The following is a 144,179-nucleotide window of genomic DNA, read 5'->3' on the forward strand; positions in this document are numbered from 1 at the left end:
GCAGAAGAAGGCAAGTTCACTGCAGACAAAAAATGGACTGGTGTCATCCTTTGCCTCTCAGACCCTTAATAAGGCTGGCGATAGATGGTCCTACCTGCAAACGAGGACTAAGGGGCCTTAGCCCGTTAATAAAGTGGCCAACAACTCCAGATATGGCTTCATTCATACTTAAAGTCAACCTTAAATGAATTTGAAACAATGCACCTGAAGATTTTTTTACCTGCTGCTCATGGATATATGTCAGTTATAACTAGCTATATAGAAAGAACAGCTTATCATTAAAACACACTAATGATGAACAAAGCTACTCTTCCTGTTCCTAAGAATGTGAAAGGTAATTTTTAAACCTAAATGCTGTTGATAGGAGCTTCTTTCACGTTGTATATGATGTTAAAACTTTTGCATTATAGTATCATTTGTCTTTTATGGAGGCATGGTACTTGGGTGTGAACTCATGGCCTTCTTGCTGGTACTCTAGCAACTGAGCCTTGCCCTCAGTCCTCATGTTACCTCAATTGCTGTGTTTCTGGGCCTCATTCTCTTTATCTGAGCAATTGACTTGGAAAGGAAGGCTGAGAAAGCATTATATCTCTGAAAAATGATCCAGAGACTTCACAAAGGTAGGAAAAGAAGGGCAGAAAGCATCACTAAGAACAGCCCAGGCTTGGCTCCTTTTCCTACATTATTTTATTTATTCTTGACAGTCACCTTCCAGTGCTGGAAGTGATCAGCTGGGCTTCCATCTCCAGAGCTGGCTATTTTTACTACTGACCAGAGTGAGATCTGATAAGCCTTTCCTCCGTCTATGAGGGCATGGCATTACTACAAAGGGAAATTTCACTTTGAAGGCACCCTTTTGAAACTGCCTGAAATTTTGAATACTTACTGAAGTTTTTGACTCAGTTACTATTCCTCCTGCCTCAACTGTGATGTCTAGTAAGATAATGAGTCAGTAAGACTTTCTGTATGTACAATTTATTACTCTGCTTGGTTGATGTACCACTTGCCATCCCACTGCACATTTGGAACGAAAAAGATCAGTCCATTAAGTGGATTCAGTAACACTTCTTTACATGTTTGTTATAAACCCTCCATTAAACAATTATCTAATCTTGTACATAATAGAAAGATGGTAGGTTTGGAATTTGAAGATTTATTGCTATATGTGATTTTGAATCATTTAATTTTATGTGGCTTATTTTCTTTTTATAAAATGTTAAGTTTATTTTTCACAAAACCTAGGTTATATGAACCACTGATGAAGAAGTACATGTTGTGATTTCTACTTTCATATCAGCAGTTCAGATGCAGTCAATACTTTTCCCCTATTATCAAATACAAGTATGGGACAGGGCTCCTTTGATCTAATAAATGACTAAAAATAACAAGAAATAGCCACAGTTAAATCAAGCTCCACTGATTACTTTATCATTGCTTTCTGTAGCAACTTTTGGCACCCATAACTGGCTGGGCTGTGGTCCATGAATAGAGGACAACTATTAACAAATGAATTATGTCAGCTTATTTGTTTCTAGTCTGAATAATAACCATTTATCATTTAAGATGTCATTTTAGGATCTTCAAACTAATATTGTATGGTCTGGGTATAATCACTCAGAATTAGTCAAATAATCTCTTTGAGGATCAAAAAATTAGAGTAAAACCCCATTATATTTATTTTGTCATTACGTATCTAATGCTAAGTATAATGCATGTGAAATAAGCAGGTGATAGCTGATCCTTGATAGAAATCACTAGGTAGTTTGTTTTTATTCCAGAAACACACACACACACACACACACACACACACACACACACACACACACAAAACAATGTGATCAGTTGGATCTCTGGAGCCTCAAGAAATGATGAAGTAGAGAAGGGTTAGCAAGACCAGCAGTTTATACATAAAAGCTTTTGACTTACTCAAGGTAATTTAGATTAAAAAAAACCAAGTTTCTTCTAATATACAGAGATTTGATCTCTGAGATGATGTTCTTTGGAAGAATTTGTTCATTCAATGAATTGACTATATATGTTAGACTCAAAATGTTTTACTACATCATCTCTTGTCTTTTAAGACTATCAAATGAGGTGATGCTATTTTTTTCTGATGGAAGCATAGAATTTCATTGTGTATAAATACATTTTTGATTCATTCATCTACTAAGGGGTATCTAAGTTGATTCCATATCTTAGCTGTGATAAATAATGATGCTGAAATGAACATTATTGTGCTAGTCGCTTTAGTGTGGCCTTGTTTGTTATCATTTGGGTAAATGCCTAAGAGTAGGATTGCTGGGTCATAAGAGAGCTCTGTGTTTAGACTTTTGAGGAACTTCCATACTGCTTTCCATGGTGGTCTAACCAGTTTATATTCATACCAACATCTGTTATTTGTTTTCTTGAAAATGACCATTCTAACTAGAGTGAGATGGAATCTCAATGTAGTTTTGATTTGCACTTCTTTTATTGCCAGAGATTTTGAACATTCCTTCATGTGTTTATTGGCTATTCTATTTCCTCTCCAGAATAGTCTTTTCTAATTCTTTAGTAATTACAATACTTCGTAAGATGGTGGTTGTTTCTTTGAGGATTTGTTATTGGGCGATTTAATTTTTTGACTTCTTGGTATATTTTTGAAATAAGGCCCTTGTCTGTTATATAGTGAGTGAATATCTTCTCCCAACCTGTGGATTTTCTATTTATTTGCTAGCTACGCCTTTTGCCATGTAGAAGCTCTGCAATTTCATGCAATCCCATTTATCCGGCCTTTCTTTGATTTGTTGTGTTTCTGGATTTTTGTTTAGGAAGTTTCAACCTGTGCCAAAGAGCCCTAGCGTGTCCCCTATCCCTTCCCATAGTATTTTCAGAGTATCTGCTCTTACCTCAAGCTCTTTGATCCATTTGGAATTGATTCTGGTGCAGGTGATACATAAAGATCTAATGGCATCATCCAATTTGATAAGAAAATGGAAAAGACTTGGAAAATTTATATTAAATGAAGTAATCTGGACTCAAAGAAACATAGACTCCATGGTTTCTTCATTTGTAATGATTAGTGAATACCTAAGAATGTCCTAGCACAGTCGTAGTTCAATAGGTATGTACACATGGCCATATAAAATGATGCTAATTGAAATGAACTCTTAAGATATGGAAACAAGAGCTTTTTTTTTTTAAATGCACTATGTGAAGTTTTTTTTCCTTTCATTGTTTTCTTTGGTTTACCCAGTTTTTGATTTTGGCATCCTTTATCTTATATATACATTTAAATGAGGAAGGGAAATATCAAAATGGTGAGACAAAGGACAAAGGGTAAACCAATGAAATGGTGATACTCACAAGGCACTATGTTGGAAATGAGCTTTACAAGTTGGAAAAGAAGAGAATGGGGGGAGGGAAAGTGGAACACAAATGAGGGAGGTAGTAATACTGTTCAATAAGAGATGTACTCATGGGCTAGAAGTTTGACTTAGTGGTAGAGTGCTTGCTTAGCATGCACGAAGACCTGGATTCGATTCTTTGGTACCACATATATAGAAAAAGCTGGAAGTGGTGCTGTGGCTCAGGTGGCAGAGCTCTAGCCTTGAGAAAGCCCAAGGACAGTATTCAGACCCTGAGTTCAAGCCCCAGGACTGGCAAAAAAAAAGAGAGATGTACTCATTACCTTACTTATGTAACTGTAACTTCTCTGTATATCATCTTTAAAATAAAATAGTATTTTTTAAAGAAGACTATCAAATGGAGCTGGGTGCCAGTGACTCATGCCTCGAATATTAGCTACTGAGGAAGCTGAGATCTGAGGATCACTGTTCGAAGTCAACTCGTACAGAAAAGTCTCTAAAGCTTATTTCCAATTAACCACTCAAAACGCCAGAAGTGGAACTGTGGCTCAGTTGGGAAAGTGCTAACCCTGAGCACAAAGAGGCTTGTGACAATACCTAGGCTCTGATTTTAAGCCCCACAACCAATAATAATAACAATAATAATAATAAAGAATATAAAATGTTAGACTGGAGATGCAGTATAAAACAGTGGTAAAATGCTTTCGTGGCATAATTGATAACCTAGATTTGATCCCCAGCATTGAAAACAAAAAGAACATAAAAGGCTAACAATGAATACTAAAAGCATGTGAACGGAGTTAAAATGCATTGCAAATGCAATCATTGCAATGTGTCCAAGGAAGAATATGGCCATGAGTGTGCAATAATATGTTCTATTTTTCTGAGTCAGGGTATTTTTTAGCAAAGAAATTACTTCAACATAGATTAAAGGTTGGGTAGGAATTTCCCAGGTAGAAGAAATGAAGAAAGACATTCCAGAAGATTGAGGAAGATCATCTACAAAAACAGAAATACAAATAGCATTATAGACTTAGAGAGTATAAACTGGTCCATCTGGTTGGCATACAGGAGAGGGAAAATGGTAACAAATAGAGTTAAGCTGAAGACCAGATTATATAGAAATCTCTGGAGTTGCTAAGCAATTTTTGTCAAGCCCCAGGTCTGGGGTTTGAACTCAGAGCTTTGTGCTTTCACTTGAAATTTTCACTGAAGCCTGGTTCTCTACTATTTGAGCCACACCGCAATGGCTTTTTGCTAGTTAGTTGGAGATTAAAGTCTCACAGACTTTTCTGCCTAGACTAGCTTTGAACCATGATCCTCAGATCTCAATCTCCTGAGTAGCTAGGATCAGAGGCATGAGACACTAGTGCCCAGCATATGTTAAGTTTTGACTTGATCTTATTGAGAAAAGTAAGGCTTAAGAAATATAGAAAAATTTTTTGCCAGTTCTGGAGCTTGAACTAAGGGCTAAGGCACTCTCCCCGAACTTCCTTTGCTCAAGGCTAGCACTCTACCACTTGAATCAGATAGCCACTTCTGGCTTTTTCTGTTTATATGGTACTAAGAAATTGAACCCAAGGCTTCCTGAATGCAAGGCAAGCACTGTGCTAGTAAGCCACATTCCCAGCCCTAGAAACTATTATTACTAGAAATTATGGCATATCCATAATTTCCAGTGTCTTTAGTTTGGACTTTTCCCCTAAGAATTTCAAATTTGACTGTACATTAGAATCCTATAGATGACGTATTTTGAAAACTACATCTTCATGTGTCACCTCTCAAGTCAGCTTACTGAACATGATTCATAAACTTGTTGAGGATTTTTTTTGCCATTCCTGGTGCTTGAACTCATGGCCTGGGCACTGTCTTGAGCGTTCTCAAGGCTATCATTCTACCACTTGAGCCATAGCTCCACTTCTGGCTTTTTCTGTGTATATAGTACTGAGGAATCAAATCCAGGGATTTGTGCATACTAGGTGAGCACTCTACCACAAGTCCACACTTCTGGGATGGAGGATTTTTTTAAGTGGAAGGACATTTGCAGGTGTTAAGTGAGATATAGCATAAAGATAAGGTGGTTTTTTAGGATAAGCCACGTTGGCTGCTGTGAAAAGGATGGAAAGGATGAATGGCACAGATAGCCAATGGCTGGATAAGAAGAGTTACTAAAGGAAGACATCAGGGATGAAGAGGAAGAAATAGGGATGGCTAACATCATGATTTTAGGAACTATGAGACTTGATTTGCAGAGAGTCGGAAAAAGACAGTGAAAGACAGTAAGAAATTTAGAATGACTTCTGGTTTCTGACAGGATTTCTGGAAAAGGGTACAGAAAAATAGTTGGAGCAATGAGGTCGATTTAGGACACAATTTGAACTTAAGATGCTTGTGGTATAGTCGAGATGAAATGTCTTGTTGGTAATCGAATGTTCTACCATGGAGCTCAGAAGAAAAAGTCTTGGATGAAATTGGGGAAAATATCTTTGTTTATGTAGAGTTGGGAAGCTAAGCCAAAAAGTGGGATCACTCAGAACAGGAAAATGTGGTGGAAGAAAGCATGAAGTTATTTTTGTACTTGGGGTTTGTTTGTATTTGATGCTGGTATTGGGGTTTGAACTCAAGTTTTCTATACTGAAAATTGTGTTGTACTACTTGAGCCACACTTCCTCTTCCAGCTCCCTGGTGGTCCATAGAAGATAAAAGTCATATGGATTTTCTTGCCTCAATTGGTTTTAAAACATGATCCTCAGATCTCAGCCTCCTAAGTAGCCAGGATTACAGGTATGAGCCACCAGTGTTCAGCTGAAAGCTTTAAGTTTTAAGAAAGAATTAGAAAAGAGTTAGTGGTCACCAGTAATTACAGCTATACAGGAACCTCAGATCTGAGGGTCGAGGTTCAAAGACCAAATGAACAAGTGTTTTTGAAACATCTATCTCTAGTTAACTAGCAAAATTCCAGGCTAGAGGCATGGAAAACGTAGTAGAATGTCTGCTGTGAGCACAAAAGCCAAATGAAAGTGAAAGACCCTGAGTTTAAGTCCCAGTACTGGTACATGCACATACGAATTCTCTCTCACACACAGGCACACATTCCCTCAGACACACAGAGCTGGGCAAGAAAACAGAAGGAACAGCAAGTGTGATGGTAGGATATCTGGGACAGAAAAACATGACAAATTATAAAAGAAGAATAATTTCAGGAAGTTATCATTGGCTTTAAAATGTGCTAAAGGAAGCTCAAATAAGATGACCTCTGAGTTGAGTCAGGAGGAGTTTCTTTGTAACTCTGGCAAAGACAATTTAAGTTAAGCAGTTACAAAAAAATTGAGGCCAATTTGCTACGCCTTGGGATACCAATTACAGGTGAAGAAGTATAATTTCTTAAGGAGCCTTCTTGAATAAGGACAGAGAAGCAGGTAGCTAGCTAAGCAAGGCTTTGGGGTTGAGTGCATTTATAGATCTCATCTTAAAATTGGAACTGGACACAGAAATGGCAGAACAAAGGGTGAATAAATGCAGAAGTGATACTCACTAGACACTATGTGGAAAATGAACTGTACAACTTGTAGATGGGGATGGGAGTTAAAAACTGGGAGAAAGTGAGAGAAGGGGTGACACTGTCTGGAAAGAAATGCTCTTTTTATCTGACTTATGTAACTGTAACTACTTTGTATAGCACCTTTATAATAACCATTTAAAATCAAATAAAAATAAAAAATTAGAACTGGACATATTTTTACCACAGATAAAAAAATCCATGTTGCTGAATACAAATCTTTCTCTCAAATGATATAAAGTTACAGTAACTGAATGGTGCAATAGAAGTAAATGCTAGTTTGTTAACATAAGCCTTTAAGTTTCTCCTGCATCACAGAACTAGCTATTATGCAATTCCTAAACATTATAGCCCTTCCAGTGATCACTATGAGCATAAAATTTAGGTCTAGTCAGGGGCAAAAGTCTGTCCCTGTATTATTTAGTTCTCTAGTCAAGCAATGCTGAAAGAGTTAACATTTGATCCAGTTCACCATATTTCTGTCATTTTCCAAGTGAGGAGTCAGGATGCCATGAAGAAAATATGTTCTCTCTCTAAAGTTTTATTTGATGTGTCTGCAAAACTTAATGAGGGCAGTGTATGGAGATTTATAAAGAACAAGATAGCAACTTTCCTTCGTGTGAAATGATTCAGAGACACCTCTGGTGGTGTCATCTCAGAAGTTGTAGTGGCAGTCACAGAAAGCATGGGAGATATAAATAATACAGGAAGGTGTAAAACAATGTAACATAGCAAATTACAACTTAACTCCAATGGAAGTAAAACTGGAACAAATGGTATATTTGACGCAGGCAGACCTTGAGTAAGATAGCAACTATGCTATCTACTAACTGTGTCCCAGGGCAATCCTTTGCCTTTTGCCAGCACCCCTGCCCCTTGCCTGGGAAGGAAGGATAGCCAGAGCTCTCATTTCCATATTCCTGCCAACAGAGCCAACAAGAGGGAAATGAATCTGTTTTTCCAGGTCACCAAAGATGCCAAAACAAAATTAGGTTATTTCTACCTCCCTAGAGAAAGTATTCTACTAAGATAGGTACTTTGGAAAAAGTAACTTTTAGCTGTCTGTAAAGACAAGGACTGAGAGGAGGAACATGGGACTGGAAGATGCATTTCATATATCAGATGCACTTATCTATTGTATCTTTGTAGTCCTCTCCTAAGAATATCTTCCTTTGGTTTGTCTATATATTTTTTTTTCTACAACCCTCTTGACTAGAGAGGTATTCATGTTCCCAGAGTACAAACCTCATGGCCTAGAAAGTGAACGAATACCAAAAGATAAGATAATCAACTTGAACGATGATCACCAAGAAAATAAAGCAGAAAAGAATCAATCAGTGAGGAAAAGCTGAGGTCCAAAGTCTCCCAGTAGCTACTTGGTCATTCTTGTACATTCTAGTATTTCTTTGCTATTTACTACGCTTGTGTCTTCTTGTCCACTCCTAATATTGCTCCTTTGTGATTCACTCCTTTCTAAAAGAAAACATGGTACACATTGTTTTAATTTTTTTCTAAGCTTATGTCCTTAGTTTTCATTCTCTTTGGACTGATTTTGTTCATTTTCTAACTTTTTAAGTAGATGATTTGGTCATTTTCTAATCTGTTTTCTTTTACACACAGTTCAATGAATTTATCTCTAGTTAGGCCATCCAAGTTTTGCTATTCATTATCATACTCATAACTCAGTTTCAAATACCTTCCTATGACCTTGATGATTTTTCCTTGAAGTCTGCTTTGCATTTTGCAATTTATGAATCTGTCTTTGTATTGTTGATTTCAAACTTAACTCACACGAAAGACATGTAAATAACATTTGACATACACTATTTTTTATCCTGAGACTTGTTTTATAATTAAGTGTTTGGTCTGTTTCATGCATAGAACATTTATTCATAACAAGAAGGAATAGTTGCTAACTGTTGTTACTGGAAAAAATCCAACTAACAACAATTTAATGGTGCACTTTAAGCTCTTGGAAAAAGAGCAACAAACCAATCCCAATTCCAGTAGAAGGAAGCAAATTATTAAAATAAAGCATAATAAATGATTTAGAGCCCCAAAACCATTGAATCAACAAAACAAGGAGTTGGTTTTTTGAAAAAATTGAATAAAATTTACAGACCCTTAACAAATCTTACCCCAAAAAAAGAAGGGAGCATACCCAAATAAACAAAATCATGGACAAGAATGGAAATATTATGAAAGAAATTACCAAGATACAGAGCATCATAAGGGAATGCCTTTTAAACCTTTATGCCAACAAATTTGAGGCTCTAGAAGCAATGGATGAATTTCTAGCCAATATTAATATACCCAAAAGGAACCAAGAAGACTTAAACAAATGAAACAAACTACCTATTTCAAGTAATGAAATAGAAGTGGCAATAAGAGACCTCCCATCCAAGAAAAGCCCAGGACCTGATAGATTCACAGCTGAATTTTATAAGGCCTTCAAAGCAGAGCTTACACCAATACTAATCAAACTCGTCAATGAAATTGAAAGTGAAGGCTCTCTGTCAAACTCCTTCTATGAAGCCAGCATAACCCTCATCCCAAAACCAGACAGGGACTCATCAAAGAAAGAGAACTATAGAACCATTTCTTTGGATGAATATTGATGCAAAACTTTTCAACAAAATATTGGCCAACCACTATCCCACAACTCATCAAAAAATTGCACACAACAACAACAATGATCAAACAGGATTCATCACCGGGATGCAAAGCTGGTCAATGTACAGAAGTCAATTAATATAATTCATCACATCAACATGAAAAAAAACAAGAATCACATGATTATCTCAATAGATGCGAAAAGGCATTTGACAAGATCCAACATCCTTTTATGCTAAAAGCTCTGGAGAAATTAGGAATCCATAGAACATTCCTCAGTATAATAAAGGCTGTGTATGAGAAACCTACTGCTAGCATTATACTTAATGGTGAAAAGCTAAAGCCATTTCCTCTAAAATCAGGAATGAGACAAGGAGGCTCACTCACTCCATTCCTCTTTAATATAGTATTAGAATTCCTACCCAGAGCTATAAGGCAAGCATAAAGGGGATCCAACTAGGGAAAGAGGAAATGAAACTTTCCCGCTTTGCAGATGACATGATTCTGTATTTAAAAAATCCCATATAGACACCACTCCCAAGTTGCTTGAGTTGATTCAAAACTTTGGCAAAGTAACATGGTATAAAATAAACCCTCAAAACTCCAATGCATTTCTGTATGTCAACACAAGAATGAGGCAGAAATCAGGAAAGAAAGCACCTCCTTTTGCAGTAGCCTAAAAAAAATAAAGTTCTTAGGAATTACCTAAGAATGTAAAGGATATTTATGATGAAAACTTTAAAAACCTGAAAAAGGAAATTAAAGCAGGACTGAGGAAGTGGAAAAACCTCTCATGCTCCTGGATTGGAAGTATTAACATCATGAAAATGGCAATCTTGCCAAGGGCTATCTACAAATTCAATGCAATGCCCATCACTATCCCAATGTCATTCTTGAAGGAAATAAAAGAAGCAATCCAAAATTTCATAGCAGAAAGAACAACGGTGGAGAAATGTCAACACCAAACTTTATACTCTATTACAAAGCTATAGTAACCAAAACACCTTGGTACTGGCACAAGAACAAGCCTGAGGACCAATGGAATAGAATTGAAGATCCAGAAATCAATCCACAGACCTATGGCCACTTGATCTTTGATAAGGGAGCCAAAACAACAATAACAACAAAAAATACAATGGAAGGAAGATAGCCTCTTCAACAAGTGGTGCTGGCAGAATTGGTTAAGCACCTGCCGAAAACTAAAGTTGGAACCTTCTATGTCATCCTGCACAAGAATTAATTCCAAATGGATCAAAGACCTTGAGGTAAAAGCAGATACCCTCAAAACTTTACAAGAAGGAATAGGAGATACACTAAGTCTCCTTGGTACAGATTGAAACTTTCTTAATAAAGACCAAGAAACACAACAAATTAAAGAAAGTTTGGAGAAATGGGACTGCATTAAACTGCAGAACTTCTGTATGGCAAAGGACATAGCTAGGAAGTTAAATAGAAAGCCTACAGAATGGGAGATCTTCACTAACCATACAACAGACAAAGACCTCATATCTAAAATATATCAACAGCTCAAAAAATTGAATCACTCCAAATCAAATCTTCAAAGAAATAACCATCCCATTAAAAGATGGGCCAAAGACTTAAAGAGAATTCTCTGGAGAGGAAATAAGAATGGCCTATGAAGAAATACTCGACATCTCTGGCCATAAAAGATTCCATTTCACTCCAGTTAGAATGGCCATGATCAAGAAATCTAATAACAACAGATGCTGGCAGGGATGTGGCCATGAGGGAATGCTACCACACTGTTGGTTGGAGTGTAAAGTCGTTCAACCACTATGGAAAGCAGTATGGCAGTTCCTCAAAAGACTAAACATAGAGCTCCACTATGACCCAGCAATTCCACTACTTGGCATTTATCCAATCATCCAGAAACAAGAACAAACTAAATCCACTAGCACAGTGATGTTCATTACAGCACTATTTACCATAGCAAAGACATAGAACCAACCCAGATGCCCTCAGTTGATGATTGGATCAACAAGATGTGGTATTTGTACACAATGGAATTCTATGCTGCCAATAGAAAAAGTGACATTGCCCCATTTGTAAGGAAATGAAAAGACTTGGAAAAAAATCATATTAAGTGAAGTAAGCCAGACCCAAAGGAACATAGACTCAATGGTTTCCCTCACTGGTAATAATTAGTACATATCTAGGACTGCAGATGATTACAATAGCGCAAAACCTACATACATAAGGTCATATAGGATGAGACGAAGTGACAGAATTTCTAGGATATGGAATCAAGAGCTTTTCTGTGCGTGATTGTTGTTCTTAATGTACTCTGTTATTTCTCTTCTCTTTGTTGCCCTTTGGTAAACCTCATATTGTTACAGTATGTGACTTTGTTAGCTAGCATAATGTTATATGTTTGTTTATTTGAAATAGGGAATGGAAGGGGAAAGCAAGATGATTGGGAGAGGGTGGGGGGATGGATATGGGTATCAATGTGTGAGAAGTAATGCACCTACTATCTGGCAAATATAACTGTAACCCCTCTATACATTACCCTGCCAAAAAATGAAATTTAAATAACTATGTATGTATTATTAAATATTCTAAAAGGTTTTTTGATAACAATGAAACTAAAACTTTATTTTCCATAAAAAAACAGCGAATTCTATTACCTAGATTTCCTGTGCTATTAATTTTTGGTTGCACAGAGGTATAATTAAAAGTAATAGATAACCTTTATACTACACAGCCCATAGCTTGCTTAAATATACAATATGAAATATTATATAATGTTTATGCATCCAACATATACTAAACTATGACCATCAGTACTTCTATGTGTGAACAGTATAGGACCAGAGATTTCCACATTCTGCATCACAAGATTACATTTCCTTTCAGTGTGAGCATTTCTCATTTACTTCTTTGTGGGTCAGATAATCTCCAGTGTCTTCTTTGAGGTTAGCTTCAACGTCTTCACAAAGAAACTAGGAGCTAGATTCTCGTTGCTTATGCCAGGTACCTTGGAGGCTGAGATCCTAGGATCATGGTTTGAAACCAGTCTGGATCAGAAAGCCCAGGAGACTTTACAATGAATGGGGAAAAAAGTTGGAAGTGGAACTGCAGTTCAAGTGGTGCCTTGCGACAGAAAGTTCGACAGTGCCCAAGGCTTGATTTTAAGCCCCAGTGTCCACGTGCGCACACACACACACACACACACACACACACACACACACACACAGAGAGACAAAGAGAGAGAGAGAGACAGAAACAGAGAGAGAGAGGGATAGAGAGAGAGAGGGAGAGAGGAGAGAGAGAGAGAGAGAGAGAGAGAGAGAGAGAGAGAGAGAGAGAGAGAGAGCAACTAGATAAAAGTTTCCTAGTTGTTTCTAGTAAAGGGGCAATCTCCATTTTTATGGAGAATTGACCAAGTGTATTTTTCCTTCATTTTACTTCTGAAAGGCTGTTTTCAGACCTTACACTTTTATTCACATCTAGCAACTTTTATCTTCACTTTAAAGAAGTTTAGCATGTGATAAGAATGTCAACTCTGACCCATATAAGCCCCTATTTTTGCCTGTCAGGAAGACTGTTTTATTTTCTTTCTTAGAAACTGTTCTGAACTGAAGCAGAACTCTTCCTGGGTCCCATTTTAAACTATTCCTGAAAAGGATTGTACAAGTTGACAAACACACAACTTGGTTAAAGCATTGAGAAATTGACCAAATTTCAGCATCTTGAAGGTGCTGGTTGGATTTAAAACTGCAAAACATCATCAGTGCCTTTCTTTTTGCATATTTGCATATTTATAAACCTCAGACCTATTTTACTCAGGGCCAATATTGCCTGTGGTAGCTGGTCTCCTCCCTCTTTTGGAACAAAAACAACTTTGTTTCCTTACCACTATTGGTGAACCAGCTAAAGCCCTGAGACCTAACAGCCTGCTACACTACAGCACTGTTATCTCAGACGAGTACACTCATCTTTTCTCATATTGAAAGTAAAAGCCTGGACTAGGTTGTGTCTAATTAAAATTAAACAAAACAAAAGAATTCTCACTCCCAGTGGTATGCTTTGTGATTTCTTTTCCAATTAAAACATTTTTCAATTTTTGCATCTGCATCCACTCTGTAAAATACCATTGTAAGAAACAGTGAGTGGCTCATTCATACTTGCACTAAGAAATCAAAATGTTACTGTAGTCCACCCCAGTGCCTATTTTTTACAACCAGATTGCAAGAAAAATAATTGCACTTTGTATAGTAATCTGTTACTATTTCTCACCTTTTTTTCAGACTCATATATATGTATACACACCTACACATATATACATACACATACATACACATAAAATGTATAGATACACCACTGGGAAGCGTAGTGGAGGTTTGAGGGGTACATGATGTCTAAAAATCCTCCCTTGGTATGGGTAATTAGTTCCAGAACTTGCTAATGATTGTGAAATTCACAGATGCTCAAATCCCTTATGGCAAGGGCTTTGCACATGATCCATGCACATCCTTTTGTATTATTTTTTAAATTAAATTAAATTTAATTTTTGAGTAATGTATAGAGGGGTTATATTGGAAGCCAAGTGTGTGGTCAGACTGACCTTGGACATGCACTACTGATTAGAGCTCAGTACACAAGGAGATAAGCCGTTATCATGATGACTTTGGGCTATGTCAGTCGCTTCTGCTTAACTGAAATAAGGCTTGATTACTGTTTCATAGGAAGGTAACCCCTGACAGTTTCCTGGTTTTAAGTATATAAGACTGGAACTAGAAATAAACAGGACTATAGTCTTAAGCTATAGACCTCCCAACTCCATATGTTTCTTGTCTTTTTCTTTTCTCATCCTCACCCCCTAAATCAGGAATCCTGACTTATTGCTGGCTGGCTCTGGCAGGGTTACAGTTAAATTGGTCAGGTAGTGGGTGCATTACTTCTCGCACAGTGATACCCCTTCTCATGTTTTTGTATTCTTTAAATAATCTCTAGATCACTCATAATACCTAATATCATAGCAATATAAATGCTATGATAAAAGTGGTTATCCTTATACTTTAACGAATTATATTAAAAAAGTCCAGTTCTGTACAACTGTATTTTTGTTTGATTTTGTTCTTTTTTGTTGTTTGTATTTTTTGTTCTTTCAACATGCTATTTCTATGGAGGTGTTTTTTTTCTTCTTCTTGTTTTACCTGTCACTATAACTCAGCTTCTATGCTGAATGTTTTTGCACATGATGTTTTTTTTTTCTAGTCACTTTGAATTTCAAAGTACTTTTTTTTTAATGAAAGAGGATTCTACTGTAAGTGTACTTTAATACCAGACTCATTTTTGTTTGTTGAATTCATGGATGTGAAAGCTTTAGGTACTAAGAACAGGGTGTATTCTGATATTAATCACTATCTTTGGACTATGATAAAGTCTACCATGCTGTTTCCCTTTGTATGGACTATTTTTTTCTTTTCTAATTCCTATATATTTAGTGGAAGATCTTTAGAAATGATTTAATGCATACAGTATTTGGACAAAGTTTTGTGCCTCATTACCTAAGATATAGTCTTCTGGCATAAAACAAAATCCTTCAGGGTACTGTAACAAGAACATCCTTCCTTTTCCAACACAAAAGCCTCTACTAGGGTCAGTGTGAAAGCTCACCTCATAGGTTTTTTAGTTTCCCTTAGGCCCCATAAGAACTGTTTTTTTGCTGTCTTAGCAGCTCAGTTAATATACTTAGCTGAATGCTTCTTGCATTTTCTCTGCCAGCATTTTGTTGAAAATGTCCTTTGCTTCCACCTGTCTGCACTGACATACATCTGTATTCTCAAGCCCACCATCCTGATGGTTATGGGATTCTGAATCCAAAATAATGATTCTATTTCTGCAAAGAGAAGACTTTTTTTTTCTTGATTTGTGAATTTTTTCCAGGGGGAAAGACTTTCATAAAAATTATGTCATTGGGCCGGGAGTTTGGCCTAGTGGTAGCGTGCTTGCCTAGCATACAGGAGACCAGGGTTTGATTCCTCGGTACCACATACATTGAAAAAAGCTGGAAGTGGTGCTGAGGCTCAAGTGGTAGACTGCTAAGCCTTGAGAAAGTCCAAGGACAGTGCTCAGGATCTGAGCCCAAGCCCAGGACTGGCAAAAAAAAATATGTCATTGGAAATAATATACCTTCTATCTGGCAAATATAATGTAACCCTTCTATTAAAAATGATAAAAAAATATATTAGAAAATCATGTCATTGGGCTGGGAGTTTGGCCTAGTGGTAGAATGCTTGCCTAGCATGCACAAAGACCCGGGTTCGATTCCTTGGTATCACATACATAGAAAAAAGCCAGAAGTAGTGCTGTGGCTCAAGTGGTAGAGCTCTACCCTTGAGAAAGCCCAAGGACAGTGCGCATGCCCTGAGCCCAAATCCAGGACAGACCAAAGAAAATTATGTCATCTAGCCCGGCAAGTGGTTCACACCTGTAATCCTAGTTGCTCAGAAGGTTGAGATCTGATGATTGAGGTTCAAAGCCAACCTGGGCATTTAAACACCATGAGACTCTTATGTCCAAATAACCACTGGAAAACTGGAAGTGGTGCTGTGGCTCAAGCGGTAGGGTGGTAGCCTTGAGCTGAAGAGCTCAGTGACAGGACCCAACCCTGGAGTCCAAGCCCCATGACAGACAAAATAAATTACATCATTTTACCTTGAGTCCATCATTCATTATTTGAAAGAATAAAATTATATAAAATTGATATAATCACTCCAAGTTCTTGACATATGTCCCCAAATACCCACGGTTCATTATTTGTGCATCTCAACATCTCCATTTATATTTGGGGCTGTGATCTACAACACAACTAAATCTATGGAACATTGCGTTCTATTGTGTCTCTTGATTTGTTGAAGATGATAAAGATGATGAGAAACAGCTACCATTTATAAATGATAGTTATAGAGCTATATTTAACAGGACAATTATTATTGTGTTTTAGATGTTTTTCTTTTCTTTTTTTATTGTCAGGTGACGTATGGAGGGGTTACAGTTACATTCATCAGGTAGTGGGTACATTACTTCTTGAACATTGATACCCCTTCTCATGTTTTCCTCTCTCTTTTCTTCCCCTCTACCATTTTCTTTCCCTCCTTCCCTCCCTCCCTCCCTCCCTCCCTCCCTCCCTCTCTCCCTCCCTCCCTTTCCTTTCCTTTCCCTTCCCTTCCCTTTCCCTCCCTCCCTCCCTCCTTTACTTTCCTTCCTTCCTTCCTTCCTTCCTTGCTTCCTTCCTTCCTTCGTTCGTTCCTTCCTTCCGCCTTCCTCTTCCTCCTTCTTCTTTTTTTTGCATTTTTTATTGTAATTAGTAAAAGGGTTACATGATATTTGCCAGATAGAAGGTGCATTGATTCACGTACATTGATACCCTTTCACATGTCTTGGTACCCATTTCCCTCCCCCCCCCACTCCCCACCCGTCTTGGTTTTCCCCCTTTCCCTATCAAATTTCAAATAACCAAATACAAATAAATTCAATATATCAGATAACAAAGTGAGATACTATAGCAATATGAGATAACCAAGGGACAGCAAAGGAGATGAGAGACAACATAGTACATTAAGGACAACAATCATTCGTTATATGGCTTTTGTTTCAATATCCTGGAGGTCCTTTCAATTAGCTTCATACTATATGGCCTTATGTATCAAGATTTTGCTCTATTGCAGTTCTCTGCTAGTAGAGCCCAAGGTTTCTACTGATTATGACGAATGAGGGAAACCATTGAGCCTAAGTTCCTTTGAGTCTGGCTTACTTCACTTAATATGATTTTTTCTAAGTCTTTCCATTTCCTAACAAATGGGGCGATGTCATTCTTTCTGACAGCAGCATAGAATTCCATTGTGTACAAATACCACAACTTGTTGATCCACTCATCAACTGAGGGACATCTAGGTTGGTTCCATATCTTTGCTATGGTGAATAATGCTGCAATGAACATTGTTGTGCTAGTGGATTTAGTATGTCCTTGTTTCTGGATGGTTGGGTAAATGCCAAGTAGTGGAATTGCTGGATCATAGGGGAGCTCTATGTTTAGCGTTTTGAGGCACTGCCACACTGCTTTCCATAGTGGTTGAACGAGTTTGCACTCCCACCAACAGTGTAGTAGTGATCCCTCCTGGCCACATCTTCCAAAGCCCAGGGCCAGATGGATTCACAGCTGAATTCTATAAGGTCTTCAAAGCAAAGCTCACACCAATACTCCTCAAGCTCTTCAACGAAATTGAAAATGAAGGTTCCTTACCAAACTCATTCTATGAAGCCAGTATAACCCTCATCCCCAAACCAGACAGAGATTCATCAAAGAAAGAGAACTATAGACCTATATCTTTGATGAACATCGATGCAAAACTTCTCAACAAAATACTGGCCAACCGTCTACAACAACTCATCAAAAAATTATACACTATGATCAAACTGGATTCATCACGGGGAGGCAAAGCTGGTTCAACATATGCAAATCAATTAATATAATTCAACACATCAACAGGAGCAAGGACAAAAATCACATGATTGTCTCAATAGACGCGGAAAAGGCATTTGACAAGATCCAGCACCCCTTTATGTTAAAAGCTCTGGAGAAACTAGGAATCTGTGGAACATTCCTCAATGTAATAAAGGCTGTGTATGAGAAACCCACTGCTAGTATTACACTTAATGGTGAAAATCTAAAGCCATTCCCTCTAAAATCAGGAACGAGACAAGGATTCCCACTCTCTCCACTCCTCTTTAACATAGTACTAGAATTCCTAGCCAGTGCAATAAGGCAAGAAGCAAGCATAAAGGGGATCCAAGTAGGGAAAGAGGAAATAAAACTATCCGTCTTTGCAGATGACATGATTCTGTATTTAAAGAATCCTATAGACTCTACTCCCAAGCTCCTTGAGCTGATTCAAAACTTTGGAAGAGTAGCAGGCTATAAAATCAACCCTCAAAAATCAACTGCCTTCCTTTACGCCAACAGTGAGAGAAACTCCTTTCACAATAGCCTCCTTCTTCTTCTTTCTTTTTTTTTTTTCTTTTTTGGTACTAGGACATTGCATTTGCTAGGCAAGTGCTTTGCCACCAAACTCTATCCCAGCCCAACAAGACAGTTAATTTTTACATTTCTTAAGTTATCATATTCTGTATTACTATCTTGTTACATGGCTGACGCTTGACTTTTACACCAATGATACCATTTCAGTATGCTTTTTATCTGTGTAGTTACTGTTTTATTTTCTGGTTTCTGGTTTTGTCTTTTGGGGTATTTTTTTTTTTTAGGCTTGTGCCATCTGTCATGATAACTCAGTTTGTATGCCGAATGTCTTAGCATGGTGATGATTACTGGTTTTCTTAGTTACTTGGATGGCACAATTCTTTGTGAAATAAGATTTCAGTTTGACTGTAGTTTGATACCTGACTCATCGAATTTTTCCCGTGGAGATTAAAGCATGAGATGGAAAGACAATCAAGTGTTTTCTGTTGAGGCTGGGTGGAAGTTGGAGCCATGAACGTGTGTATGTGCCTGTGCGTGCCCGTACATACATTTGTGCTCATTTGGAGAGGGCAGGCTAAACCCCATTGCTCAATAAAGCAAAGAACAGATGGCACTGTCAGTTCTAGGCACCACACAATCACACACCATATGAACATCCCCAAACAGTGCTGCATATGCAAAGCAAGCTGCTAGCGATCCCTCTGATATTTAAATCCCCAGAGTTCCCAGAGAGCATATTGCTCTGCATTCCTCTGAACAATAAAAATTGCTTAACCTTCTGCCTTCCTGCTACATTCCTTCCAACTTACTGCTCCCGGGAGCAAGCTGGAGAGGAAAGCTTCAAACTTCAATTTTATAAAATCGTCTTTAGCCATTTGTTCTCGAAGGCAAGGGAGTTCTGACACACTGTGGTGCCTGAAATGAAAACTTTTTTTTTTTTACAATAAATGTGGAATTATTTATTCATTGAGGAAATCTTTCAAAGATTCCCTATTTGGGCAAATGGACAAAAGTCTACATGGAAGTGACAATTATATATTATATATTATATATAAATGACATGTATCTATACATAGATGTATCTTTATATACATATACATGTCTCTATAAACATATATATGCATACATGTATATATATATATGTACTAACTCAGAAGAGATAAGATATACAATAAAACTGAAATATAAGTTACATGGATAGCACAAAATGAGTGTTTAGGGTACTGACATCCTCACTTCTAATTGAGAGGTCATGAAAAGCTTGTAGGCAATCACAGTTGAGTCAAATTTCGATAAAGCCTTGCAAGACAAGGGAGGTATAATTTGCTAAGAATTTAATAAAGGTAGCATATGTATTATTACTATCTTTTGGCGAATTCAAGTCAGATGAAGACAAATTTAATCTCTAACTTCTTAGTCAATGTTCCAAATATGTTACCAGCAAGTTTAGGACAGCTAAGTAATCTTAGTCCTTGCAAATGGCAAGAGAAAAATTCAGTCAAGAAGCAAACATAAGTAAAGGTGATCGAAGAGTTTATTAGAAAAGAACCACAACAGTGGTATAGATAAGCTAGGGGAAAACACTTGCCCTCATCTCCATCATCTGGTTCAGTCTTCAAGGGTTAGTGACAACTAGAATCTTTGAAAATGACTTTTTGATTAGTGAGCCTCTTTCCTGTTTTCTGTAAAGTTGTAATATACTTTCTCATCCTTATATCCCCAATTTTTGCCCCCCCCAGCCACTACCCTTATATCATTGTCAGGAAGATTTTGATTTACCAGCTTATTCTGTGACCTGCAAATTATACAGGTCAGTATTCCCTGATAGGCTGTTTTCTACTGACTGGAATAAGTACTAGAATAATTTTATTTCTATCACTACTTATTTTTTAGCCCATGGAAAATTGAACTGTAAAAATGAGTTACAATAATAAGCAGCTTGGAGATCTAGGCATTTCCCTCTTGAAGAAAATTACAAACAATATATACACATATATGTTTAGCATGTAACTTGCTTTTTATAATTTTTTTACTTAAAAAATTTTAATGTAATGTATAGAGGGGTTACAGTTATATTCACCAGATAGTAGGTGCATTACTTCTCATGCATTGATACCCCTTCTCATGTTTTTCTTCCCAGTTCTCTTCCCCTACCCCCTCCCAATCATCTTGTTCCCCCCCTTCCCTTTCCCATTTCAAATAAACCAGTAAAAGCATATACAATATACTAGGTAACAAAATCAGATACAGCAACAATATGAGATTAACCGAAGGGCAACAAAAGAGAAGAGAAATAACGTAGTACAGTAAGAACAACAATCAAACAAGATAAAGCCCTTGTTTCCATGTCCTAGAGATCCTTTCATTTAGTCTCATTCTATATGACCTTATGTACATAGGTTTTGAGTATTGTTATCCTCTGCTAGGAGAGTCCTTGACATGTACTAATTGTTATAAATGAGGGAAACCATTGAGCCTATGTTCCTTTGGGTCTGGCTTACTTCACTTAATATGATTTTCTCCAAGTCTTTCCATTTCCTTACAAATGGTGCGCTGTCATTCTTTCTGATGGCAGCATAGAATTCCATTGTTGATCCAATCATCTACTGAGGGGCATCTGGGTTGGTTCCATATCTTCACTATGGTAAATTGTCCTGCAATGAACATTGTACTAACAATATTTTTTTTGTTTTGGAATTTTTTTAGTCCAATAGTATTTGCACAGTGCTGAGTATAGACTAATACTACTTCTTTGAAAAATTACAGCTAAGAACATAAGATAAATGATCTATCAAATCCACTCTTAAAAATATTGACTAAAACTTCATTTTAGAATAATTATAGTAGCATTTTGTGTATGTAACACTTTGTAATATATAGGAAATATGAATCTTAACCATTTTGTTGTTTTCATACCTATATTATGATAGTATATATACTTTTATATAGCATATGTAGCATTATATTATTATTAAAATTATAATAAAGATGGGCAACAATGTTTTGAAAGTTCTTTATTATTTTTAATTTTTTCAATGCTGGTCCTAGGCATTGAACTTAGGGACTGGGAGTTAGTTATCTCTGAGCTTTTTTAGCTCAAGGCTAACACTCTACCAATTGAGCCACAGTACTATTTTCAGCTTTTGGCTGGTTAAATGAAGATAAGATTCTCATGGAGTTTCTAACTCAAGCTAGCTTCAAACTATTATCCTCAGATCTCAGCCTTCTGAGTAGCTAGGATTATAGGTGTGAGTCACTGGTTTCCGGCCTTGAAAGTGCATTTATATCCATGAGTTCTTTGCTATTTACTGTGAACTTATTTATGACATTCTTCTAATTCGTGTTGAATCCTGAAGCCCTGAATTTGATGGTATTCAAAGATAGTGCGTTTAGGAGGTACAAGATTAGATGAGGAAGAATTAGTTCATGAATCTCATCCAAATCAGCTATTGTTATCTATTACTGAAAGCAAGGACTGGCATCTCTCTGAAAACATACCTACCAATTTTCTCTATGAATGGCTGCTTTGTCCTGACTGTATGTTCCATTTGGTTAGCAGATGGCACAAGTAAGGTTAGGATCACCTGGCCTATCTCAATATACAAAGATGCCATGCTGGGCTGTCACCAATGACCCCAGGATGTTATAGAATCACATAACTCCATTACTGAAGAATCAACACAACATCATTTTCTCCTAAGCCATGTCTATAAGTGCCATATTTATAAGAGAATAGCATTGTTACTATACACTATTAATTTTATAATTGATGACTAACATTGGTGATTATGTTTTCCTCTCTACTTGACCCACAGGATAATAAATGACCTTTTATTTATCTCACTATACAGAGTTCTTTTTTCTTGTTTATATTTGGTTTGTGCTGTGGGAATTGAACCCATGGCCCTTGTGTATGGGAAGTGTACCACTGAGCTATTCTGCCATCTTTGATATATACTGAAGCTTTATAATGAACTAGATTTTTTTTCACTTTTTTATTAAAGAATTTATTAACATTGATTTTTTTTGCCAGTCCTGGGCTTGAGCTCAGGGCCTGAGCACTGTCCTTGGACTTTCTCAAGGCTAGAGCTCTACCACTTGAGCCTCAGCACCACTTCCGGCTTTTTTCTATGTATGTGGTACCGAGGAATCGAACCCGGGTCTTCATGCATGCTAGGCAAGCACTTTAACCACTAGGCCAAACTCCCGGCCCTTAACATTGATTTTTACATCATATTTTAAATGACAAGTTTAACAAACAAGTGTTCAAGAAGGGAATCTCTATTTACAATCACTGGGACTTAGTATTTAGAACTTAATCAAAATTAGGCTAAGGGTTTGTATGTCTTAGAAACATATTAATTTATGAAATAAAACATTATGTCTATAGAGTCATAAGTTTTTATATCTATATAATTATGTTTGTATTTCCATTACCATGTCCATAGCTTTGGGTATGCAGTTATTGAGTCCTTGCTCTTGTACTCTTTGGATTTAATACCCACATATTAAGGATACCATGCACTTTTTGTTCCTTAGGTCTTGACTTGTCTCACTCAACATGATTCGCTCTAGATTCATCCACTTCCCTGTGAATGCCATTATTTTCTCTTGTCTGTTGACTATGTAGAATTTCATTGTGTATATATACCACATTTTCTATATCCATTCATCTGCAGTAGGGCATCTGGGTTGTTTCCATTGCCTGGCTATTGTGACTAGTGCAGAGATGAACATAGCTGAGCAGGTGTCCTTATAATATCCTGGGTTATGATGTTCGGGGTAGATGCCCAGAAGTGGTATGGCGGGATTGTAGGGAAGGTCTATTTTCAGTTCTTTAAGAAACCTCCACATTGCTTTCCAGAGTGGCTGAACTAGTTTACATTCCCACCAGCAGTGTAGTAGGGTTCCTTTTTCTCCACAACCCCGCCAGCAACTGTCATTGTCTGAGTTCAAAATCTTGGCCATTCTTGTTGGGGTAAGGTGGTATCTTAGGGTTGTTTTTATTTGCATTTCCTTTATGACCATAGATGATGAACATTTTCTTTTCTTTTTTTCATATATTTTTATTGTAATTAATAGAAGGGTTACGTGATATTTGTCAGATAGATGGTGCATTAATTCCCATACATTGATACCCTTTCACATGTCTTGGTCCCCATTTTCCTTCCCCCCTACCCCCACCCCTCAGATGATGAACATTTTCTCATATGCTTTTCTGCCATTTTAATCTCTTCTTCTGATATGTCTCTCTTTAGTTCCTTTGTCCATGAACTAGATTTTTAAGAAACCAAATTTATTCACCTTGACTGTTGGAATTTATCTAAGAAAATTCTGTCTAGGGAGAATTAACTCAGATCAGTTGATCATGTGAAAAATGACAGGTGGGAAAAAATAACAGTTTGGACTCTTGTTATATTTACAGTATTTGCTTCGATATCTTTAAGTCCAGCCGATGTGTGAGGTGGGGTGAATGGAGTAGCTGTGTCTACATGTATGTTTTCTGAGGTAATTGCCAAGGGAGGTAAAGATGCACAATCCTGTGTTCAAGTTACTTGAAACCTATCACCCTCTTAGTTTAGTTTACTGGAGAACTTGGCAAAAAAAAAGTTTCTGTGCTCTATTCTTTCCAAACAATTAATTTATTTTTATCATTTTCTAGCTTTTTCTTTTGTATTAAAAAAAACAAGCCAGGTGCTAGTGGCTCACACCTGTAATCCTAGGTACATAGAATGTTGAGACCTAAGTATCACAGTTCAAAGCCAGCTCAGGCACTAAAGTTGGTGAAACTCTTATCTCCAACTAACCACCAGAAAACTGGAAGTGGTGATGTGGCTCAAACTAGTGGAGCACTAGCCTTGAGCTGAAAAGCTCAGGGACAGTGCCCAGGCCCAGAGTTCAAGCCCCACTGCCGACAAAAAGAAGAAAGGAAGGAAGGAAGGAAGGAAGGAAGGAAGGAAGAAAGAAAGAAAGAAAGAAAGAAAGAAAGAAAGAAAGAAAGAAAGAAAGAAAGAAAGAAAAAGAAAGAAAGGGCTATGAATGATTTTGTGGTCATTTCAAGATCACACAGATAGGATGTGTGACCTTGGACTCCCACATTACCACCTTTTCTGCCCTGTAATGTGGTTATTCCTAAATAGGCAAGACAGAATATCAGTGATTGGATTCCATGCTGTCACATATAGCTTTGGCATATTTAGCATGCTTGTATTCCTCTGAGGAACAAAATCAGAAACAATCACAGCACACCCAAGACAGGCAAAGAAAACTGCCGCAAACTTTCAAATTATACAATGTGACACTCTGTAATAAAATAGATAAAACTAACATTGGAGTACTTTACTTCCAAACTCCCGAATATTTCTTTTCTTTTCTTTTCTTTTTTTGCCAGTCCTGAGCTTGAGTGCTCAGGGCCTAGCATTGTCCTTGGACTTTCTCAAGGCTAGAACTCTACCACTTGAGCCTCAGCACCACTTCCAGCTATTTCTATATATGTGATACCAAGGAATCGAACCCGGGTCTTCGTGCATGCTAGGCAAGCACTTTAACCACTAGGCTAAACTCCTGGCCCCTCCCTAATATTTCTTATCTTCTCTCTGTGCTCTTCTATGGCTTTCCTCAAAAAAATACCTCCAGGTGATATTTTTTTCTTTTGTGACAGTACTGGTGCTTTAAATTCACAGCCTCATATTCTCACTTAGCTTCTTGCTCAAAAGTGGCCCTATACTATTTGTGCCACACTCCATTTTTGTCAGTTAATCAGACATAAGAATCTCTCAGATTTGTTTGCTCTGGGTGACTTTCAACTGTGATCCTCGGATCTCAGTCATCTGAGCAGCTGGGATTAGAGACATGAGCCACGATTGCCTGTCTTTTAGATGTTCTTTTACTTCACTTTTTAAATTAAGATGTGGGTTGTTAATTGCTGAGGAAACAAACTGTCCCATTACACACAGTGATAAAAACTAATTGAAGTGAATTGCAAAAAAAAAAAATGACAGGTTTTCTCTAAGTACACTTCCTTCAGGCTCCCCTGCAAGCTAGTAAATTGCAAAATTCAACATGCTATCCCACAATAAGACATGAACCAGACTCTGAAAAGATGACTCCCAGCTCTTCTGGAAGAGAAACAAACTTGGGACAGAAAGGACTGAAAGGAAGAGGATGGTTTGGTCCTGATTGGCAAGTAATAACTAGAATGTCAGCAGGCAGGGAGAGAAAGAGTGTCTACAGACTCCCAAGTGGCTCTTTAGATGAACTTTCCAGAATCATCTGGGCAGATCATGATTTTCGTCTGCTGTATTAATTGTTGAACCTGCTGCTGTTGCTTTCAGGCACCATCTTCTGACATCTCTGCTACTACAGGACTCTAGGAACCTGTCATGCAGGGGGTGAGGCTGATGGTTTCCATAGAGGCCAAGCTTAGGCTTGCTTCCCAACAGATCTAGGATGTCATTGTAGTTTTCCCTTCTTGTGTTACATTTGGTCTTTCAATATATCTAGAATTTAACTTTTTTTTCTTCTTTTACTGCATTTGGTCTTTTGAGATAGTAAACTTAAAATAAAGAAGACTCAATAAAGAAGACTATTCAGCCTGTCCAGATCTTTTGCTAAGGTGTTCCCTTTTATTTTTTAAGGTTTCCATTTTAATCTGAAGTTAGTTTCCATTTCGATCATGATTTGTTTTCGCATTTTGTGATATGTTGCATACTTTCCAGCATGAACCCACTGCTGTTAAACATGCTCATTTGAAAGGGCGAAGAAGGCGTATAAATTAAAAATTCAAACAGTACTCTACCACAGACCTATGGCCACCTAATCTTTGACAAGGGAGCCAAAAAAATAGAATGGAAGAAAGACAGCCTCTTCAACAAGTGGTGCTGGCAGAACTGGTTAAGCACCTGCAGAAAACTAAAGCTGGATCCTTCGTTGTCACCTTGCACTATAATTAACTCCAAATGGATCAAAGACCTGGAGGTAAAAGCTGACACACTGAAAGCTTTACAAGAAGGAATAGGAGATACACTAGGCCTCCTTGGCACAGGATGAAACTTTCTTAATAAGGACCAAGAATCACAACAAATCAGAGAAAGGCTGGATAAGTGGGACTGCATTAAACTGCGGAGCTTTTGTATGGCAAAGGACATAGCTAGTAAATTAATTAGGAAACCTACAGAGTGGGAGAAGATCTTTACCAACCAAACAATGGACAAAGGCCTCATATCTAAAATATACCAACAGCTCAAAAAATTGAATCACTCCAAAACTAATCTCCAAAGTAACAACTATCCCATTAAAAAATGGGCCAAAGACTTAAAGAGAGTCTTCTCTGAAGAAGAAACAAAAATGGCCTATAGACACATGAAGAAATGCTCAACATCTCTGGTCATAAGAGAAATGCAAATCAAAACAACTCTAAGATTCCACCTCACTCCAGTTAGAATGGCCAGGATCAGGAAAACGAATAATAACAGATGCTGGAGGGGATGTGGCCAGGAGGGATCACTACTACACTGTTGATGGGAGTGCAAAGTCGTTCAACCACTATGGAAAGCAGTATGGCAGTGCCTCAAAATGCTAACATAGAGCTCCCCTATGACCCAGCAATTCCACTACTTGGCATTTACCCAACCATCTAGAAACAAGGGCATACTAAATCCACCAGCACAACAATGTTCATTGCAGCATTATTCACCATAGCAAAGATATGGAACCAACCTAGATGTCCCTCAGTTGATGAGTGGATCAACAAGATGTGGTATTTGTACACAATGGAATTCTATGCTGCTGTCAGAAAAAACGACATCGACCCATTTGTTAGGAAATGAAAGACTTAGAAAAGATCATATTAAGTGAAGTAAGCCAGACTCAAAGGAACTTAGGCTCAATGGTTTCCCTCATTTGTCATAATCAGTAGAAACCTCGGGCTCTCCTAGCAGAGATTTACAATAGAGCAAAACCTTGATACATAAGGCCATATAGTATGAAGCTAATTGAAAGGACCTCCAGGATATTGAAATAAAAGCCATAATGAATGATTGTTGTCCTTAATGTACTATGTTATCTCTCATCTCTTTTGCTCTCCCTTGGTTATATCATATTGTTACAGTATCTCACTTCGTTATCTGATATATTGGATATATTTGTATTTGGTTATTTGAAATTGGATAGGGAAGGGGGAAAACAAGATGAGGGGTGGGGTGGGGGGAGGGAAATGGGGACCAAGACATGTGAAAGGGTATCAATGTATGTGAATTAATGCACCTTCTATCTGGCAAATATCATGTAACCCTTTTATTAATTACAATAAAAAATATTAAAAAAGAAAATATTCATATCTTCTGTATTACCCTAAATTAAATATATAAGGGATTTTCATTGTGATTTTTCCATATATATGCATGATATACTTTGACGCATTTCACCACCTCCATTATACTCTGTGGATATATGTACATATACATGTGCACATACACACACATATAAATATGTTCATCTCCTAGACCATGCAGAACCCCTAGGCTGGCTGAGGGTTGGGAAGGTCATTATCAGCATTCTATCACATTCTATATCCATCTCTTCTTCCACTTGTCTAATTCTCTTCACAGAGAGGCCGTTCAAATACATCCAAATACATCCACTCAGTGGAAACCACCTGAGCACCCATACTTGGACTTAGGCTTTGTGTAATTGCACTCCCTTGAATAAACATACCACAGAGGAGACGTTTGATTAGTTAGCAGGAGACACAACAAGACCCCGAAGGAATGTAAGGTTCAAGTTGCCTTTACATAATTACTGATGCGTGTAATTAAATCATGTACAGAGATATTAAATATTTGAGCAAAGTCTGTTTTAAGTTGTTTTACCCCTTGAAAGACACTAATATGAAATGATTTTCTCAGGTAAATGAGATTGAGTTGTGTTGGTGGGATAGTGCAGACAGAGCAGCTGCAAGTTTAATTAAACGTTTGCCTAACCATATAAAAAGACAGTGATATATTTTCCCAGCATCTGGCAGCTTCACCGTCCTCCAGTCATTCTTTAATTAGCGTGCTGGTGAATTTAATAGAAAATGGCTTTAACTCAGGAGCAGATGGCTCTTCAGAGTGACAAGGGGAAGGACAATTTCTGTCATGTTTACTTCCTGGGTAGCCTTCTAGTCGGAAAGATTTCTTCAGGGGCTGCTGCAATCAGAGGTCAGGCTCAATGTCCTCAAAAATCAACTCATTTGGCATTTCTTTCACTTGAAAATTTTGACCTGTGAGATCTGGCCATTTTTATTCCCCTCATTGCTCACTTCTCATAGTCTATGATAAAATTAGCATTTCCACTAAACTAGAAGAGAAATTATTTAAACAGAGGGAGCCACCTGTGCCCAGCTCATCGTATTCATGTATCCCAGCCTGTTTCATATTAAATATTAACTGACTCAGTACATTTACCGCATATTTAAACACTTAAAGAAAGCAGAACATATTTACAAGATAAAGGCGTCCCATAAGCAGACCATGAATGACTGGCTTACCACCTGCTAGTGCCACATATCTCCATTTGTATTAAATAAGACTTTCTTGTTTTGGATGGCAGGTTGGGGAAAATTGTAGTATTATTTACAAATGAGTACTCAGTCCCACAAATAAGTGTTCTCATTGGGAGTTTGCTTCTTGAAGGCGGATTTAACCTGAATTTCATTCTCAGCATTGAAACATTTATTTATACTTGTTAGGGTTAATAACAGAAAGTATTTGGCTACAAAAGAGAAATGACAGAGACTTGTCCTTATTCAGTTAGCACAAACAAAACTGCAAAAACAAAAAATAAACCCGAGGAATGAGGAGGAAGTAAGAAAGGGGAGAGGAAGAAAGATCAGAAGCCTGAACAAAGCATATTTTTACCCTAGGGTTTTACAAAACTTTTGTAAAATTGAGAATCTATCGAATTAGAGCATATTTTCTCAAAGAAACTTCCCAGTATATATTAACTTGCTGACCGCATTCTGGAGCGTGGCCTAAAGGTAGAGTGCTTGCCTAGCATGCACGAAGCCCTGGATTCAATCCCTCAGAACCACATACACAGAAAAAGCTAGAAGTGGTGCTGTTGCTCAAGGGGTAGAACACTACTAGCCTTGCGAAAGCCCAAGGACAGTGCCCAGGCCCTGAGTTCAAGCCTCAGGAATGGCAAAACTAGCTAAGTGATTAAATAATAAGACCAGGTATCTGTGACTCATGACTGCGATTCGAGCTACTTGAGAGGCTGAGATCTGAGAATTGCAGTTCAAAGCCAGCCCAGCCAGAAAGGTCCACAAGACTCGGATCTCCAATCAACCATCAAAAAAACCAGCAATAGAGCTGTGGCCCAAGTGGAAGAACACTATTTTTGTGCAAAACAAAAGCTCAGGATCAATGCCCAGACCCTGAGTTCAAGCTCCAAGACTGGCATACATAGGCAAAAAATAAATAAATAAAAATAAAACCAACAAAATAAATGTACCCAAAAAGTTCTGTAAAGGACTGGGAAGTTTTATTAAAAATTATATTAGCCTTGGAAATAAACTTGCTAATCGTATCAGCCTGGGTCTTTCTGATATTGAGCAGGGATTTGATGGCTGAACATGCATAGAAGCCAGTAGAGTACAGTATCAGATTAAAACAAAAGAGTTTAAATAAGTAGACTAGAAAGAGGCCAGGAAAGAGACCAGGAGATGTAAATTCAAATCTGCTTCCCCATTGGGCTGGGAAATTTCTAAAAGGGGGGGGGAATAAGAGAAGCTGACAGTTGAATGGAGGGGTTTCAGGGTTCTTTTGCACAAGCATATAATCATGTCTATTTACATGCCATGCACAGGAAATGACCATGTTCTGCTTGACCTCAAAAGTCATTAGCTGAGCAAGCTAGGTTTCTCTAACATGTCAGTTCTTGAATAGACAAATGCAAAACATGTTTGAGTGGAGTCTGCAGACTTTTCCTGAAAGATAACTAGAACAATTATTTAAAGAATTTATGCCAGGCTGCAACTAGAGCTTAGCTGATTTCATTTGTTCCCGTTTCTCTTCTTTTCTTTGACATTCTTTCCATTTTTCCTTCCTTTTTTATCTTTTTTTATCCCATCCCCTCTCGTATGCTCCTCTTCATTCCTTTTCCTCCTCTCTCCATCATTTTTTTCTCTCCTCTTCTTCCTCCTCTTTCTTCTTCTTTATTTATTTATTGTCGTACTAGAGGTTGAACTCCTGGCCTCACACTTCTATTCAGGTGCTGTACCACTTGAGCCATACTTTCAGCCCTTTTTTGCTTTTATTGTTTTTAATTTAATAATTTCATTTTGGGCATTTTTTTTGCTTTTTCTCTAGGTGAGCCTGGACCATGATTCTCTTACTTATATCTGGGATGATAGGTATCAACTCTATTCATTGAAATGGATTTCTCAGTAACTTTTGCCTCCTGAGTAGCTGAGATAACAGATATGCAGATGACACTAAACCAGGACATCTGATTTAATTTCTAACAGTACGAGATTGTTTTTGCACTATAAAATCCTTTCCAAGGCATACCATTGGACAAATAAACAAATGGTCCTTAAACCTATGAAAATAAAGTATACTACTTCATTCATACCAAAAATTCATGCTACAATGAGATACTATCTATATCTTTTTATTATTAAGTAGTTGTCCAAAGGAGTTGTCTCTTAAAAAGCAGTTTAGAAATACAATAAATCTTGATCAATGTCACCTGCCTTGAGATACCATTTATTGACTAATGGTTTTTTACGTAATGCAGACATTCAATGGTATCTGGTCTAAATAGAACTGTGGGAAAACAGATCTTCTCACACATGACAAGTAGGAATGGAAAATGGCTTAACTTTGTCAGGGTTTGACAGGGAAACAGACCAATAGGATATATAGGGTGTAAGATATTTATTTTAAGGAATTGGTTTATGCTATTATGGAGGAATTTACAAGTCATAAATCTTCAGGGCAGGCTGGCAGACTGTAGATCCAGCTAAAGCTAATGGTAAAGTTCTAAAAATCCTCAATCTGGAGAATTACCCTCTTGCTGGAGTCTCTCCTTCTCTCTCTCTCTCTCTCTCTCTCTCTCTCTCTCTCTCTCTCTCTCTCTCTCTCACACACACACACACACACACACACACACACACACACACACACACACACACACACTTTCTCTCCTCTCTTCTACCACTGGTGATTCTAGGGTCTACCTTATTCTTTTTCTGGTCTTCACATGACCAGATGAGGCATAGACGCATAGAAATCCATCTGCTTCATTCTCAATGTTACCTTCATCTAAATCACAAAAATACCTTCAAAGGATCATTCAGAATTTAGAGCACGTATCTGAGCATCATGAAGTAGACAAGAAGACACCAAGATTAGCTATCAAACCATAGTATAAGAGAATTTATAAATGTTAAGAAATAGTATCTGTGTACTTACCTTTGACCCAATAAACCCTCTTTTCAGAGTTTATTATAGAGGCATAGCTACAACACCAAGCATGATTTGTAAATGATTACATATTTTTATTGTAATTAGTAAAAGGGATACATGATATTTGCCAGATAGAAGGTGCATTAATTCACATACATTGATGCCCTTTCACATGTCTTGGTACCCATTACCCTCCCCCCCACACCCCCCACACATCTTAATTTTCCCCCTTCCCTATCAAATTTCAAATAACCAAATACAAATAAATTCAATATATCAGATAACAAAGTGAGATACTATAGCAATATGAGATAACCAAGGGACAGCAAAGGAGATGAGAGACAACATAGTACATTAAGGACAACTATCATTCGTTATATGGCTTTTATTTCAATATCCTGGAGGTCCTTTCAATTAGCTTCATACTATATGGCCTTATGTATCAAGATTTTGCTCTATTGCAGATCTCTGCTAGTAGAGCCCAAGGTTTCTACTGATTATGACTAATGAGGGAAACCATTGAGCCTAAGTTCCTTTGAGTCTGGCTTACTTCACTTAATATGATTTTTTCTAAGTCTTTCCATTTCCTAACAAATGGGGCGATGTCATTCTTTCTGACAGCAGCATAGAATTCCATTGTGTACAAATACCACATCTTGTTGATCCACTCATCAACTGAGGGACATCTAGGTTGGTTCCATATCTTTGCTATGGTGAATAGTGCTGCAAAGACCTGGAGGCAAAAGCTGACACACTGAAAACTTTACAAGAAGGAATAGGAGATACACTAGGCCTCCTTGGCACAGGTCGAAACTTTCTTAATAAGGACCAAGAATCACAACAAATCAGAGAAAGGCTGGATAAGTGGGACTGCATTAAACTGCAGAGCTTTTGTATGGCAAAGGACATAGCTAGTAAATTAATTAGGAAGCCCACAGAGTGGGAGAAGATCTTTACCAACCATACAACAGACAAAGGCCTCATATCTAAAATATATCAACAGCTCAAAAAATTGAATCACTCCAAAACTAACCTCCAAAGTAACAACCATCCCATTAAAAAATGGGCCAAAGACTTAAAGAGAGTCTTCTCTGAAGAAGAAACAAAAATGGCCTATAGACACATGAAGAAATGCTCAACATCTCTGGTCATAAAAGAAATGCAAATCAAAACAACTCTAAGATTCCACCTCACTCTAGTCAGAATGGCCAGGATCAAGAAAACTAATAACAACAGATGCTGGACGGGATGTGGCCAGGAAGGATCACTACTACACTGTTGGTGGGAGTGCAAACTCGTTCAACCACTATGGAAAGCAGTATGGCAGTTCCTCAAAAGGCTAACATAGAACTCCCCTATGACCCAGCAATTCCACTACTTGGCATTTACCCAACCATCCAGAAACAAGGGCATACTAAATGATTACATATTAAAGTAGTGCTTGAAATAATAAACTATTGGAGAAAAATATAGGACCCATTTAAAGATAACAAATTCAACAGTCTATAATATATCCATATAATACATTACTACTTATCAGCAAAATTATTAAGGTAAATATCTAGAAACTGGTATGGAGCAATTTCCAAAATACTTTCATATGTTTTAAAAAGCAAGACACAAGTGAATAGTGTACTATTTTGTATAATAAAGTAGAAAAGATTGTATATACATAAGGCATTGGTAAATTTATATATGTTATATATGCAAATAAATGTGTCCACACAGTTTTGAAAAAATGAAATATGAGTAGGATAAATTAAAACAATAAACAATTACAAAGAGTAGACACAAATATTTCTGTGCTCTATTTTTCTTTTTTTTTTTTCCCCTTCCTCCCACAGGGGTCACCTGGCTTACAGCAGTTTAACTGTGACGAGTTTAGTGTTATCCTCATATTAGATGAGGGCTCTGAGTAAAATTATAGGTCAAACTGAGATGGCCTATAGTGGTATAAACTATGAGAAATGGGGGAGTTATTGTATTATTGCTGTAAAACTTATTCTAAACTGACACAATTAATGAATGTGCTTTCTATGCCCATTATACTACATATTGTAATACTAGCATTTATTTCTTAACTTTTCTGTGTGCAAGCCAGCTGAGATTCAACTAATGTAGTGTGGATTTGTTGGAGTCTGGCTTCAGGCTTAGGTTGGGTCCAGGTTTACTGTGAATGCTATCATTCTTCTGTGACTAAAAGGCTACTCTGGGTCTATTACTCTAACAACAGATCAAGGACCAACACATGCCTAAAGCAAGCACTAGAGGGCTGGGATGTAGCTCAGTGGCAAAGCACTTGCCTAGCAAGTGCAACGTCCTGGGCTTGATCCCCAGTGCCAAAAGAGAAAAGACAAAAAAATATATAGTTAAAAAAAGGCCTCCTTGGCACAGGTCGAAACTTTCTTAATAAGGACCAAGAATCACAACAAATCAGAGAAAGGGTGGATAAGTGGGACTGCATTAAACTGCAGAGCTTTTGTATGGCAAAGGACATAGCTAGTAAACTAATCAGGAAGCCTACAGAGTGGGAGAAGATCTTCACCAACCAAACAACGGACAAAGGCCTCATATCTAAAATATATCAACAACTCAAAAAATTGAATCACTCCAAAACTAACCTCCAAAGTAACAACCATCCCATGAAAAAATGGGCCAAAGTCTTAAAGAGAGTCTTCTCTGAAGAAGAAACAAAAATGGCCTATAGACACATGAAGAAATGCTCAACATCTCTGGTCATAAAAGAAATGCAAATCAAAACAACTCTAAGATTCCACCTCACTCCAGCTAGAATGGCCAGGATCAGGAAAACGAATGACAACAGATGCTGGAGGGGATGTGGCCAGGAGGGATCACTACTACACTGTTGGTGGGAGTGCAAACTTGTCCAACCACTATGGAAAGCAGTGTGGCAGTGCCTCAAAAGGCTAAACATAGAACTCCCCTATGACCCAGCAATTCCACTACTTGGCATTTACCCAACCATCCAGAAACAAGGACATACTAAACCCACTAGCACAACAATGTTCATTGCAGCACTATTCACCATAGCAAAGATATGGAACCAACCTAGATGTCCCTCAGTTGATGAGTGGATCAACAAGTTGTGGTATTTGTACACAATGGAATTCTACGCTGCTGTCAGAAAGAATGACACTGCCCCATTTGTTAGGAAATGGAAAGACTTAGAAAAAATCATATTAAGTGAAGTAAGCCAGACTCAAAGGAACTTAGGCTCAATGGTTTCCCTCATTCGTCATAATCAGTAGAAACCTTGGGCTCTACTAGCAGAGACTTGCAATAGAGCAAAATCTTGATACATAAGGACATATAATGTGAAGCTAATTGAAAGGACCTCCAGGATAGTGAAACAAAAGCCATATAATGAATGATTGTTGTCCTTAATGTACTATGTTGTCTCTCATCTCCTTTGCTGTCCCTTGGTTATCTCATATTGGTATAGTATCTCACTTTGTTATCTGATATATTGAATTTATTTGTATTTGGATATTTGAAATTTGATAGGGAAGGGGGGAAAACCAAGACTGGTGGGGGGCGTGGGGGGGAGGGAAACGGGTACCAAGACATGCGAAAGGGTATCAATGTATGTGAATTAATGCACCTTCTATCTGGCAAATATCATGTATCCCTTTTACTAATTACAATAAAAAAATGAGGAAAAAAAAAAGCAAGCACTAGATCTTCTAGTCTTAGCGCATATCTCTTTCCTTTGGCCAAAGCAAGCCTCATAACTAAAGCCAACATGTTGCAGAGGCAAGGAAATATATTCTGCATCTTGTGGGTTGAACTGCAAAGTGTTAGGTGTAAGGTGTTTAGTACAAAGCAGCAAGGAGAATGGAGACCAGGAACTCTGAGAGGATGGGTGCCCATGTTCAACTGGCAGGTCTGAGAAACAGGCCCTGGAACCCTGTGTGTTCCCGGCAGGAGCCACACCACCACTTTCCCTTTCCTATGTAACATTCAGAGCCACAGCAGTGCCATATTTTGTGGGATTTGGAGTTTTGCATTTAGGTCACCCTCTTTAGGTAAGAGAACACAAGATACCATGCAAACTCTTTGTAAGCTCCAGTTGGGGCCCTGCCATGCAAGTGTAGAGGGAAGCTTGAAACTTCAGATTTGTTAGCTTCACAGTAATTCAGTCCCTGCTTTCAGACTCACCACCTCTCTCTTGCTTAATCTTGCTCCTCCCTTCCTTCCTTCCTTCCTTCCTTCCTTCCTCCCTCCCTCCCTCCCTCCCTCCCTCCCTCCCTCCCTCCCTCCCTCCCTTCCTTCCTTCCTTCCTTCCTTCCTTCCTTCCTTCCTTCCTTCCTTCCTTCCTTCCTTCCTTTTCTTCCTTCCTTCTCCCTTTCTCTCTCTCCCTCCCCTCCCCTCATTTTCTCTCTCTCTTCTTCACTGTACAAATTTAGAGTCTCTTGCTCTATCACTTGAGCCAGGCCTCCAGAGCTGCTTTTTTGTTGGTTATTTTGGTGATGGGGGTTCAGTGTGCTGTTCTGTTTGGGCTGGCCTTGAACTTTAATTATCTACGTCTCACTCTCCTGACTGGCTAAGATTACAGGTGTGAGCAACCATGCTCAGTATTAATGTCATTTTACTGTTGTCTGATGTGTGTCCCTTTTCAAGAAACTGAGAATTTCTGGGTCCTCTTCCTATATATAATCTCATACTATATAGTTGTAGTCTTACTTTCCCAAGGCAGTCTATACCAGGTCCATTTAATAGGATTCCAGCCTCTTCCTTCTCCACTTCTTTCTTGTTTCCTTTTTCTTCTCAGAACTTATTACTGTTCTATGTATTATATATATTTGTGCTGGAGAGGACTTTATATCGATCTTTATATCATAATGAAAATAGATACATTTTAAATTTTAATTTAAAAAGTTTCTGCAAGTTTAAGGCTTAAATCATTTTTTCCTGGACATGGTGGTAATAATTATTAGATTAAAATTAGTCAAGGTATCATAAGCATATATATTTATATTCTGCTAGAAAATGATTAAACAGAAAAAGTATTCAATTTATATCTCTTAATAAGATAGGATCCATCCAAAGCAGCTATTTCCTATGCATATATTCACAAATACTCATGTATATTTATTAGGTCAAATAAGAGAACTCAATGTTGAACTTTTCCCTGTTTAGCATATTTTGTAGATAAAATTTCAAATAAAATTTATTCATAGACATTAATGGAAAGGCATAGGAGTTTCATGATATGGATCACACTCAGTTCTTTGAACTCCTTAGTTATATAATAGCAATCACATAGGAATCTACTATCAAGTTTATTTTTAATTATCCACTGCCTAACAATTTGGTTTTATTCCCTTTTAAATGTGTTGAAAGGAGTGAGTTGGAAGTCACCTGATTTGTGGTAGTGTTTATATTGACTCTCAATTATCAGCATACTGAGAGTTTTCTTAATTGCTTATTGCATGTGCACATCCTTCTCCCCCAAGAGGGGAAGCCTCAGAAGAGGCTCAGCTCGAAGGACCCTCTGGCTTCCTATCACCAGACTCTCTGTAGCTTGAAATGCTTAATCATTTTAGAACACATCCCCTACATTTTTCTTTCATGCCAGGCTGTGTAAAGGATCTCACTGGTCCTGCATAAGAAGTCTATTTCTCCTTTCTCCTGTGTAAATTAAGAGAAGAGCCAGTATAAGAGAGGTGATCAGGTGATCACTCTGAAAGAAAAGATTAGAACAGAGGCATTCACAGGGAGGAAGTTTTAAGGAATCAACAAGAGACATGAGCATCTAAAACTAGGTTCCCACAAAACCCTTAGAAACTCTTATCACACCCCTCCACCTCTAGGGAACTGGATGCTCTGACTTGAAGATGAATACTTCTGTTTTCTGAAAGGTTTGTGGTATGACTGCTGGGTCCGCTAAGGACTGTACTTTACTGACAAAAGACTACAGTATTTCTAAATTAGCATCACCCAGTTGAAGCACTCACTCATTATAGAGAAGATTGATTACTGACAAATGAACCATTGTTAATGTATTTATGTCCTTGGAATAAATCTTTGAAGTGTATATTTGGGCAATAGTACTTGAGGTGAGAAAAATCACTACTACGGTAAAGTGTGAAGTCTTACTGGTACTAGGTGTTGAACTGAAATCCTCACACTCTGATTTGGTTTTTTTCTTTATTCTTACATCTGTGTTGTATTTCACTTGTGCCATACTTTCACTTCTGACTTTTTTGGTGGTTAAGTGGACATAAGTATCTCAAAGATTTTTCTGCCTCTGCTGCCTTTTGAATCAAAATTCTTCAGATCTGACTTAGTGTGGAGTCTTGATTAAAGAAACTTCAGAATTTGAATTATCTTCTTCTACGGTGGAGATGGATACTTAGTCAAGTTTTAAATGACCACACAGGCAATCTTAGAGCAACTCACATATGTCAACTATATTAGCAGTATTGTAGCAGTCTTTCTGACTAAAATTTAACTTTTGGGGGGAGGGTGGGGCAGATGAACTTAGATTCTGGATCCTGGGTACTGTCACTGAGCTTTTTTTTTTTTTTCCCCTTTTTATAGTGGGGCTTCAACTCTGGGCCTGGCGCTGTCCCTGAGCTCTTCAGCTCAAGGCTACCACCCTACCCCTGGAGCCACAGCACCACTTCTTGTTTTCTAGTGGTTAATTGGAAATGAGTCTCATGGACTTTTAGTGCCCAGGCTGGCTTTGAACCATGATGTTCAGATCTCAGCCTCCTGAGTAGCTAGGATTACAGGCATGAGCCACCATGTCTGGCTTTCACTGAGCTTTTTATACTCAAGGCTAGAGCTGTGCCACTGGAGCCACAGCTCCAATTCTGGCTTCTGGCAGTTAATTGGAGATAAGAACTCCATGGACTTTCCTGCCTAGTGTGGCTTCAAACTGCAGTCCTCACATCTTAGCCTCCTGAATAGTTAGGATTACAGGCATGAGCCACAGGTACCTAGGGAATATTATTTTTTTGTATAGAATGCTGAGGACTCATGGTAGAGTAGTTGCCTAGCATGCATGAAGAAATGGGTTTAATTCCTCGGTACCACATACATAGAAAATAAAGCCAGATGTGGTGCTGTGGCTCAAATGGTAGAGCTCTAGCTTTGAGAAAGCCCAAGGACAGTGCCCAGGCCCTGAGTTCAAATCCTAGGACTGGTGAAAAAATGGAAGGGCTGGCTGGATGCTAGGCCTGCCTCTTGCCTATAATCCTAGCTACTCAAGAGGCTGAGGTTTGAGGATTTTGGTTCAAAGGGAACACAGGCAGAAAAGTCTGTGAGACTCTTAAAAGCCAATGAACTCAGAAAAAGCTAAAAGTGGTGCTGTGTCTCAAGTGGAGAGTGTTAGCCTTGAGAGAGAGAAGCTCAGGGATAGTTCCCAGTTCCTAAGCTCAAGCCCCAGTATCAGCACCGAAAGACAAAAATAATTAATTGATTGATTGATTTTAAAATAAAGCAATGACTGGGGCAAGGCTCAAGTGACAGAATGCTTGCTACCATAATTCTGAAATGAATTCCCACTATTGCAAAGAAAAAAAAAGAAAGAATGAAGACAAACTTTAAGAAAGTCTTACTTAAAATAGTCTTAGCATTGGATTGTATACACATAAGTAAGGTCTGCTCAGTTGTGGAAATCTTGATTCCCAAATCCTGTTGTTTCAGAGGTTTGTGTGTTTATTCATATCATTTTGGAAATTACTTAGTTAATTGATTCTGCTCTGAATAAGAATATCATGCACCAAAAATATTTTCTTTTTTTCATGGTAGCTCTGAACAAATTTCTAAAAAGAGATCTTGGAAAGCAGGTGAGTTGTCAGTAATAGAGGAGAAAAAGAAGGATTAATCCTCGTAATGGCCAGAAAAAGCAACCACTTGAGTTACATGAGACTCAAAGACAGACACAAAGCCAAGTGCACTGGCACAGCTCTTCCTTCTCATACCTAATGCTTATTAAAGCATCATTCAGCAAAGGGAAGGAGGCAGCAGAATTCCCACTCCACTTTTGTGGCATGGGTTAGGATGGTGTCAGTTTTCTTTGTGATCTTTGATTAGAGTAGATTGATTCTTGGCTACAAATGTTTCTGCCTTGCTAACCTGTGCCTTATTTAGGCCTTCAGAAAGAGAGAAGGATGGAGGGAGGGGGAAGAGAGGAGAGAGAGAGAGAGAGAGAGAGAGAGAGAGAAAGAGAGAGAGAGAGAGAGAGAGAGAGAGAGAGAGAGAGAGAGAGAGAGAGAGAGAGAGAGAGAGAGAGAGAGAGAGAGAGAGAGAGAAACAGGCTCTTGTTGGGCATAAATTTTGTCTGCATCTGTTGACATTTCTAGGTTGCTGGTTTCTTCAGCATCCAGTCTGGATTCTATTATTAGATAAAGACAAAACCCATATCACTCCTAAAGTTTGCAGTCCTCTGTTTTCTTGGCTTTTTTCTCACCTTTCAGAGACTTCTTTCATTTGTTTTGTATATACTGTCTGGAGAATTTAGACATGTACTCATGGGATACAGAAAACTCTGCCTAGTCCATCTTGCTCCTACATTTTTAGAAGTATCCTTTAAACATATAGCATAAACTGCTTACTGATTTCATTTGATTTTGTCCAGTCTCGAGGTTCTGCAATTCTCTAATCTGTTTTTTTTTATTATCTGTTATGTACCTTTTTCAACAAAGAATTCAAGATTGGTATTTCTTTTCTTCCTTTTTCTTTTTTTGTTAGTCTTGGGGCTTGAACTCAGGGCCTGGGCACTGTCCTTGAGGTTTTTCAGTTCTAGCACTCTACCACTTGAGCCACAGCACAACTCCCTGCTTTTACTATGTATATGTTACCAAAGGCTTCGAGCATGCTAAGCAAGCACTCTAGCAGGAGGCTACTCTCCCAGCTCAATGATTGTTATTTCTGACTCTAGACATAGGAGCAATTGTATCACAATGGATATTCTAATACAGAATATAAATCCCATAGGAAATAAGTGGACATATGAAACATTCTCTAACGGTTATAAGAATTGAATCTAAAGGAAAAAAAGAATTAAATCTGTATTTACTTCCAATGAATATCAAAGAGGTTATCTTGAGTTAATATTAATATAAATGATGTTAGAAAAAAATTTTTATTGGTCAAATGAATGACCTTTAAGAGTCATGACTTAAGCTTGAAATATAACAGACTGAAAATCCAGCAAGCTTACCTCAAAGGGTGGCAACCTTAGCTCAAAATTTTAACTCTTTTCATGTGACATTTCTCACATACGAAAAAAATCCCTTTGGTTTTTGTGGAGTAAATTTTTCAGTTTTTATTACAAAGTCCAAGCCACAGGTACCTCATAGCTCACACACCCACGTGTGTGTGCGTGTGTGTGTGTGTGTGTGTGTGTGTGTGTGTGTGCCTGTTTGCCAGGAAAAGTTTGTGTGTGTACATCAGTATTCTATCTGAGATTTGCTGTCAGCTTTTACATTTTCTAGCAGTAATATAGGGCAGGAAAGGAGAGATGCCCATGTTGTTGTCTTTTCCTTTTCCTTCTCTTCTCTCCTCTTCTTTTTCTCCTTTCCTTTCCTGTCTTATTCTTTCCTTTCCTTTCATTTCCTTTTCTTGTTTTTCTTCCTTCCTTCCTCCCATCCTATCTCCCTTCCATTCTTTTCCTTTCTTTTCTGTGAGTAGACACTAGTGTTAGAACTCTGGGTTACCAACCTCTATCTCAGCTTTTTTGTTCCCACCCAAAGCACTACTACTTGAGCCACACCTCTGCTTCTGGCTCTTCTTTTTCTGATCTTTTGGAGCTAACAGTCTCTTAGTTTTGTCGGCCAGGACTTTTCCTTAACCTCAATCCTCAAATCACAACTAGGATTATAGGTATGAGCTGCCAGTGCCTAGCTCCATGTAGTTTCTTGTGTAATACAAAGAGCTGTGCCTCTTTGGACCTTAGTAATGACTTTAAGTCATTTATGCTCATTATCATGTGGCAACATTTTTTTGTAGGTCATGGGGCTTGAACTCGGTCTGGGCGCTGTCCCTGAGCTCTTCAGCTCAAGGCTACTGCCCTACCCCTGGACCTTGTCTCTGAGCTATTCAGCTCAAGACTACCACTTTACCTTGAGCCAAGCCCCACTTTGCATTTTCTAGGGGTTAATTGGAGATAAGAGTCTCAGGTCCTTTTGTGCCCAAGCTGGCTTTGAACCTTGATGCTCATATCTAGATTCCTGAGTAGCTGGGATTACAGGTGTGAGCCACCATGCCCGGCTAATGCCGCAACATTCTTTGAACCCGTAGAAGTGCCACAGCTTTCTGTCATGAAAATCTTGGGAAATAGAGGACATTTAGAGAAGCAAATGAGTTTTTAATTTTTTCTTTAGAGCCTCAGTACATATTTATCTAAGAGCCTACAAAATAAGACAGGCATTTCCTCTCACAATTTCCAAGAAAGAGGTGGCATAACTAAGAGGATTTTTTTCATCTTATTAAGACACATCTAAGCCAGGTGTGGTGGCTCACATCTGTAATCCTAGCTACTCAGGAGGCTGAGATCTGATGATCGTGGTTCAAAGCCAGCCTGGGCACTAAAGTCTGTGAGACTCTTATCTCCAGTTAACCACTAGAAAATCGGAAGTGGCGTATGGTTCATGGGGTAGGGTTGTAGCCTTGAGCTGAAGAGCTCGGGGACAGCACCCTGGCCCAGAGTTCAAGCCCCAGGACTACCACCACCACAAAAAGACACATCTACTGGTCTTTTGGCTTAAAGTAGTAGAGTGCTAGGCTTGAGCAAAAGAGCTCAGGGACAGTGCCCAGGCCTTGAATTCAAACCCAATAATCCAAATAAAACAAACAATAAAACCCAACAAAACAAAAAACAAAAAATGGTTTTGTACCAATCACAGAGCCTACTGAAAACTCTCAGCAGGTGGACCAAGCATGGAACGCAGAGCTGGAAATATGTTTAGCCATTGAAAATACTTAAAAGATGGTAAGCAGGAGTTGTGATGGGATAGATGGATGTAGGAGTTGGGTGATCTTTCAAAGTGGGGGGGTAAGCTGGGCACTAGTGGCTCACATCTGTAATTCTAGCTACTCAAGAAGCTGAGATCTGAGGATCATGGTTGGAAGCCAACCTATGGCAGGAAAGTCCATGAGACTCTTATCTCCAATTAACTACCAGAAAACCAAAAATGGAGCTGTACCTCAAAGTAATAAGGGGCTTGCCTTGAACAGAAGCTCATAGAGCCCAGGCCTGGAGTTCAAGCCCCACAACTGATTGAAAAAAAAAAAGAAGTGGGAGGTTTAATTCTGGGAAACATGGATTCTGATTTCCACATGGGGAGGGGGAAAATGGCAGGTGGGTCATTTAATGAAATGAGCACTTCAGCTTGTAGAACCGGATGGAGTTTATCCTACTCTGTCCTTGAAGTCATTATATAGGCCTCAATGGCATTCATTGAGCCTCATGGACAATAGCCCTGATTTGCTCTGCCTGGTAGGCTATGAGGAAACCCACATGCCTGGCAGACAATGCTTCCTTTCCTCTGGGTAGCAATTCCAAAGGAATGCAGAGAATGTGTCCTTTGTTCTCCACTTTTTTTTATTAGCACCTGCCTGGGCCTATGACTTGTACTCCACCTGCTGTGTTAGCAGTCTTGATAGTCTTGATGTGGAAGTCATGTCTGCTGGGAAGATTGTGATGACAGGAGAGTTCAGACAAACTACTGCCCTTATGGGGGCTTGGGTGGTGACAGATCCTGAGAACTCACCTGTGACTGTTCCCCTTTCAATGGCCATTTAGTGACTGTTTAACCTAAATGTGGGGGGGGGAAAGGGGGAGTCCTAATAAGAGTTGGTATGTCTGTCACCCCATTTGTTAGGAAATGCAAAGACTTAGTAAAAATCCTATTAAGTGAAGTAAGCCAGACTCAAAGGAACATAGGCTCAATGGTTTCCCTCATTCGTCATAATCAGTAGAAACCTTGGGCTCTCCTAGCAGAGATTTGCAATAGAGCAAAACCTTGATACAAAAGGCCATATAGTAGGACGCTAAATGAAAGGACTTCTAGGATATAGAAACAAAAGCCATATAATGAGTGATTGTTGTCCTTAATGTACTATGTCATCTCTTTTGCTGTCCCTTGGTTATCTCATAATGTTACAGTATCTCATTTTGTTATCTGATATATTGGATATATTTGTATTTGGTTATTTGAAATTGGATAAGTAAGGGGGGAAAACAAGATGAGGGGTGGGAGTGGGGGGGAGGGAAAGGGGGACCTAGACATGAGAAAGGGTATCAATGTATATGAATTAATGCACCTTCTACCTGGCGAATATAATGTAACCCTTTTATTAATTACAATAAAAATATATTAAAAAGAGTTGTTATGTCTGGAAATTAAGTTTAGCAATCATCCATAAAGGGTATGCTAAAATGTAAGTCTGTACTGTCAAGAATTCAAACTGAAAAATAGCTTCTTGGAGTCTAAGACACATAGACCGAGGAATCAATGTTGTTTTCAAAACTGGTACATGTAAAGTTTGTTTTCACTGTGACATCTTCTGAGTTTAGATCCCCAAGGGCTATTAGTAGGATAATGTAAAAACTGGTGACTAATTTTTACACAATGTGCTTACATTCTGGTTATAATTGTTTAAGTGTGAACGCTGAATTCCTTGTAACACATTAGGAACTCGACCCATAAATTATAGCCTCATTTAAGAGGTAAAAACATGAATCTATATCTGGAGATTAAGAACTAAATGCCTCCAGTATTCTAAGCCCTTCCTGGCAGTGTAGTTGTTAGGATTTTTGTACAGATTCTGATTCTTGCTAGGGATTCCCACTTCACCATCACTCCCTCTCTACTTCCTTGTACACAGGGGCTACCATCACACCAATAGGAACGATAACATGCTGAATTTTCTAGTGACTATCCTAGGCAAATGGAGCAGACAGACAGGCAGACAGACAGATGAGAGACAGGGAAATTAAAAATGAACAAATGTTAAATGGATGAGATTCAGACACTAGATCCAGGAGTAAAGACCAAAACACCCAAAGCAACAGGGTCTCCTTACTTATGGATGTTGCACTATAAGGCTAGGAGACAGAGGGACACGGAGGGTCTATTAACATCTGCCCTCTTCTTTAAAATGTTACAAACTCTTTGTGAATGGATCCAGACAGAAAATTGAGGAAATGGAACTGTGGCTCAAGTAGTAGAGCATCAGCCTTAGGTGAAAAATTAAGGGTGGGGGGGGAGTGAATGGGAGAGAGAGAGAGAGAGAGAGAGAGAGAGGGAGAGAGAGGGGGCGGGAGGGAGAGGAATATCTGGAAAAAGGAAATTCTAAAACATTGTTTTAACAAAGCTTCAAGCAAATCTTTATATTTTAGAATAAGAACTAGCACTCATCTTAACTGCCCATGCCCAATGTAATGATTGAAGACTGCCAAATACACAAGTGGGCATTTACCCAGCTCAGAAACAACATAGATGGCAGTTATCAACTATCATATTGAATCTTTACTCCCATTTGTTATAAAGAAGCATGAATTATTTTGCTCCTTTTCCATCTCTCTACTCTTTCCTGTAATACTAAAATAAATCCTGGATAAACCACCAGGCAGATAGGATGGGGTTCATTAGTAGAAGTGAGACCCCTTGAAATGCTTCTCATGATAGGATTTTGAGAATTGGTCATTTTGTGTGAAAACTGGAAAACTGAGAGAGCTCATCTTTCACCTGGTGACACAGGAGTGTACAGAAAGATGTTTCTGCAAATAAAGTCTCTCTAGAAGAAAATTCTGTGTTTCCCCCACAAGAGCAGTTCAGAGACAACTACCATTCCAACCCCATGGTTTATTGTGTAGAAACTGCTGAAAGCAGGATTGTTGTTCTGTTTGGGGAGATCAGGGTGACCGCTCTTCTATCTCAATGCATTCCTCCCTTCTCTCTAACTGAGTTTTTGGAGATGGCAAGCATTGTACTAGGTTCTAGAAATACATTCCTGAAACTAGAGCTGCACCAGCTACCAAGAAATATTGGTCAGAAATCATACGAATGCACAGACTTTACTGCACTATGGTTATGATGGCGTCTCACGGTATAGATGAGTGTTTTCTGTCAAAGAATGAAAGGAAGGTTCGTTTGAAAGCAAAAGAAAAGCAGGTAAACACTCTCTAAAGAGAAGTTCCTGGAAAGATGATTCTAATGGAATAGTTTCAGGGGGAAATCATTACACTATAGGCTCCTCCCATTTCTCCTCCCCTGGGCTTAGGTTGCATGGTGGCTTTTCCATTCACTGTCCTGACTGTTTTCATTGGTTGAGTGGACACCCAGGGAATTATGGAAGTAACAAGCATTTGAGCAGGAGCATTGAGCATTTGAGCCTCACATTATCTGCTCTGTGTTCTGTTTGGCACTTTTTAACCCTATCTAACAGATTTAGGCCAATAGCCAGTGAGTCATTTTTCACGATCCCTGCATTAAGATAAGTTCACAGCAAGAAGCTTTAAAAAGGGAACAGCATTTTGAAGTAAAGTAGGGGATTGGGATATAATCCTGAAAAATTGAGGCAGGATATGTACACGAGGAGACACAGAGCCATTATATTATTTTAAACAAATATAAAAAGGGATAGACTCAGAAGTTAAAACTGGGAAATGAAAAGAACAGATAAGCTCCTCTTCCTATAGGTTTCCTTTTTTTTTTCTTGTTAAATTAACCAGATTAGGAAAGGCTAAAAAGGCTCTTTAAAAATTTTATTTTAATTTATTATAAGGAGGATGTTGGAGGGGTTATAGTTACATAAGTAAGGTAATGAGTGCATTTTTTTGGTCAGTTCTGGGACTTGAACTCTGGGCCTGAGTGTTGCCCCTGAGCTCTTCAGCTCAAGGCTATGGCCCTACCCCTTGAGCCACAGCACCACTTCCCATTTTCTTGTGGTTAATTGGAGATAAGAGTCTCCTAAGTGCCCGGGCTGGCTCTGATCCTCAGATCTCAGCCTCCTGAGTAGCTAGGATTACAGGTGTGAGGCACTACACCCAGCTATGAATGAGTACATTGCTTGTGGAATATTGTATCCCTTTCCTCCTTTTTTTCCCACTTTCTTTTCCTTCCTTCCCCCCTTTAAGTTGTGAAGTTTCATTTTCAACTAGTGTCTGTTGCATTGTTCACCCTAAAAAACTGCTATCTAAATCTGTCTTCTCCCTTGAGATATGGGAGCAACTATCTAAATGTAACTTCTCTTTTGAAATGGTAACAGATCTGGGCATTCTGTTTGGACAGAAAAAAAGAAAGAATGAAACACATATCTGACAAAAAATAGTCTAGGGTTACCTGTGTTTTGGTTGGGCCTCACTGACCATGGCCACCCAGAAACAATTGTCTAATGGTTGAAATTTGGCACTTGTATTTGCCTAGCTCAAAAAAAAAAAAAAGAAAGAAAAAAGAAAAACAACGGCAGCAGATAACTCATTTTGAATCTTCTACTATTTCTGGTTAGAGGAGCTGAAAATGTGACTCCATGTTTACTTTCTTTCTACTTGACCATGTCATTCTAAAATAAATTCTTGCTAAAATTTTCACCTTGTGAGGTTCTCCCTTTTTGGCGAGACTCCCTGAAATGGTTTTCATGAGTAGATCTCAAGGACCTACAGTGTTGTATGGAAACTGAGAAGCAAGAGAGGAGCTCTCATCCTTCCTCTGGTTAACAGTTTCCCCCAGCAATCAACACAATTCATCTCCATTTCTATGGAGTAATGTAGCTGATGTTCCTGGTTCAAGGTCTTTCATGAGACTGCATTCTGTGTGTCACCTGAGGCCATCATCATCAGAGGCTTATTTAGAAATGAAACTCTGCTCCCTTTCCCCAGGCAGCAGATTCGTGCTGCCATCAGCATTATCCTTACCCCCTCTCTGTGGCCCTCTCCACAGGCTTCATATACATTTCTTAGACTGTTAAGGACTCCTCAGACCATGGTGGACCCATGTAGGAGAGAACAGCCATTCAGAACGCAGTCTTCTTATGACCTAGCCTCCGAAGTCATACTACATCTCTTCAAGCATCACTAAGTTTGGTTTGAAGTAAGAAGATCAGGACTAGCCACCTCCATCTTGGCCACACAGTCAATTGTAAGTTCTGGCATCTTGTCTTCATGCTGGGGGAAGGTGAAGCCACCACCTCCCCACTGAGGGATGTTCTAGAATCCCAGGAGAGAGGATACTTGGCTGATAGGTTACTGAACTTGGCAGTCTAGTGTGCCTGGACCTGGGAATTTCCTGTGACCCTGCTCCCTGACCTGACACCCTATTTAGGTCTGGACCAGCTCAGGCACCATTATGCCATGTCACATGTCTCCATGTTCATGTCTGCAGCCTGTCTCCAGGCTGTTCTCCAGTCACCATGGCATCCCAATTCAACTCTCCATTGGGGAGGAATTGGCTTGTTGGTATCATTTTTGTTCTTTCCTCACTGACCTATTTCCTGACTGTGATAAGTGTATTTCTGACTGCTGGTCTTTGAGACAGGAGTTCACCATGCAGTCACTGGCATTTTAATAAAGACTCCAGATTCAACCTCTCAAAATGTGTCATCTCTGTATTCTCATCTTACAACAGGCTCACATGCAAGAGATAGGGAAGTTAGAACTATCTTTGGGAAGGAGGACTGAACAAAGATTCTTACATATTTTAAGACCATCACACATTAAATACCTTTCATAGTATTTATGCTGTTTTCTTCACATTTTAATCCTTCAACTTTTTTTTCTTCAATCATACAACTTCAAAACTCTACTCAGGTATCAACATTATGAACCTCTCCGTCCTTGAGTTTGAACCTGTACCACTTGCCTTATAGAATTAGGATTGTGCATTTTATTTTTGTTTTCCTTGTTTATTTCCTCTGATCTTTAGGGTTGGGCTAGTAATTTCTATCTCAGTTATCCTTCTTGATTAGTACAATTCCTGTCACATTTGTAGGTACTAAGAGTTTATAAAACAAAGCTGTGCATTTATTGTTATTAGTGCCTGGCACACAGAAAGTATAACAAATAAACAAGAAAATAGACAAAATAAAGTGCTAAGCACTCTGGAAAGCAGTGTGGAGGTTTCTTAAAGAACTGAAAATAGACCTTCCCTATGATCCCGCCATACCACTCCTGGGCATCTATCCTGAACAGCATAACCCAGGATATGATAAGAACACCTGCTCAGCTATGTTCATCTCTGCACTATTCACAATAGCCAGGCGATAGAAGCAATCCAGATGCCCTACTGCAGATGAATGAATACAGAAAATGCGGTATATATACACAATGAAATTCTACATAGCCAACAAACAAGATAAAATAATGGCATTCGCAGGGAAGTGGATGAATCTAGAGTGAATCATGTTGAGTGAGACAAGTCAAGACCTAAGGAACAAAAGGCACATGGTATCCTTAATATGCGGCTATTAAATCCAAAGAGTACAAGAGCGAGGACTCAATAACTGCATACCCAAAGCTATGGACATGGTAATGGAAATACAAACATAACTATATAGACATAAAAATCTATGACTCTATAGACATAATGTTTTATTTCATAAATTAATAGGTTTCTAAGACATACAAACCCTTAGCCTAATTGTGATTAAGTTCTAAATACTAAGTCCCAGTGATTGTAAATAGAGATTCCCTCCTTGAACACTTGTATATTAAACTTGTCATTTAAAATATGATGTAAAAATCAACGTTAATAAATTCTTTTTAAAAAAATAAAGTGCTAAGAATGTTCACGAAGTTGACAGCAGTGGATCTAAGAGAAAAGGACAGACTTAAGAAAAATACAAACACTGGATCAAGGAGAGATATAGGGAGTCGGAAACAGAATGATTTGTGAGCATCTAGTTGAAATATTGGTTAATTAAGAGAAAGGAGGAGTCAGTGAGAAGGGACAGAGTAGGAAGAGTTTATTTTCGAAGATGTAGATTTTAGGATGTAAGAAATTTTTCTATAGATCTTAGAAAAAAGTTTCAAAAGTCAGGGGAAAGATTACACAAGATAGTTGTAAGAGATGCTTTCTATACTTCCAAGTTACTTTCACTGTTTCAGATAAAGGACCATAAAAATGGGAGAACTATTGTTGAGTAGGAAGAGAGGAAGAATAAATTACTGTCTCTAAGGTCTCAGGAATAGAGAGGAAGCTGATGCTTTACTATTTCCCAACTTCCACAGGTGTCAGCATGCTAGACATTCTGGCCAACTCTGGGCAAACTCCTTTAGTCATTTTCCTAAAACAAGGGCATTGTTCATGAAACAGTATGGATGAATTATCATTTCCTTTTTTCTCTAATATATCAATGATCAAAGAGATTTGCAGTTTTAACTGCTAAGTTGAATGTACTTAAAACTCAATTTGATTTAATTCACAAAAGTTCAGTTTAATTTAATACATAATTCCAAGGCATCACTTAGAATTGTAGCTGATAAACAAATCCGCATGTTGACTTGCCTGGAATTCTCAATGCATCTCTAGTCTATCATGTATCAAAAATTAAAAATGCCATTTCTTAAAATAAGACTCTTCTTTACATGAAGTCACTTTTTCTATAGGCAACACCTACTTTCTTTCTTTCTTTCTTTCTTTCTTTCTTTTTGTCAGTCCTGGGTCTTGAACTCAGGCCCTGAGCACAGTCCTTGGGCTTTCCTCACGGTTAGCACTCTACCACTTGAGCCACAGTGCTACTTCTGGCTTTTTCTGTGTATGTGGTACTGATGAGTCAAATGCAGGTCTTCGTGAATGCTAGGCAAGCACTCTACCACTAGGCCACACTCCTGGTCCCAAGCAACATCTTCCTTTTTTTTGTTGACATCCATTTTTATTTACTAAGGTATATATTTATGCTTATATTTATTTATTTATTGGACAATTGAGAATAACCAGACTAGCAATTTTCAGTATTAAAGTTGTATTTGTGAATCACATATATGAATTGCTTCTACAGTTTTGTAAGGGCTCTTTTTTCCCCCCATATATTTCTTATTGTAATTAATAGAAGGGTTTCATTATATTCACCAGATTACTTCATATACTTTGATACCCTTTCTTATGTCTTGGTCTCCATTTCCCTTCCCCCACCCCCGCTCCTCACCTTGTTTTCCCTCCTTTTCTATCCGGTTTCATATAACCAAATACGCATATATATAATATAACAGATAACAAGGTGAAATACTGTAACAATATGAGATAACCAAGGGACAGCAAAAGAGATGAGAGATAACATAGTACATTAAGGACAACAATCACTCATTACATGGCTTTTGTTTCTATATCCTGGAGGTCCTTTCATTTAGCGTCATACTATATGGTGCAAGCAACATCTTCTTAATATGAGTATAGGTAGAAGAGAAGACTGAGACTCCAACTCCTCCATTTTTGAAAATTAGCCTAGTTCTACCACCATCTCATGATAGGTGATTTGCAATCCAATTTTGGAAAAAATATAGATTTTCTTTGGGGCTAGTTTTCTTGCTTTTCTCCCCCCCCCCCACCCTGCATCAATATTTTTCAAACTTTTTGCCCCTGACCCTCCCAACTTAGAAACCCTATGAAGTTCTGATATCCTGTTTACATTTGAAGCCTTCCTCCCCCTCTCCCCCAACACCCTGTAGAAATGTGAGACCAGACATGAAACTCATCTTGGCAGCTGTAAAGGAAGTCAGGCATGTAAGCCAGAATGATCTCCTTCACTCTTTTGCTCCTTTAAGGACTAGGACAGGAAGTTCTGATAGACAGTGTTATTTTCAATGAGGATAAGCATGCTTTTCTTTCTCATTCAACTTCTTTTCTGCTGCTGGCCAAGATGGCTATAAACAGAAAAATATGCATGTGTGACTTCTTACCTTCACGCTGGGTATTTTGGTGTCTCAAGAGGCTTACACAAATAGAGGTGTTGATGTCAAAGTCTTTGCCTGACCTCCTCCAGCAGTGTCCCAAGGAAGCAGCTGCTCACAATGCATGTTTTAGTGAGTTACGTGTGCTCATAAAACGCTACTGCAATTCACAAAGCTATCAACTTTGAGTCATGAAACAAAAACACCTGTCAGAGGAGTTTTATTTTAACTTGCTAATGACACCACACATAGGCAGACAGAGGACAATGCCATCATTCCAGGGGACAGTTTTATGCAGCAGGCCTCTTGCCCTGCATTCAGGATACCACAGGCTTCCTTTGATCACTAATCAGGGAAGAGCCTCTGCAGACACCATAAATCCATTGTCACCAGAGAGTTGTCCTCCTCTGCATGCAGAAAAGCATGGTGGATATTAGCACAGAGACCAAATTTAAGGCAGTTACCACTATCCATGTTTCCCCCAAATTTGCTCATTGCTTGGCATATCACTTTATTTGCCTCATAATTTTGAGGTCATACAATGGCTTTTTGGGTGACTTTTTTTTGCCTGTTATAATAAAAAATAAAACCTCCTTATTTTGGAGCAGCAGAATAAGTTTGAAGGCATACTAATGAAAGGATATGATCTGGGTCAGGTGTCCTTGCCTAGTATACACAAAGCCCTTGGTTTGAATCCTCAGTACCACATATACAGAAAAAGCCAGAAGTAGTACTGTGGCTCAAGTAGTAGAATACTACTTGAAAATTCATGGGCAGTGCCCAGGCCATGAATTCAAGCCGTAGGAATGGGGAAAAAAGGACATGATCTGTCTCTGCACCAAAATCTCACAGAACTTTTTTTCAGGGGGGAGGGGAGTGTCATGGGGTTTGAACTCTTTGCCTGGGTGCTGTCCCTGAGCTCTTCAGCTCTTCCACCCTACACTTGAGCCATAGCCCCATTTCCCATTTTCTAGAGATTAATTAGAGATAAGCATCTCATGGCTTTGAAGTGCCCAGGATGGCTTTGAACCGCTAACTTCAGATCTCAGCCTCCTAAGTAGCTAGGATTATAGACGTGAGCCACTGAGTTCTACAGAGCTATGGCTGGCATTTCCAGGCAATTTCCATCTCATTTGGCAGGCGCCATCCAACCTAACACTGCAACAGAGTCCATTAAGATCAGTGTTGGGCCTTGTTTGCTAGGTAGAGACGTTCAGCCCGTTCACAGCTTCTCTATTTAAAATGTCAGCACAGGACAAGGAATTAGGTACTGCCACTGACTGAATGTGCCCCTCCAGATTTCGTCATTGAAGGCATAACTTATTTGGAGATAGGTTTTAATGAGATAATGAAGTTAAAATGGCACCATTAGAATGGATTCTACTCTAGTAGGAATCAGTGCCCTAATCAAGAGAGGATATGAGGATTAAGATTAAGGAAGACCTGTGAAGACAGAGACTAAGTGAGCCATCTCCTAGCTGCTTCACTACAAAGTTTTCCTCAGAATGGCTTGGGTGCTTTAGAACGTGAATGCAGTTTCAACCAGCAGAGTGATCAATGAGAAGCTTTAGGATTAGCTCAATCTCCACCCATTTCTCTTTTTTCTTTTGTGTGTGTTGGTACTAGAATTTGAACTCAAGAGCTGGGCACTGCCCTTGGACTCTTTTACTCCAGCCTGACAGATCTAATTCTGATGGTTAATGGGAGATAAGTTTCGCTGACATTTTTGTCCTGGCTGGCTTCAAAATGTAATCTGCCGATCTCAGCCTCCTGAGTAGCAGGAATTATAGATATGAGCCATGGATACTGGGCTGTGTCTAGTCTGACATTTAAAATGAGTAAAAATATTTAGTTTTCTGGTATGAATCTGAGAGTGTCGTATGAGTGTCTAATATAACAAAACTTCACTGAGAGAGGAACTAAACACAAAGCTGAGTGACTCTGTTACACAGCTAATGATATGTCCCTTCACCAGCCAGGTTCAAGGCCTCAGGAGTGAGGCTTCAGTAGCTACTCCCAAGATCTTAGACTTCCAGCCTCTAGACTGTGAGATAATACAATCCGATTGTGTCAGCCACCCGAGCAATCTAGTTAATGATATTTAGTTATAGCAGTCTGCATGAATTCATACCAACGCTTCGTAAAACTTCGTTAGGACTATCCTTAAACAGAGTATGATTTCCTGATTACTGATCTACTGATCGCTTTCCCCACAGGACTTAAAACAGGATCAATGATTCTTTGCCTTAGCTATTCACAAAACAGGCTGACCAGTTTTAATAGTTAGAGGCTATTTAGAGTATTAGTAAAGGTATAACTTAAGTATTATAAATAACACTTAAGAAGTAAAGAGATTCTTGTCTAGCATGAGAAAGGCTCTGAGCTCAATTCTCCAGCAAAGAGGAGAGAGAGGGAGAAAGAGAGAGAGAGGCAGAGAAGTACTTTTTTCTTTTTTTATGAAAGAATTTATTAACATTGATTTTTACATCGTATTTCAAATGACAAGTTTAACCAACAAGTGTTCAAGAAGGGAATCTCTACATACGATCACTGGGACTTAGCTTTTAGAACTTAATCCAAATTAGGCTAAGGGTTTGTATGTCATAGAAATGTATTAATTTATGAAATAAAACATTATGTCTATAGAGTCATAGGTTTTTATGTCTATATAGTTATGTTTATATTTCCATTACCATGTCCATAGCATTGGGTGTGCAAATATTGAGTCCTTGTTCTTGTACTCTTTGGATTTAATAGCCACATATTAAGGATACTATGCGCCTTTTGTTCCTTAGGTCTTGACTTGTCTCACTCAACATGATTCGCTCTAGATTCATCCATTTCTCTGCGAATGCCATTATTTTATCTTGTCTGTTGGCTATGTAGAATTCCATTGTGTATATATTCCACATTTTCTGTATCTATTCATCTGCAGTAGGGCATCTGGATTGTTTCCATCGCCTGGCTACTGTGAATAGTGCAGAGATGAACATAGCTGAGCAGGTATCCTTATCATATCTTGGGTTATGATGTTCAGGGTAGATGCCCAGAAGAGAAGTACTATTTTAAAAATGCAATAAAAGGAGTCACCCAATGAGGTCTTGTTTCTTTGGTTTTGGTTTAATATACACAGGCTTTTTTTTTGCAATAAAGGGTGAATTACATCTTTATTAGAGTTCTGCCAACTTTTTCAACACTAAGCTGTCATATTATCGCCTGGCTTCATAGTTCTTTATTCTCACCGAAATATTTGCTGCTTATTTGCTCTCTTCTAGGCTCCAAGCCTGGAAGGTAAATGAGACTTTTTCTGCTTTCTGAGAGCTCAAACCACATGAGAGAATGGCTGCAGCAAGCCACTGCACCATGAGCTCTATGATGCCAAGGAGAGAGAGAAATCAGTGAATGCAGCACTGAGATGAAGGTAAGGTAAGAATTATCTCTGTGAGACTTTGTGAAAATTAATTTTCTGCAATTTTACTACAAAATAGGAGATAAGGGTAAAATTTTAAAGGTAAAGCCTGTATGAATAATTTGGGCCCACGACAACAGATCTCAATAAAAAAACGCTGGAGGTCAGCAAGGTATAGTGAGTGGTACATAGATATAACCCAGGATACCAAGGAGGATGAGATAGGAGGATCTCAGTGCAAGCACAATCTTGGTAAAGAAAAAAAAGTTAGCAGGAACTGGCATCTCATTTGTACTCAAAGACATACTTTGTTCTCTGTAGCATCTGTAGGCTCTGTAGCTCTGTAGGCTCCAATGTGCCTTTAAGAAACTTAAAAAGTAATTGAACGAGTTTGCACTCCCACCAACAGTGTAGTAGTGATCCCTCCTGGCCACATCCCCTCCAGCATCTGTTGTTATTAGATTTCTTGATCCTGTCCATTCTAACTGGAGTGAGGTGGAATCTTAAACTTGTTTGCATTTCTTTTATGACCAGAGATGTAGAGCATTTCTTCATGTGTCTATAGGCCATTTTTATTTCTTCTTCAGAGAAGACTTTGACCCATCTTTTAAAAGGATGGGTGTTTCTTTGGATATTAGTTTTGGAGTGATTCAATTTTTTCAGCTGTTGATATATTTTAGATACGAGGCCTTTGTCTGTTGTATGGTTAGTGAAGATCTTCTCCCATTCTGTAGGCTTTCTAGTTAATTTGCTAGCTATGTCCTTTGCAATACAGAAGCTCTGCAGTTTAATGCAGTCTCATTTATCCAGCCTTTTTCTGATTTGTTGTGATTCTTGGTCTTTATTAAGAAAGTTTCGACCTTTGCCAAGGAGGCCTAGTGTATCTCCTATTCCTTCTTGTAAAGTTTTCAGTGTATTGGCCCTCAAGGTCTTTGATCCATTTGGAGTTAATTCTAGTGCAGGGTGACAAAGAAGGATCCAACTTTAATTTTCTGCAGGTGCTTAACCAGTTCTGCCAGCACCATTTGTTGAAGAGGTTGTCTTTCTTCCATTCTATTTTTTTGCACCCTTATCAAAGATTAGGTGGCCATAGGTCTGTGGTTTAATATCTGGGTTCTCAGTTCTATTCCATTGGTCTTCAGGCCTGTTCTTGTGCCAGTACCAAGCTGTTTTGATCATTATAGCTCTGTAATAGAGTCTAAAGTTTGGTATTGAAATTCCTCCTGTGCTGTTCTTTCTGCTAAGAATTGTTTTTGCTATACGGGGTCTTTTATTATTCCATATGAAATTTTGGATTGTCTCTTCTATTTCTTTAAAGAATGTCATTGGGATATTGATGGGTATTGCGTTGAATTTGTAGATAGCCCTTGGCAAAATTGTCATTTTCACAATGTTGATTCTTCCAATCCAGGAGCATGGGAGGTTTTTCCATTTCCTCAGTTCTGCTTTAATTTCCTTTTTCAGGGTTTTAAAGTTTTCATCAAAAAGGTCATTTACATTCTTAGTTATGTTAATTCCTAGGTACTTTACTTTCTTTGAGGCTATTGCAAAAGCAGTTGTTTTCCTGATTGTTGGGATATAGGAAGGCAGTTGATTTTTATTGCCCCATTTGTAAGGAAATGGAAAGACTTAGAAAAAATCATATTAAGTGAAGTAAGCCAGACTCTAAGGAACATACATTCAATTTTTTCCCCTCATTTGTCATAATCAGTAGAAATATCAGCTAAAGCATATAGGGCTGGTGGCATATTTCCCCCTTTTTAATAAGCATAGATGAATTGTACCAAACTGTTCACTCCTCCCTACCTTCCCCACCATGGTCCTCAACTGGATCCCAAATGTCTGGCTCTAGAGTCCATTAGCTACTAACTGTCTCTGTCTCTCAGAAGGAATAAGACCTGAAGTCTTGGATGTGTTTAATTTGCGCTAGGTTTTTCTAGGGTACATGTTTTCAACAATTCTGCTCCTTGTATCTACATAAATTCCAGAAATCCAAGTGTTTCTTTTATTGGTCAGTCATGGGGCTTGAACTCTGGGCCTGGGCACTTTCCCTGAGTTCTTCAGCTCAAAGCTACTGCTCTACCATTTGAGCCACAACACCACTTCTGGTTTTCTTGCGGTTAATTGGAGATAAGAGTCTCATTAGGGATAAGAGTCTCATGGACTTTGGTGCCTGGCTGGCTTTGAACTGTGATCCTCAGATCTAAGCCTCCTGAGTAGCTAGGATTACAGGCAGCACAAGCTACTGGTGCCCTGCTAAATCCACATATTTTAAATCACATAAAATTAATATTTATAAATAGGCATAGAGGCTCCAGCTATCAATTATTTCCTCTTTGGGTGTTCTAGTAAAAGTTATTTCTGCAGTTTAAATGTTTAGTCTAATAAGTCACAGGCCTGTAAACATTTAATTTCTATGAATCCCAGACTTGTCATCTTTAAAATGAGTGCCTTGGGCTAGATGTACTTCCAGTATCAAAATTATATATTCTATCTGTCAGCTCCGCTCCAGTTCTTGCTTAACTTGTGTGTGATCAGTCTTCTAGGAGTGAGTGTGAATATCCATTCATATCTTCTGTGGTCTAGGAAACCACATTCCTAGAATTGATCATGTCTGTTCAAGTCCATGAGTAGTTGGCCATCGGAAACCCCAGAGATTAAGTATTGAGACTATATCATTATGCTTGTGCTGAGAAGAATGTTTCCTTGGCTTTAGTTTCAATTTGGCAGCAGCTGATACTAATTTAGACGGTATATTACACTCATTGGTCTTGCATGATTGCTCATGGGAAACCTGATTTGAATCCACTAAAACAGCAGTGCACACCAGCTTACAAGGTAGCAGAGGAATGATACCTGCTGAACAGTCTTCAGGTACCAAATGGTGCATGAGGTTCATTGGGCTTCACCTCACAAGTCATGAGGACTTACAATAGAGAGAAGAAATAAGTCATTTAAATCATCTAGAAAAGATAAAAGAAGAGTTCAAAATCACTCCGCTAGTTAAACCTTATTTAATACCTTCATTGAATTTAGGACCTTTCTGCTTAAAATCCTTCAGTAGACTGAATGTTCAGGAGGTAGGTGGAGTAAAGGAAGTGACATCTAGGGGTAGCTAATGGATGGCAGATGCTGTGTGGAGTCTCATCATCGTAATAAAGTAACAAAAATAAGATGATCCCTGGTAGCTCACGTCTGTAACACTGACTAATCAGGATGCTGAGATGTGAGGATCATGGAGTGAAGCTAGCTTGGGCAGGACAGACTACTAGACTCTCACCTTTGATTACCTACCAAGAATCCAGGAATGGAGCTTTGAGTCAAATAGTAGAGCACTCGCCTCGAGTAAAAAAGCTAAAGGAAGGCACACAGGATTCAGAGTTCAGGCTATAGTGCCAGCACCTCCCCCACTTCACCTCCCCCCCCCCCCAGCATATGTCCCTGAGATCTTTAGTTTAAGGTTAGTGCTCTACCACTTGAACCACAGCCCCGCTTCCAGTTTTCTGGTGGTTAACTGGAGATAAAAGTCTCATGAACTTTTTTGCCATGGTTGGCTTCAAATAGTAATCCTCAGATATCAGCTCCTGAAGTAGCTCAGATTACAGGCGTGAGCTACTGGTGCCTGGCTTGCATGCTTTTATTTACTGCTTACAACTCCAAGGAATATATAAACTTCTCCAACTTATCTCTATCTCTCTATCTATTTTCTTTTTGAGACAGGATCTTGCCATGGAGCCAAGGCTGGCCAAGAACTCTCTATAGTTTAAACTGATTTTGATCCTAGGATCCTAGTCTCTTGAGTGCTAGCATTGCAGGCTTGCACCACCACGCTCAACTTATATCCTTGACTTTTTTTGTTTTACTGTTTTAACAAATGATGAATATTGTTCGTATTTATTAAATGAGGATATTTGGTGTTAATATTTACAATGTAGCCATATTTCCACCAATAATAAATGGTTACTGCAGGCTTCATATACCCATATCTAAAATTATTATAGCTTTTCTTGTTTTGTTAAGAATTTTGATATTTTCCAAAAGATCTGCACTTTGTATCTGAAAATTTCCAAATTGAAAAGAGACTTTGGTGATCCTAATCTTATTAATTTACTTCAAAGGAAACTACTAGCTTCTTGTAACTTGAGACCTTCTCAGCTTAAGTTACTTCCCTTATTTCTGAGATCACTAGCAATAAGGCATACATTTCCCAGACAATAATTCCTAAATTGAATTGTCCATCAGAGAGCTCAGCTCACCTATGCAACTTTTAAAAATGAAGATCTCCCAATGCCAACACTGACCTATGAAATCTAATTTACCTGGCTAGCAGATGTGTGATTCTGATGTGAGCTTAACTTCACAGGTATTAATATAACTATTTTCTCTAAGCTGCTACACATCAAATCAGAAGGCAGAGTATTGCTATCAGAATTACAGTGGGCTGGGCTTTGGGTCAGAGCAGGTAGAACAGGTGAGTGGAGGACAGATGCAGCATAGGAGCCAGTGGTCCTGGTAGATAGTAGAGTCTATGTAGAGCTGACCTTTGAGTAGAATGACAGAGGTCTCTGGGGACAATATAAACCAGGAGATGTGATGTGGCTGGCCCAGAAGTTGTTACGCAGTGAAAAGCTTGAGGCCAGGCAGCTAGCACTGTCGTGGATGTATTTATACAGTCTGAGTTACGAGAGGTCCTTAAACCAGAGACAATGCACAAAGGAAGAAGGTCTATACTGGGCCAGGAGGATGGTAAGGAGTAGGAGAAATAACAAGCGAGTCTATCACACAGTGTGGTTTGAGGGAGGCTGTCAGATTCCCAGACATTTTTAGTAGGAAGAGTCTATGCCAAGAGCTTACGCTTGCTTGCTTGCTTGCTTTCTCTTTCTTTTTTCTTTCTATCTTCTTTCTGTCTCTCTTCCTTTCTCTTTCTTTCTTTCTTCTTTCTGTCTCTCTTCCTTTCTCTTTCTCTCTTTCTTTCTTTCTTTCTTTCTTTTCTGCTGCCAATCCTGGGACTTGAACTCAGGACCTTACACTCTTGGTTGGCCTTTTTTCTTAAAGTTGGTATTCTACCACTTGAGCCACAGCTCTACTTCTTGGTGTTATGTGGTTAAGTAGAGATAAAAATCTCATGGGCTTGCCTGCCTAGGCCTTATTTGAACCTTGATCCTCAGATCTCAGCCTCCTGAGTAGCTAGGAGTATAGGTGCGAGCTACTAGTAAATTAGGCATTATTCATTTCTTTCTTTCAGCATCCGCTTCTTCCACCTCTTAATCCAGACATTAAAATGCACAGTTTATAGGTTCTTTCTCTGCATTGAAGATTATTCAACTCTTTCTTTGTTAGAGGAAAGATGAAATGTTTCTATAACATTTCAACACATTTTCTATATTTAGAAAAACCCACCATCTTGTTTTTCTAAGAACTTGGGGAAGCCATATGAGCCTCCTTTTTAAAAACTTATATTTGAGTACTGTCACTGAGAGTTTTGATCAAGGCTAATACTGTACTGCTTGAGTGGCAGTTTCACTTTCAAACTTTTTTGTGGTTATTTAGAGATAAGAGTCTTATAGACTTTTTTGTCTGGGCTGTTTTCATGTTGTTTTCATTGTTGCTTTGGTCAATCATGGGACTTTAACTCAGGACCTGGGAGCTGTCCCTGAGTTTGTTTCCTCAAGGCTACATTCTCTTCTTTGAACCACAGTGTCACTTCTGGTTTTCTGGTAGTTAGAAATAAAAGTCTCATTGATGGGGGTTAGGGGAGGGAAATGGTGACCAAGACATGAGAAAGGGTATCAATGTATGTGAAGTAATGCACTTTCTATCTGGTGAATATAATGTAACCCTTTTATTAATTACAATAAAATATATATGAAAAAAAAAGAGTCTCATCAACCTTCCTGCCTGGGCTGGCTTTGAACTGCAATCCTCTGATTTACAGGCATGAGTCATCAGTGCCCAGCCTTGGGTTGATTATGAACTGGCATCCTTAGATCTCAGTCTCCTGAATCACTTGGATTACAAACCTGACCTACCACCACCTGACCTTCATGTAATATATTCTAAACATTTTCTTATGCATCGTAGGTTAATCATTGAGTCTTGTTATATAGTCCAGATGTGATCCCTTTGTCCCAGATTCCTGCTGTTTGCCTTTGTGTTGCATTGTACCACTCAAAGGTTTACTATCCAATTGGACAATGATTTTATTGTAAATAAAAATGCCAGACACCATCATCTTACTGTCTGGGTTTCTGTTGTAGTCCAGGCACTAAATGTGCTGCTTTGATGCATCATGATATTAAATCAAGTGTTTGTGATGCAAAACTTCCAGAATACAGGAAATCTACTCTAGCAGCAGAGTAGATTTAGGGAGATAAATTTCAACTGACAGACGTAGGTAGATGGTAGATAGGTAAATAGATAGATACAGACTGAAATAGAGAATATCTAGGAAATAGGTGGTAGATATAGATACATATAAGTAGATGATAAATAAATTAATAGACATAGATGAAAGGTAGATAGACACGTAGCTAGATGGACAGATGGATGGACGGATAGAGAGATAGAAATCTGTTAGCATAAAGCATCGATATACACAGATATAAATATGACTCTCCCATGTTTGAAAAGGAAATGTGATGGCATCTCCAATGTGCTTAGTTTTCCTCCTTGTCATTACTTTTGCTTGTTCTACAAAGACTGCATTTCCATGGGCTGCCTTTGAACCCTGTATGTGGTCTCTCTCACTACTTATCACCAAGTGTCTCTTTCGTGCATAACTGATAGTACTAAGCAATAGTCTCAATAGTAAAATTGATTAACTCGTCTTGCTGACAGTTGCTTTAAATCATGAAGTAGAGTGATTCAATTTATCTCAAAACTGTCTCAGTTCAGAGTGCATTTGTTGCAGCTACTAAACTGATCATAAAGGACTTGCCACAAGAAATCTTTTCATTCCCTGCTGTATTCTGTATGCCTGTTTTTATAAGGTTAAAATTGAAATAGAGTGGTGCTGAAATGCTTTAAAAATATCATTTCCTGAGTAATATGCCTGAGACAGAATTTCTGAATCTATTTGCCAAGCTGCCATCAATCTGTCACTTCAAAGCATTTCCCTAGCCATGCCCACATTTAGCAATGGGATGGTCATAAAACTTACACGGCAACTTAGCTGCTGGAACAAATGTGGATGAGCACGTGGTAACAGGAATGTTCCAAAGCCTGGAGGTGCACTGGAGGGACAGGAAAACCAGGAGCAGCACCATGGGATGCCGAATAGCAATTAGTCTTCCAGAGAAGGATTGTTGGGGATCACTGTATAGATAAGGATGTGGCCTGATTAGGAGCTGGCAAGGGGCTGGGAAGAGACATGGAGGGAAAACAGGTTTCTCTACCGTGCTCTGCTGAGCACCGCAGTTCTTCCTGCTGACTTCCCCACTTAGTTCCCTCACTGAATGTGTTTTACTTGAATTGTGCAGAAAATGGACCAAGGGAATGCCGAACGAAAAAAGACTTTGATCGCCAAGCTGTTCTGTTGACGGTGTTAGTTATACCCGACTCTTTTAGGGAGAGTTCCTTGTTATTAGCTCAAGAGATTTGCTGTGATGGATTCAAGCTCAAAATAACACTTATCCAAGATAAATTGGGCAAGTCGGGCACCAGTCAGGTGACTCATGCTTGTAATTCTACCTACTCAGGAGGCAGAGATCTGAGAATCGTGGTTAGAAGCTAGCTGGGAAAAGGAAAGGCTGTGAGATTCATATGCCTAATTCAACACACACACACACACACACACACACACACACACACTCACACACACACACACGTAGGAAGTTGGTAGGTAGGAAGTTGGTAGGTATAGATGTCCTCTTTCAGTGGACATCTATAAACACTAGTAAGCTGCCATGTGGCCTGCCAGAGATTCTTTCTGATATCACTAATCCCTAGTGCCTATCATGTAATTCCTTAACTAGTGAAATTCATAGCACATACCAAAAAAGTGGATAAATTCACACATAAATATTTGAAAACACCTGTACAATGAATGCAAATAAAAAGCCAGCACATTGTGACATTGTGTCTTGAGTCCATGGCTCTCACAAATTCCTTCCTTCTCCAGATCTGTTTTCAACTGTTCCAGATTTTAATCATTGCATTGTTCCTTATTGTAATTAAGTCACTGTGCATATCCTTCAGCGACACAATTCTGGTTTTTGGACTTACATAAATGGGCCATATTGTAGGTTTCCTTTTGGAATTACTTTCCTTTAACACTGCATTTTCTATGGCAATGAATCATGCTGTGTGTAGCCATAGTTCAATACTTTTACGAATAGAGTATTCAGTTAAATAATGTAGTGAAAAAAATGTTTAGATTTCCCATGGAGCTGGAATAACAGATACACATCTCTATGCCTAGTGTATTCTCAGAAAGAAGATTTCACTAATATTTGTACTCAGCCTGTCCTCAAATCACAGTCCTCCTCCTATCTGTCTTCCCTAGAGCTTGGATTAGAGACATAAGCCTATTGTTCCTGGCTCTACCATATATATATATATATAATATATATACACTATATATATATCAAATGTATATATATATGTATATATAGTATAGGAGGCTTGAACTCAAGGCCTGGGTACAGTTTCTGAGCTTTTTTTGCTTAAGACTATCTTTCTACCACTTGAGCTACAGTTCCACTTCCGTGTGTGTGTGTGTGTGTTTGTCTGTGTGTGTTTGTGTGTGTGTGTGTGTGTGTGTGTGTGTGTGTGTGTGTGTAGTGTAACAATCTTGCTACTGGAAACATAGCATTTAAGATACTAGGGGAAATTTGCCCTGCGTTGTATGACAAAATGCTCTCTTTGACAGCTACAGTAATTAAAGAAATATAAGAAGCAAGACTGCTGTGAAATAACAGTTGGTCATGCAGAATCTGATGGTCTGAGTTTGAATGTCAGCTTCATAATTCCCTAGCTGGCTAACCTTGGGTTACTGACCCAACCACAGTATATCAACTTCCTCTATCACATGGAAATATCAAGACTTACCCTTGGATTAAATGAAATAGTTGGTACAAACTACTTGGCTCATAGCCACAGTTCAGTGTTAGTTACATTAGGTCATGCATAAGCCACATTTGTTTAATCATGGAATTTCCCCTGTGAACGATGAGGTGTTTGGGTGGAGGGCAGGACAGGGCAAAGGAGAAGAAAGTTGAGAACTCCCTGTAGCATTGCCTGTTTTTATTCTGAATGCTATACACTGTGGAAATATAGCACACACTTATCCAGTGGGACAGGGTGGTAGCTGTTATAACAGCACAGAAAAAAAATCAACTATTTTGAAATAAAAGAATTTTTGGATCTAAATAGATCACTTAATGAAGACATGCATGCTCTCTCTCGCACACAATCCAAATGTTTTGTTTGCTTTTTCTTTTATAAAGTTATGCCAGAAAACCATTTGAGCATGTGTGGTTTTAGGAATGAGCTTATAAATCTTTCTCTTATGTTTTCTTCTGAGAAGCAGTGAAGCAAATGAAGGTAAACAGTAAAGGATTTCTTTATTTTTTTTCCTTTTTACATTTTGTTTTTAGTAAAATAAAGATGACACCAAGATTTGAGAAATTCCAAACTGGATTTGGAATAGAGATTTTGGAAGAAATGTTCTTTGGCTCTGTCAGCTCTGGAAAGTTCAAGAGACCACTGGAAGGTAAATAAGAGTCAGGCTAGAGGACATGCCTGTACTGGCCTGCATGCCAATGGCTGTAGATTTGTTTCTTTATGTCCTGCAGACATTTGGGGAGAAAGAGAGGGCTGCTCTTTCAACACTTACGAACAACAGAATCTGACAGGAAGCTTAAGGAAAGCAAACCTTGTATGTGCAGTAGAGGTGTGGTAGACATTGCTTTGTTCTGTAAGTTCCAAATCTTACCTCCCAGACTCTACAGGAACTCATCTTACAAATGATACTCTAATTATCATTTTGGAAACACTTCTCAAGCTAGTTTCTGCATTTGATAAGGTCTTTGTGATCTGGCCTATACAAAGTGACTAGAAGACTGAAGGATGGTGGTTTAATGTCTATTCGATTTAATTTTTTACCTTCCCTAAGGTCATACTTTGGCAAGCTAAAGTGATAATGAGATTTTCCTGGCAATGTCTTTTGGCACTGCCAATGTATTGATGTCTAGGATTGTATGAAAGTTACTCTGCCATAAACTGCATTAAGCATCCAGACTAAAGAAAGAATGAGAAAGTCTGTGCTTTGGCGACAGAGCCCTCTGCTAATTCTTCAGGGGTATTTCAGAACTGAGGAGATCTTTCAGAGCTGCCCCAAATTGAGAGCAAAGAAGCAGGTCTTGGTAACCTGCAGCAACTATTAATTTAATGTGAGTCTCCCTTGGAAGATAGTATAAACTGGGATAAAGCATGCCCATTGGTCAGAGAGAGAGAGAGAGAGAGAGAGAGAGAGAGAGAGAGAGAGAGAGAGAGGGAGAGAGGGAGGGAGGGAGGGAGGGAGGGAGGGAGAGAGGGAGAGGGAGAGAGGGAGGGAGGGAGGGAGGGAGGGAGGGAGGGAGGGAGAGGGAGGGAGGGAGGGAGAGAGAGAGAGGGAGGGGAGAGAGAGAGAGGGAGGGAGAGAGAGAGAGGGAGGGAGGGAGAGAGAGAGACAGAGAGACAGAGAGAGACAGAGAGACAGAGAGACAGAGAGAGACAGAGAGACAGAGACAGAGAGACAGAGGTTTAACTCAGAATCATCAGCAGTGAAAAATCTGGTGTCTGGAAAACTACTGGTATGGGTATGAAAGAGGGCAACCCTACCAGCACACCATAGTATCGAATTCTGGAATCTTATGCTTCTGGTAGTAAGTCTATCCCAGCTGGAATCAATTACTTTAGAATCAGGGCTGTTCTTACTTATTGGGTATGCCTATAAGAAGAAAGCCAGAATGAATTATAGTCTAAGGAGCTTCAATGTCCTGACTGAGTCTCATCATCTTTTTTTTTTCCAACTCCCTATTCTAGTCTCTTTTTACCCTTGGCTACTATCTCTGCTGGTGTGGGAAGTTTTCCTAATGAAGATCCATTACATGACTTGATATGATGTTCAATGACCGAGTACTCTCTGAACAGTACTCTTTTGGGCTTCCATGAGCTGATTTGTTCAGGGTGGAATCACTGTCCTTTCTGTGGGGTGGGTTGAATTAGGAAGTGTGTATCTAGCTGAATTAGTGATTCAAGACAACTATCTCTGCATTGTCTTCAAAGAGGAGTAGAGCACATGCTACTCTTTAATAGAGGGGGGCTCATTTCTGCAGGCCCAGAGAGCACAGGATGACCTAGAGTTTCAAAGTTCTTGAGCCCATTGATCCAGATATCCCAACCCCCATTTTACCCTTTCCTTCCTTTGTAATTAAGGTCAGAACCTTGGCATAAAAGACTTGTTGAATTTGATAGTTGAATAAACTCCAGGGTCCAGAGACTAATCCTCAGTTTCTTCTACCTTTCTAGCTATAAGATGAGAGAATTTTAAAATGTGATAAATGTGCAACTGTGATTTTTATAATTCACCCCAATGAGTCATTAATCAGTATGGTGGTTTTAAATGCATCAGCAAATTTTGAAATAGCAGCTAGCCATGGTGACTCACCTTGGTCAGGTAGAATGCTGTTAAACTGTGTGGCCTCCAGGGCAATCGCCATTGACAGTATGGTTTCCACATGACTCTTCTTCCCATTATTGGGACTTTTTTCTCCAGGAATCCAGCTACCAAGAAACAGCTAAGTAGTCATTGTTGTTGTGCTGCTAGAAGCTAGCATCAACCACTAGTTTCGGAGTGTCCAAGATTTCCTGTGATTCTACCTCCTAACATTTCAGCCAATCCATTTGGTGCTGAGCTCTGTCCAACTGCAGATCTGTTTTCAAGAAAATATTGTTATTGCTAAGTTATTGCTATTATTAAGTTTTGAATCCATTTGTTACAGACAACTAGATAGCCTAGAAACTGCCATATGGCTTTGGATCCTTTATAATGATGCTTCTCTAGTATCTCTGAATGAGATACATGAGATATTGTACTAGCTGGCACAATTCTCTATCATTTGTTTACTTTACACTGGTCCCATTGTGAAAACCTTAACAAATGCACACCTATAGCACATAACATGCACAGGCCACGAGGACTGTACCTATTAAGAGGGAAAAAAAAGTCCATATTGTTATCTGTCCAAGATATTTCCAAGGATCATTTTTCTCCCTTTGCACCAAGTCCTTGGAGATGCATTTCATCTGAAAAGAAAATTATGTACAGGAAGTCTCTTGGGATTGCACTCAGAAATAGTACATGAAAGGAGCATCAACATGGGTTAGGAGTTGAAGATAATGGGAACCTAAGGAACTTTTTTGACTGAATGGAGAAAAGTAATGAGTGATTCTTCAGTCTACCTGATCAGCTCATCTCCCATAGTGAGACTCCATGTAACTGACTCAGAGTTCAAGCCAACCAGTGAATGTTCATGCATGCCCATATGTGCACATGCACACACATACACATGCACACATACATACATTTTCATTGCTTTAAATTATACAATCTGTTGCTCTGGCAATATGCAGTTGCTCTCTGAAGCCCATTTAGAATCAGCTCCTTGGGGTAGAGTTCCTCTAGTATCTTTTTCCCCCCTCTAATAACTTTGCTGATTTTCCTTTAGTCCAGCAGTAGCCTATTAATTACTAAATATTTTAATATTGCCTTAAACTATTTATCTTGGGCAAGCTTTCAGCCTTGCTCAATTCATCTCAGCTTGCTTCAAGGAAAACTTTCTTTTGATGTGGGTAGTAAATCACTTCCTTGAAAAGCTACATGTAGTTATATAGGAGCTTAAGAAAGAAACTTGTTTAGGTAACTCAATCAGGTCATCAAATGTTTAATTCTTTTCTTTCTCTCTCCTTCCTTCCTTCCTTCCTCCCTCCCTCCCTTCATTTTCCCCCCTTCCCTTCTCCCCCCCCCTCTTTCTCTGTTTGTTTTTTTTTCCTGCTAGAGCTTGAATTTAAGGCCTGAGTACTGTCCCTTAATTCATTTATATTTACCCTGAGTGAGTTCTTCTTATACCCTGTGTCCATATGTTGTCATTTATTCGTGGAGAAAAAGCGATATATATTTTTCTTACTTCTTTGAAAAGAAAATTATTTGTATAAAATTGCTATGGTCTCCAAATACTTGCAATATATATTTCCTCCAAAATGTTCTTCCATCTCACTGCTTCTAATTTAATGACAAAGTATACAGTGAATTCTATTGGCTACATTTCAATTTTTTTCTCTTAGACTTGTGTAGCTTCTGAAAGTACTACCTTCTCTTGTAAGGCCTGTCTTTATTCCTTCTCAACAGAGTTAGTCACACTTGCTTCTCAACATGAGTACACGTTTATGCATCCACCTACTGAGGTCTACCAGTGGCTACTACATAGCCTACTACATGCCAGTTTTGGAATGTGAGAAAAACTCCATGATTTGTTAACTAGCTAATCAATGATTATGTATATATAAAATCCCCAAAACAGTGCCCTGGACCAGGAGTTTGGCCTAGTGGTAGAGTGCTTACCTAGCATGCACAAAGCCCTAGGCTCGATTCCTTGGTACCACATACATAGAAAGCACTGCAAGTGGTAGAGTGCTAGCCTTGAGTGAAAAAAACAAAACAAAACAGTGCCCTAATGTCTACGATAAAAGAATCAGAAAATGCTGTGGAAAGAGAATGAGTAAATCTTAAAGGATGAGCAATAGTTTACTAGTTGCGGGGCAGAGTGGACATTTGTGGAGAGGGTGGACACGGTCTGAGCAGAGCTAGGCCTCACGGGATGGTTGTACACAGCTGGGAAAGGCTAGAGAACTTTATATCAAGCAGAGGTGAATGGCTGGGAGAAGATACAACTGAGCAAAAGGGAGTACTACAAATGTTAGTGACTTGGAGGCATTGTAGTTTACCCCTGGGAAACTGCAAGTGTGACCACATGTACAATTATCTCAGTATGGGACAATAAAAGCTAAAATAAGTAATACATTTAAGGTATACAAGAGCTAAGAGTAATATTTGTAATTAATGGAGTACACAGACTAGTATTGTTAATAGAAAAGTAGTTCTTAAAGTCAATAAAACAAACATTAATACTTCAACAGTGGGTAAAGAAAACCACTTGACAATCCCTTTTAAAACATTGACAATGGTTTTCACTACATGGTTGAGTAAATGGATTCCTCAAATTTTCTCCTGTGCCATTACTATAATTTCTAAATTATCCAAAACTAATGATACACTAACAATAAGCCATATATTCAAATTACTTTAATGTAAAGATTATTGTTTAAAAATCACAGGTAAGAATGGGTGCAAATTTGAGTGAGTCACGTGGTAAAATAATGAGCACATAGAAAGAGACTATAGCTGCAGGACAAAGCAGAACCAAACTCAAGAAATATTAAGAAAGGAAATAAGACTGTACAATTAATATTAGTTTGAGATTATATATTTCAATTTGAAGTTTGGGGGAATCATTTTAGACTTATCAGTGGTGTTTGTTCCTAAATTCCCTTTTAGTAATCTAACTATTTACAAGGCACATCTAGATCCCAGAAGATAATTCCCAGGACTCTGAGTGGGAAAAGTATGTGGCAGATGGATTAGATGATTGTTTCCTATTATAGGTTACAAAGTTGAAGACTTCCCAAGATAGGAAATTTAGGAAACATTCATTTAACAAACTGATATAGGAACAATTGGGATATCGTACTCTATGAATCACTAATAGTGGTATATAGTGCATAGTATTTTCCAAACTTTTTCACCAGGGCCACTTTTCTCTGCCTGTATCAGTGATAACTGTTCTGTGATACAAACTCAAAAGCTGGATTAGACATCCACAGACGTGTTTTAAACATAAAATGTACTTTGAGGTCCAAAGCAAAAGAAGGGGGATAGGAAGAGGGAAAGGTAAGTTTTTCATAGTGTATACCATAGTAATAAATCGATCGCAGTGTCTACATTGCAAGTTGGTCGTCAATAATGTAAAGAAACACTGATAAAAGTGGGTAGGGTAGCTTACTCTATGGACTTGCCATATCTAGTCCCTGGAAGGAATTTCCTTACTACGAGAGACTTCTCCTTTAAGCCCTCAAGCCATTGTGCAGCAATATTTCTCTTAATAAATTAATAAACTGACATCTGCTTATACTGGAACATGAAGTATGCTGCATGATTAAGTAAACTTGAGACTACAGCAAAGAAAGAGGGAGTTGCTAGTTTGAAGGAGCCCCAAAGGTCAAGTAAACATAGTCAATGCTCCTAGGTAATTCAACCCCCTTTCCTCTGTCATCACCTTCTACTTTCCTAGGGACTTCTTTTTGAACTTCAGCAAGCTTTGTGGTCAAGCTTTTCATTATGACATTACTACTTGGTAAAAAAAAAATGACAGATACATAATTAGGTACTAGACACCAGCTTTTCATTTTTCAAGGGAGATGGTTGTGAAAATTATTGTATATTTTGATTTTTGAATCCTATCACCAAATAGCCAGTGACAGATACAACTAGAAAGCAAGCAAGCCATGCAACTACTCATGACAGCCTCCGTCGTTCTTGGTTTTATGTTCCTAAAAGCTATACAATGCTGTGTGGGTCACACCTGAGTCCCTTACAGGCTTGAACTCAATACTAAAGCTTGTCTTTGATGTTGAATTTGCCTATGAATCACCTTTTAATGTTTTTCACTTTGTCAACAATAGACATAATTAATTATGAGAAGGAGAGCGCTGTCACTGCAGAGCACTTCCAGCACTTGCTTTAGCCATTGTCTCTTGAATGAACGTGTTACATTTTTTTTTAATTCTTGTACTCCTATTAAACATGCTTGTAAGTTTTCCTGTTTTGCATTCTCTCCCATGGAGAGAAATGATTTGTTCTTTCCAAAATGGAACATGCATGATGACTCACATTTAATAGGATCATAAACAGATATATTCTACTTGGTAATTTTTCCTGCTTTGAGTGACTATCCATTCAACACCATCTCTTTTGAAGGAGGGTGAAGAATGGTGGGAGCCAGGGGGGTTGGGAAAGGACAATGCATCAAATATTAAAAAGCTGAGGTCAAAACATTACAGTTTATTGCCATCATGTTTCACAGAATATATGAGCTATTAAAATTTCAATACGGTACCATATTATTTGTGATAAAGGTTGTAATGAGAACAAGAAATGACACCAAATGAATCTGTCCTCCTGGTGAGCAAGAAAAAGCATAAACAAAGACTATTCCTGTAACAACATTAAAAGAAGAATTAGATGTTCTTGCCTTGCAAATCTAAGATTCTAGCTAGATATCAGTGAGAGGGGGGGAAAAGAAAACATCAGGATGATTAATAATGTCATATTTTTATAGGAGGCAATTAATCATCCTTAACACTACCACCTGATAACATTCCTAATCTGTTTTTGTTCAGTTTCAAACGTGCCTCTCATTGCTTGTGTTCTACACAGTCATAGTAAGAGGTTATGCTGTGTGTGTTATTCTTAAGAGTGTAATACAACTTAGATATCAGAAGAATAGTGGCATCTTACAATCCTTACCTTTGTGCAACACAGCTTCCTCATCTGCAAAATGCGATGGAAAATTGTACCCATGATAGGGAATTTCTGCGAAATTAACTATAGAGTCTAGATTGTTAGCACTGGAATTCAGCAATTACTATTAGTAACAACAGTCTGATCCTGTAACCACAGGAATGTTTTCACTGCTCTTCTGGCTCTCTAGGCAATTTCAAGGCAGTTTTATGTGCTGGAAGATGATATATTCAAAGGCAAGGTTTATTCTTCATAGCAACACAATCCCAGGAGTGTCTTGACCTCCCTGCCTTGTTTCAGAAGGTAGAGTTTCTCTTGGCCTCTCTCATAGAAATTGTCACACCAATAGGCTATATGGCTACTGGGGAACCTTGTAGAGTTCAACAGAGGATTGATAGACAATGTGCGCTTTTCTGGAGCTTGGTAGTCTTATGTGAAATTAATCACCATGTCCCTCCAGATAGCCACTGTTTTTATGGTTCTGTAGGTGAGGGAAACTGCTAGCATTAGCCAAACCCTCACCCTGTGTTCTCTGTGTTCTTTGCCTCACTACCTACCTTTTCCACCTTTATCCAAACACTAGGAAGGTCCCTGAGCTTCACAGTGTGGGAAAATATGACCTTGAAAGTAATTAGCAGGCATTTCTTTCAGGTTACATAGTTGTTGGCTTTTTGTGCTATGTTTCGTTGTGTTTGGCTTGCTATTCGGAGCCTACTTTCTGGTTCTGCTGTGCAGATTTCATGAAGAGTTAAAGGAATGAAAATATTTCTGTATTAACTCTTCAGGTCTCACAGGAAATAAAGGTTGATAGCTTCAAGTCAAGTAAAACGAAAGCAAACAAAAACTTTAAGGAGTGATAACTTTTTTGACATGTATTTGACATCTTGATAAAATGGACAACCTCTTGCAACAAGAGCATAAAACACAATGTTTCCCTTCATTATAAAAAAATTCCATGTTCATTGTTTTGCTCCTTTGGGTCTCTTGATTTGAGAACAGAGCTACAAGGCATTTGTTGGAGAAAATAGAAGATATTCTGGGAGAGGTGGAAAAGAAAGCCAAGGGAGAGAATAAAACCAATAAGAAGTATGTTCATGGGCACATGGTCTACTGGAAGAGTGCTCCCTAGCATGCACAGAGCTCTGGGTTCGATTCCTTGATATCACATACTCAGAAAAAGGCAAAAGTGGTTCTGCGGCTCAAGTGGCAGGGCATTAGCCTTGAGCAAAAGTGTCAGATCTGATAGTCATAAGAACGTGCACTTCTCACAAGATTATACAACTGAATCAGAACTTGAAACCTGAATCCTACCCATCAGCAAGTTGGCAAAGATGAAATATCTCTAGATTTGGGGTTTTCTTTCTTTTGTATCAGTTCTGGAGCCTGGATACTGTCCCTAAACTTTTGTGCTCAAGGTTGGTACTCTACCTCTTGGGCCACAGCTTTAATTCTAGCTCTTTGGTGGTTAATAGGAGACAAGGGTCTCACAGACTTTCCTTCCCAGTGTGGCTTTCAACCTTGATCCTCAGATCTCATCCTCCTGAGTAGCCAGGATTACATGCATGAGCCACCTGGTGTCTAGCTTCTTCAAGTATTTAAATAAGAGATTTAGATCTTGAAAAATAGATGCTTACAAAATTATTAGAAAGAATGGACTCAGACTAGGCCTCTACCAAGAAATCCACCCCCTCAAGATAAGCTACTAATGGGGATGATGGGGAATTTGGAAGACACCACTTGATTTTAAGCCACCTAGCCCAGAAGAGGCAATACAGGAATTAGGAAACCGCTAACATCACAGTGAAGTCATACAACACCTGCCAAATATGCAAGATACTCAGCACATGGAGGTGGGTACTCCACCTTTATTCTCATAAAGCTGGAAACCACAATTTACTGCAGAACACAGCCCATGTCTGTACTTGCCAACTGTAAACAGTAGCTGTGTCCTCAAGCCTAGCACTTGATCACGCTTTGCCTTCCACATTCATCCATAAATGCATAGATGATTGGAATCAGCAAATCATAGCAGCAATCAAACCTGGGAAAGGCAGCTTCTGGATTTATCATTTGGAAAGAAGGGAATCACAGTAGAAGGACGTTCAAAGGTTGGTGAGTAAGCAAATCTCTGTGCCCTTTACAGTTATTCCTTCTTCACAATGACTGCGTCTGCATTCATTCAACCACATGCTCTTAATCATACTAATGAACAAAGGTGTAGTGTGGACTTAAGTGCAGTCAGCAAAAAGTCTTAGGGCAATGTAAAATTAATTGGCCTGTATGTTGATCAAAACCGGAACTTCAGAATCACTGATGACACTAAATATATGCATATTCTTTAGTATTAACGACCTGTTTTTTTAATCCATAGATCTAGGCTTATGGAATTACATAAAAATGAATTCATTTAAAAACTATTTCTAGAAGGACATCTGAGGAATCTGGAAGAATGGCTAACTTCCCAGAAAACTAGATGAATGGGCCAATATTGTACCTGTTTCCAAAAATATGAGAAGGCTAGATGCCAGGAATCAAGAAGGTTTTATGTCTAGCCATTCAAGAGATAATAGAATTTAAGCCTGAGTTATCTGAGAAATGAGGCACTGCCGGGTTGTCTCTGTCACTGTTTCTGACTTGTCTCGCACCTTTGCCTTAGCCTATGCCTCTGTTCTGTCCTCTGACCTGTACCCATTCCCTAGGGCTTTCATATTATTCTCTCCCACTTCTTGAGACAGTGAGTGTGAAGTAAAGTTATTAAGAGGGGTCTTCCCAAGTCCTTCCCTTAGCTTATGATGACTCTCTTTCATCATTCTGTGGTTTATGTAGCTATAGCACTCTTGTATCATGTGCTGTCTTCATATTAATTTCCCTTCTCTGCTTTTCCCTTTTTTTCCTTTTCCTTTAAGAATATTTATTAGCGGGTTTAGAACCCAATGTAATCGATGATAGTCTCACCTCAATACTCTTAATTACATCTGCAAATATCCATTTCCAAATAAGGTCCTATTTACAGGTTCTGAATGGACACACCTTTTCAGAGGGACTCCATTCGAACTACCATACCACCGAATCCTGGTTTTCTATGTGTGCCCATGGAATTTTATCATTTATAACTTAATAATTCACTGGTAATGATTCACTGGTAATAATTTTCAAAGGAACACTATAAAATTCAGGAATGTGTTACCCCTATATCTACATGAGTCAGTAACATTGTTTGTTATTGTCCTAAAATACTTTGTGATCTCAAATTAGTGAGATCTCAAGGGAAATACCAAGTCATTTTTTTTCTTAAATCCAAGAAACTGATCTTAAGTTTATTTGGAAAAAATAAACAAGCAAGGAAAGCCAGATCAAACTAAAATAGTACAGGCTTAAATAAATACTAAAATATAGAATAAAGTCACACTAATTAAAGCATTAAATACTGACAGGTCAGTATAAGAGAACAGAAAGCTCTGAAAACCCAAAATATACCCTAATTCTGTAAGTGATGAAGGTACAGATCAGCTCAGTGGGGTTTGTCAGTACTTGGGCTTGAACTCAGGGTCTGGGACTCATTCCTTAACTTTTTTCTTGCCCTCAAGTCTAGCACTCTACTGCTTGTGTCACAGTTCTACTTCCAGATTTTGCTGTGCATACCACCAGTGCTTACCTAGATAGACTTGGGGAATCTAAGTATTTATTTAGAAAAAGTCAACGCTGGACATACATCTTATAGTTTACTAACTAGATACACTAAAAGTTGATCAAATATGTAAGTAGGGTGAATAAAAGACTAAAAGAAAAAATAAGACTTTAAAGTTAATTCCCAAAATGCAGAGTCTATAGCAAAGCAAAGAAGAAAATTTAATTCAATAAAAACAAGTTAAATTTCTACAATGCAAAAGAGAAAAAAAAGTATGCAAAAAACTCCACAAGTGGTAAATTATGACAATTTGTTTTCAACCTATATCACAGACAAATATCTTTAATATATAAAGCCTTTTGAGAAATGGAGATAAGAAGACCAAAAAAACCAACAGAATAATAAGAATATGGACGGGCATGAACAGGAAATACAAATAAATCATGAATAAATGATATTATGCTCAACTTGTTTTATAAAGAGAGACATACAAGTCAAAACCAGAAAGCCAAGTGGCGTTCTTACAACAGGTAAATCTCAGAGGGATGAACCTATAATGCCACATAAGGGAATATATATTGGACTCTCTTGCAGTGGAAGGAGAACTGTAAAATTGTCTAGCCCTGCAGGGTGAATCTGGAAAAAATTAAGGGCAATTAGACATGCATCTCATTGGCTTAGTAATTTTGTCTTGGGAAATCTATTCTAACAATACACAGGTATGCAAAGACACATGTAACATATCTTCAAGTCCAGAATGAGAACAGGCTTTAAAAAAAATCAATGCAGTAAAATACATACTATGGATCTGTCAGACAGAAGATGTTTTCAATTGGAAAAACTCTAAGATATATGTACAATTAAGAACAGAAAAGTATGATGTGTTTGTGAAAGTACAAGAATCTGGAACATCTATTTGTGTCAGAAAGGAGGATAATTCCCAAAGACTAGTGCAAATATATATATGTATTATTATTATTATTGTGGGTCATGGAGCTTGAACTTATCCTGGGAGCTGTCCCTGAGCTACCCAGAGCCAAGCCCTACTTCCCATTTTCTAGAGGTTAATCTAATTAACCTCTAGAGTCCTTTCATGCTCGGGCCAGCTTTAAATCTTGATCTTCAAATCTCAGCCTCTTGAGTAGCTAGGATTACAGGAGTGAGTCACCATGCAGGCTTTAATGCAAATATTTGAAATGAATTTAGGGATCAGGCCAAATTTGAAATATGAGTTGTGTGTGTCACACAGGATAAGGGCAGTGATGCAAGGTTTAGAAAAAGTGACTGAATTAAAAATTAAAATGTGTGTATATGGAAAGAAGCTCTTCTTAGATTTTTAGCTAATAAGTGTAGAAGAAATGCTAAAATTAGCAACTGCTTTTTTTCCTCCCCAGTTGTGGGGCTTGAACTCTGGGGCTGGGCACTGTCCCTGAGCTCTTCATCTCAAGGCTACCCTTTGAGCCGCAGCAACACTTCCAGTTTTCAAGCGGTCAATTGAAGATAAAAGTCACACAGACTTTAGTGCCTGGACTGGCTTTTAACTGCGATCCTCAGATCTTAGCCTCCTGAGTAGCTAGGATTACAGGCATGAGCCACTGTGCCCAGCAACTAACTGCTTCTTTTCAATGTCAACACAATAATTAATTCAGACAAGTACAGTAAGAACTATTGGGTGAAAGGAATTGTGTGTATGGAAAGTATTCTGCAGCTTTCATTTCCTTGCTAAACTTCCTCCCCACTAAATAAAAGATAAAGGTAACAAACATTCGAAAATCAAGATGAAATAATAGTGTGTGTTATAATGCTTTGTTCAATATTATCTTTAAAATAAAACCTGAATAAATTCTTCTATTGGACTGTGACTTCCTTTTCCAAACAAATAGAATAGAATAACTATCCAAAGGTGGATATATTTATTATTTTGATTATGATGGTGATTTCACAGATATACACATAGGTCAAGAAATGCACTGAAATTTTTACAGTTTACTCATGTATAGTTTATATAATACATTTACAGTTTATCTTGTATTATATATACCACGATAAAGCCCTGAAAATGAACATAAAGAAGAATAATTACAAAACTGAGCAATAATAAAAAATTGAGTGTCAATCAGTATCAGGGAATGAAATATGTAATTGAAGCAGCAGTAGGGGTGTAGCCTTAGTTGAGTTGCTTAACTGCTCTGTTTCAGCTTGTCTGGCTATAATGAGAAACAGAGCAGTAACTTTATTAAGAGTATGAGTAAGAGAAAGAGCACCTTTTAGCACAGAACTCTGTTGTTACTTAAAAGTATATGGCCCCAAGAAGGTCCAATAGAAAACACTCGCTAAAACCAACCCCTCCACATTCACCCAGGAGTCATTCTCTTTCAGAAGCAATCAGAGCCTGTGTGGCCATATCCCACACAGATTTCAGGAAAAGATTTCCCTATGCCCATGGGAAGTTCAAAGTTTCAGTGGCTGAATAATCTTACTTATGGAAGTTCTGACATTTTATTTTGTTTTTAGGCTTGGTGGTATTAGGGCTGAAACTCAGGGTATGGTGTGCTTGATAGATACTCACCACTGGGATATGCTCTATCTGTCCTTCTCCTCCTCCTCCTCCTCCTCCTCCTCCTCCTCCTCCTCCTCCTCCTCCTCCTCCTCCTCCTCCTCCTCCTCCTTCTCCTTCTTCAGAGGTTTGGATTTTACCTCAGGATGGTATCATGTGTCTTTTCTTTTACAAACATTGGATGGCTCACTACTTGTATTTGGACTTATCCAGCAAAAATGTTATTATCTCTAAGAAGATCCATTATCTTTACCTTTTGCAGTTAAGCATAATACTCATCTTTGGTTCACAGAACAGCTGTTTATCGAAGCCTGAGAACTCACCATCTTCAGTAGCAAGCTTACCAACAGTCCTTGCCTTGTTACCTGTGTTTCATTCATCACCTTCACTATCACTGGAACCACAGTCAGTACCAGTGAACCATGAAAGCTAGATAGGATCAAAGGTGGATCCCTGTGCCTGCCAGTCATCGGCAAACATATAGTACTGATTTTTTTGTTTTGCTTTTCATTGCATCTTTTATTATTGAGGTAATATATTAAGGGGTTACAGTTACATTCGCCAGATAGTAGGTGCATTACTTCTCACACACTGATACCCTTCTTACGTTTTTGTCCCCATTTGCCTCCCCCTCCCCCTCCCAATCATCTTGTTTTCTCCCCTTCCTTTTCCTATTTCAAATAAACGTATATATAATATACCAGGTAACAAAGTCAGACACAGTAACAATATGAGATTAATCAAAGGGCAACAAAGGAGAAGAAAAATAACATAGTTCATTAAGAACAGTGATCACTCAAGACAAAGCTCTTCTTTCCATATCCTAGAGATTCTTTCATTCACTACTGATTTTTTTAAGTCATTACAAAGGTGAACAATAAAATGCAGGGCAGAAAAAATAGTATTAATGAATTTATATTGGAGGTTAAACAGTTTTCCAATCACATTCCATTTTATACCTAAAAATATAGCCTTACCTACTCCATGTTTTCCTTCTCTTCTTATTTTCCAAGTCTTACGATCATTTAGTTTAGAATTTGGCAAACGTTTCCTGGAAAGACTCAAGTCATAAATATTTAAGGCTTGACTGCCTAAGAATCACCATAAAAGTTATTATGATGGTACTTATGTAGTCATGTCAAGTGAAACCATTTAACAATTTAAAGGCTATTCTTAGATCATTGGCCATGGAGGGAAAGAAAGGAAGGAAAGGAAGAAAGAAAGAAAAAGAAAGAAAGAGAAGGAAGGAGGAAAAGAAAAAAGAAAGGAAGGAAGGGAAGGCAGGAAGGAGGAAAAGAAGGAAGCAAGGAAGGAAAGGAAGGAAGAAAGGAAAGAAAGAATGGAAAAAAGAAAAGAATAAACAGCAGGTTGGAATTGGCTCACTGTCCATATCGTGTGCAATTTCTTAATTTAGTTAAACGATATTCACCTTCAGTGCTCTAACCCTAATTGAATCTAGTTTGAAAGATTACTTTTTAAAAAATTGTCATGTCCAAGTGACTTATTATAAGACAGGAAGAGATTAAACCTCATACAAATCTTACTGGACTTATTCTGGGGGAAACTGGGAATTTTAGATTCCTTCCATTATTTTCCTTTGAAATACTTAATATTTTTGTTGTTTTTCATAACCTATTTAACAGAAAATACACTTATATCAGTGCCTCGAGATTTTCCCACACTTGGCATTATTTTTTCAATTGGCACCATTTTGGATCTTCAAAAAGAACTTTGCTGGGCTAATTTCAACTATTTCATAAATAGCTAGATGCTAACATTCTTTGGTTGATGCTGCCTAAATTATTAGAATTCTTTGAACATGTTAACGTTTTTTAGATGAATAAATATTTCCCTAGAGAAATGCCTTTTTAGAAACCAAGCTTTTCCTGAACTTTCACAGACAAACATGTCTTTGCTATTCCTAAATATTTAAAGTGAGTGAGATCATTTGATTTATCTTTTGCCTTACTGCGTCTTGGAGTCCAGTAGAAGCATCAGTGTCCATATGGAAACTGCAGATTACCTAGGAAATTCTCCAGTGACTGTCAGGATCTTTCCACCCTCCCCAAGTCTACTGCCCCATCTCTGTAGCTTCCTTTCATTAGATACGTATAACAAAGAGGAGACATGGTAGAAAGAAAGAGAAGGTATATAAACGTTAGAATAAGGTAAGTGACACCTTCAAGTAGCAGTGTATAGGATCAAGAAGTCAAGAACTCAGACAAACAAAAATCCTATTCTTTTTAGAAGTAAAAATAAAGCAAGATGGCAATCAATTTTGAGTGGGAGATATGTTCATGGTAAGATCATGTTATATATTCCCAGTTCTTTATGAGAGGAAATCCCTAGTTAGCTATGCTCCCACCATCAAAAATAGAAAGCCTGTCTGTCTCAGTACTACTTCTACCCATCATATTTTCTTGTCTGCTCTTACTACTCTACTTTGGGGGAGCCTACCAATCTGCAGCCACTCTGTCCACTTTCTTAGGTTTCCACTCCGTCCTTAGAATGATTCTCTTCATCTTTCTGTTCAGATGAGGATAATCCTGAAGACCCCTGGAATTTATTAACTTACAAACACTAATGTTTCTTCCTTTCTCTACACACACATGCACACATTCTCTTTTCAATTGCTGCAAACTAGAGATATTTTCCCAAAGCCTTCTTTTAACCATGAAATCTTCAATGAATCTGAATTTAAGCCCTGCTACAGTTGCCCCTTATTTAAGGGTTTCTAATGTCGCAAAGTAGTTCTCTTTGATATATACATTCACCTTAAACCCCAAACAATTTCATCTGCGAAGATGAGAAGGAAGGAGGGAAGAATCACCTGTCACGATTGGGATTCTGGTTAAGAGGATTGTGGGAATAGTGGTGTCCCTGCTGAGAAAACATCAGTTTGCACACAGTGAATTGGAACAATTTACAGGATTATCCGGGGGCAACATAGAGGGAAGCATAAAATGGATCAGAAGTTCAGAATAGATATGTGCACTTTCAAGTCATATTGAGAACATTGGGTGATAACTGAAGTCATAAAATTGGGTGAGATCACCCCCATTGAATGGGAATGGAGCACAGAACATTCACAAGATGGAACTAACAGAACATTCACAGGATAAAAGGAGAAAGAATTCAGAAAGTCACACAGATAGGAGAGGCTAAGATAGAAGCAACTCAAGAAAATTTTGCTGAGCACAAGTAGCTCATGCCTGTCATCCTAGCTACTCAGCTGACTCAGAACTAAGGATCATAGTTTAAAGTCAGCCTGGGCAGGAAAAGACTTATCTCCAACTAATCAGCCATAAATCTGGAAGTAGAGCTGTGGGTCAAGTAGTAGAGCAACAGCCTAGAGCAAAAAAGAGTTCAGATACAGTGCCCAGGTCCCAAGTTCCATTCCAGCATCAGCACACACATGTAAAAAGAAAAAAATAGCTCTTACCATTGATGCCATGAATAAAGTGCATTAAAGTCTTGCTTTCTTCTAATACATAAAACAGTGCTTGTCTTTAATAGATGATGAATATTTTCTGAAGCCCGAATAAAGAAAGGACTCCATTATTTTCTGAGAATTCCTAGAAGCCAAATGAGATACACATGGAGAAATGGATGTCAAATTCTCTGGTAAGAATATTGGTGATGCTTTGGGTAAGAACCATTTCTGTTGGGAGAGCCAGCGCTGAGGAATTTAGCCTTTAGATGTGCCGAGGAGCAGTAAACAGTAACAAGGTGGAACCAGAAAGTGTAGACAAGCTTTTCAGTAAAAGAAGAGAAAGATCAGTACCTGAAAAATACTATGGGGTGACAAACTTTTTGTTTATTTACTTTCAGAGTTGAGAGATTTTACTATATTTAAGTATTGATGGCAAAGAGTCAATGAGCTCCGAATGCCAGACAAGCAAAGAATGAAGACTGATGGTCAAAGAAGAGATAATCCATCAGTAAAATATTTCCAATTTGACTTGGAGAATGGGATTCAAAGACAAAGGAGGCTTGAACTCCTTCGGGTCAACCTTAGCCAGTTGATAGTGGGGTATAGGAAAGCTAAAGAAATTCCTGTTGACAGTACCTAATTTTTCTGTAATGCAGGAGGCAAATCCATTTGATGGGAATTAGGCAAACTAATTAATTTCCTAGGTTGCCTGGAAGTTCCTAATTTATATTTCTATAGAACATATGTCATACCCTTAGGACCTCCCCAGAAGCTATTACTAATTAAGGCTTTTTAATAGGCCAACTGTAAGTGCTGATTTTCATTGCTTATTTCCTAATTTATGCCACTTTCCAGAATGAAAATGGTGATGTTACTTGGCAAGGCTAGACATCCATTCTACTCTTCCTGGAGGCTGATTTGAGGATCCATGTCCTTGTTACCAAGGATTGTTTTCCAGGTATTTTCCTATCAGCCTTAGTGCATTTGAGAGATTGTGTATGGAGAGCCTTCTACATTTATAACATAATAAGTAGACTTCTTGTTTCATCAGTTGGATATAACAGATTTTCAGCTAAATAAAATGACTGATCAACGTAAGTCATCATGCTGAATGAATTTAATTCAGTCAAAATCAAGAGGAATTGAACATTTGTCATTTTACTGAAGGTGGATGATTCTTGGGGTTTTTACGTATTGAAAATAACTTTGGATTCCTACTATTTATTGGCATAGTCTTGGGGAAAGACTACTGAGGTTCTGTGAGCTCTTGAATTGTATGTTGTCTTAACTTACTTAAGGTATTCTTACCCCCAGCCCCCAGGATTGCATTCTAGTGCTCTACCACTTGAGCCACAACCTCAGTTCACAAAGGTATCCAGCATATAACCATTTTCTTTCTTAAACCAAGAGTGTGAACCCCAGTTGCTCTTCCTGGTACTACGATGTTGTTTGTTTGTTTGGGTGGGTGGAAGTGTTGATTTATAACTCACTAATTCTCCAGGTAAATGGTTGCTTCAATAATGTTAGTTATATTCACCCACAGGGGTTCCTCAGCCCCTCTCATTGCATTTCCCCAAGGAAGCCTGTAATTTCACCCTCTCCTGGAGCTCTCGAGTGGTCTCTCCTCCCTCCTACTTGATTCCCCATCCAAATGGCCTTTCCTCCTCCCCCATTCTCTCTCCTACTTACTGGGTTGTGCAGTGCAATCCTCTCTCTCTCTCTCTCTCTCTCTCTCTCCCTCTCTCCCTCCCCCCTCTCTCCCCACCTGCCAGGGGACAACATGGCCCCACTAATAAACTCTTTCATTCTCCTCCTGTCCTGCCTGTGTGTGGTCCTGTGCCATGGTTTGCTTACATTGGTGCTGAAACCTGGGATTGAACCACTGACCTTTATATAATATTTTCTCAACAAACCAGACCCTCATTTTTGAAATTATTTCATTCTTTTAAGATGATATTTTAGCCATACTAATTTCTCAAAGTAATGCAGATTTTTGAAAGTTTCTCCTTAAGAATAATAATGTGTACTAACTTTATAGTAAAGCAACCAAGAGTGACTTTCTCTGTCTAAAATGTGTAGCCCTATAGTCACCTAAAATATAACCTCCTGCAGACATAGATTCAAACCCTGACTTGTTCATCTTACATGAAAAAAGAAGTAATACAAATATATGCTCATGGGCCACCGTTGTTTCTAGACTGTGGAGAGGCACAGCATTCTGATGGGGGTATATGACAGAGCAAGAGCAAAACAGCTCAACTCATGGTGATCATGAAGGAGAGAGAGAGAGAGAGAGAGAGAGAGAGAGAGAGAGAGAGAGAGAGAGAGAGAGAGAGAGAGAGAGAGAGAGAGAGAGAGAGGAAGATGTTTCACCTCCTAAATTTCTGTCATCTAGCAATAGTCCATTAAACCAGGAAATCATCAATAGATAAACCCATTGATGAGATCAGAGCCCTTGCCATAGTACAATCACTTCCTCAAAAGTTTTTCCTATAAATAGTATGCATTAGAGAATTTGTGGATACTTCATCCTAATCATGACAAATATGTAGGAAGATTATCACAGACTGTATGCAGAAGGAAAGATATAGTATGTAATGAGACAGTCTAATTTTAATGGAGCCCAAAGGGCTTCAAAGAAGTGTCATTTAAGTAGATTTTGAAAATATAAGTAGAGTTGAATTGCTGGGGTCAGAGATGGGAGGAATTTCCAGGCAGTAGGAATAAGATATTTGACTTCTGGACAGTGTACCTCAGTGACTTCACCTAGACACAAGATCCAAGAGTGCATTTACAGGCGTTCAGGCCCTAGGAAACAGTTACAAATAATATTTAAGCATCGAGATGGTATTTTTGGACCATAAGTTCATTTGCCAAAATGATTTCAGCAAAGGATGATTAATTTACCACACACATTTTCTTTTTTACAGTATTTTAAATTAAATTCTGATGCTTCACAAAAAAAGTTTAGCAAATAAAAGAACACAAAGAAAGTCTGCTCTGGTCACACACACACAAAAAGAAAATATTCTATCTTCACTGTATATACTACATTGCAAAGGTATGGCCAGCAGCTTCCGGAAAAACAAATAAACACAATCAAAATGACAAGAAAATAAAAATAAGACAATTTGTACCTCATATAGTATAGGGCTGGTGACCACATGTTGTTCCCTTTCCAGTCGTCACAGCCAGAAAGAAGTCTTGGTTCATTTATGTGTTCAGTCTCATTCCTCACTGTGACTGAACGAGATGAATGTAATCCTTTGGCTGTCAGCTTCATTCTTATTAATTGCAGCCCCTGGAGTACTCAGGTACTGATATAGTTCCTTATCCTCACTTCATAAAGAGGAAGGGCATGACCCTCATTCTAATTTCACATATCTTTATCTGAAAGGTTAAGGTAATAAAGATCAGTGCGCATATTTGTAAAAGGAAAGCAGCACAGAATTAATGCTTAGGATTCCTTTCCCTATGTGGTGTTTCTGAGAAGCCTCAGAAACTTCACTTTCTTATGCTGGTCTGTTAAAGAGAATTTTCTGAATGATATATTAATTCTCTACTGGGATTCATGTTTATCATTTCCCTCTTGTTTTAAACAATCCACACCCATCCTTCCTTTCAAGTTTTTAATGCATGTTTTGCACAATTGGCAAGGAGCCAATTGGTAGAACATTTGCCTAGATGCATAAAGCCCCGGGTTTGAGTCCTTGACCACATACACAGAAAATGCCTGAAATGGCACTGTGGCTCAAGTGGCAGAACTCTAGCCTTGAACAAAATGTATCCAATGACAGTTCCCAGGCCCTAGGTTCAAGCCCCAGGACCGATAAAAAATTTTTATTTTTCCACAATATAATGTTGGAAATTTTGACTTAACTCTACATGTAAGATTTCCATTGCATGGTGTATTAATGATACCTCCCCTCCCTCCCTCCCCCAAAGAAGTATTCCTAGCTACTCAGACAGTTGAGACCTGTAAGGTCCAGATTCAAGGCCAACCTGACAAAGAAAAGTCTACCAGAACTGTCTCCAATACCAGCAAATGCCAGATTGGAAACATAGTCCAAGGGGTAAAGTACCAGCCCTGAGCAAGAAAGCCAAAGTAGAACACTAGCACTAAGGGGCAGGAGAAAGGAAGAAAACAGGTGGGATTCCATCTCGCATCCATCCTTTTTATACAAATAAATTGTCAGATATGTGTAGGGCTGGGAACCTAATATCTTATAAAGCATATCAAAATTTACTGTTTGCTTTAGAACCCCTATGGAGCTTGCATAATAATTGTAAAGAATCTATAAATGTATGCGCAGAAGGTATATACAGCACATGTATCAATATACTGGAACTTTTCACATGGCTATAAGCCCACTGTGATGAGATATGGGGCAATTTGAAAATGCTATTAAATTAATAACTTTTGTTCTTTCTATTTTTTCTAACAAGAAGTGAAAAATGATCACAACACCATTAAAAAGAAATCAAAAGTACATTCTGATGCTTTAAAAAGTTTTACATTTGATAGGATACAATGATTAAAACAGTTTTTTTCCAGCCTTTGATCACAGATCACGATCACATTTTAATACCTTCTTAGTTTGATACCGTATTTACCTAGCAAGAATGAGACTCAACAGAAACGGAGGGACGAGACATACTAATGCACCAGTGGTACTCACTAGTCACCATGTTGAAAATGAATTATGAGACTTGTTTGGGAGTGGAATAGGAAAACCTGGGAGGAAGCGAAGGAAGAGATGACACTGTTCGAAAACAAATGTACTCTCTATCTGGCATAACTGTAACCACTCTGTACATCACCTTATAAATCACGAGAAACAGAATGAGGCCCAGTTCAATCCTCAGTCCAAAAATAACAATAGCAACAATATTTACAATAAATACACCCCAATATACATGTACATATTTGTAAACGATGTTTATATACTGCTATGCTAACCTCTATGTACTTTATAAAAATCCTGTAGAAAAAAAAGCAGTGAATAAAATATCACAGCCTTGCAATCTGCTGGTCTCATTTTGTAGGACCACTGGATACAAAGATGGGACAGTACAAAATAATGTCCATAGGAACAAAAAGAATTAAGTTAGCATCTTTTGGAGTGACTGTACAGATTGGTTAGATGTGTGGAGAGGGCTTTTGGACACCGCTGACTTACTAAACTTCCTACTGATTCTGACTGTTAGTATAACAAGAAGTCACAATTACACATCTGCACTGCACCATCTGTTTTATGTATCAACATTGCTCTTTGGGAAGAACCACATGCTGGGAAAGACAAAACCATTCTTGCTCTGCCACATCACCTGACTGACATCGGAAACCATCTGAACAGTTTGCTGGGTCTTTGATTGCTTTCTACTTTACCGGGACTGAGAGCCCAGCCAGTGAGCAACACCACAGCGTCATCATTGTTCAAATTAATACCTATGGGGGAGGGGACACATTGGGGCTGAGAGGGTCAGGCCTGCCAACGATCCCTTAAAATACAGTTTTTCACAGGGACACTAAATCGAAGTCATGAGAACTTGGATACATGCCTTTTCCAGGTTGGATGTAGGAGGAACCATTTTCTGTTGGTGAAGAAACCCATTGATCATGGTGGCTACAGGAAGAGACACTTATTCATAAAACACTAGACCAGAAAAGCTGAGAGGCCAGGAGACTGTTACGAAGTCAGTGGCAGGATGAACATATTGAGAACAAGGGAACTTTTCTGAAGCACTTGGGATCCTAGTGGTGGTAGGCCAGTGTGGGAGAAGAAATTACTTAGCTGCAGACATCTTCTCCTAAGGAAATTCATCTGCTAAGTTTGCTATGGGGAAGGTCAGAACACAAGACACAAACTAGATTTTTTTTTTCTCTCAGGACTTGCCAGTAGGCCAGTCTGGTTTGGGAAGACAGGAAGCAGAATCTACAGCTGTGTGGATATTCTTACCTTGGTCTGTCAACACATAGATGCCACCACCACAGCATTTGCCAGTTGTGGTCACTGGGCAGAGAATGTGTCATGCCTCAGTATCAAGGATCAGGAAAGCTCAATTCTCTTCCCTAGAGAAATGAATTCTATGTTTAGAAATTAGGGTGTGTTGGAGAGTATCTTAGTTCTACTTCATTCACTCCAGAACCACCTGTTGGATTTTGAAAGTCAAATGGGAATGCAGGATTAAAGCTGATAGGACTGACTGGAAAATGGTTCTTCAGTGGGACATGAGAACATCTCTGATTAAACAGAAATGTGGCCATCCATCAACAAAGGAATGGTGATGAAATTTAAGACAAGAAAATAACACATGTCAGTATAAAAGTGTGAAAAAAAATAGCTTATCAATCGAGCACCAGTGATTCCTACCTGTAAACCTTGCTATTTAAGAGATTCAAAGGGTCACCATTTCAAATCAATAAAACAATCAATAAAAGCAGGGCTGGAGAAATGGCTTAAATGGTAGAGCCTCAGCCTAGCAAGCAAGCCAAGTAAGTACAAGTTAAGTGTAAACCCCAGTAGTATCCCAACCCCACCAACCCAACCAACTAAATAAATAACATCAACAATGACAAAACGTAGCTTTTTGAGACATTCAAAACCTGTTAAATAAGTCGTTGTGAATTTGTGTGTCTGTGTGTGTGGGAATTCTAGGGCTTGAACTGAGAGCCTGGGCAGGGTCCATTAGCTTTGTTTTTGTTAAGACTAAGCATTCTATCTCTTAAGACACATTTCCAGCTTCTTGGTGGCTAACTGGAGATAAGAGTCTCACAGACTCTCTAGACTCAGCTCACTTTGAACCGCAGTCCTCAGAGCTCTTCTGGCTGAGTAGCTAGGAGTACAGGGTGTGTTCACCAAGCGCAGCTCATGACCTTGCTTTACATCAATTTGTTTTTACACATCATTACTTAGTTCTTCGTAATAAATAGAAATTCATTAAGGAAAATAGATGCTGAATAAGCTATTGACGTTGAACGCAGAGAATGAATATCATAGAACTAGACTACTAGAAAAGTAATCACTACTTCTAGCACTGTGAGGAAAAGCACGAATGAGAAAGTGACAAGAACAATGAATGGCTGCCAACCCGCCGTATCATAGTGAAAGAATCAAGGACTTGTCGGGCACCAGTAGCTCATGCCTGGAATTCTAACTACTCAGGAGACTGCGATCTGAGGATCACGTTCGAAGTCAGCCCAGACAGAAAAGTCTGTTAAGACTCTTATCACCAATAAACTATTCAGAAAAAATCCCGAAGTGGCACTGTGACTCAAGTGGCGAAGTGCTAGCCTTGTGCACAAGAGGGCTTAGGGATAGCACCCAGGGCCCCAGGTGAAGCCCCAGAACTTGCAAAAAAAAAATAAAGAACTTGTACTCCAAAAGTTGTTGGCTCCAGATCCACATCAAGCCTGCTAGAAAAATAAGGATCCTTGCCTGATTCACTCTCCACTTGATGTGAATTTGAGCCTGAGTATTTCATAAGCACATCTGATGGAGAGGACAAGTAAATTTACAGGCTCTGCACCCAGGAAGGCACACCAGAAAGAGGCAGAAACAGATGAAAGATCCAATCTACTATATTTGCCAAACCTTTTGGAAGAAGGAGTCCCAGAATTTGATATTGTGCTTAGTTTCATTGGAACAATGATAGGATAAAACATCCATATTCTCGTACTGTTATAATAGCAAATAAAATTGAAAAAGTTCAACACAATGATGGACAAAACCACTGATAAAATTCCCTTTAATTAAAAATATGAAATGATGAAAACAGGGTGTGGAGAATATTCAGTGAGAATAGAAAGATAATTACATCACAGAAGAGCAAGTTTAAATAGTACAGAAATAGCCTAAGTGTTCATCAGTTGATGAATGCACAGAGAAAACACAATGGAATCTAATATTCTCCCATTAAAAAAGAGTAGATTCCTATCATTTTCATATCAGGGATGGAGCTGGAGATTATATTAAGTGAAATAAGCTAGATACCACTCTGAAAGCCAGCATTCTTACCTTGATGAAATAAGTATCCCAGCATCCTTGGCTCTAGGTAGTCTATCATTTTAGGGGTCTTCTGTCATTCATTTTAGGGGTGTTTTGTCATTGCTGAAGGGTTGAGAAGGTTCACATGCAGTGTAGCATAAAAAACTGAGAGAGAAAAGGATGAATGGCAAGAAGCTGACTGCAAGCTTCAGATTGGCTATGGCTATGTAAACCCAAGAGCACGCTCCTACCTGTTTCCTGTGCCATCGACCATGCTCTCTACATTACTGGGTGAGTGGGGGGAGAAGAAAGTTAAGAGAAGGAAATAGGAGAAAGAGTCTAGGTACAAAGGACAGGTGAAGGTGAAAAGCAATGGGGCTAGGAGATCATGCAATTCATGTATCACACAGAGACTGGAAGCAGATAGAGGAACAGCCTGAATCCTCCAGGAAAATGACAAAGAACTAAATGAGAAGGAACAAGAGAAGGTACAAGCGCTACCACCTTGGAAACCATCTCTAGAAAACTGAGAGGATAAGGAAGCAAGTGACATCCCAGATTTAGTCCTAGGAAGTTTGTCTTTTAATAGTGCTTCTGACCTTACCAGAATGAATGGATGGATGCTACTTGATAAAGGCAAATCTTATTGGCACCAATATTGGTGATTCTTCCTTTAACTCTATTTGGATTATCAGGACCACTGAATACCAAGAACTGAGAAATAGTTTACATTACTACAGAGGCCCATTAAGCTGGACTGTACTCAGCCAACTACAAATAAACCAGAAAGACATTTGTGAGTGAATCCTTCTGTTTGTGTTCAACTGTGTCATCAAACTCTGGGATACCATCTCTTTTTAATTATATTTTCTTGCTTTTTAAAAAATGGTTATTTGCAAAGATGATATACAAAGGGGTTGCAGTTACACAAGTCAGGTAATGATTACATTTGCTTTTGAAAAGTATCACCCCTTCCTTTGTTTTCTCCAAGTTTTTCCCTTAATCCCCCTCCACCTCAAATTGTATAATTCCTTATCAACATAATGTCTTGTGATTAACATTGTTTGCATTCTTTTCACACCATTCCTGTGCTTCTCTTTACCACATTCCCCCATACAGGTGAACATATACACCAGCAAAAAGATACAGAAAGAAAAAGCAGCAACAAATGAGAATAAATAAATAAAACCCCCAAAGCAAAATAGCAACCAAAAAATATCTCTCATTTCCGTTTCCATATCTTGGAGCAGTTAACTTTATTTTTAAATATCATTTTATGTGAGCATATGCACATAGCTATTGAGACTTTGTGATCTTCTCCTAAGAATATCTTTTTAGCAGTGATGCCATCTTGCCTCTGAAAAGAGAATCTTTGTGGGCCATTTCTGATTCATCTGATTCCTAAGATTTGGGAAGCTTAACTTATGAAGGTATGAGACCTGAAACATAATGCTTCCAGACCCACTTTCCTACAAAGCTATTATCACCAGTTACTTGTTTAGATGACCTCCTCAAACACAGCCACTCAAGTGACTCAAATCCTGATGCCTAAATTAAATCTATGAATTGCATGTTGTTGCTGGATAGTTACAGAAAAAATAAAATAAAATAAAAACAAAATGCTTTGAAATGCCAACCAAATGTTCAGTCTGAGAAATCAGAGCATACCATCTTCCAGAAGATGCAGATCTTACAAATAACATGTTTATTACTTGGGAAAAAATCAAATGCCAGACCTATCACACAATGAGACGCTGTGGGGAGCTAGGCATTCAGTGTCACAGTCTCCGTGATTACTGCAACTACATCCACTGAATTGTACATCATTTCATGCAGAAAATGTTCTCTTTTGAAAGAGAAAAAAGGAAGCAATCATAAATTGAAAATGATACCGGGGTGCAGTAGCTCACACCTGTAATCCTAGCTACTCAGGAGGCTAAGATCTGAGGATCCAAGTTCAAAGCCAGCTGGGGCACAAAGGACCATGAGACTCTTATCTCCAGTTAATCCCTAGAAAATGGGAAATGGGGCTGTGGCTCTAGGGGTAGGGTGGTAGCTTTGAGCTGAAGAGCTCTGGGACAATGCTCAAGCCTAGGAGTAGGGTGATAGCCTTGAACTGAAGAACTCAGGGACAGCACCCAGTTCCAGAGTTTAGGCCCCATGACCCACCCAAAAAAAAAAAAGAAAGAAAGAAAGAAAGAAAGAAAGAAAAGAAAGAAAGAAAAGAAAATGACATAAACAGCCAGACAGTGTGGCTCACACTTGTAATCATAGCTACTCACAAGGCTGAGATTTGAGGATCAAGATTCAAAGCCAGTCTGAGACTCTTATCTCTAGTTAATCACTAGAAAAGCAGAAGTGGGGTTGTGGCTCAAGGGGTAGGGCAGTAGCCTTGAGCTGAAGAGCTCAGGGACAGCACCCAGGCCCAGAGTGTAAGCCCTACAACCACCACCACCACCACCAACAACAAAAAGACAAACAGAATTAAGGCTAAAGCATGACCCCTTTTCCCCTCCCCACACCTCATGGAGATGGGTAGGAGCGCCCCCGCCTGGTGGGTTCCATAAAAGCTCTCCCTTGGGGCCCACAATGAGATGTTTGAGCAGGCTGACATCATTCAAGCTTACATCCTCTCCCTCCCTGTGGGCCTAATATGCCAAAGAGGATTCATGGCTCAGAGGCTCCTTTTGACCTTCTTAAGTCACTTTTGTGCTTGCTTTGGACACTCAAGATATCTCATTAGAGCTTTATTTTGGGAGTGTGCCTGTCATTCCTGCTCACAACGTGATGCCATGGGTTACATATGTGAACTACCACTTCTCCAGCTCCTGATGCAATAGTTCAAATAAAGAAGGTACTGTGTGCCTGTGAGGACAGGGGGTGGAGAGGCTACTCAGAGTTTGCCTCTGCCACTATTATCTGAGCAATTTCAGACAGAAACGCAACCCCTCTCACAGACTCAATTTCTTCCTAAGGAATAAAAATATGGATGTTCCGGAATAGCTACCCCTCCCCTTCCTTGTTAATTGAAGATAAGAGGTTCATGGACTTTCCTGTTCAAATTGACTTTGAGGTGGAATCCTCAGACCTTAGCCTCCTGAGCCACCAGCTCCTGGTTCCAGGAGTCTTTAGTACTAACAGCCTGTGAAAGAAAACTGCTTTTAAATGAAGCCTGAGAGGCTACACTGAGAGATGAAGTCCAACAATAATTGAAAAGAGAAGTATCCAATTGGTTGAAGTGAGTGGCATACCTGAGCCACCATCATACGTTGCTTGTAGCTACTATAGTTAAGGATCACAGTAAAAAAAAAAAATGCAGGCCAAACTCATAGGTTTAGGCTGCTAGTGTGTATAAGCCAGCCTTTATTTATGGGCCTCTATTAGTATACCACTCTTTTTTATTTATTTGCTTATTTGTATTTTTGAGTTCCAAAAATACTCTTGGATTTACATTATGAAACATGAATAACATTGTAAAAATTAAAATAAAGTCATCAATTTATCTTGAGTGGCTTTATGTTGGACACACAGAAATCTGTGAGGTAGAAGGCATGATTGTTATTAACATGATTATCTTTATGTAGTTGTAAAGGAGTTGCCATTCAACAAAACAGATTATAAATACAGTATATATTGATTACAGTCACTCCTGTCCTCCTTCTCACCCATCCTTTCTACTGCTTCCCTCAATTTTCTTAACTTTGTATGAAATGCATTGAATTTTATGACTATACTATCCCTGCCCCTACTTCTTCTCTTTATTTCTCAATGCCCATCCCCTTGATCCCATTCTTTTGAATAGCCATTTCCTGGTGGGGTTTATTTTTTTGTTATTGTTGCATGATGAGTTAGTCTTGCCTTCTCTCCTTCTTTCTTTCTTCCTTCCTTCCTTTTCCTTTTCCTTTTTTTTTTTTTTGCCAATCCTGGGTTTTGAACTCAAGGTCTGAGCACTGTCCTTGGACTTTCTCAAGGTTAGAGCTCTACCACTCAAGCCACAGCCCCACTTCCGGCTTTTTCTATGTATGTGGCATGGAGGAGTTGAACCTAGGTCTTTGTGCATGCTAGGCAAGTACTCCACACTAGGCGAAACTCCTGGCCCCACTATGAATGACTCTTCCTAAGGAATTACACTATTTGAATTCTCCCCCAAATCTACCACAATTTAGTCAATAAGCTCATATACACTTGGATACTGTCCCCAAATATTTACTTATATACTTATAAATTAATTTTAGGTTTGCACAATATGTTAATTTATGAATTTACTTCTTAACTCCTTTTTTTTCTTCTTTTGTGCAAATCATAGGGCCTAAACTCAGGGTGTCCCAGCTCACCCACCCAACAGGTTCCTCTCCCAGGCTACTGGATCTGGAGAGTAGGGGGCACTGAGACCCTGCCTTCCAATAGCGGGTGGGCTGTGCGGGATTTGAGGAGCCACCATCTGTCCCCCTCAAATCTTGAGCTGGACACCCTCCAGCTGGGAATCCCTAGCAAGACAGCACCAAGGGGCCCCCCAGAGTCACAGACTCCTCGCCAAAGCCGTGGAAACACAGCAGGGAACTGAAGGGAAGACCAGCAGCCAAGCTCAACTTCTGAGAATTAGAAAGGCCCTGCTTTGCCCTTGGAGCCCACATCCTCGGCTGGGCCCCGCCCCTGGGAACAGAGGGGACACCAGCTGGCCTACCTGAGAATCCCTGGAAACTTCCAAACTCCAGACCCTTGGCCGGGGGCCCACCCATGGAAGCAGCACAGGAAAACAAACCATCCACCCAGTGCGCTGAGACTGAAGAGCGCAGATCCATCCCATGGCCCACTGTGAGGCCACTGGTTGGCCTGAGAGCTAGTGGTGCAGCGGCACACAGCCTCTGGGAACAGGCCGAACACCTGCAAAAACTGCAAACTTTGACCTCCTCAGCAGAGGAATCAATTTGGCTGAGAACCACAGTTTTACACAGATTTCCAGAACCACCAGTCCCAATCCAAGTAAAGACCGCCACCTACCGACCACAGAGCGAACTACAACAGTTCTCAATGCCTAGGAGAGCACAAAGATGAATTACGACATACATAAATAATCAAAGTCCCACGCAAAGCCCAAAAGGAAACAAGGAAGGGACGAGAGAGATGTCACCATCCCAAGAAATGACACCTGAAGAGACACGAAACATGACCCTATTCAAGGAGATGATTGTGGACATGACTACAGAGATTAAAACAAAATTCCAAAAACAATTCCAGGAACATAAGCAGGAAATCACCAAAGAGCTCCTCGAATTCAAAAGAGAAGTGGAAAAAAAAGATTTATACCCTCACAGCAGACATGATCAGCTCAGTGTCCACACTTGAAGCAAAAATGGAGGCATTAAGAAGCAGATTGACTGAGATGGAGAATAGAACACCAGGAACAGAAGATAAAACACAAGAGCTGGAACAGAGAATTGCCACCTTGGAAAAATCAGTCAGAATCCACCAGAGAAAGCTCCAGGAACTGGCAGATGCAGCAAAGAAGTCTAATCTTTGTATAATAGGGATTGAGGAGGGCACAGAATTTCAGGACAAAGGACTGCAACCATTATTCACCAAAATCATAGCAGAGAACTTCCCCAACCTCAAAAGGGAAAATACTCACATTATTGAAAGTTTCAGGACTCCAAACAGGCAAGATCCTAGAAGGAATTCATCTAGACATATCATAGAAAAGACACTAGACCCGAATACCAAGGAATTGATCTTAAATGCTGCAAAAACAAAGAAAGAGCTATATTACAATGGGAAAAAAATTTGAATTACAGCAGATCTCTCCACGCAAACCCTAAATGCAAGAAAAGCTTGGAAAAACATCATTGATGTCCTGAAGACCAACAACTGCCAACCCAGACTGGTATATCCAGCAAAACTAGCATTTACATTTGAGGGAGAGAAACAAGAATATTTCACTCTAAAGAGAAGCTTTATGAATACGTGCACACTAAACAAAAAATACTAATTAATCAAGAACAAATTGTAGAACATCAAGAACCCTCATCAAGAAGCAAACATCTATAATTCACTAACCACAAAAGGGGAAAAAGAGAGAGAAAGAAACCTAGAAGTAAAAATATATAATGACAATGGCCACTGACCACTTCTTCATAATCTCCCTAATTGTGAAGAACTGAACAATCCAATCAAAAGACACAGAGCAGCAGACTGGATTAAGAAACACCACCCATCCATATGTTGCCTCCAAGAGACCCACCTCACTGCCAAAGACAGAAACAAATGGCAAGTGAAAGGATGGAAACGAGTTTTCCACTCCAATGCACCATGCAAAAAAGCAGGAGTAGCAATCTTAGTCTCCGACAAAATTAACTTCTCAGTAAAATCAGTACATAAAGATAGAGATGGCCATTATATGTTAGTAAAGGGTACAATCCATGCCCATAATATTGCAGTTATAAACATTTACTCCCCCAACATAGGAGCACCCAAATTCGTCAAACAAACTCTCTTAGAATTACAGAACAAGATAGACTCAAACACAATCATAGTGGGAGACCTCAATACACCACTCTCAACAAATGACAGGTCAACTCAACAAAAGTTAAGTAAAGACACCATCGACTTAAATGACACCATAGCCCAGCTGGGCTTAACAGATATACACAGAGTCTTCCACCCAACGGCGAAACTTTTTACATTTTTCTCAGCAGCACATGGAACACACTCCAAAATAGATCATATAATAGTTCATACAGAAAACTTAAGCAGATACAAGAGGACTGATATAATCCCATGCATCCTATCAGACCACAGTGGAGTCAGACTAATTCTGAACAATGCAGTCAAAGTCAAAAAACATTCAATCACTTGGAAACTGAACAACACACTTCTGAATAACTCCTGGGTAACAGATCAGATCAGAAATGAAATTAAAAACTTCCTTGAATGTAATGACAATCAAGAAACATCACAAAGGAACTCATGGGACACAGCAAAGGCAGTTCTAAGAGGCAAATTTATCACACTAGGAGCCCATATTAAGAAGACAGAAGAAGAGCATGTAAATAACCTAAAAACAACCTGAAACACCTAGAGGAGCAAGAAAAAGTTAATTCTAAAACAACTAGATGGACAGAAATAACAAAAATAAAATCAAAATATCAGAGATTGAAATAAGATCTACTTTCCCTCATTTGTCATAATCAGTAGAAACGTTGGGCTCTCCTAGCAGAGATTTGCAATAGAGCAAAACCTTGATACAAAAGGCCATATAGTATGACACTAAATGAAAGAATCTCTAGGATATAGAAACATAAGCCATATAATGAATGATTGTTGTTGTTAAGGTACTATGTTATCTCTCATCTCTTTTGCTGTCCCTTGGTTATCTCATATTGTTACAGTATCTCACTTTGTTACCTGATATATCAGATATATTTGTATCTGGTTATTTGAAATTGGATAGGGAAGGGGGGAAAACAAGATGAGGGGGGGAGGGAAATGGGGACCAAGACATGTGAAAGGGTATCAAGGTATGGGAATTAATGCACCATCTATCTGGCAAATATCATGTAACCCTTCTATTAATTACAATAATAAATATATGAAAAAGATCTACTATCCACAAAATTGATAAATCAAAAAGTTGGTTCTTTGAAAGAGTCAACAAAATACACAGACTCCTAGCAAGATTAATCAAAAAAAGGAAAGGGGAGACTCAAATAACCAAGATTAGAGGCCCCATGGGAACAATCACAACTGATTCCCAAGAAATTCAGTTCATAATGAATAGGTACTACCAGGGCCTATATTCAAAGAAACAAGAAAATCTAGTAGAAATGGATGATTTCTTAAATAAATGTAGGCTACCCACACTGAATAACGATGAGGTAAACAAATTGAACAAACCAGTATCTTACAATGAAATTGTGGAAGCAATCAGGGAAATGCCAACCAAAAAGAGCCCAGGTCCAGATGGATTCATTGCAGAATTCTACAAGACGTTTAAAGATGAAATAACACCTATACTCTTGAAACTCTTCCTAGAAATAGAAACAGAAGGAGCAATACCAAACTCATTTTATGAAGCTAATATTACTCTCATCCCCAAACCAGGGAAAGACCCAACAAAAAAAGAAAACTACAGACCTATCTCTCTAATGAACACAGATGCAAAACTCCTCAATATAATATTAGCCAACAGAATCCAGAAACAAATTAAAAAAATCATACACTATGATCAAGTAGGCTTCATCCCACAGATACAAGGCTGGTTTAACATGTGCAGATCAATCAATGTAATACATCACATCAATAGAGCTAAGGATAAGAATCATATGATAATTTCTCTGGACGCGGAGAAGGCATTTGAAAAAATACAACATCCATTCATGTTGAAAGCACTAGAAAAAATAGGAATAAGAGGTACATTCCTCAAAATAGTGAAAGCCATATATGAAAAACCTACAGCCAGTATTATACTAAATGGTGAAAGACTGGAACCATTCACCTTAAAATCAGGAACTAGACAGGGATGCCCACTCTCTCCACTTCTCTTCAATATAGTGCTGGAACCCTTAGCCAGAGCAATAAGGACATCGAAGGGATCCACATAGGGAAAGAAGAAATTAAACTATCCATATTCGCAGATGACATGATCCTCTACTTGAGTGACCCAACAAACTCCACTCCCAAACTTCTAGAATTAATAAACTACTTTAGCAAAGTGGCACGATACAAAATTAACCTTCAAAAGTCAGTAGCCTTCTTGTACACTAACAATACACAAACAGAAGGCCAAATCAAGAAAATGATCCCATTCGCAATAGCCCCCAAAAGAATAAAGTACTTAGGAATATACTTAACCAAAGATGTAAAGGAATTATTCAATGAAAACTATAAAAGCCTAATGAAAGAAATTAAAGAGGACACTAGGAAATGGAAAGACATCCCATGCTCATGGCTAGGGAGAACCAACATAGTCAAAATTGCTATACTGCCAAAATTGATATACAAATTCAATGCAATCCCCATCAAAATCCCAAAGACATTCTTTACGGAAATAGAAGATATAATCCAAAGATTCATATGGAACAAGAAAAGACCTAGAATAGCCAAAACAATTCTAGGCAAAAAGAGCAATGCTGGTGGTATTACAATACCAGACTTCAAACTCTACTATAGAGCCCTAATAACAAAAACTGCTTGGGATTGGCACAAAAACAGACCAGAAGATCAGTGGAGCAGAATAGAAAACCCAGAAATAGAACCACATACCTACAGGCAACTTGTATTTGACAAAGGAGCCAAAGATATACAGTGGAACAAACACAGTCTATTCAATTATTGGAGCTGGCAAAACTGGGCAGCCACATGCAGAAAAGTAAAAATTGACCCTAGCCTTTCGCCATGCACAAGCATTAACTCAAAGTGGATCAAAGACCTCAGCGTCAGACCAGAAACCGTGAAACTGCTACATGATAAAGTAGGAGAGACACTGGAACTCATAGGCACAGGCAACAGATTCCCGAACAGAATCCCAGGGTCACAACAGATTGGAGAGAGACTTGATAAATGGGACTACCTAAAAATAATGCGTTTCTGAACAGATAAAAACATAGTTGCAAAAATAGAGAGACAGCCAACCAACTGGGAAAAGATATTCACCAACAATACATCTGATAAATGCTTAATATCCAGTATCTACAGGGAACTCAAGAAACTAATCCCCCCAAAACCCAATAAACCATTCACTAAATGGGCCAGGTAACTAAAGAGAGACTTATCAGAAGAAGAGATTAAAATGGCAGAAAAGCATATGAGAAAATGTTCATCATCTATGGTCATAAAGGAAATGCAAATAAAAACAACCCTAAGATACCACCTTACCCCAACAAGAATGGCCAAGATTTTGAACTCAAACAATGACAGTTGCTGGTGGGGTTGTGAAGAAAAAGGAACCCTACTACATTGCTGGTGGGAATGTAGACTAGTTCAGCCACTCTGGAAAGCAGTGTGGAGGTTTCTTAAAGAACTGAAAATAGACCTTCCCTACGATCCCGCCATACCACTTCTGGGCATCTACCCCGAACATCATAACCCAAGATATTATAAGGACACCTGCTCAGCTTTGTTCATCTCGGCACTATTCACAATAGCCAGGCGATGGAAACAATCCAGATGCCCTACTGCAGATGAATGAATACAGAAAATGTGGTATATATACACAATGGAATTCTACATAGCCAACAGACAAGATAAAATAATGGCATTCGCAGGGAAGTGGATGAATCTAGAGCGAATCATGTTGAGTGAGACAAGTCAAGACCTAAGGATCAAAAGGCACATGGTATCCTTAATATGTGGCTATTAAATCCAAAGAGTACAAGAGCGAGGACTCAATAACTGCATACCCAAAGCTATGGACATGGTAATGGAAATACAAACATAACTATATAGACATAAAAACCTATGACTCTATAGACATAATGTTTTACTTCATAAATTAATATGTTTCTAAGACATACAAACCCTTAGCCTAATTTTAAGTTCTAAATACTAAGTCCCAATGATTGTAAATAGAGATTCCCTCCTTGAACACTTGTATGTTAAACTTGTCATTTAAAATATGATGTAAAAATCAACGTTAATAAATTCTTTAAAAAAAAGTTCTCAGTACAAAACAGCCCTCTTCCCTGCCACTTTCAGATAGCCTATTTCTTTCTCCTAAAGGAATTTGCTGTGGGTTCTGATTACTACCCAGTGTTCTGTCCTTGTCAAACCATAGTGAACTCCAGCATTGTGCTGGAAACATGGGCCCCATTATCACTCCTAAGACTCTGCCTTAACCCTTTGCCATGCAAGACAAGAGCCCACAGTAACCATAAATCATTTTGATGATGAAGAATGGAGTTTGCTCCCCTAGAGTAAACCCAGATGATGTGTGCATTGCTGGATTTTAACACCAGCTGTCTTCACCCCACACCTGAAGAATCAGCTATTCATGTTGCATTTCTGCTATCATTCAACCCCTTTTCATTTCTTTCCTCTTTCTCTTACCATCTTCCTACCCATCCATCAGTCGAAAAGAGGCACATGATAAAGATGTCTTTTCAAACAAAGGCATTTTTTTCCTGTCTTCAGGCTAACCTGCAACTTGGATATATTCATCAATACTTAATAAAGTAATTTATATCATGCCTTGAGCAGAGATTCTCAAAGGGCTTTGCAAGTGTGGCTTCATAAATCTTTAGCCCAGAATATTATTATTGTACCAAAGATGGGGAAAAAGACAAAACTTAGCTACAAGTGTCTCAATGTCTTACACTGAAAGATACCCTGAAAAATATATATATATATATATATTCTGTACCCTGAAACCTTAAAGCAAAGAGAAGTATGTGACCAGTATCCAGGTCAGAGATGCTAAGGTACCAAAGTTCCTGGTATAAGAGATACTGGCTATTTCTGATCACACATAGATCTCCCTCCATCTCTTGGAAGAGAAGCTTCCCTGGAAATCTACTTCCCTATGACCAAATATTTCAGCACACTCGGTGTTTCTTCTTTTACTCTCATTTCTTTTATTCTGTGTCACTAAACTATTAATTCTGCCCCTGAAATCTCTCTCAAACTCCATTGTCTTTTTCTTTTCCTGGTTACTGCCTGTAGTAAATCCTTTATAACCTTTAATACAAGTCTTCTAATTAATTTTCTACCATCCCATCCCATCTGATCCATCTTTTATTTTGCCTTCTGGGGTGATCTTTTTTTCTTATTTTTTAAAATGTAAATCTGAGTGTATCATTCATTCCCCTATTTATATATAAAAAGTAAAATGTGCTTGTAATCTTGATGATTTCTTAGAGTTGCCTTACTGATGCACCCTCTTTTCCCCACTATAAAATGTCCTTCTTCTTTTTGTTAGGGTCCAGTCCCCCAATATTAGTGATCAAAGGAACGAGTCTGACATAAAAGCAGAAGTTAAACAGAGTTTTATTCCGCGCCTAGCATCGAGAATCATACTAACCGGCCAGTGCCGTCTCTCAGATGTGAGTGAGAGCAACCTTGCCTAATCTCACAGGCTACTTTTATAGGCCACCAGCCATGTGGTTGGGCTTGGCCATCCACAGGTGGCCAATGGAATCTCAACATACTTGAGTGACGGCTGGGGCAACCACTGACACCTTTGCTGCTTGGGCTGACCTATCATCTCAGCAGGCTTCTGGCGCACTGCTCTGACAAAGGAAAGTGGTAGGAGCTTCCTGGCAGGCAAAGGGGGTATGGTGGGGAGGAATTCTGGTAACTCCACCTAGTTAAGCTGTTCTCATAATCTGATCTCTATTATCAGGGAATTTACAGTCCCCAACTTGAGTCGTTACTCCTTTGTCATGAAGATGGGAAATGCCTATAGGGGATGGAAGAGGGGTCTTAAAGGGGTCTCTATTTTAGGGGAAATCAAGAAAGGGATCCCTTCTTTCCCCCCTTGTTTTGGAAAATGAGTCAACTCCTTGGCTCTTTCTCCTACCCCATGTCTTCCTGGCATGAGGGCCATATTGAGTCCACAGCACTGGCATTTTAACTGCTCCAATTCTCCTTTGTACAAATGTTTATTAGGGTGTTAACAATGCAGGGGCTAAAAGCAACATTTGTAAAATTAGGGATTCTGCAATTGCAGATATTCGGGATGTCATCATGAAGAACAGCTGGATAAGATTTCATACACCATCCTTAGGACCCCTGCTTCTCTCTTGCTCAAGTCTCCTTTTTATAGCTGCCAGGTTCTCAAGACATGCTTCATAGCATCTGCTACATACTAACCTTTTTCTCTTTTCATTTGATCATAGCCCTCATTCACATTTAACACCTCTCACCCCTAGACTTCTCAGCACAGGATGGAGAATTCCCCTTACCAAGCCACAGGCACCAAGATGGCTGCAAAAGGCTAGGTGCAGCTTCACTTCATTTTCTCTCCCATGACTTAAGGGACTTTGAACATAGCACAGGTACAGTGTCCCACCACCAAAGTAATACCAGGGTGACAACTTTTAGTAACCAGATTTTTTTAAAATGAGGCTAGGATTCTCTAGACAGGTATAGAAGACTTGAAGCTGAAGCCATTCCCCACAAATGCAGTCTCTACTCTTGCACATCTGTTACTACTCTTTCCCATGCCTTTAGTTTATTCTGTCTCACTTTACAAAAATGACTCTGGTCCCTTCCTCTTAAGGGGAGTTGATGGGCAAAGATCCATCTTCTGTAACTTCTTCAAACTATTCTATGACCTCCCGGCTCTGATTAATTTTGAATGGCCAAGCACGAGTGACTCTAGGATCTGACACCATCTCTGCCATCCATGCAGTGGCTTACTGCATATGGATGCTTCATTGCTTTTGTCCCAGGAGTGTCTCTTCACACAGGGATAAATGTCCCATTGGCATTTCATTTGGTTGGTTTGCTGGACTAGAACTCAGGGCCTGGGTGCTGTCCCTCAGCTCTCCAGCTCAAGGCTAGCACTCTGCCACTTTGAACTCCAAAGCAACTCTGCCTCACTAACACTCTGCTGCTAGATTAGACAACACAGTCTCACAGGGACTCTGCTTTGCTCAGGCTGGCTCAGAACTGTGGTTCCCAGCTCAATGAGTCCTACAAAAGGCCACTTTACTCTAATTAAAGCAACAAGGTGGTCAACACAGAAATAGTCTCTCAGCATGATCTTACCTGGAACTTGGTAAGGGCCAAAATTACATCTGAATAAGGATCTGCTGTCCTTCTCCATGGGCCAGCTAGAAACTGCTATAAAGAAACTTACAAGAGCAAACTGAAATTGCAATTAAGCAATCATTTTGGTAGTCCTAATTTTCTTTTTTTCTCTTTTTTGAAACAAACATTTAGGACAACTTTACTTCCAAATTTTGTTCAGAAACCCATTTCTAATTTTCTTTAAAACTTTTACTGATATTTGCTTAAACACTTAACATTTCATTTGAAGAACCCTGAAGGGCTCAAGGCACTCCCTTTGCTTCCAGGCCTCCTTTTAGCAGAGGCTTTTTTTTTTTTTTGCAGTTTAGGTTGCTGCCTAGAACTGCAATAACAGTTTAAACTCAAATAAGTTTTTCCTTGATGCAAGAACTATAAACATCATCATTGCACCAAAAGTCCAGACTTAGTTTCCTTCTTTTCTAAAATACATCCAATTGTAAAGTAGCATGAAACCAAATCATAAGGATAAACCTTTAAGCATTCCTTTTAAAACCCTTTTTTCCCAATTTAATACATTTTAGGGGGCAGTTTAAGAAATACTAATCACATCACCCACATTTTACCATCAGATTTTCAGTGTCATTCTGCAAGGAAAAAGGACAAAGATGGGCCACTCAGTCCATCTAACCAGGTTTAGATGAACAGCCTTTGTGCCAGCTAATCTTCTTTCACCATGTGTGGACCCTCCCTTACAGGTTTTTCCACCATGGGAACCCAGAGCTGCACCTTTGCCAATTCGCCTCTCACCCCCAAAGATGAGCAGACAGGACTATCCTAAGTTTTCCAGGTCATTTCTCTTGGCATTTGATTACCTAAACAGTTTTAAAAGACAAAGTTTCTGACATTGATAAAAAAATTCACATTTACATTTCTGATACTTATCTCCAAATTTTAACTCAAGGAATAAATTCCAAATTCCCTAATGTCTCTGGGCTAAATAGGATATAATGTTTACCATGTAAACAGCTCTGTGCATTACAATACCAGATTTTTTAAATGCAGATTTCAGAACCTTTAGAAAAACTCCTTTTAACCAGTTCCTCTTTAAATCAATGCAAGAATCCTTTGAGACATTGGAAACATTCAAACATAATCATTTTCTTGAAGTTTAGACTTAGATTTTACCCAATTGCCTTTGTGTTTCAAGTATAACTAACCCATTGTTTTACACAACATGCTGATAATTTAACCTTGAACATATTCATTCATACTCACACACATTCATACTCAAAGATCTTAAAGCACACAAAATTAATATCTGCTGTTCATTTTCTGGAAGTTTGTGTCAAGAGAGTTTTGCCAATTTTACTCTTGCAGTTGAGAACCAGGTTCAAAACAAAACTTTTTACAAGGCAACTTAGTTGAAATTATTATTTGGTGGGAGTCTTCCAATGGCCAATTTAGCCCACCTAGAGCATGACTCTAGTTATTTCCCCAATTTTGACTAGGCCATCTCACATAACAGTTTACAGGACCAAATTTAAAACTGAGGGAACCAAGACTGATGCCTGTGTCCTGTCACCAAGTTTCTCCAGATTGTCACTTCAGCCAGATTGTTAGGAAAAAAGGAAACTAGACTAGGCCTGCAGCTGCCTCACCTGACCTATGCTTGCCTAAATTGCAGCTGAGTGGGAGGAGCCATACCTGGCTGGAGACTTATTCCCCAGGAATGTCCAAAGGGTAGTGACAAAGACACAGAAAACAAGAACCCATTAGGACTGCTACAGATTTCAAGAATGACACAGGACCAGACAAATCACCTCAGGGAACCATAAAACAGGGGCAGAGAAACAGAGACCTTTAAGTAAAACCCTTTTTTTTTCTTTAGAACCTTTAAAATGTTGCAAGACCAAGTCTAAGGGAAGATCCGCCATGGATGCCGCTTGGCCCTTCTCTTTATATGCACCAAACACAAGACTTTGGGGAGGGACAGATTGGGGGGGGGGTTGAGTTCTCCATGTCAGGCTCCCCTTTCTCCTCCTTCTCTGGTTTTGGAGATGTGCCCTGCCTTAGAGGGAGAGAAGCAGTTTTGTTAGCAGGGGAAGGTCCCTCTGGTGGTCATCCTGTAAAGAAGGTGAGCCATTCCAGCTGGCAGAACATTTTAAGTTCTCTTGGGTAAACTTTGTCACCCGACTGGGCAGCCTTGCCCTGGAAATCCTTAAAATGTTGGAGGATAAGGTTTAGGGGCATTGCAAGCTCCTTACTCTCAGTATGATCCATTTTCTTAACAGGCAATAAAAAAACACCCAACAAGGGGCAAGACACCGACAGTCAACACAGAAAGACAGCAACCCCTGCTAGACTAGGAATCAGCTTTAAGATGCACAAATACCAAGACTGATACAACTGCTGTACAAACACAAAACTACAGCAAACACAACTGTCGTACCTGGGAGACTCTTGCTCCCTAATCTCCAGAGGTTGCACCCGGGAGACTCAAACTCCCTAACCTGCAACGACCCAAAGTTGCTGTGCCCAGGAGACCACACCATGCTCCCTAACCTGCAACGACCTGTTTGGAGTGATGGGGCATCCCCGCATCCACTCCAGTCCTGGGGGGAACTATGCTGCATTCAGTTTCTCCCCGGTGGGCCACTCCCCTGGAGCTCCCCAACAGAACAGGCCTGGTTTTTCACAAACACAAAGAACAAAAAGTTCCACAAACATAAAGACCAAAGACAAAACTAGAGCTCAAGATGTTACCTGCGGAGATTTTGTTCAAAATTCTGAAACTGGCTCAGACCTTGTCTTTTGATCCCAGATGAGCCCCCAAATGTTAGGGTCCAGTCCCCCAATATTAGGGTCTGTGATCAAAAGAAAGAGTCTGACACAAAAGCGAAAGTTAAACAGAGTTTTATTCCATGTCTAGCATTGAGAATCCTACTGACTGGTGAGGGCCGTCTCTAAAATGTGAGTGAGAGAGTGACCCCGCCTAATCTTACAGGCTACTTTTATAGGCCACCAGCCATGTGTTGGGCTTGGCCATACACAGGAGGCCAATGGAATCTCAACATACTTGAGTGATGGCTGGGGCAACCACTGACACCTTTGCTGTTTGAACTGACCTATCATCTCAGTGGGCTTCTGGCATACTGCTCTGATGACAAAGGAAAGGGAGGGAGTTTCCTAGCAGGCAAAGGAGGTAGGGTGGGGGAGGAATTCTTGTAACCACCTGGTTAAGCTGTTCACATAGTCTGAGCTCTGTTATCAGGGAATTTACAGCCCCCAGCTTGAGTCAAGTACTCCTTTGTCATGAAGATGGGAAATGCCTATAGGGGATGGAAGAGGGGTCTTAAAGGGGTCTCTATTTTAGGGGAAATCAAGAAAGGGGTCCTTTCATTTTGTTTCTGTGCCTTCAAACTCTAGACTTTTTATCAACCACTCCTACCACCATTGCTGCAGGCCTTCCTGCACACACCCACCGTCTGTGCACAGTTCCACCATGCCACTCAGACATCCAGCTTGTAGCTTGGACTGCCATCAGCAGGAGGATGCACTGTGCATTTTTTCTGTTGTCATATGACCTGGAAACAAATTCCTGTATTGTGCATTTGTCTCTGTCTCAGGATCTTTTGTATACTCCCTTTGACTCCTCAGCCTTCTTTCAAATCACAAATATCCTTTCTCTTCCATCTTGAGCCTCTGGTAGCTAGATCTAGGATCTATTTCATCAGGTGCAACTAGAACGACTTTGCTTATTCTTACTGAAACTGGAATCAAATCTTTCTTCCCAGGGATGGATTCCCATTGAGGCACCTTTGCCCTAGCATGGAAAGCATTTCTCTACTGCCTAAAACGCCATGAGTGATACTATTTGAGAATTTTCTTATAGAATCTCATTAGCTCCTATGAGTATTAAGCAGAACAGTCACAGAGGCTCTTCTCCATGGGCTTCTTGCACAGTATTCCTTGTTGGGCTCAGCAAGGGTTCCAAATTATGGTTTGATTTCTCTGAAATGTATGGCAAAGCAAAAGTTGAAATTTCTTGCCCTATTATGCAAGAATCCTTTACATTCCAGCTCTTCCTCTCTTTTCAGTCTCCTCTCATTCCCTCCGCACTCCACCCCACCCCCATTTCTGTTCTGAGTTTCAGTTCATCAGAACTCCAAAGTATTTAACCCACTAACCTGACAATTTCTGGCCACTGAGTCTTATTTCTGCCTTCTACTTCCAGTTCCCTTCAAGGAAGTTTTGTCCATCAAATTCATATTCAAACTCATATTCCAATGTCAGCCCAAGGTCAAATGTTTCCTCCTTGTGAAGCCCTTTCAGACTTCTCCTGAAAGGAACCTCCTGCTTGGCTTCCTGGTTCCCAGAACCACATAATTGTCCCAAAACATCCTCAGTACATTCTTGTCTGGCAGAGGTGAACTCTTGGAGGATGGATAGAATTCACTTTCTGAGATTCCAATGGCTTAGCACAGTGCCTGTCTCAGGGACACTTCCGGAAGACAAACAAGTGAATGACAAAGTCAACAGTTCAGACACAAAGCAGATCCTCAGTGGAGGGGAGAATGTTTTGCTAATACAGCATCACAGATGGGCTAGTTTCTCTCCAGGTTGGGGGAAGGCCTTCTAGTCCCATTCCATTCTAGCTGAGAAAGGAATGTCTTATTCAACTATCACAATGGTATTTTCCACCCTATGTTCCTAAATTAGAAAAGATGGCCTAAATTATTTAGAAACTACACTCTGGCATATTTTATGTCCATTTGTAACTAAATATTTTTCTCACTGAGACTATTTTTAACCAATGTGAAGGAAATCACATTTAATCTTATTGACAATAGCATTTTCAGAACACATTAGATTCATCATGTCATAGTTCATCATTAATTAGACTTGCAAGTAAATAAATGAGTTGTGGAAAAGATTACTATGGCAAGATGATCCTGTGATGTGGGGGTTAGTTCTTTCCCTGAGCCCAGATTTCTGTCTTGCTGTGCATATATAATACATTTTCTTTGTGTATTCTTCTATGAACCTGCACCTTGGCTATTTTAAATTAAGCTTTAATGAGCATGGGGAAGTTCCATACTGAAGAGTTCCATAGTGGTTGAACTAATTGGCATTCTCATCAAGAGTACATATTCAAAAAATCCCCAAACTCTTACTAACACTTTTTGTCTGTTCCTTTCTGATTCCAGCCATTCACATGCCATTACATATATTACAAGTGCATGGTAGAATTTCATTATGGTTTTATTTTTTTATTTCCTTAATTATTAGCAATGCAGAACATTTTTCTCATGAACTTCTTTTGGTCTGGTTTTAGGTTTTCTTTTTGAGAAATGTCTGCTTAAACCTATTTTGCATTTTAAAAGTCAGGTTGTTTTCTTCCTATTGAGTTGATTCCCTTATATATTGTGAATCCTTCCTCTGATGAGCTGTTTTCAAATATTTTCCTCTTATTTTGGGGTGTGCCTTCACTCTATCTCATTGATTCTTTCACTTTGTTGATACTATGTAGTTCAATTCAATTCCATTTGGACAGTTTGGGGGGAGTCCTATCCAAAATTTTATGTTGAGATTAAAACTTTGGACCTATAATCTATGGTACAATCAAGTCATTTTTTAAAATTCTCAGATTTCACAGGTAAGTTTTGGAGTCAATTTTAAGGATTTTATGTGTGTAGGATATAAAATAAGGACTCAATTTCATTATTTTGCTTATGAATATCCAGTTTACAAAGCATCTCTCCCCTTCTGCCTTGGTATGGGGTCATTGCTTTCTAGGAAAGCATTCTATCTCTTGAGCCACACACACATCTCTTTGTTGTTGTTAACTATTTCTGGTAAGATCTTGAGGTTTTTCTTGGGGTGATCTCAGAGCCTAATCCTGCTCCCTGCCCCACATGGTTACTACAGTGACAGATAACTGATTGAAAATGGATTGTGGTAACTTTTTGTGTTTGCTGGCCTCAAACATCAATCCTCCAAACTGCCACTTTCCAAGTATGGCATTACAGCTTCAGTGTCCACATCATTATTAATGACTGTTTTTTCCCCCTCTATTGGCTTGCTCTCTTTCTTTCTTTCTTTCTTTCTTTCTTTCTTTCTTTCTTTCTTTCTTTCTTCTCTCTCTCTCTCTCTCTCTCTCTCTCTCTCTCTTTCTTTCTTTCTTTCTTTCTTTCTTTCTTTCTTTCTTTCTTTCTTTCTTTCTTGTCAGTTCTGGGCTTGAACTCAAGGCCTGATAACCATCCTTGGGCTTTCTCAAGCCTAGAGCCCTACCACTTGAGCCACAGCACCACTTCCAGCCTTTTCTATGTATGTGGTACTGAGGAGTCAAACCAGGGTCTTTATGCATGCTAGAGAAGCATTCTACCACTAGGCCAAACTCCAGGCCCCTCTATTGGGTATTTTTCAAATGGGCTTCAAATAAGTTTCCCCCTGTGTAATTTTTATTTTTTATTTTTATATTTTTGCCAGTCTGGGTATGGATGTTGCCCATAAGCTCCATTTTCTCAAGGCTAGCATTCTACCAGTGCAGCCACAGGGCCACTTTTGGCTTTTTCTGTGATTAATAGGAGATAAGAGTCTCATTGACCTTCTTGAGGAAGCTTGCTTCAAACTGAGATCCTCATATCTTAGTCTCCTGAATAGCTGGGATTACTGGCCTGAGCCACTGGCTAGAATTTTTATCTTTTTCCATGAGTCTCTGTTTTAATACCTAATACTGGGCTGCTATGGTTAAAACAACTTTATACTATATTATGAAATTAGAAATTGTGCTCTCTCCAGCTTTTATTGAACATCATTTGTCTATCTGGGATCTTCTGTGGTTCTGTGTGAATTAAATGACTGTTTCCTAATTCTGTGCAAAGTAACATTGGAACTTTGATCAAGACAGATCATTTTGCTAGATACTGTTTGATGATGAGTGAGTAATAATGACAAAACAGTCAATGAATTACTCCTTATCAAATGAATGCCTCCTTATCAAAACTGCTATTTCTGAGTCAGTTAAGAGTATAAATATTTAAAATGTAAGAAAACAAATTAATTAATACTGTGGTGATTTAGATAAAATAACAACTCCTCCTGTGATTTTATGTGGCAGATGTCCTCTGTGTGAGGCCAGGTCTTCTGGGCTTGTACAGCCTCTTTCCACTTCCAACCCCACAGCATGGCACATCGATAGCCATGACTCATCCCTGACTTTGTGCCTGTGCTTGGCCATATGCTTTGTCTGTTTCCAGTGGGTTTTGCTTGGCTTCTGTTGCCAGTCTTCCTGGTTTGGCACAAGGCCACCCATGACTTAGGCTTTCACTGGATCATGGCTAGCATTAAACCTTTCTCTAGCTACTGTAGCCAATTACCATAAACTTAGTTGCTTAAACAATACAAATGTATTGTTTCTCACCTTCAGAGAGCAGAAACTTAAACTCATTAGACTAATAGAAAGTTTTGAAAAAATCTGTACCCCTCTTTAGTTATACTAGTACAATGTATTAGGTGCTTCAGAGAAGTAGAAAAAGTACATGTATAGATCTTCTCTTTTCTTCTTATTTGTCTAAGTGTATGTTGTATGTGTGAATGTGTGTGTGTGTGTGTGTGTGTGTGTGTGTGTGTGTCTGTACTGGGGTTTGAACTCAGGGCCTTGTTTGACTTGCTTGTTTTTAGCTTCCATTCTACTACATGCCTCCAGCCCTACTATTTATTTGCTAGTTGCTTTGAAGATGAGATCTTCTGGATGGATTTGAAACACCATTTTCCAGTTCCCTATCTAAGTAGCTTGGATTACAGGAGGGAACCTGTAATTATGAATCTGTTCTAACCAGCCTAGTTCCTCTGATTTTTCTTACTGGGTCCTTCAAAGGATTAATACCATTCATTTTGGGGGAGATCTGTCTACTTTCCTCACATTCAGAAATAACACTGAACCCAGGCACTCAGCTCAGTTTCATATGGATCTTATTTCCATCTACAATGTTAATCCCCTTTGCCATGTAACTGGCATCTTCACAGGTCCTGGGGATTTGAACACACAGTAGGCCTGAGTCTACCAGAACACAGTGCATGACCATTAATATGGTGCAGATTATAAAGAGTGGGGAGCAGCAGAGTGAGGATGGAGTCGTATATTGATGGACTATAGGACCATTGAATGCATACAGAATGGAATTCCATTCTGTAGTAGTGCACTCTTCTATACCCTGGAGGCTAAGACAGAAGGATCTGAAGTTTAAAGGCTTCATAATGAGATCCTGTTTCCAAGTATCAACCAACCAATCATCCATCAATCAAATAGAATCAAATCCAGATTTTCAGAGTTTGAGATCTGTGCCTCCATACATCAATGTGTTATCTACCTAGGGTGTTATCTTGAAGTCCTTTGAAAGGAAGCCCCTAAGGAAAATTTATCTTCCTGTTTTACAAATCACATCCCTGTGGAATGTTTCAAGCTAATGACACATTAACTAACAAACAAATTAGCAACTATCACCACATAATGAAATGATACTATCTTAGGCTTCAGAAAGAGTCTAATTGAATAAAGAAAATTTCCTGAAATAATTAGGCAAAGTATATATACTTCAGCAGAACATAAGTGAATTAATTGATAATTAAATACAAATATCAAGTTATAAATATTTCCTATTTTGGTTCTGATAAAATTAAATAGTTGTTTGTTTTTTGTGCCAGTCCTGGGACTTGAACTTAGGGTCTGGGTGCTGATCTTGAGTCTGCTTCAGACTGGTGCTCTACCAATTGAGTTACAGCTCTACTTCCAGCTTTTTCGTGGATAATTGGAGATTATAGTCCCACAAACAGCCATTTCCACACTAGGTTTAAAGCACACTCTTCAGATAGCAGCCTCCAGAGTAGCTAGGATTACAGGCATGAGCCATTGGTGCCTTTCCAGTTTCTTATTTTTAAAATATACTCCATAGCCAAGGAGCATAGCTTAGTGGTAGAGTGTTTGCCCAGCATGCACGAAGACCTGGGTTAGATTCCTCAGTACCAATTACACAGAAAAAGCCAGGATTGGTGCTGTGGTGCAAGTAGTCTTGGGAAAGCCCAAAGACAGTGCCCAGGCCCTGAGTTCAAGTCCCAGGACTGGCAAAGAACAAACGTGTTCCATGTGCTAAATTAAATATGGCATTCTAACCTAGTCTCTGTGATGCCAGGGATCACTTAAAATATTGTAACAATTACAAGAGCTAAGCATTTAATGCAGGAATGAGCAAGCTTTAATCCTAACTACACCAACCAAGCAGCTGGAGAATCATGGTAATTCTTTCATATGGTCAGGAAGGACAAACAGCCTGGAGGACCAAACGCAGAAAATGAAACCAGTCGGCCTCTGAGGGCTACTGCATTTGATTGGAGAGGGTGAATGGCTGCTGAGCTCTGCAGCTACTGCAAGTCAACAATAAAAGTGGTATCCATTTTATGAGAGGAGGGAAAAAGGCAGGTAAGGTTATATGATGATCTAGAATATTCTTTTTAACAAGTCAATTTTGGTAGTGAAACATAAAAAAATCAAGTATTTTCCATCAAGCTTAATATCTCTTCAGTCACTCCCTCTCAGCGACTTCTTATGTTCTCTTTACATTTTCTGTTTTCTTTGGCTTTTAGGGGAATGCTGGCACTGGGAATTGAACCCCCAAGATGTTGCACTTTCTAGGCAAGTGCTTTGCTACTGAGATACATCCCGGCTTTCTCTTTATGTGTTCTAATTATTTAAATATGTAAATCCATTAACACAGAGAAATGAGTACTGCTATTAATATATACTAGCTGGAATGCTGAATAATTAATTATAACTCTCAAAGGTTAATGGAAAAAAGCATATAGACAAAAGTTACAAAGTAAAAACAAAAGCCACATATGGTCAATCAATATTTGAAATCATTTTCTAGAAACAAAGAAATAGAGATTAAAATGCTACCACTTTGTCTTCCATGCAACAGGTCAACATGCCTGTGCTCTTAATGGTTGTGGGGCTGATGCTGTCACTAAGCCTGGAGCTAGTAGCAAATGAACAGCACTCACCTAAAAGAAATCTAGTAATAGGCATCGAGGAACTGAATAAATAGAAATAGTTGGTAGAGATATTAGATATAATTTTCAATACAAGTATAGCCAGTGCACCAGTAGCTTATGCCTATAACTCCAGCTACCGAAGAGGCAGAGATCTGAGGATCACAATTGGAAGCCAGCCCAAGCAGGAAAATCTGTGGGAATTTTATCTCAAATTCATCGCCAAAACATTGAAAGTGGAGCTGTGGCTCAGTGGTAGAGTTCAATTCCTAGGTGCTGAGTTCATGTCCCAGGATTAGGACACACACACACACACACACACACACACACACACACACACACCATATATTCTATATATGTGTATTTGTTTTACAAATTATAATAATAAGGACTGAAGCATTATGTATAATACATTCAAGAATATATATTCAAGTAGAGACTTATGAAACATTTTAATAGGGGAAAATGGATAAAAAGGAGTATTATATAAAAATATGCATGCATCCTAATTACCATTATGTAATACACATACCTGAGCATATATACCTAGAAAATTAGAATGACAGAATGATAATAGTAATTATCTTCCTAGTGAGGGATTGGTGTTGATTTTTACTTTCTCTATGAACTTTTCCAATACTTATACATTTTCTTTAATGAATGGTTTTTACTTCTATAGTAAATTAGATAAGAAACTTTGCCATGTTCAGAGAAAGAATTTATCTTAAAAAGATTCTTTTATATATATATATATTTTTTATTGTAATTAATAAAAGGGTTGCATGATATTTGCCAGATAGAAGGTGCATTAATTCACATACATTGATACCCTTTCACATGTCTTGGTACCCATCACCCTCCCCCCCATCCACCACCCACTCCCCATCTTGGTTTTTCCCCCTTCCCTATCAAGTTTCAGATAACCAAATACAAATAAATTCAATATATCAGATAACAAAGTGAGATACTGTAACAATATGAGATCTTTTTAAAGAACATACCTGTAATTCTAGCTACTCAGAAGATTAGATGTGAGGACTGCAGTTTGAAACCAGCTTGAGCAGTAAACTCTGTGAGATTCTCATCTCCGGTGAGCCTTATTAAAAAGACGGATGTGGAGCTGTGACTCAAGAGATAGAGTGTTAGCCTTGAGCAAAGAAAGCCCAGGAATAGTACACATACCCCTAGTTTAAGCCCCAGACTCACACATGCATACATACATCCCCCACAAAAAGACACACCTGCTAAATACAGCACAGAAATATTGAGACATTAGAAAATGAAAAGCTAGGAATTGATGTTTTGAAAATGTTTAATGATATAGAATGGAATATACAGAGAAATATATATTTAACAGTGTACTCAACCAAGGCACATAGCCTAGAAGGTACAGAAAACTATAAATTAGTAAGAACAGGGAAAAATACAACAATAAGAAAAAAAATCAAAGAAGAAAATAGGCACTGGACTTGAATAAGCACTTCATATGAGAGATACCCAGATGATGAATAAGCATATTTAAAATTCAGCATACTCTTTGGCTTATATGATTAAAAACAGTAGGATGCCACAACACACCCATAGTTAAAACATGGGGAAATATCTGAAACTAGGTTGGCTAACAGGAACCTTCATACATTGTTGATGGGATTATATAATTATTCAAAAAGTGTTTGGCAGTTTCTATTAAAGATAATTGCATAAACATCCTGTAACTTGAGAGGTCAAGTACTGAATGCATTGAAAGGCATGCACATATGACTGAAAGACAACAGGTAGAATGCTTGTGCCAGAGCTACTACAGTGCTCAAGAGTCACAGAATACATGAATGCAAAATGAATATTAACTGAGTAGAATTCAGACAGTGAGAATATAATCTGTACCCACAACCTGAATGCATGTCACAAACGAGGTTGGTCCCAAGAATCACTTCTCAAAGTAGTACCTACTGTCTAATTCCAATGGTCTAAATGACCAAAACTGGTAAGAGGAAGATCAGAAGATAAGAAGAGATAGGAAGATAGGTAAAAGCCTGAAAGGATTCTGCCCTGTGGTAACATTGCTTTCACGATTCGAGTCAAAGTACTGAGTCTCTTCAGCCCAGGAAAGTTTATGGAATTGCCCTTTGCAGTTCTACAAAGATTACGCATGCTAACATTAAAGAGATGACTCTTGTTAACATTAGCTATTCTCAGTGGATTTACTAACTCTTACTCTAACTGATTTGACTTTAAATATCCTTTGTTTTCAAGATAGGTACAAGTATTTCCTGCTTAAATCCGAAGACCTTTAAATTTCACACACACAAATATGTTTTTTATATACTGATAAAGAACTTTGAACTCCAATGGGTTTATATACTTTCTTGCATTTTTTAGGGCCACATATCCTTTCTATCTTTAAGAGATTAAACAACTACATTTGAATAGTTCTATGGATTTACCTAACTTAGGTGCTATCATTCCACAGAATGAGAGACCAAACATATCAAAAGTTATTTTGGTGAAAATGTTATTTGTTTAAGAGTTGTTATGCTAAATATTTTTCAACTGAATTATTATTATTATTATTATTACAGGCTCACGCCTGTAATCTCAGGAGGCTGAGATCTGAGGATTGCAGTTTGTAGCCAGCCCAGGCACTAAAGACCATGAGACTCTTATCTACAATTAACCACTAGAAAAAATGGAAGTGGTGGTGTGGCTCAAGGGGTAGGATGATAGCCTTTAGCTGAAGAGCTCAGGGACAGAGCCCAGGCCCAGAGTTCAAGCCCCACAACTGACAAAAAAGAAAAAAATTACATGTAGTAGTTGAGGCACAAGCTTAAACACTGACGTGGATAAGATCCAACCTACCATTTAATACAGACTGATATAACAAGGTTTATTTTTCTTTTTTCTTTTTTTACTATTAGGTTAGGTTAATAGCATTTTACTTTACATATGCTTTGATGGTAAAATACCCATTTTGAAATTTTTATTCATTTATTTTTGTCAGTGGTGGGGTTTGAACTCAGAATCTGGGTGCTATCCCTGACCTCTTTTACTCAAGGCTAGCCCTCTACCACTTTGAGCCATAGCACTCAATTGGAGATAAGATATTAATTGGAGATAAAATTCTCACATACTTTATTGCCTGGGCCGGCTTTGAATAGCGATCCTCAGATCTCAGCTCCTGTGTAGCTAGGACTGTAGGTGTGAGCCACCAGTGTCCCGCTGAATTTTTTTTTTAATTTTTATTTATTGTTTTGTATTTAGGTGGTACTAAGGAATCGAACCAGGGTCTCATGCATGCTAGGCAAGCACTCTACCACTAAGCCCTATTCTTTGCCCAAAACTGATTTTTTTTTTTGCCAGTCCTGAGGCTTGAACTCAGGGCCTAGGCACTGTTCTTGAGCACTTTTGCTCAAGGTTAGCACTTTACAACTTGAGTCACAGCACCACTTCTGGCTTTTTCTGTGTATGTGGTATTGAGGAATTGAACCCAGGGCTCCGTGCATGCTACGCAAGCACTCTAACACTAGACCAAACTCCCGGTCCCCAAGTTGAAGTTTTTAAAATACACTTTTAACCATTGTCAGTATGATTTTAAAAAATCATCTTTACGTCATGACCATAAGCCAGCACAGTGTGTGTCCTTAGCTGCGTCTTCACAGGGTTGCTGCTTCATCTCAGAGACATGGACTCTCATGTGCTGTGGGGAGGAACTGCATAAACTCTGTGCATAAAACCCTGCCCAGGGAATCCTGGTTTTCTTTGAAATCTTGGCAAAGAACATGCTGGCCAAGTCATGTGAGTTCTTGGAACCTCTGACCAGGTCTGATATTCTCTTATTCAGTCTCCTCATTCATCAACTTGGCTGTTGAAAATCCAAATTATGTCCTGATCAAGTAAGTTCACTGGCATTTGCAGACTAAGCATTCATTTGATGGATGGAATAACTCACATCGATGCCAGGCACTGGTACAGAAATGTTTCATATCTATTGGCTTCGACTTCATGTACATGGGTTCTGAATTGGTCCCTTTTTAAACTTGCTGCAATATTGAAAAAGGGATACATTTCAGCAACTAAAAAGGTAAAAGTTCTTTAGACTTTATGTATGTACTGATCCTGGGGCTTGAACTCAGGGCTTGAACCCTGCCCCTGAACTTTTATGCCAAAGGCTGGTGCTCTACCACTTGGGCCAAAACTCCACTTCCAGCTTCTCTTCCCTTCTTCCACTGGCATGTCCAATTGGATATGATTCTCAGGAATTATCCTTCATTGGCTGGCTTTGAAACTCAGTCCTCAGAGCTCAATCTCTTTAACAGTTAGTGTTACAGTTACAGGCCACCAGTTCCCAGCTCTAGACTTTTAAGTTATGTTTTCAACAAGAAGCTCAATATCTTGGCCTATTTTTCCAAAGACTAAGACTCCTTGATATTAAGCATAATGATAAATATCTACACCCCATATTCCATAGAAAATTTTTCATTTTCAGTCCTTTGTTCAGTTACTCTCTTATTTTATACTCTCTCAATAACCTCTTTGCTGCTCCTTAGCACCTTATTAATTTAAATAATTATCTGTGTGAAATTTTAGACTTTGGTCTTGTCACCAACTGTAATTCTAAGAGATATTATGTGAGACTATTCATTTTATCCTCAGAGCACACCATAGTAGTTACACATAGTATAGAGCCAATATATATTATTCCTTTCAATATTTATAGTCCCCTGTACAAAAGACAAAAAGGTGAATAAAAACTGAACCTGTCCTCAAGGAACTCCTATTGCAATGGAGAAAACTGGTCAATGTTTTAGTAGATACATGGAGTAGAAGAACATGAATCTTGCAGGTGGAAGCATAAAGAGGAATTAGGGAGACTTGGAAAACGATAAAGTCAGAATCATGTCTTGCTTTGTTTGTTGTATAGCTCAGTGGCAAAACACTTGTAGTATATATAAGACCTTAGGTTCAATCCCTAAAATCACACACACACACACACACACACACACACACACACACACACACACACACTTGCAAATTGAACTATGTAGTTCAATTTAGTTCATCCACTCTTAGGCTCTTTAGGAATAGATGACTGTCATTGACTAGAATTTCCTGATACAATATGAGTTAGCTGGTTCCCCAATCTTTCTATCTCTTTAAAAAGTTCTGAAAGCTTCATTTGAGGAAGACAGAATAGCCACCCCAACGCAGAATTCCTGCATTCTTTGAGAGATCTACGTTCACATTTCTTTATTAAAGGACCCTTTTATTTTTACAAGAAACTGGTTTGATTTTATAAGCAAATGCTATATGGAATACTTAATTGCTTTTATAAGGGACAAAAGTATTCACCCATGATATATTAGCTATTTTGAAAAATGTTGACTCTTTAAATTTCTAGGGTACGATTTAGCAAATTACAATGCCAATGAAATACTGACTTTTTACAAATATATGTTATAATGCAATTAAGCTTAGTCATAAACAAGAGAATAAGTAATGGCAAAGTTGCTGTTGACTTGTTTTTCAGTCATGTGGCTTGGACACTGTCTCTGAGCTTTACAACTGAAAGCTACCACCCTACTCCTGGTTATTGTCCCTGAGCTCAAGACTACTGCCCTACCCTTGAGCCACAATATCACTTCTGGATTTCTAGTGGTTAGTTGGAGATAAAAGTTTCATGGTCTTTAGTTCCCAGGCTGGCTTTGACTCGAGATCCTCAGGCATGAGCCACCACACCTATGCATTTTTTGTTTGTTTGTTTGTACTGTCATACCATTCAGCCAAGAGGCACTCTGAGCCATCAGTAGAGAGTTAGGCTAGAGTACCAAGTCAAAGACTTGGATCTTAGGATCTAAATTCTTTTGGAAAATCCACTTGTAATTAATGTCTCTAATTTTTGTCAGTGAGAGTTTCAAAATCATCATGGAAGTAAGTTGGTAATTTCTTGTGACACCCAGTAGTATTGGTGTTATTACTTATGGGCAGAGACAGAGTTAATGGTGTGCTTGTAGTAGCTGCCTCAGGGTGAGTGCTACCTGCTAACTGCTTTTGTTAGCTTTCTATTGCTGTGACAACATATGTCCCATAAACAATTTAAGAATGGAAAGATTTATTTTGGCTCATAGTCTCAGAGGATTCAGTCCTGGTCACTTGATTGTTGCTTCTGGGTCTGCTTTGGACCCACAGCATAATAACAGGGTAAAACACCCAGCAGAGCAAAGCAGCTCCCTTCATGGGAAACAGGAAGTACAAAGAGAAAAATAGGCCAGGTACAAGTTATTCCTTTCGAGATACAGCCCAGTGACCCACCTTTCTATAATTCTACCCCTTCTCAATAGTCCATTTAATTAAGAATTTGTAAATAGGCTCATCCATTGATTAAGTTAGAGCCTTCATCAAAACAGAAAGCCCAACTTCCAAAGACTGCATTAAAAACCAAGCCTTCAATGTAAGCCTTATTGGGGAGGAACACCTCAGACACAAACCATAACACTAGAAAACCATTGGAATGGAAGCTGCCGCATACCAGAAAGAAATGGGCAGTTGCAAGTAGGACAGGACAGCTGTGAAACTGTTGTTGCTCCTTGTCAAATTTTTGACTTGATAATAATTCAGTAGCTGTCTTTAATAATGTAGCTCTCTCAAGAAATTCTAACACCTAACATGGACTCTAGTGGGCCTATTGTACAGATTCATCAAGCTTCAGACAGATCCATGAAGGTAAAATGAATAAAGGAATGCAGACAGCTTGGAATACTCATTTTATAGAGGACAATGACAAGGCTTAGGCATACTGTGCACCTTTCCAAAGCTGCGTAGCCAGAGGGTGGCAAAAATGATAGCAGATCAGGTGATATTAGAACTTGACATCTACATATCAAATTAAAAATTCCCGACTTCAGACACCCTACACTTCTGGTTTCCTGGTAATTAATTGGAGATACGAGTCTCACGGACTTTCCGTGTCTGGGCTGGCTTTGAACTGTGATCCCCAAATCTCATTCTCCTGAGAAGCTAGGATGATAGGTGTGAGCAACTGGTGCCAGCCCCCAATTCAATTTAAAACTCTAGTATGAAAAGGTTTTTTTATTCCTTTAAAGACCTTTTGCTACTATGATATACTCACCGCACCAAACCAGAGATTAAATTAAGTAGGAGTAACTAGATGCTTATTAGTCACTGGCACACTGTAAGTCATCATAATACAACATGACAGTTTCTTCTCTTAAGTAGAAACTATTGGAAATCAGTAAGCTTTTCCTTTTCAGTCGATTGTCTGTGAGTTCTGCCAATTCCCTACAGACATTTTGACGGTTACCCATCTCAAAGAGCACAGTGTATTTTCATTAGACCATTACCTGTCTCCATGCAATAGTTTTCCAGTGGAAGTGCTTTTTCAGCCCCATCAGGGCAGCTTATGTCAGGGATGAAATAGGAAAGCAGAAAGACTATTTCTTCTTTAAAAAGTAGCTTTCTCCCATCACCATTTCATAGAAGTCAGAGTGATAGATAGTTACTAAACCCTAATCAGCAAGTCAATCTTTCTCAAATCTTAGCGCATCTGGCCATCTAGATTACAGAGTTTTATCTTCAGAGAACAACATTTTCTTCTTGATCAGATGAAATATATGCTATGAGCTACAGACCTGCCATGTCTTACAGAAATCTGCAGGGATAGCTCAAATTTCACTGGCAAGGCAAGAGAGAAAAGGTTACCTACTTTCACAGGAGAAACAATGAAGCCAGAGCTTTGCCATTCCTGCTGACAGACGATTCTACTTTCAAATGCGCTCTGTTAACTGTAATCCTGAATCTGTCTCCCCTGCAGTTCATGGACAGGGATGTATAGTCAGAAGTGTCTAACCTTTGTTGGTTTTTCTTTGTTCCATGTCAACTTCTAATACTAATGGCAAATTGTATTTGTTTTGTTCCTTGGATGTTTATTTCTTAAAACCTATATGAACATTTCTTTTTGGAATATGCCATTATTTATTTATCATTGTTCCTAGAGTGTATTTATTGCATGGCTGCTCAGCTGGAGATGAAATGGACTGGAAGTCTGAACACACAGGATGTTAGGAAACCACATGGCTTGTGTTCTTATAGACACTCAAACAATATTAGGGTCATTTGTTACAGGGGGTTTAAAATTGAGGGTTTTTTTTTCTATTGTTCTGGTTCATAAGACAAGGTTACTTTTAATGAAAAATAGTCACTGCCTTGTCACCAAATAACTGCCTAATCCCTAGCATCATTCAGGGATCAACCAGAGAGGCTGACCATTATGACTCACATATTGAGAGATTTATTACAAGGCACTGACATGCTGGGTTGTGGGGGGAAGGGTAGGCAACAGTCAGCCAGGGTGTGTTGGAAACCTTAGGCCCAGAGAGGCTACTGAATTTCTCCTTGAGGACAGCCTTAACTTGGCTCTAAAATCCATTCAATTGATGGAATCAGGCTCGCCCAGATGATCCAGAACTGATCCTTCTATCTCAAGGTCCCCTGATAAGCAAACTTAATTCCCATCCACAAACTTTAATTCTACCTTGCAATATAATTTAATGTATTCCCAGATTATGAGATGCCTTGTAAATTAGCATTGTGCCTCTCTCTCTCTCTCTCTCTCTCTCTCTCTCTCTCTCTCTCTCTCTCTCTCTCTCTCTCTCTCTCTCTCTCTCTCTCTCTCTCTCTCTCTCTCTCTCTCTCTGTGCATGTCTCTGTGACTCTGTCTCTATCCCTCTGTCTCTGTCTCTGTCTCTGTTTCTGTCCCTCTCGCTTTCCAAGCAAATCAGATTACCTTCTCCCTCTGGCTTCTTTCCTCATCTGATTCTTAACCAGCTCCTTGACTTTGTTTTCTTTCTGAGTTACCTGTGATTGCCACAGAGAGCTCATTCCTCCCTCTGGCACTTAGTGATGAGGAAATTTGACAGAACTTTCTCAAACCACACTCATTGGTGTATCATAAGCATGACTACCAATCTCTTGAAGAAGTAGTGTAAGTTATTCAGTTTGGGAAGAACACAATGCTTATGGAAAATAGATTGGCTGTGGGTACAAAAATGGATCAATGCATGTCGAGATGGCAATAGCCATATTTGTTTCCATCAAAGCCTCAAAATAATAATTTCTCTAAGAAGGATGATTACAGATCAAATTTCATAATGTATATCTAATTATGACTCCACTGTCATCTTTATGTCCTCCTTCCTCACTCCAGTCCTATCCTTGGCACAGCAATCCAGACCCCAGCCAGCCTTGCTCTGCTGGATTCTTGGTGCCTGAGACAACCTCTCCTCCACATGGTTACTTTGGCTAAGTGCTTCTATATGTCAAGTGTCCACTGAAATGTCACCTCACTCAAGAAGTCTTCCAGAATCAGCTTCACCTTTGTTGGCATCACTGTGTTCACATTTATCAAGGCCTCATGATAGCCTATGGATATTTCTTGTCTCTTTCTCTGCCTTCCTCAAGAAGACGAGCATATCATCCAGCATAGCATCATGGCACGTAATGGACCCTCAGTACCTATTACGGAATAATTAATAAGAGAGGGAGCTCTAATGGCTCCTTACTCACTCAGTCCAGGGCTCTAAGGTCACTTAAGTTGTCACACCCCCATTTGCTACTTTGTTCCCTCTGAGGAAGCCTTGCTTGGGGATATGGTTATAGTTGCATGTGCTACATATTCAAGAAGAGTGCTTGCAAAGGCCTGAATTGGGTGTGTACCCCTTCGAATATAGCATAAGGAGTGGGATGCTGTGGTACTGAGAATTAGTAACAGCCTGGACAGCAGGCAGAGTTGTGAATGACACCACCTCTTAAGCTCTGGAAATACCAATCTACCTAGGACTTTTAAGAAGCTTATGTTGAGAGAGGAGGGAAAAATCTATATTGGGTGCCTTAGAAGAAACATTCTCTAGCTCTAAACTGTTTTTATCTTAACCATATTTTTTGACATCAAATATGTCACAGGTGTTATTGTTTTATTTTGTTATTTGTTTTTCCTATACCAATCAATTTTCCAATTCTCCAGACACCACTGATAATTCAGTTCAATTCTTCCATCCAGAGTCAGTGCACATCCCATAGAGTAAGGGCTCAGTCCCACGAGATTTCCTCAAGCCCTGGGTTACGACCTGTACTGTGATCAACTAGCTATCCATTGGTGTCTCCACAATCTCTTCCTCAGGTTTAATAATTCACTAGAACAGATCATTTAATATGAAGAAAGCACGTTACGTACAGCAACACATTTATGATAAACAACACAACTCGGAAACAACCAAAAGGAAAACTTGCATAGGGCAAGGAATGAAAGACATAAGCTTCTACAACCTCCCCAAGAATGCCAAGCTCTCAAGACCTCCGTACATTTGCCAGCCTGGGAGCTCTTCACACCCCATTCCTAAGAAACAGTTGGGGAAACTATTACATAAACATCATTGCCCAATCCACTGCCCCTTGGCTCTTTACTAAGCCCCTGTGCCTCCCTATCCCCATCCTGGGAGAGGAAGGTAAGATTGATTGTTAAAATCTTTTAATCCGGCCTTCATCTTTCTGTCCAAGAGCTCGTGTCCTCATGCTGTCTAGGGGCTAAATTGTCTCAGACACATTCTAAGGATTCCAGAAATTTCAAAGAGTTTGGGGAGCTAAGGGCCACACAGCAGAGGAAACGACCATGTGGCATCACAGAATCTTAGTGTCTCCCTTAAATTACATACATTATTAGAAACCATGGCCATTGTGTGGTACAGAATGGCAGAGTTGAACAGAATTGCCTTGAAACCATCCTTCCACAGGCTTCCCGAGCACAGAGCAGGCCCTTGGGGTTCCTCATCAATCACATCTAATTCTCACTGCGCAATGGCTAGCCTGACTCATGAGAAAGACATTCATCCTTCCCGTTCTTTCCATTCTTCCCTCACGGGGCAAAAGAAAGGGAAATGGAAAAGGAGGACATGGATTTGTTTTGGTGATTAATATAAGGGAAAATCAATGGTCCCTTACCGAATCTGTGAGTTGACTTTTTTTTCATCAGCAGTTCTGATTTTCATTGTAAATATGAGTAATTATTTAAAGCTCTTGTTCTTGATTTTGGCATGCAGGTGATAGCAGAGGCCAAATAATATATCCACAGAAGATCATGAAAGCATATGACTTGTACAAAATAGAAAATTTAATCTTCCTGCTCTATTCCTTCTGCTGCTCATCCATCTACATTTCAAAGGACTTTTACATTCATGCTTTTCTTAAAAGTGCTTTTTGTTGTTGTTGTTTGTTTACTTTTTGTGCTTGCTTACAGTCCTGGTGCTTGATTGCCATATAGTAGTTTCAATACTGGCCTCAGGATAACCAGAATAAATGTAAGACTAGAAATGTCTGCATACTCACCCAAAGATAAACATTCAGCTGTATCAATTTCTTATAGCTGATAATCAGCAACACAAAAATCCTTAGCACCAGAGAAGCCTGTCCATTTTTTAAATTCTGCTGATAGGCTGGGTGCAGCCAGTGTTTGGTGAGAGTGGCTCTCTCCAGAGGCCTTTTATCCTTGGTTTTGGAATTAGTGGCTGGCCCAGGAGAACTCATCTCATGGCAAAGGCAAAGACAGAAGGTCCAAACTAGTTGTGTAAGCACCTTCCAAAATTTTGTATTACCTGTGTTTCAAATAATTGGCCAAAAAATAATGTCCATATTAGGTTCAGTATTCCTTGGCAGCTAAAAGAAATTGACGTGTGAACACCCTACGTGCACCCAGTAGAATTGAGCTAAATAAGACAAGATTTTATCTGCATAGATAGGAAGATGGCAATCAGGACAAGTTCTAATGTGTGATGCTTGAAAGTGCACATTAATCAAATGAGCATTATGAAAGGGGACGTTTGATTGGTTGTTAATGGATGGAAGCATGAAGACTTTCTTCCGTGAATTGTTTGTGTTTAGCCAAGGAGAGGCAGCATCCTCGATAGGGAAGAGTAGAAGCTCCAATGTCAGGTAAAGCTGTATGCATAGCTCTGTCCATACTCTGGAAATGGGCGATCACCAAGAATCAATAATCTCCAGTGTAGTCATCTTGATGTCCCACCCTCATTCTTCCCCTGGACCTTCTACTTGGGGACATTTGCTTTCTGCTCCCGAAGGGCTTTGTATTCATTCCGGGAAGTGAATATCCTTTGTGTTGCAGATGCTCCCAGGAGAGTCTAGCATGTCTTCATGAGTCTCCATCTCCAGTGGATTTGGCTTTCCTCCAGCCCACTCTACAAAACGCTGGCTACCCACCACACCTTGGATAGCAGGGTTGCTCTCTTTGCTGAAACCCGAATTTGACACCAAGTGGAGGTGTAAAGAAAGATTCGACTCAAAACAGCATCTGGAAGAGCATCTCCTCGCACAGCTCTCTTCTTGCTGATAGCATAGTACGTATGCCCTAGACACAACAGTTCAGTGGCATCACCATTTAATCATGCCCTGCTTCTATCTTCAGTGCTAGACCTCAAGGTACCAATACACAAGTATTTCCTTGACAGCAATCCACCTGCTGGGTTCCCATCATGCTCATTATACCAGGATTTCAAGTTTACTAAACAGAGTACTGCTAACTTCTATACATCCTTGTTCAAGGTCAAGTTGGGCTGAGATACACTGTAAACTGCAGCTTCATCAAAGAGATTCCTAAATCACCGCATAACCAAAATCTGCAACATCCTATAAAATCAACTTCACCTCAACTCACCATAACACAAACTTATTTAGCCATAAAAATCCCTTAGTTATAGCCACATGCCAGTGGCTCACACCCATAATCATAGTTACTCTAGAGGCTGAAATATGAGGATCACAGACTAAAGCCAGCTGAGGCAGAAAAGTCAGTGACATTCTTATCTCCAAATAGCCACCAAAATCCAGATGTTGAGTGGTGCTCTTTGGAAGAGCTCTAGTCATGAGCAAAAAAGCTCAGGGACAGTACCCAGGGCGTGAGTTCAAGACCCAGGATTGGTACACACACACCAACACACACACACACACACACACACACACACACACACACACACACACACACACACCTTCAGTTACTAACATCTATTAATGACACATATTAATAGCGCTCCACCAAAGAATAAAAAGTTCTATTCCTATTCATTTCAGATACTGTGTCTACAAAATATTCTGCTTTGGAGGAGCCTGTACCAGTGATCTACTTTGTTCTTCTTGAATTCCACATGAGATCGGTAAATTCAGTCAGTACCTGAGTGGCTATAGGATTACAAGACAAATAGGAAGTACATGCAAATTGCTCTACAGTCTGTGCAGTATTTTCCAGTTGTAGAAGGTATCCAACTGTGGGGTAAGCAATTCAGTAGTTTAACACAACTGGAAAGCAGAACAACTACTATTACGCTAACAAGTATGACCTAATTCAACTACCTTACTATTAATTCTGTGTAACTGATAAGTGTAGCATAAACCCGAAGTTAAATATCCTTCTTGGGATTAGGTCAATGTATAAATTAAAAATTTAAGAGGTTTTTGGCTAGGCAAGTGTATAAATTTTTGAATAACTGTGGGTTTTGCTTAGGTTCTCAGTTTTAGAAGGGGTAATATTGTTTGAGTATATGGAAATATTACAATGAAATCTTTAACAATAGACAATTGTGCTGATTTTTAAAATAATCAGCTTTCCAATGTCTAGAGAGCTGATTTAATTTCTCTAGAAAGAACTAAATTATAAGAGGTGTAGACTCCTAAATCTTACAGTAATCAATCTGAACATAAATTTAAGCACTCATATTTGGAGCAACTGCTTTTAAAGTTAGGCTGCAATTTTTCTATTATGAAAGAAATGTTTATAGAAAATGAAGTATCTGAGTCTTTAGTTCTGATAAATCCATTCATAACTAGCCTTATATCCAGGATTCGTCTTTTTTGTTTTTACCTTCCTCCCTACTTTCATATTGCTTTTCTACCCTCCCCAATCAATTCTTTTCCAACTTACCCTCAAAAAATAACTCAAGATGAATTATTATCTATGAGAAGATGGAGAGTGAAGAGAATCTGATAATCTTCTAAAACATTTTAACTATTATAAAACCCAAGCTGTTCTCTCTCCGTTTTGAAAATAAATTTTCCAATAATCTATATCTGTGAATTCCTGTATCTTAGTTGAACTTGATTAAGAATAACCTGTATATTGTCCCTGAGCTTTTTTCTTATGGTTTTCTGGTGATTAATTGGAGATAAGAGTTTCACATTCTTTAGTGCCCGGGCTGGCTTTGAACCTTGAACCTCAGATTCAGCCTCCTGAGTAGCTAGGATTATAGGCATGAGCTACCACACCTGGCCCATTTTTATTTTTATAGTACTGTACTTCTAACTACAGTCAACCCTCGATGTACTATAACTCTAGAACATTTTCTTCTCATCAGGCTGCATAGAAGCACCACCTATCCATCTTTCCCCTAATCCATAGGCCTCTACTCACCCATCCCCTGCTAACCACATTCCTACTCTCTCTTCTATAAACTCAGCTTGCACAGATTCCATATATGAGTTGAATCCTGTAGTGTTTGCCTTTCTGTGCCTGGCTCATTTCACTTACCATTATTAGCTCCAGGTGCCTCCATGTGGCTGCAGGTATGTGTTCTGAGTTCATAAATGCTTATGAGTGGATTGTAGCTGTGGCTACTCAAGCCATCAGTCTGAGAAAACCGGTGCTTCTTTTCTGGAGAGAAACTAAAGTCCCACAGAGTACACATCTGAATTGATTCAGATTTCTTTTCCAGAGCCCAGAGCAATAAACAATTACAGAAGTGTTTTCATCACGGGCTGCTCACCTTCACTGGTTGTCGTCATTTTCTGTGATTTGCTTTGACCAGAGGAGTCAAGGATATTGGCATGTCAATTCTTTAATTATAGAAAGTGAAGTAAGTCAGGCCCAGAGAGACAGAAATTGTATGCTTTCCTCATATGTAGAAGCTGGAATTAGTTTATAAACATATAAATACAGAATTTAAAACATAAGTGGATAAAATGTGTCAACTAGAATTTAGTATATTAAGTATAGTATAATTTCTTAGAAAGGCAAGAAAATAGCCACGAGGAAATAGATACTTGAAAAGGGTGGGGTGCAGTCAAAGGGAAAGGAGGACAAAAAGGGAAAGAATACAGTCAAGAATTTAATGTATATCCTACAAAATTAAGAAAAAAAGTGAAGGGGTGAATTTGGAGGGACGGATGAGAATGTTTAAAGAGTTGACATTGATCTATCTCATCTTCATCAACTACTTTGTTAAGTGGTGACTCCTTTGTACAAAAACTTAAACATAAAAATTTTTAAACTCAGAATATTCTGCTATTCTATCTCAATCCTTAGCACAGGGTCATGCCTACATCAGGTCCTCAACAAATATTTGTTTAAGGAATCATAGCTCATACCTGTAAACATAGATACCCAAGAGATGGAGATCTGAGCATTGGGGTTTGAAACAGAGAGGAAGACAAATTCATGAGACTTTTATATCCCCAGTCAGCCAGCACAAAGCTGGAAGTGAAGGTATGGCTCAAGTAATAGAGTTTTGAACTTCTGAACTACGAAGCCAAAACCCTTAGTTCAAGTCACAGTAACAGAATGAAAGAAAGAAAAGGGGGAAGGAGGGAGGAAGGAAGGAAGAATGGAAGACAGGAAGAAAGAAAGAACTACTTAGAATGTTTCCCCTTGGTCTTTCAAAACTCAGGTGAGATATTTGCTCCTCAAAGACTCTTTCTTGAACCAGGCATTTCTAGTCAGTCACTCTTTGTGTAAATCTTTCATAGTGGCCGGGTGCCAATGGCTCATGCTTGTAAATCTAGCGACTCAGGAGGCTAACATCTCAGGATAGCTGTTCAAAACCATCCCAGTCAGGAAAGTCCATGACATTCTTACCTCTAATTAGCCACCAGAAAACTAGAAACGGTGCTGTGGCTCGAAATGTTAGAGCACTAGCCTTGAGCTCATATGCTCAGAACAGTGCCGTGGCACAAAATTCAAGCCCCTAGACTGGGGGGTGGGGGAGAAAAGAAAAATTCTTGTCTGGTGCTCAAAGCTTTAAATTATGACTACTTGGTAATAAAGGCAGTATCTCATTCATATTTATATCACTGGAACCTAAAGAGTACCTGTCAAACTGAAGGCTCCTGAGAAAACAGGTAGTAGAAGAAATATGGGTCCCAGTTAGTGGCCTGTATTTTGCAATGCTATACTGATAAAACCCATGAAACTTTGGTCACGGAGATCCCCAGACTTAACAGAGTTCCTGAAATTAGTCACTTGTTAAATTTTCAGTACTAGTTGATGTCAAACTCAGAGCCTCACACTTGCTAGATGGGTGCTTCACCACTTGAGCTACACCCACAGCCCTTTTGCTTTTCACTTTGTTACTCAGGTAAACTTATACTCTTTTTCCCCAGACTGCAATCATTTCATCTCTACCTCCTGAATAGTTGGGACTACAGGCACGCACTTCCATTCCTGGCCAGAGACACAGTTTCAATGCACCCCATCTGTCACCTGTCCTCTCTTGCTTCAGTGGGCCTCATGACTATTGTCACATGCCTTGTAATGTAAATCTTCAGGGCCTGGCTTTGTAGCAAATAAAAAAAATATTATCATTGGTGTTGATTGGCCATAAGAAATCTTTATGTTGCCTTGGTTAGAAACACCTGGGAGTGTTCCTAAACTCAACAGACCTGGAGGCTTAGCAATGGAAACACAGGGCCTCCATTTGTCTTGTTCCCTGCTTACTGAAGTCTGTCCTCTCAGGGGACTCCTCTGGGTTCTAGGCTCTCCATTCTCATTCTAGATCTCTGGGCCAGTGAACACAACGGCCTCCCTCTCTCTAGAAGGTATATTTCTTTTCCATAGAAATTTGCTGCCAGAGGAATCCAGTGGCAGGCTGTGTGCTCTTTTTACTTGAGAACCAACACCATAGACAATCCATCAATGAATCTAATAACAGCCTGTCCCAGGAGACTCATCTGTCCTCCTGTGAAGGGAGCCCTTGCCCATCTATTGGCTGGTTGTCACCGACCTGTTATATACGTGCCTGATTCTAGCACATAGCCAGCAAAGTCATCACATAAGGACTTCACATAAACTAGAAAAGGACATTTGTGTCCATGAACACCTAGCCAGTTATGGTTTCATGATTATTGATTATGACATGGATAAAACTCAGTGAGAACAACTCAGAGGCCATTTCTGGGACAATGGTTGGTCAAACTATGTTCCTTCCAGAAGTAGTTCACTTTGCATGTATTCAAGTGGGTGCTTCTCTACCCACATGTAAGAACATGTGTGACACAGCCTCGAAATGGAGTTACTTGCCTGCTTAGTGTGCTCCAGAATAAAAGATGAATTAAGCTACTTATACCTGTCTTCACTTATAGCTTTCATCTTCAGAGTCTTTTCATCTTATTCTTATCACTTCCTCCCACTCTGTACATTTTGAATAGGAAACCACGTGTTTCCAAAGAAGTTTCTAGCAAAACCGTAAATTAGCTATGCTGTGACACGTGGTAGTCAAAATGTAGTTTCTAATGTGAGCCATTACAAAAAGTATGCAAATCAGACACAGAGAGGTAAATGACAAGTCCTTCAGTACAAAGCCAGAGCTCACACACGGGTGTCCGTGTGAAGGGTGGATACTGCTACACCTGTGTTTCCAGAAATCACATTAAGCACCAGCCTGCAGCTGGCTATGTGAAAAACAGCAAAGAACAGAATGACCAAGTACTGGACAAAGCTTCCAGATCCACTCTGCACCTAGGGAGCCCCCCAGGCTTTCTCCTTCCTTTAGACATGAAATAGTCCATATCTTCATCCCTGGTGTCATCATGCCTGACCAGCACAGCCACCTGCACCCCTAGGTCAGATAAGCCCCTCCCTAGAATGACTCATGTGACTGGCATTGCAAACTTGACCATGTTTGGGGAATGATTTGGAGACAGAAATTGAATCAGTAACCCGATATAAGGCATAGGGTACATTGGGAATATTCTTACATTTCCAATCAGTCAGATGCCTGAAAATCCTTTTTTTCTATATATTTTTTATTGTAATTGATAGAAGGGTTACAATATATTCACCAAATAGAAGGTTCATTACTTCACAAACATTGATACCCTTTCTCATGACATGGTCCCCATTTCCCTTCCCCCCTCCCCCTCACCCCCACCCTCCCATCTTGATTTCCTCCCTTCCCTATCCAATTTCAAATAACCAATTAAGCATATCTGAAAATCCTTTTATAGCTAAACAACGTGTAAGAAAAAAAAGGGAAACCCATACCTAGGCAGTTTTTCTAATGGCTATTGCATGACTATGTTATTTATCATGCCCTGAGTCTGGACCTACATTGGCTCATCTGTCAAATGAGTGTGATAGCCACTCCCTCTGACCATTGTGAGACATGGCAACTAAAATGTAGATGGGTGTAAAGCCGATGAAACATCCAAGAGCCAGAGGCTCATGCTTGTAATCCAGGGCTACTCCAGAGGCCGAGATCTGAGGATCATGAGTTGAAGCCAGCCAGGGCAGGAAAGTGAGACTTTTTATCTCCAGTTAGCCACTAAAAGCCAAAAGTGGAACTGTGGCTCAAGTGGTAGAGTTTTGAGTAAAAAAACTCAAGGGACAGCATCTAAGCCTAGAGTTCACACTCCAGGACCAGCACGCGTGTGCACAGATGTACACACACACACACACACACACACCCCTAACAATATTATCTTGGATATAAAAGTTTGCATTACTTGCTTTCCAATTGAGAAAAAAAATCAGATCTATCTACCTGGAAGGCACAGATTGGAAAGATCATGGTTACACAGCAGCCCTGGCAAAATGTACACATGAACTCATCTTCACCAATAAAAATCTGGATGCGATCTTGTGCACCTGTCATCTCATCTACACAGAAAGTATAACTAGGAGTTTCAGGGGCCAGGAGTTTGGTCTAATGGTAGAATGCTTGCACAAGGACCCAGGTTTAATTCCTCAGTACCACATATATAGAAAAAACTGGAAGTGGTGCTGCGGCGCTAGCCTTGAGAAAGCCCAAGAACTGTGCTCAGGCCTTGAGCTCAGGACTGGCAATAAATAGATAGATAGATAGATAGATAGATAGATAGATAGATAGATAGGAGTTTCACAGTCTGGGTTAAACCCCAGCATAAATGTGAGACCTTATACAAAAAAATAACAAAAAATGGAAAGGGCAAAGGGCATGATTGAAAGTGAGCTTCAGTTCTTATAAGAACAACCTAATTAGTGCTTAGGAGTGGCTGATGGACTATCAAATCTTTCTAAACAATTGGAACACTTTATTATGTGTGCTAAAATGTATGTAATTAACAAAGTGTCACCAGATATCTATTATAATGGCAAATTTCCAGAAGTATAATGATGCCAATTGCAGAGTAATAGAAATGCAAATAGAAAGCTTTGAAGCTGGGGTGGGGCAATCCCTGGCATTTGGCACTGGGTCTGCTGCTGACTTAGCCTATTTGAACCTTACCATCTTTCCCTGTAAAATAAAGGAAATTGGCCTAAATGAACTGAGTGCCTTTCAGGTGTTCCCTCACCGGGGACTGGAAGCATTATCTGTATTGGTCTAGGACTTGTTGCAAGAGGGACTCCTCAGAAGATGAAGGATAACATCTAAATTTTTAGATTTCATTGGGAATTTTCAGATTCTCTATATATTCTTCATGATATATGTATATATATATCATATAAAGAGAGATGATATTTTTAGGATGAATTTATTCCATCAGAAAACTATTTGCCAGTTTCCTTCTACTAGACAGTTAAATGGATGCTTGAGAGACACCCCTGCCGTGCATATGCTGTGGCTTTTCAGACACTTACGGTATTCCTATTCCAATTTCCACATCACCAAGACTAAGCCCAGAATTTCTCTGCTCTGTAAAAGAAAAAAATGCTTTATTACTTTCTGACCCTATAACCTATTCCAATGTACAGATTACAGCTGTACTATTATAGCTGACACATAAAGATGTGCCAGAGTCACCCCCCCCAGAGAAAGTCTGGCCAGCAGATCTCACAGGCTCTAAATTCCTCCACACTCGCCTGTGAAGTCAATGGAAATGTTATTGAACTTGCTGTCAGAGTCTTACTATTCTCATGGCTTACAGAGTTAATAAATTTATTTCAATCAGGTGCAAGTTTGTGTATTTCATAGCCAGTGAAGGATTAGAGCACAACAACAAAAAGCCCTTTTTTTTGTTTAAAATATCCTATACCATTTTACTAGGTACAACCTTAAATTTAAAATTAACAATTCATTTATCATTACATTTTAATCGGTTGGTTAATTGATTAACAATGTATTAATTTATTGGGTTAATGCTTTATATTTTCCTTCTGGTTTGGGGGTTTGTTCGTTTTCTTTTCTTTTGGTCAGTCATGGGGCTTGAACTCTGGGCCTGGGAGCTGTCCATGAGCTCTTAGCTCAAGTCTAGTGCTCTACCATTTGAGTCACGGTGCCACTCCCAATTGTCTGGTGGCTAATTAGAGATAAGAATCTCATGGACTTGAACCATGATTCTCAGATCTCAGCCTCCTGAGTAACTAGGATTACAAGCGTGAACCACTGGCACCTGGCTCCTTCTGTTTGTTTTTTTTCTCTCTCTAAATTCATGTGTGCAATTGTTCAAAGACTTTTCCTCATTATATAAGCCTCTCTGTGCATTATTGATGTCATGGGAGCTAGCCTGTTAGAGAGAGAGAGGTGGGGGAAGAGTGTGTGTGTGACAGGGGGAGAGAGAGAAAGAAAGAGAGGGGGGAGAACTTCTTTTTCAGTACCTTATAAAGGCTTAAATTATACCCATTTTTTCCACTAGATTCTTGTTACTTAGAAGCATGTTCTTAAGTCCAGTTCACAAATAGTAACAGAACATTTTATGATTATGCAACTTTGTTCATAATGGAAAATAGACCTTGGTCATTAGGAGTTTAATAGGGTATCATGTGTCAACACTCCCATATATTACCCAATGTCATTATTTGACAAATTATATACCTTGAGGACTATACACTAGAATAATACGCATAGGTGCACATTTGTGTCTGAACAGTGTTCGAGCCAGGAGCAAGACTGGAGATGTTAGTAATTCAAATGTTCCTCTAAAGGATGAATTGAGAGTCTGGTCTCTCCCTCTCAAAAGTCTTTGGGCAACCCTTAATGGTGTGAATAGATATGTTAGAACAACAGGCGAATTCAGTCTTGCTTTGTTTAGACAGGGCAAGGGCTCAGAATGAAAGTAAAATTGGGATTAAAATAATTTTGTCCTCTATCAACCTAGACTTCTCAGTATCTAGTCAATATTTAAGTCACTGTGAAGGAAGTTTGTAATAAAGTAACTTGCTCAAAACAAGCATGTGTGCTAAAAGATGTTCCATTAAACCAACTCTGTTGACTGCAATTATAGTGATATTGAGTCATTGCTGCCTGTAAAACTTCTATTCTGGTTATCACTGTAAGCAAATGCTGAGGTTTATAACACACTCCCTGCCCTAAGGGAACCATGAGTAGAACCAAAATGGGCATAATTGCAAATTACTGTAAAAAAAAACAATTCGCTCCCACCAGTCTATCTTAATATGGTTATGCAGTTTAAATGAGGACCAGATGAAAAGGCATTAATTGGTTAATGTGTACCCTGTGACATCATGGAAAATACAGTTTCGAGGGAGGTGATCAGAACTATGGACAGGTTATGCAGGCACGGTTGATTTTAAAGACTTGTGAGATAGAAGATGTGACCCTCATTTCAAAGTGTGAACATCCCCTGTTGTAATGTATAGGGAGATGAAAGTCTGTGCAGAGATAAAAGTCTGTACGGGAACCCTTTCATCAACTCTTCTCAGGACAAAGCAGAGAGAGTTCACAGTTCTTGTTGTTTCCTTATTGCTTGGCAACACAGAGAGAGGGAAAATGACTAACTTTCTATTTTATTTTTTGTTAAACAGAAAGGCAGTTAGGACAGAGTGTGTAGAAATACTCCAAAGATTAGTTTCACCATTGGCCGTTTGTAGGCATTTTTATAGCCAGGCCTATCTTCAGACTGAGGATATAACCGTGGAATCAAGCTCATTGTAGAGTAACCTCAAAGAATATCTGTGTGTGTACATATACGCACATGTACACATACGTATAAGTGTTACACATGTACACAAGTGAATGTGTATATGTGTATGTATGCATGTATTGATGTGTGTGTATATATGTGTGTGTATGTATACATACACATATATATACATGCATGTATACAATCATGGTGAAATCCAGCACATTACACATGCTAAGTACATGCTCTACCACTGAACTATACCTGCAGTCCCAGGAATACATCTTTTAACATAAATTTCACAAATGACACATTTTAATTATGTAAATTAAATGTTATACATTTCTATCCAAACATGCAAGTAGTAGTTTCATTGTTGCAGACTCACTTTTTGTCGTTGTTGTTGTTGTTTTGGGGGGGGAGGGTTACTAGATGTGGATCTTGAACTCTGGGCCTGGGCACTGTCACTGCACTTTTGAGCTCAAGGTTAGCGCTCTGCCACTTGAGCCACAGAGCCATTTGCTGCAGGCTCATGTTTTTTATGGGCCAGCACTGTGCCTGGAAATGTCTGCAGATTATATGGAAGTAAATGAGTATTTCAATGACACAAGATATGCGAGGGGGCCACTGTGGTGGAACAGGCTCTCTGGGAAGCAGTGAGACAGAGCATATTGAATGGGGTTATTTCTTTTTTTTGATTTTTTATTATAATTAATAAAAGGGTTACATGATATTTGCCAGATAGAAGGTGCATTAATTCCCATACATTGATACCCTTTCACATGTCTTGGTCCCCATTACCCTCCCTCCACCCCCTATCTTGTTTTCCCCCCTTCCCTATCCAATTTCAAATAACCAAATACAAATATATCAGATAACAAAGTGAGATACTGTAACAATATGAGATAACCAAGGGACAGCAAAAGAGATGAGAGACAACAAGCACTCATTCATATTGTTCACCTTGTGCAAGGGAAGAGAAAGAAGTGGAGCTGTATGTTTGCCCAGGTGGGTATCAGATGATCTTGAGCTCTGAAGCTCAAATAGACTATCAAAGTTGATTTCTCTTTTTTTGAGCTTGAACTCAGGGTCTGAGCACTGTCCTTGGGCTTTCTCAAGGCTAGAGCTCTACACTTGAGCTACAGCACCACTTTCAGCTTTTGTCTATGTATGTGGTACTGAGAAATCGAACCCAGGTCATTGTGCATGCTAGGCAAGCACTCTACCGCTAGGCCAAATTCCTGGCCCAAAGTTATTTTTTGATTGGACCCCAATGGTAAATTCTTTTTATTTTTGCCTTCATTAGCCATTAAATGTGGGCTACTTGGGAAAAGACTGAATCTTCCTGCCTTATCATCCTAAATTCTGGGATTATAGTTGTGTGCTATCATGCCTGGCTAAATGTTTTCTATTTAAGATACCTTTTGAATTATTTGGGAAATGTATCAAAAGATATCTACATATTGCCATTACTTTCTAGGATCTGGAAAAATTTTGTTAAATTTTTCAGTCTCCCTCAATATAGTAAGTATTAATTAAAATTCATTTCAGTAAGTTCAAAGTCAGGATTGTGTAATAAACCAACACACACAAATATCCACATTTTCACAAATAAATTGTGAAAATGTGACAATTTATAGAAACAGAAATGTCTCACAAAACCTACTTTTTTCTCAATTGGATATACAGGTAACAACTTTCAAAGTCTTTAAGAGCTATATTAAACATTCAGCAGAGTTGTTAGTGGTGGAACTATCTCCTCAGGAAGATAGGTGGAGGTAAAAAATAACAATGGAAGCAAATTTTAGCTAATGATCTCAGGAAGAAGAAAAACATTTCACAGTATGGTTACTACTTTTGTTCCACTGTGGTCAAATGTTTAATCCTTTTGTGTTCTCTCTAGTTACACTCTAGCTACACCCTCTTCAAAAAATTGAAACTGACTTAAAGAGGTATACATTGCCTTAGTTGCAATGTAAATGAATGGTCAATTTATTATTGAATGGCTGAAGATAATAAGAACGTCACTGAAACGCATTGTGCAGAGAGGATGTTTACAGTGGGTATGGTAGAATTCACGGGGACTGCTGAAAGCACAGAGCATTATTGTTTATGGAGCACTGAGCTGAGACCTCACCCCCAGGCCCCAGAGGTGGGGAGGTAAGCTATGGTGAGGAAAGGTGGATGTAGTTCTTATACTTCCTTCATGATCTGTGTCTGCAGAGTCAGCAGTTCAGAGACACAAAAATTCCAACTTGCCTCTGTGCTGATCTTAGCAGGAAAAAAAATAAATAAAAGCCTTACTTATTTATAAGTACATTTCACACTTCTATTTTAATCTGAGGATCCCAAATAGCTTTCTGGGCAAGGAGGCACGATTAATTCCACTTTACGTGATTGGGCCTATGGCTTGCCAGAAGACACCATCTTTCCCTACATGTTTCCAAGTTAAACTTTTCTGCACAGAAGAACAGATGTTGGAAAGGGTTTGTCTCTACTAAGAACACAGAGACAAGCACCCAGAGTGCTTTCTATGCTTTTTTTCCCCCTGTAGAAGCTAGAGTCGTTCAACAGAGCAAGAATAATTCCTATGCCGATACATCAGTGGAACTCCATCAAAAAATGCACTTTCTCATTTATTCCATGTATCAAATGTTTCATAAAGTAGAGCAGGCTGGGCTCCACTGGTTCTGAAGAACGTATGTATACAAATGATGAAATTGGGTACTTCTTCCTGTTTCTTTTTTCAAGAGATTTATGCTAGCCAGAAAACAAAAAACTTAAATATTTACCTGTGCAAAATAATCCGCATGCAGCCTGGTGGTTTATGCCTTTAATCTAACTACTCAGTAGGCTTGGATATGAGGATGAAGGCAAGAAATCAATGAACAGAAAAGTCTATGAGATTCTTACCTCCAGTTAAGCAGCAAAAAGCCAGAAGTGGAGCTATGGCTCAAGGAGTAGGATATCAGCTATAAGTAAAAACCAAAGGCATAGTACCAAGGCCCTGAGTTTAAGCCCTAGTATCAGAACAAATTAGACAAGTAGATTGGATAGGTAGTAAGGTAGATAACTAGCTAGCTAAATAGATGATAGATAGATAGATAGATAGATATGATAGATAGATAGATAGATAGATAGATAGATAGATAGATAGATAGATAGATAGATAGGTAGGTAGATAATCCATACTTTCCACACTTGCCCTTTAAATAGATTGTTTCTGTGACAAACACATTCTGGGAGCATACGCTCCTTTGGAGATGAATGCGTGAGGTACCATCCATACTTTGGAGGGAGTGAATAGTTTGGGTCTGCACCTGCCCCGGGCTGGGAAACTAAACTTATTAGCACATGGGCCTTTGGGGGATGCTGGAGATTATTTAGGAGATATGATTTAAAGCTACTAGAATGTCTGGTCTCCTCACCTTAAAAAATGACTCTCAGCCAAGTGCTGGTGGCTCATGCCTATAATCCTAGCTTCTCAGGAGGCTGAGATCTGAGGATCATGATTTGAAGCCAGCCCTGGCAATAAAATTCCTGAGATTCTTATCATCAGTAAACTACTCAGGAAAAGTTTAATTGGTGCTGTGGATCAAGTGGTAGAGTGTTAGCTTTGAGCAAAAAGAAGCTCAGAGACATCACTCAAGCCCAGAGTTCAAGCCCCAGGGTCAAAAAGGGGGAAAAAAAGACTATAACAAAATGATATGTTATGAATGGCTAGTTATCATTGGTTATTTGTAATTAGAAATTCTAACTCTATCTGCTTTATTAAATCAGGTAAATGCTTTATTTTTCTTTTTCTCTGTATGTCTACCAATAGTCCCTCTGTCTTTGTCTCCCTCTCTTTCTCTGTCTCTGTCTCTCTCCCTCCCTCCCTCCCTCCCTCTCTCCCTCCCTCCCATCTTCATTAAAGATGTCAGCTACCAGTGCCTACCTTTAAATATATTCATTTTTTAAAGCTACCCATTTAGTTAATAAGTAGAAATGTAATTTAAGTATCTAGGCCAATATGTTACTGTTATCTGTTTTATAAAGAATAATTTATAAAAATGGATGAGAATGACTTTAAATAAAGATGTCAATTCTAGACACATACAGAGGTCTCTTCCTTCACCTTGGGACAATTCAGGTTTTAAAAGTAGAATTCTAGAGGAAGCAAGAGGTCAGAAGACTTTTAGCACTCTATAAAAGTGAGGCCTTGGGTGATAACAGCTCTACAAGTCACAAGACAATTGCTGTCTCCAAAGTGCTAAAATAAAAGTGCCATTTATTGGAGGTCCCCAAGATAGTATGTTTCATTTTTATTTTGTTTTGTTTGATCTGTTTCTTGGGAGCAAATGTGCTCCTAAGGGGAAATACAGAAGCCGCTTCTGTACTGTGATAGGAAAAGTACAGACAGCCTCTCTCTTTGGATAATCAGATCTTATCCTCTGAGTTTATTGGGGCAGACATTTACTATGATATTAACTATGAGTGGAAGAGAATGCTCCAGTTTAAAATGTGTAAATATCATCTGACAGGGGACTTAAGGACTCTTCTCACTACCTCCAAAGGAAATAGAATCATCTGCTGGAGTGAAGGTGATCCATTGTTTTCAGGTGGATGGGAAGAAGAGGAAACAATAGGATCCAGTTCAAAAAAGAAGAGAACTGTCTGAAACCAGCCAAGGTTTCTATGTCTGCATGCTAGGCCAGTCATAGAAAGCAGGAGAGAAACTGATTCTTCAATGTTTCTCTGCTATAGAGAATAAAATAGTGGTCACTAGGGCTGAATGGAAGGGAAACAGGAAGTAGGGATTGTAGATTAAAGAACATAAAGTTATTTGGGATAAATGAGTCTAGATATCTAAGTACAGTAGTTAGTATAATTACATTATATTAAAGATTTGGCTAAATAAGTAGATTTTTATCTACCCTTGTCACAAAAATAGCAGCTCTGTACGATCCTAGATACATTAATTTGCTTCACTATAGTAACGGTTAAACCACCTTATGCATTATCCTGTAAATCTCTAATATATATAATAAAATTAAAAAGATTTCTATGCTGATCCTGTCCCCTCCTCCACTGCAGCAGACAAAAGATGAAAATGAGAGAGGGAGAAAGATGGGAGGGGGGAGAGATTACTGAGGAGGATGAAATAAGAAATGGGACATTGTCACAATGTTACATGCATGATTCTTTGCATAAGAATCTTCAGGAGTTCATAGTTTCTTGCCTGATTTTAGAGCAAAGAAGAAAAATGTAGAGGAACCTGGAATCTTTTCTCTTTTCAGAATGATTCAAGCCAGTCCCAAGGAGGTTGAAGAATGAAGAGGCTGAAGAATTAGATTTGAAGCTAGCCTGGACAGAGATTTTCACAGATGAGACTCTATCTGTTAAAAAAAAAAAGCCAGCGACACTTGAGGAGGGCACTGGTGTAGCGTGCCAGCTGAGCAAGTACTAAGCTCAATACTCCTACACTGAGAAAACAAATAGATGCAATGCAGTAGTTGCAAATTTTAAGATATTGCTAAGTTAAGGCCCTGTGAACACAACCATTTACTGAACAAGGAGGTTTATAAGAAGTTTATCAGAGAAGCGACAAGGCCACATTCCCCACAGGAAAGGGGGCAAAATGGAGCCTGTCCCTGTCCAGATTTATCCTTGTAATACCCTGATTAGAGATTGGAGATACTTTGGCATGGACTGATAGGTCTGGGCAGAGAAGGGAACCTATCCAGAGATAGTTCTTTGTGAAAGGCAGGGTGGAGTTCTGGTTTGGGAGGAGAGTGTTTCTCTGCTACAGCTGGGAGTAGTTACAAGCCACTCCTGGACTGGAAGTGGGAGGGACTGAGGACCTGAGATGAAGGGAATGCTAACAGGGGGATGAGCACAGGGTAGCAGGAGAGGCTAATGCTAGGGCATTAACTAAGAGCAGAGTTAGCCCCATAGCTCTTAAGAAAGCCCTGTGTTGGAATGAAGGGAGGAAGTGTGAACAAATATTGTCATAGCATTCAATATGAAAACTATGTCACCTATGAGCTGGGACAGAAAGGGGAAAATGGGGGAAACTGAAAGAAGGGGTAACAGCATCCAAGAAGCATTGTACTTATTACCTGAACTGTGTAACCCTTTTGTACAGCTCCCTAATAAAAACAACAACAAAAACTTTTTTAAAGAAAGTTATGTGGTTTCCCATATTTCATTGGCAGATCTTGTTCCAAGAATTGGAGAGTTGGATGCTCCCAAAAAACTACTGGCTCCCAAGAAGGTAAAACTGGGTTGTCTATACACAATTATTATTCTACAACAAATTATTACATCACCACAGTCCGGGGGAGAAAGGAGTAAGGGCAGAAGATGGATGGAGTTCCATTGAATTTTTTCTCCTTCCAGAAAGAAAACCATCAAGAGTAGTGAAGAAGCATTCCTCATAACATTTTTCCATCTTGATCTCTTGACACTTTGGGATTAATTCTCCATAGAATGAAGACCTTCCACTTATCAGGATATTTCTGATACCATCTTTAAGCCGTTTCACTCCTCCCCCCAAATTTTCATTTATAGGCATACGCCAGTAATAAAAGCTAAAGACAGCAATGCCATAGCCTGCTCAGAACTGTTCTGTCAGAGCACCACAAAACAATAATGCTGTGGCTACAAATTTGACCAGAGTGTTTATTTTTTTCTCCCTGTGGCCACACTTCTTGGCTTGTTAGCGGCCAGCTTCTCTTTCTATGTCCTTATGGCCTTTCCTCTGCACCTGACTCTACCCTCATTTCCTCTTCCCAGAAAGAAACCTCCTACAGGATTAGGATCCAGTCTAATGGCCTCATTCACCTAATTTTCTAAAGACCTTATCTCTGCAAATAGTCATATTCTGAAATACTAGAAGTCAGGGCATCAATGTGAGTGAGAAGGATTGGATCTAAACTCAGGCCCTAACAATTGAGTTGCCTCAGAATTTAGCATAAACCACCTTTCAGTTTCAAAATTCTAAAGCGAATTTAATGCTGAATCTCATTAGCTGTTGAAGTTCAAAGGCTTTACAGTCTAAAATTAAATTATCTTGACCTGATGACTCAGAAGTCTGAAGTCCAAAGTTTTTGTTAAGTTAAAGCCTAAGGACTCTCTCTCTTTCCAACATCTTACTATATGTACTCAGCTTGTATAATTCTCCAGACATCAGTAGAGAAGGGCTGCTTTTGTGGCTATCTTTCTCCTCTGAGATGGGTGTACCTTCTTCAAGCCCTCAGAAATCATAACAGCAAGATGATTATCTGTTTAAGGAGCTAATAGAAAATGCAAAATTTTTTCAATTCTCCTGTGCAACCAAGTTTAGGAAAAACAAGCCAATCCAGAGCCTCTAAGACAGGAGACAAATGTGTGTCAACGTGTTAGGGGCCAGTAGCTCATGCCTATAATCCCAGCTACTTAGGAGATGAGACCTGAAGATCCAGGTTTGGAGCCAACTTAGATAGACAAATCCAAGAGACTTTTACATCTCCAATTAACCAGAAAAAAAGCTGGAAGTGGAGTTATGGCTGACCTGATAGCATGCCAATGCTGAGCAAGCTGAGCAAGAATATTAGGCCTTGAATTTAAGCCACATTACTGGCAACAGAAAGTGTGTCCAGGACTAATTTGTATGAATTAATACCCTAACAGAAATTTCTTTTTCTTTTTTAAAATTTTAATGTATAGAGGGGTTGCAGTTATATTAGCCAGATGGAAGGTATATTACTTAGCACACATTGATACTCCTTCTCATGTTTTTGTCCCCTTTTCCTTACCCTCAGCCTCTTCCCTCATCTTTTTCCCCTTTCCCTTTCCTATTTAAAATAAACAAATAAACATATATACAATATGCTAGGTAACAAAGTCAGATACTGTAACAATATGAGATTAACCAAAGGGCAACAAAAGAGAAGAGAAAAAAAACCTAGTAGATTAAGAACAACAGTCATTCATAATTAAGCTCTTGTTTCCATGTCCTGAAGGTCAATTAATTTAGCCTCATCCTATATGGCTTTATGTGTCTAGGGTTTGAGCTATTGTAGTTCTCTGCTAGGAGAGACCTAGGTTTGTACTAATTATTACAAATGAGGGAAACCATGGAGTCTATGTTCCTTTGGGTCTGGCTTACTTCACTTAGTATGGTATTTTCATACTCTTTCCATTTCCTTACAAATGGGGTGACGTCATTCTTTCTGATGGCAGTGTAGAATTCCATTGTATATAAATAGCACATCTGGTTGATCCAGTCATCAACTGAGGGGCATCTGGGTTGGTTCCATATCTTTGCTATGGTAAATAGTGCTGCAGTGAACATCATTGTGCTACTGGATTTAGTCTGTCCTTGTTTCTGGACGATTGGGTAAATGCCAAGTAGTGGAATTGCTGGTCAGAGGGGAGCTCTATGTTTAGTCTTTTGAGGAACCCCCATATTGCTTTCCATAGTGGTTGAACAAGTTTGCACTCCCACCAACAGTGTAGTAGTGATCCCTCATGGCCACATCCCTGCCAGCATCTGTTGTTATTGGATTTCTTGATCCTGGCCATTCTAACTGGAGTAAGGTGGAATCTCAGAGTTGTTTTGATTTGCATTTCTTTTATGGCCAGAGATGTTGAGCATTTCTTCATGTGTCTATAGGCCATTCTTATTTCTTCTTCAGAGAAAACTCTCTTTAAGTCTTTTGCCCATCTTTTGATGGTATGATTGTTTCTTTGAAGATTTGTTTTGGAGGGATTCAATTTTTTAAGCTGTAGATATATTTCAGATATGAGGCCTTTGTTCTATAACAGATATTTCTACAGAATCAATTATATCCAGTTTCAGGTTTGCCCGAAAACCAAGCAGTGACTTTTTTTCAG

General features: G+C 39.0%; 1 long non-coding RNA gene across 1 annotated transcript; it reads left to right on the top strand.

Annotated features, from left to right (window-relative positions):
• Window positions 1-48,047: 48,047 nt before the first annotated feature.
• LOC150057097 (uncharacterized) lies at window positions 48,048-112,552 on the top strand. The gene is made up of 5 exons (XR_016537038.1): window positions 48,048-48,092; window positions 55,114-55,259; window positions 81,567-81,674; window positions 82,339-82,441; window positions 112,470-112,552. It is a non-coding gene; the product is annotated as an uncharacterized LOC150057097 (long non-coding RNA).
• Window positions 112,553-144,179: the final 31,627 nt, after the last annotated feature.

Source organism: Megascapheus bottae, chromosome 11, assembly GCF_031878675.1.
Source record: "Megascapheus bottae isolate mThoBot1 chromosome 11, mThoBot2.hap1, whole genome shotgun sequence".
In the NCBI taxonomy this organism is placed as follows: domain Eukaryota; kingdom Metazoa; phylum Chordata; class Mammalia; order Rodentia; family Geomyidae; genus Megascapheus; species Megascapheus bottae.